The following is a 144179-nucleotide window of genomic DNA, read 5'->3' on the forward strand; positions in this document are numbered from 1 at the left end:
GGACAGATTATGCTGAGGGGACCAGATACAAAAGATAATTCCTCTTGGGGTTTTTCCTTTCCCTTTGAGTTTGCGGGACCAAAAAAAAAATTTTTTTTTAAATCACATAAGCAATCGTAATCTCAGCACATTTACTTCCCTCCTTTTCTCACGTATTATTTTCCTGAACATTATCTAGACCACGTTTCCAAAAAAAGAAATTGACCAAAGGTCTATTTAAAATGTTTTCAAGACTTAGGTGACTCCTCTCAGGCTACCATTAGGAAAGTACTCCAAACTTCGGTCACAAGCTGAAAGCTCAGTGAATTGGATCTCCAAGGTTTGCAAATACCCTCAGCTGGGCTAAAGGGCACAGAATCTCTAGCGCTCCCTACAGCTCGCATTTTGAACCTACCTACCACAGAAAACGCGAGTTACCAAGGATCGGTTCCCTGGCTCCACTTTTTTCTCTGGTTAAAAATCGGGTGAAGGTGATGGGGGCGGGGGGGGACTGAAAAGAAGAACCAAAGGATTAATCACTTCTCCCCATTACATCAGCAGCCCCCGCCCTTTCCTCCGAGAACCTCCTCTCCTAGAATCGTCGCTACGCACTAGCGCTCCCTTCGCCCACCCCCCGCTCTATTATATGCCCTGATACCTCCCCATTATCACCCGCCCCACCACACTCCCCCTCCCCTCCTTCCCCCTCCTTGGCGAGGGAGGGAGGAAACCCGAGAGAGGAAACAGGGCGTTGAAGGAAGGGTCGTCGCCATAAGAGCGGAGGCCCCATTGGCCTGAAGGTTGTATGGGAGCTCTCCATTGGCTGCTTGGCTAGAATCCCCGCCCCTCTGCTTCCCCGCCCATTCACCCCTCCCCCCGCCGCCCCGCGGCCCTCCCCCGCGCCCCTGGCCAGCCCCGCGGCGGGGAGGGACCCACTGGGCGAGTGGAGGCTCCGGCGATGTCAATGGCTCCTCCTGCCACGGAGCAGCAGCAGAAGCAGCGGCGACGGGGTTGAGGAGGAAGAGGAGGAGGAGGAAAGGTTCCTTTAAGGAGGAGGAACGACGACGCCTCTTTTTCCCTCTATCTCCTCCCTTCACACTCATTTCCCCTTCGCCTAGGAGAGAAGGGGGGGAGGAGAGCGAAGAGGCCGAAGAAAGAGAGAAAAAATTCCTCACAGAAATCTCTTTCGGGGGGTGTGGGGGTAGGAAGAGGAAAAAAAAAAAAAGAGCCCGGCGCCCCCTGCTCCCTCCCTCCCTTCTCTCCCTCTCTTCTCCTCCTTCTCCCTTCCTCGCCCGCCCGCCCACTCCCCCCGCCGCCGGAGACGCCGCTCGGGAGTCGGCGGGACCGGAGTCTGTCTCCTCACCCGCCGACGCCGCGCTTCGCCCCGGGATCCCCAGGCGGGCGGACGCCCTTTCTTTCTTTCTTTCGCTCTGCCCGTCTTTCTGTCTCCGTCCCTCGCGGCCGCCCCGCCCGGCGGCCTCGGCCTTCCCCGTGCGTCAGGCCCGCCCGCCCGGCCTCGCTCGGTCTCTGTCCGTCTCCGCGGGCCTTTCTCTTGACTCGGGGTCTCGCTCGCCCCCTCCGCCCTTCCCATCTCCCCTTCCCCTCGCCCCCTTTCCTTCCTCCCCCTCCCCACCCCCTACTCCTGCCCCGGAGCTCGCTGTGCGTGTGTGTGTGTTTGTGTGTGTGTGTGTCCCTCCGCCAACGCCGCCACCTCAGCCCGGCAAATGAACTCCGTCCGAGCCGCCAACCGGAGACCCAGGCGAGTGTCGCGGCCGCGCCCGGTGCAGCAACAGCAGCAGCAGCCCCCGCAGCAGCCGCCGCCGCAACCGCCCCAGCAGCAGCCGCAGCAGCAGCCTCCGCCGCCGCCGCAGCAGCAGCAGCCTCCGCCGCCGCCACCGCCGCCTCCGCCGCTGCCCCAGGAGCGGAACAACGCCGGCGAGCGGGGTAAGGCCGCGCTCCCTCCCCGCCGCCCGCCGGCTCGGGCGCCGGCCGGCCGGGACCCGCGGCGGGGGAGGCCGGGGCGGGCGGGGGAGGCCTGTGCGCCCCCGGGCTGGGAGACGGAGGCTGAGCGGAGGCGGGTCCGCGGCTGCCGCAGTGTCAACCCGGCCCGGACGCGGGCCGGCAGGAAAAGCCGCGGCTTCCCCACTCGCTCGGGCTCTAGCTCAGGCCGCGCTTTGTTTGGTTGCGGGGGGCTCGGCACCCTCTACCCCCATCCATCCTTTGGCTTCTCGCCTGGCTCAAGGACCCCGCAGGAGTCTGTTGGTGGCTAGGGTGGGGGGAGGCAAAGGGTGGGATTTCCCCCTTTTCTACTGCCTTCTACGTTTAGCCTCCCTCTTCCTAACAGAAGGCGGGGGGGAACAACTGGGAGTGATCGGGCGGTGGGGCTGGCTGGGGAACTTGTTTTCCCCCTTTTCTCTGTTAGCCTCCCCCTTCCTGTGGAGGAGGGGGAGGGGGAGAATCCGAGTGGTCTGTGGTGTTGGCCGGGGAACTTGTTTCCCCCACCCCCCTTCCTAGTCACGGGGTAGGGGCAGCAGCGACTACTCTCCCAACCCCACAATGTTTGCTGCGCAGTTTGGCTTTAGTTACAGAACCCCTGGGAGGGACCCGTTAAATCAAGACCTTTAAATAAATAAATATAGAATCCATCGGCCATTTCCAGCCCCCTCCCTCGCGTGCAGTGCAGTTACCCTGCCGCTCTATCGACCACCCCTCTCGCCTGTCCTCCCTTAGCGAACCCCTACGCCACCGTGCTACCCTCCGTCTCCTGGTGGGGTTTGAACGCCCCTTCCTTCGAACTGGCCCCTTGGGAGAGTGTGAGTGTGTGCTGTGTTCAAGGCCTAGTGAAATGTGTCATTTGGACCCAACTGTGCAGCTCTGTCTGGTAACCACCATTGTCTAAGGGCTGAGGCTCCCGGGGGTTGGATTCTTGGTTTAGCAAAAATGTTCAGTTCTACTTTGATGATGTGGTTATTTTGGGAGGTTTATGGGGTAGGGTGTTGCACCTTGGTCTCCAAACGTAACTATTCTCAATTAATTAGCTGCTCTCGGTGGGGGTGGAGGTCAGTACCATATTTATGTGTACGGTTGTTGTTTTAAGGAGGAGGGGAATTGTTAGGAGACATTTTGCGTGTTTTCGTTGGCGGATTAAGGTTAATTTTACATGCATTGGTTGTCACACCTCCTTTGATTCAGGGAATTGAGATTAAATGCCTTTTTAAAAATTACACATTCTTTGCTTAAAAACTGTTTCAGTGTTGTACTTGAGGAAAATACTTAAATGGAAGAGAGATGATAATCTGAGAAATAGTTCAAAGGGTTTTCACTGGTCACTGTTACAGATAGTCCTTGAGAAAGCAGTTTGTTATATGTTGCTTGAAAGAATGTGATGTTTCAAGCCAGTTAGAGGTCTTGTGTAACATTATTGGCAGATATGTTTTAATGATTCTTTGATACATTTACCGTTTTTTTGTAAATTCAAAGTATTTATAGTTTCATCATCATCTTTCACATTTGCATATCAGGGTTTTCCTGTGTTCCATTGAAATAATACTCAAGTCTCCTTCCACTATATGTTGACTCACAAAATTTTTTGAGAAAACTAGTGACACTAGATTGAAATCCTAGCATAGTAAGGATTTAATTGCTAGAAGTAAGTAAGTGTTTTCAAGATGTACTGATTTGTTCATACCATTAGGGCTGAATCAAATCTGTTTGACCAAACTTAATTTAGTCTCATTACATATTTTAAAATATTTATTCTGAATATCCTTTTCACGATGTGTGTAATTTCAAACTTAGTTGAGGTACTTTTTATCTTGGATACTTTTCTTCATTTGTGTGAATTATTAGCTGCTAAAGTCTGTTTCCTTTTGAAGTAAAGTGGCTTGATTGTTGGTATTGGCATGCCAGAGTGTCAGTTTTCTTTTCATTCATGTACGTAAGCTGACTGACAGAGATGTTCATGAAATCAGGATTTCAATATGTACCTAATGAAATAGTAAATCAGATGCACTGTAGAATTGTTGTTTTGCTGCAGCTAGTAGAAACTGTTCTGGAGATTCTCTGTTGGCACAGAGGGGACAAGAACTTGCTGATTGATTAGCCTTCAGGGAAAATGCTGTGGGTCTTTTAGAGGGCAAATAAATGGCTTTAAAATGAATAAAACATTAAGCTAGATTAAAAGACTAATAAAGTTTTTGCCAGATTTATGTGAAATATGTAATTCTTCAAAAATTGGCAGTTTATTTTTTTAAAATGTACAGTTCACATAACAATCAGAAGTTAGCCAAAGGAATACTCTTTATTTTAAAAAGTTTTATGGAGCATTTGGAGTGTCTCTATTTCTAGTTTGGATGGGAGAGGTTCTGTTGTTTAAGAATATGCTGGGTTTAATAATTTTGACAAGGTAATTAAGGAAGTATAGCTAACACGTGCGTGTGTGTTTTACTTTTTTTTTTAAACCAACCCTTAATAGATATGTAACTTTTATATTAGAGTTTGGATAGAGTTACATAATGGTGGATCAGAAAGCTTTCCTCTTTGGGAATTGAAGTCAGCACTCACTGTTTTTAAGACAAGTTAACTCAGTCTATATATTTAATGTAAAGAATAGATTTTGGCTTTTTAGTGGTAATAGAATAGTTACAAGATAGTTCTGGTTTTTTTTTTTCCCAAGCACAAATTTTGTCAGGGCTGGTTTTTAGTTGCTTATTCACTCACAAGTTAATTGGTCTAAAAACTTCCTGATAATGTCCTTACACACACACACACACACACACACTTTCTTGTATATCTAATGGCCAATGTTTGAAGTAGAAAGAAACAGTCTAATAGAGTGAATTCTTATGAGGATTTTCCAAAGCCTTCAATGGGGGAGAACTACTTATAACCCATGTTGGGAAATAATTGATCTGGGTGTTTAATGCTGTCTTCACTCACGTTATCTGAAATGGCACACTGTCTTAAGATGGAATATATTTTGGTCTTTTAGTTAAGTTCCAGAGTTTAGGATTTCACATACTACTTCGGTAAAAAATAATTTGTTTTGCACATAGGTACTCTTTTATAATACATTTCAGACTCGGTGAATCTGGAAGTAGTGTGGGGTTAGTTTTTTTTATCTTTATTTTCTTCTAAAAGTTCTAAAAGGATTTAGCTTTTGCAACTTGTTCTGATGAATTTATTTTTATTTCTCATTGGTAGTCTTTTTCTAGGAGAAGTATGAGGAAAGCTTACAAGCCTACAGAAGTGCTGTGTATTCTGAGCACTTTTAGCTCATAGTTAAAATTGATTGGTTTGAATAGGTAATAAATGCACATAATTTAAAATTGCAGAGTTTTTTGCCTACACCTGCCTCCCATACCAAATTCTCCTACCTGGAATCAATCATTGTTATTAGTTTCTCATTTGTTATGTTTTAATAAAAGATGAAATTTGACAACTGAAAATCTTGATATGGAAGTTTTTGAAAATAGGTGTAGTTTTTTTTCTGGCCGGAAAATTCATAAGATTCTTTTGAAGTTCTGAAATTTTATGTAATCATTTATAGTTAAAGAAATTTAATGAATACAATATATTAAGGGATATTGCTACTAATTTCTAGTCTGAAATAACCATAAAGAGTAAAATAGTAATCACAGCTTTTTAATTTCATATTTGTGGAATAAAAATATCACCTATGACCCTGGAATTACAGGGTTTTGTTTTAATTAAACTTTACTGAAGCAATTGAATACGTATAGTATTACATGAAATATTCCTGATGCAGCTACGTATTTATAATATGCAGCAGCGAGAATACTCCTTAGCATTCTTGCATGCTAATCATACTTTCTGTGGGCTTACTGTCTCATATTTTACCTTCAGGTTCTTCAGAATAAGGAACTTCTGTAACATTTTTGATAAAAGAGTTCTGGACAAGGGACATGATTTTTTCCTTTTTTAGGGATTAAGTACTGTGGGGCACTGCTCTCTCCCTTCTTGTGGCTAAAGCTTCAAAATATTTACATCCATGAAAGGAAGATGTCACCCAGGGTTTGGTTTTGTTTTGTTTTTTAATGTTTGGGGTGGGGTATAGGAGAGCCTTTTTTCTCAAAGCTTACAAATTATTTGACGGGTAGGAATGAGGTGGTGACAATGCCAGTGTTAAAGTTCTACTGATGAGGCCTATGGGTTGTCACTATACTGCTTTTCTCTTTCTTTACTGGAAGTTCTGGCAAACCCATGGACGGGTCAGCCAATTTGGAGACCTACCAGGTAACACAAGAACTACCAGTAGAGAATGACCTGTTAGGACCCCTGAACTTAAATTTGGCAGAATTCAAGGCTAGTGAGTATTTTCTTAGGGTCCCCCCACCTTTATCTTAATTTTGAAGCTAAACAATCTACAATAATGAATTATTTTAACTTGAGGTTTTTTATTGTTCTCCAATTTATTCCTTTTTTTTTTTAAGATTTATTTATTTATTAGAGAGAGAGCACAAGTGGGGTGGAGGGGCGTGGCAGAAGGAGAACCAGACTCCCCACTGAGCAGGGAGCCTGATGCAGGGCTTGATCCCAGGACCTCTGGGTCACAACCTGAGCCGAAAGATTCTCAACCAACTAAGCCATCCAGCTGCCCCATATTCCTAACTAACACATTACTCTTATTTTGTGTCTGTCTTGTCCCACTATTCTCTGAAAGATTATTTTAGACTACTAATTTAATCAGCCCTTTGAATTGCATTCTCCACTTCCAGAGAATTCCAGTTTATGAGAGGTTGCTCACCAGGTACCCCCAAATTGTAGTTGTTAACCTTTGAAAATAAAATGATAAAGAAGCAAAATAGAAGAGTTGAGACAGTTGGACAGTGTAATATAGTTCAGTGTTACAGCTAGCTAAATGGGGGTTCTAATCCTGGCTACACCATCAAGAGGGTGTTTGACACAGGGCAAGCAGTATAAACTCTTGGAGCCTTGCTTCATTATCTTTAAGGTAGGGATGATTATACTTGCCTTATGGAATAATTATTGCTGAGAGTTTTAAGTATCTAGCACTTGATAGATGCTCAGCTATTAAAAATATTAAAAATAATAGTAAGGAATGGAATCAGTTGTATATAAAACTAAATCCAAGTGATAAAATGTGCATGAGTCGTTAATTTCTGATATACCCCAAAATGCAATCTAGGTGACTTTGAATAACCTTAAGGAAACTGGCTTATAGTTATAAGTCATTAATTTTATACCTAATGAATTGAAATATTCTTTAAGGAAAGACTAAGGAAACAGAAGAAATGGGCGTTGAGAATAATAATAACAAACATAGGTCTCTTTTATGTAGTAGAGTCTGTCAGATACTTTCTTATACACTATATCATTTAACCCTTTTAGCAGTTCTGTAAGATAGACATGAATCAGCGCTGAATATTCATAGTAAATAGCAGAGAAAAATTTCAAAATTGAAATATATCACTGAATCTTCCCATAAAAGAGGAGATAACAATTCTGCGTTTGGCAGAATATCTTCACACTTAGGGGAGGGAATAACCTAGCCTTTGAAGTACATCTGTCCCCTATCTTATCCCCTCTATTCCTATTGAAGGCTGGTACCATAGTCTGATGTCATTGATTGTTAAATATCTGCTTTCACATTTTCTAGGTAACCTTCTAATCATAATTTTACCTCTAATGTAGATCTGTCGCCAGAAGAGATTGCCTTGATTGGCCAGCATGTTTTCCCAGCTTGTTGAGATCACTAAGCGTTCATTATACAAAAAGGGGTAGATTTCCCTTGAATAACTCATAGTTATGAATAAAAGGTGTTAAGTCATTTTAGCTCATGGTAATAGCCTAGACTATTTCAGGAAGGAACAAAATATGAGTTAAATGCTACTTCAGTGGTAATTTTGACAGGTTTTGTGGACTAAATATTCTCTTGTCACCAAAGCTTGCTGTCTTTAGATACATAGCCTGGGTGTTTTATATATGTTAGGTTAACACAAGAAATTTGTGTAAACTTAATCCTTAGAAAATAGAGAAATGAAACCAACTAACTTCTCTTAAATAATTTATTTTAGTTTAAGGAAATATCAAAAATACTTTAAAAATGAGTACATTAATTGTGTATATTTTTGTTTAAAAAAAAAACAAATAGTATAGTAAAGCAAATTTAAGTTCTGTATGTTACTTGCTTACTCTCCCCAATTTCTAAAGGTCAAGTTGTCAAATGTTTAGCCCTTTAGATGAATGGAAAATCATGTAACTATGTTCAGAAAAAAATGCTTAAATGCTGTTCTCTCAACTGGTGGCTAAACCTTTAAAAGCATTGTGTATTACTTGCACATATTTTGAGAGAAGAGATACATTCATCTTTTTTGTGAAGAGAGCCTACTTTTTTCTCAAAGCTTTGAAGTTGAGTGATAGAAATGGGTAATATCCTGTGCTTTAAAATTATTTTTCTGTTAACAGTAAAAGTCTTCACTTCACTGTTTTCTTCTAGGGTGCATCAACACTCATGTACCACATGGTAAAGTTAGGTTGTGTCAAAATCTTTTGACTTTTGAAAGTTTTTCCTCAGAGTGGAATTAACTGGTTATTGTAGGGGTTCGATCTTTGGCATTGATTTCTTTAGTACCATGTATTGATAATGGACTTAAATCAGTTTAGCCTTTGCTGGTTTGCTGGCTTGAGTTTAGATATGAGAATTCTTTTTTACACTCAAGTATTGATTTTGTATCTTATCTCTACAGTGTATAACATAGTATGTATGAGACCACATGGCTTTATGAGAATCTGACACTCAGGAGGAAGCAGGTGGGGAAGAGAAAGAACATATAACTCTTCTTTATTCACCTGTTCTATTTTGAGCTGCACAGGGTTGGTATATATATGTCATTAGTAATTGTCTCTTCCCACATAATCATACGTCCTTGGGGGGGGGGAAAGGCTTTAAGGAAAATTAGAAGTGGTGTAGAATTTAGCAAATGGAAAGTAGAAATCATTCCAGGTTTGTATCATGGTAGAGAGAAAGGATAGAGAAGAAGTGTTTGAAAGAAATGGGGGTGGGTGAGTACACTGTGTTTTCAAATTGAATGTTATTGGCAAAGTGAATGGTGAAAGAAATTGTGAAATCACTCATTTTTCTGTTAAAAGTAGCCACAGATCTAATGAACAGTTGAGTGTAAATGACTGATAACTTCATAATCCTTTGAAATGCATTTGCATTTTTAAGAAACTGATCACTTAGTCAAATTTTGGTATTTTAGACCCAGTAAAAGAGATAGTCCAAAACTGATTTGGACAAAGACCTTTTGGATAGGAGTGCTTGCTTCCTCACAGACAAAAGAAGCATGTAGGGGAGGAAGAGGATGGAAGAGTCTTGGAAGAATCACCTACCTTACACATTTGTTATTTTTCCTCATCTACTTCTGACCCTAAAATTTTCTTAAAAGTTTCACTTTGTATTTTCTCAAAAGACTTAATTTTGGGTTGGTATGGGGATGGAGATAAGAAAAAGAATTAGAGCAGGTAGGAGTGGCAGTATGTATGTGTCATTTAAATTAGCAGTTGTCATTCTATATATAATTACATATACACATATACTATATATAATTATTTAATTTAAATTGTTAAAATAATTTTTTTTTTTTTTTTTTTTTTTTTAAGATTTTATTTATTTATTTATTCACAAGTAGGCAGAGAGGCAGGCAGAGAGAGAGGAGGAAGCAGGCTCCCCGTGGAGCAGAGAGCCCGATGCGGGGCTCGATCCCAGGACCCTGAGATCATGACCCGAGCCGAAGGCAGCGGCTCAATCCACTGAGCCACCCAGGCGCCCCTGTTAAAATAATTTTATTAGATTTTTTTTAAACTAGGGTTTTAATGAAAGTATACAAGTGCTCGAATCATTGGTGTATAGCTTGCTGACTTTACACAAAGTAAACACCTCTGTGCAGCCAACAATACCTAGATCAAGAAATAAACACTACCAGAATCCAAGAAGTGGGTGGTATTCATCCCATCCCAGCATTCCCCGCCTCTGGGTCTTCCCACTCAGTATTCCCAACCCTGTCTTTCTAACTGCTTGGATTAGTTTTGTCTGTTGAATTTTATATAAATGTAATCACCCAGTATGTATTCCTGTGTGTCTGGCTTTTTCACTCAGTATTTGTTTTCATCCATGTTGTTGCTTGTATTGATAGTTTGTTCATTCTTGTTGCTGTATAATACTACATTGTATGAGTACAATACAATTTATTCAGTGTACGATTAATAGACATAAGAGTTTTCATCTTTGGCTCTCAGAAATAGTGCTGCTATGAGCATTTTGTGTATATCTTTTGATGAACACATGTACATATTCCTGGTAAGTTTTATACCTCAACATTATACCATTAGTTACCTTTTCCCAGAGGCAGAGCTTCCATTTACATGGGAGGTAAAATAGCTTTAAGACAGATATGAATATGGCATCTCATAATTAATGTTGCTGAAACAGTAGATTTTATTTCAGATATTAGTGTTTTTCTTAAGTCTTTTAGTATGTATGCTGTAAGTCCAGCATTAGGAAGTTTACTCATCAATTTAATATAATTTAATATACTATAATTAATATACTATACTAATATACTAATATAATATACTATAATAATATACCATAATTTTCCTGAAGTTGAGGAGGAAGGAAGTCTTTTTAAATATAGGAATTTTCGGGCCACCTGGGTGGCTCTGTGGGTTAAAGCCTCTGCCTTCGTCTCAGGTCATGATCCCAGGACGTGGGATCAAGCCTGCTTCCCCCTCTCTCTTTCTGCCAGCCTCTCTGCCTACTTGTGATCTCTATCTGTCAAATAAATAAATAAAATATTTAAAAAATATATATATAGGCATTTTCAAGAATACTGTGGACTTTAATTTGTGATTTACTAAGCCTTCATTCCAAACGTCATTTTTTTGCTACTGTCGTAAATACCTTTTTTCTCCATTTCAGTTCGGAATCCTCTTTCTTACTACTTTTAAGCGTATCGTATCCTTTTAACTCCAGTGAAAATATTTTGCTTTTATTTGGTTAATTGTTTCACTTTTTATTTTTTCTGCATATCTTGATTATAAACTATAAACACAAAATTATAAATATAAAATTGTAAAACATTTATAGAAATATTGGGGCATATTTTGTTTTCAAGTTGTTTTTCTAGTTCTTGGCCAGATCTATCAGTTCCTGATGTATAAGAAGTAGGTGTAAAAGGGCTCCCTCCTCAGCTGTGCGGAAGTGCTAGTTAGTGGCTCATAAGCTCATATTCCCCACCATACAAATATCCCCAGAATGACAGGCCATCAGTGACTGAGATGGGGTCTGTTTTAAGGAATCACTTGCTTGAAACTGATGGTATGGTAGCCTTAGGTACTAAAAAGAGTAAGATATTATTATTTTGTGTCTGGCAGAGTGTTAGTGCTAACAGTGTGGAGGAGACTCCTTTCTTCCTCCTTTCCTTCTTTCCTTCCCTCCCGCCCTCCCATCCCTTCTTTCCTTTTTTACATAACGTAGCGACATTGAATAAATGTTGCTGTTAAGTTTGGGGAGAAGGAGCCTGAGCTTTTTCATCCAAGCGGCTTGTTTTTAAAGAAACTCTTAACTATAGAGAACAAACTCAGGGTTGCTGGGGAATGGGATAATGGGGTGGTGGGCATTAAGGAGGGTGTTTGATGTAATGAGCACTCGGTGTTATACACGACTGATGAATCACTAAATTCTACCCTGAAATTAATAATACACTATTATGTTAACTAACTTGAATTTAATAAAACCAAAGATTTAAAAAAAAGCAAAAACAACCAAAAAAGTGGATTTTTTTTTCTAGAATGGTTTCTTAATCCCATTTCTAAAGTAGGGGATTTTGGATGAGGTGACTTCTGAGATGCTCTAAAACTTTCTGTATCATTTAAATTAACAGTATAAATCATTGAGGTCTGAATTTCTTAGGTATTATTATACAGACATGGTTCTTTTATGGAACTTATAGCTGAATTAGATACTAGATTTAAATAACATTCAAAGTCAAAATGAATTGAGAATAAACATGTTGATATCGTTTTGTCCTCCAATAAATATTTTTAAGGATGTGGGCACGTGCGCACACACGCATACTCTTTTTTTTAAGATTTTATTTATTTGTCAGAGAGAGTGAGCACAGACAGACAGTGGCAGGCAGAGGCAGAGGGAGAAGCAGGCTCCCTGCTGAGCAAGGAACCCAATGTGGGACTCGATCCTGGGACGCCGAGATCATGACCCGAGCTGGAGGCAGCTGCTCAACCAACTGAGCCACCCAGGCGTCCCTGTATACTCTTATATGTACGTACACCACCAGAGTTTTGTTTGTAACTTTGCCTGTCCACTTTTTCCAAGACCCGAGTCTGTTGGAGAGTCTTCTATGAAATGCTATTAAGATGAAGGTTTGTTATGACCCCCTGCAGTCTAACATGTGTTCTACCCTTTAATCATTTCTCGAATTACCTTTGTGCCACAATTAGAAAATTGTTGCAGGGGATGCCTGACTGGCTTAGTTGGTAGAGCATCCAACTCCTGATATCAGGGTTGTGGGTTCAAGCCCCACATTGCACATGGAGCTTACCTTAAAAAAAAAAAAAAAAGTTGCAGCCCAAAGTTTAAGCTAAGTTACAGCATGCTTATGGAAATGATTAAGAAAGAAACATGAGTCTGCTGAAGGAAGTTACCTGCAGATTTGGGGCCATTCATCTTGTTTTCATAGTGTCTTCCTTCTTCATTGCATTCATTGTTTTGCCCTTATATCCAGAAACTGAAGGCAGACAGACAGGTCTAAATTAGATTGTATGTTGCCAGAATCTAAGATCTTCAGTTGCAGAGATAAAACAACACTTTAAGTGTCTTTATATCATCTGTAGCCCCACATACAAGTTGTTGTAACTCTCAGGGTGCCTTTACAGATTTTTTTCCGATGCTGTCATAGTCTCTATTGCAGTGTCTCACAGGAAGCCTGTCTTCTATTTCTGAGTCATTTGATTTGAGAACCTCTTAGCTGAAATCTTTAAAGCTGAAAAACTAAGCTGAGAGAGTTGGGTGTAGTGAGCTTGTCTAGAGTTTGTAAAGTTAATTCTGGTTTTAGTTGGCTAGAAAAATGTTACAAACCAACCATAGACATGCATTGAGAATACATACAGTACACGCTCTGAAACTTGGAATTATGCACTTTTGATTTTTTTGAAGTGTCAGAAAATTTTTGGTAAAATGTTAGCAGTAGTGTCTTGGAGTGGTGGAGGTAAGGTGATTTTTGTTACTTTTTTTACATTTCTTTGGTTTTTATAACTTTTTTTTAATATTTTTTATTTATTTGACAGAGAGAAATCACAACTAGGCAGAGAGTCAGGCAGAGAGAGAGGAGGAAGCAGGCTTCCTGCAGAGCAGAGAGCCGGATGCGGGGCTCGATCCCAGGACACTGGGATCATGACCTGAGCCGAAGGCAGAGGCTTTAACCCACTGAGCCACCCAGGCGCCCCCATTTCTTTGGTTTTTAAATACTATATGTGGACTCTGGAAGGAAAGAGGTTTGTGTTTTTAAAAAGATTTTAATAGTTGTGATTGTGATGTGACTTTATAGTAGTTGGTCTGATGATAAAGTCCTCACAGGTCATTTTAATCTTGAATAAGAGCTTAATTCTCCATGCTTTGTGTTTTAAGTGCTTTTTAATTTTGGACATTTTTAGCTTTTATATCCACAGCAACTTTAGGATAATGTGTATTTATATCATTTATTGGAGATGAAGATAACTGATGATAAAGTCAGAATCCAGAATTAAAAACAAATTTTTTACTTGAGACTTCAAGCCAGTGCTTCTGTCTTTCTAGGATAAGTTTGTGACCGTAGGTTATGTAAATACAAATACATAGAAAAAGTATTTTAATTACTTTCGTGGCTGAATGATGGAAATTTAGTTGTGACCATAGGTTATGTAAATATAAATACATAGAAACAGTATTTTAATTACTTTCGTGGCTGAATGATGGAAATTTAGTGTGCACACAAACTGGGTATTAGAAAGAAAAGCAAAACTTAATACTGGTCATAAAAGGTGGCTATTTCTTTTGTACCCTGGTGGTATGGACTCCTGTCTGTTTGATGATTTTATGTGGAAGATAATTTCTTCTCAAAAAACTGGAGTTAGCCCTGAAAGAATTAATGACTGTCGGTTTATTAAGTTGAAACAGATTGCTAAGGGAAATTGTTTCACCATTATCAGTTAAAAAACAACAACAAACCAACCTTCCCTTTTTAAGATACTATATTCTTAGAAGTTTTGGATCGTGGGACCTGGTGTGTTTGAGAACCGGCAGTGGCTTTCAAAAAATATGGGTCTTTGCAGTCTAAAATTAGTTACTAGATTTGGAATTAACTTACCTCACATTTTACCAGTCTTCTGCTCATCTTACAGACTGCTTGTAAGCCTTTAGAGAAGACTTTTTCTTATTAGAAAATATACTAAAAACCTTCATTGAAATAGGTGAACTGTTCTGTTTTGTTTTGTTTTGTTTTTTTAAAGGGGCTGTAGAATGCCTGGGTGGCTCATTCAGTTAAGCATTCTTTGGCTCAGGTCATGGTCCCAGGGTCCTAGGGTCAAGCTGTGTCTCAGGCTCCCTGCTCATCTGGGAGTCTGCTTCTCCCCTGTCTCTCCCCCACCCCAGCTTGTGCTCTCTTGCATGCTCAGTCTCTCTCAAATACATAAATAAAATCTTAAAAAAAAAAAAAAGTAAAAGTCGGGGCCACTAGGGACACCTGGGTGGCATAGTCTCAGGTAAGTATCTGACTTTTGATTTTGGCTCAGGTCATGATCTCAGAGTCATGAAATCAAGCCTGGCATCAGGCTCCGAAGTCACACCCTGCATGCTTTCTTTCTAAAATAAACAAATCTTTTTTAAAAGGGTGGGGGGCTACAAAATACGGCTTAGGGCAAATCGGTCATTAAGTGTAGGTTCTAGATAGTAATCAACATAGTTTTATGAAGAGCTGATTACAAATGAGCTTAGAGTATTCTCCTGAAACAGTGACTTTGGTAGCTGAAGAGGGAACAAGAGCAGCATAGGTGGATTTAAATACAACTTTTATTTTATGAAATAGTCATATTGGTGTTGTGATAGTTGGGAAATTTTTAAAAGTTGTATAATATGGAAGCTATCAGTTAGAAAAATACTGCTAACCATTTTGCAGATAGGCATTTAGTAAATAGTTCTGTTTCTCTCCAGCTTCCTTTTCTGGACCAAGATTTGTTCATATAATTACTATTTTAAGTTATTAAGCATATTAAGTTCATAGATAATTTAAAAAAATGCGCTGGGGTTACGTACCTGAAAAACCAAGAATAGAAATCAAATTAGTCGGAATGGTCTAAGGAAAAAAAGTACCTTCATCTTTATAGAAACAACAAAAAAGTGAGTAGTCACTTAGAAATGTTGAACCAGAACTAAGTAAAGCAGAAAACAATATGGACTACAATTGAATGAATCATCCTAAAGTGTGTTTATGTGTGTGTAAACTCACGATACCATTTTATAATAGTAAGACTTGTAAAATGTTGAAGTGGTTGAAAAATATGTCTATTAGAAAAACTTAAGTGTTATTCTAAAGAGGGATAAGCTAAGGATGGCTAAACATTTCACATGGTTCGAAGTAATTTTTCTAAAAGATTTTATTACACACACACACACACACACACACACACACACACACACACCCACCCCCCACCAGCAAAGGGGAGCAGCAGGCAGGGGGAGAGAGTGAGGGAGAAACAGGCTCCCTACTGAGCAGGGAGCCTGATAAGGGGCTTGATCTCAGGACTCTGCGTCATAGAGTCCAGAAGGCAGAAGCTTAACCAACTGAGCCACCCAAGTGCCCTGGTTGAAGGTAATTCTAAAGGATGTTGCTCAGTTTTATTTTTCTGTATGCTCAGAAGATAGCTAAGGAAAACAAATTTAAATTATTAGATTGATGTTTTACACTGGTGTAAAGAACATTTGATAAACATCTAAAGTAGGTCACTGGGGCGCCTGGGTGGCTCAGTTTGTTAGGCCGCTGCCTTAGGCTCAGGTCGTGATCCCAAGGGTCCTGGAATGGAGGCCCACATCTGGCTCCCTGCTCTGCGGAGAGCCTGCTTCTCCTTCTCTCTCTCTGCCTGCTGTTCTGTCTACTTGAGCTATCTCTGTGTCAAATAAATAAATAAATAAATAATCTTTAAAGTAGGTCACTAAAGAAAACTATATACCTTGCTTTTTTTGGTGCCAGCTATGAGGATTAGATATTTTAATTATCTTAGAGATGTTAAATTAGAAATTATAGAATATTGGATATAGAACTGTAGTTGCAATTCTTTAGGTTTATTTACTTGTTCAGGGTGGTGGTTGAAATTAGAGCCCTGGTCTCCCGACTCCCAGTCAATGATGGTGGTATTACCTGTTGTTTCAGAATTTTACTTTCATTCTGTTCATTTTTCAGTTTAGTGGTTTGTTAAGTCTATTGAGGCTTACTAGTTTTCTGTAACTCCTTAGTTGAACTAAACAAAAATTAATTTTTTAGAATACTTGTACTCAGTAACTTAAAAAAGATATACAAGTAAATCTTAATAGCATATTACAGATTAACTTAATATTTTAAGTCTGTACTGGTAGAAAAAAGAAAAAGGTGATTATATTATTCGGTATAAGGTGAACCATATTGATGATAGAGTCATGGAAAGATTCCCAGGGCAAAGTTCTTTTCCACTGTTGAATTCTAGTGCCCATTTATGATAATGGTGTTTCAGATCAATAAAGAAATTATTTATTGATCAATAAATGATATTGAGACTATTGATTATTCATTTGGAGAAGCATTCAGTTAATTTCCTACTTTGTACAATACCAAAAATACATTTAAAATGATTAAAGAGCTTTTTTTCAATTAAAAAATTTTGTTACTATATTAAAAAACCCTCTTAACACAGTTTTAAGTGTGCAATATAATATTGTTAAGTATCGTCAAGATGTTGCTATCAGATCTGAAGAACTTACTCATCTTGCATAACTGAAACATTATACCCATTGAATACCAACTCCTTATTTTCTTTTCCTCCCTAGCCCTTAGAAACCACTATCCTGTACTCTACTTTTATGAGTTTGGTATTTTAGATATAATCTCATGTAAGTGGAATCAGACAGTATTTGTCCAACTCTAAGTGACTTATTTCACTTAGGATAATGTCCTCCAAGTAAGAGCTCAATATTTTTAGAAAATCATAGAAGAAATTAGAAGAAAGTACTTTTTCCTCAGCAGTGCCCCCAAAAATCAGTCATTAAGGAAACATCAAGAAATTGACTGCATGGGGTGCCTGGGTGACTCAGTTGGTTGAGCAACTGCCTTCAGCTCAGGTCATGATCTTGGAGTTGGAGGATCAAGTCCTGCATCCACATCGCCCTCCTGCTCATCAGGGGACTTCTCTGACCTTCCCCTCTCATGCTTGCCCTTTCATTCTCTCTCTCTCTCTCTCATATAATAAATAAATAAATAAATAAATAGGCTACATAAGTGAAAAGTTCTGTGCAGTGAAGGGTGCTAGTAAAGGTTAAGGCAAGTAATAATCGACTGGAAAAAAATTTGCACTTTTTTTTTTTTGCACTTTCTTAACCTACAAATGATTAGTATCATGAGTTTCTATGAAAAATTATACATAAAATATTGCCTATTGAGCTAAATCTTCTTTCTTAAAAAGTACGTTTCATTCCATTCCATTCTCACTTCTATCCTTTCAGAAGCAGCAACTGTCATGAATTAGATATGAATTTATTCATTCCATTTTTCTCTTTTTTAAAAAAAAATATTTTATTTGAGAGCGTGTGCATGCACAAGTTGGGGGAGGGCCAGAAGGAGAGAGAAAAGCAGACTCCCCACAGAGCAAGGAGCCTGATGCAGGGCCCCATCCCAGGACCCTGAGATCACGACCTGAGCCGAAGACAGTTGCTTAATCAACTGAGCCACCCAAGCATCCCTGTTCATTCCATTTTTAAATACTTCTACATATTTGTGTGAATCTGTAAATCTGTAAACAGTTAGTTGATTGTAAGTTATTATGGTTGTTACTGTGGAAAGTAAAAGCTTGCCTTCAGGGTGTTTCAGTGCAGTAAACAGAAACATAAAATATTCTCTCTAAATGTTTAATGTGTAAGTGCCAAGTGAATGGTATAAATCATGAGTGCCCAACACTCTAGAAATCTTTAAGTGATTGTTGAGTGAATTAATTCAATATAGAAGTATATAAAATTTAAAGGAAAAGTCTGTTCTGTTCTCTTCCCCTGACCTACCACTTTCCAGAGGTAACTCTTAACTGTGTGTGTTTACTGTTGAGTTTTTCTTAATGTATGTGTATATAAACACACATACTTTATTAGAAAGAAACCAAATACGTATTAATTTGTAAAATAAGTTTTGGGTTTTGCATAGATAATATCCTGGGCATTTTTCTGTGTCAATATAAATCTAAAATTACCTTATTTTTTATAGTTGCAGAATAGTTCATTACATGAATAGACCATGATTTATGTTAAATGTATATCTATTGATTAATATTCAGGTTCTTCATTTTTGCTACTATAGTATTGAAATAAACATCTTCGTACAGATATCTTAACATATTTATGTCACAATTTCAGTTTCACAGACATGAGTTATTGTGTTAAAGGAATAGTTGCATTTTAAAGTCTGAAAAATGTTGCCAGATTTCTTTTAAGTAATCCCACTATTAATGTATGAGGTTAAAAGTTACTTAATAAATGTATACACAAAATACTTAAGAGTGGAGGGGAAACTAGTCTGAAAGCTGAAATGGTTTGAAAAGACTTGCCAGAGAAAGTGAATGCTTAAACTAGATCTTGAAGAATGAGTATGTCACAGATAAAGAAAAGGGGAAAAAAGGATATTCTTAGTAAGAGGAAATGGGCCAGACAGAGAACATGGAAGAGATACCAGGACAGAATTTTAACTCCGTCATCGTACGCTGTTCATCTCACAGTTCCCTTTGTCTTGGTGTTTCTTTTCCAGAAAGAAGTTAAAGTTGAGTTAGGCACTCTCCTATCTTCAAGGCTTTACCACTTGTAGAATAATCTAAATTCTTTAGTCCAGATTCAAAGTCTATACTTCGCCTGTCTTTTTTTTTTTTTTGGTACGAGTCTTCTTTTGACAGACTAATCTACAAATTGTTCTTGAATGAACCATATTTTGCAGCTCTCTCTCTCTCTCTTTTTTTTTTTTTGCCCTGTTGCAAATTTAATCACCTGTTTTTGAGTTCCCATGCTTTTGTGGTAGCTACCCATAACTCAGGCTCAGGTGCTTATTGTCATTTACATTTATGTAATAAATTTACATAAGCATAAAGATCCATTTATGCTTATTATATGGAGATTATCAGTAAATATTTGATAATATCTTATGTGATCTTCTTCAATGTCCTGAATTTTTTTTTTTTTTTTTTTTTTTTTATAATACAGTTGGCAGGGGCGCCTGGGTGGCTCAGTAGGTTAAAGCCTCTGCCTTAGGCTCAGGTCATGATCTCAGGGTCCTAGGATCGAGCCCTGAATCTGGCTCTCTGCTCAGTGGGGAGCCTGCTTCCTCCTCTCTCTCTGCCTGCCTCTGCCTACTTGTGGTTTCTCTCTGTCAAATAAATAAAATATTTAAAAAAAATAAAAATAAAAAAAAAAATAAAAAGCAAGAATGATGGAATCCACTAGAAGGAAGATATAATAGTGAAATAGTAAATTTTCAGGTTTTTTTTTTTATTGTACCTATTGCATCCTTCAAAAAAGGCATAAAAGAGGATGAAAAACATACAGATAGGAAGATAAGTACAAGATGACGAGTAACGCTGTAGACCTGGGCTGTTCAATATGGTAGCCCCTTGTCACATGTGACTATATTTAAATTAATTAAAGTTCTTAGAATTTAAAATTCAGTTCCTCAGTCACATTAACCATGAAGTGGTATTATAGAGGGAATGTAGCATTTCACTGTGACTACCATATTGGGCTTCATTTCACTATGACTACCATATTGGGCTACAAAGCATAGAACATTTTCATAACTACAGAAAATTCTTAAGAGAAAAAATTCGTAGAGAAAGTCCCCCCATGTGGGACTTGATCCCAGAATCCTGGGTTCTTGACCTGAGACAAAGGCAGAGCGCTTAACCAGCTGAGCCACCCAGGCACCCGAAAAATAACCTTTTCAAAACAAATAATAGAGTAGCATTGTTTTATATTTTTGTAAATCTTATGTCTCCCCCAAAGTTTGTTGAAAGCTTATATGTTAGAATCTAATCCCCAATGTGATTGTATTTGGAGGTGGAGCCTTTGGAAAAGAATAGAGCCCTCTTGAATAGCTAGCCTTTCCCCACCATGTTAGAATACTAGAAGAGATCAGTCATTTGTAGCCTGGAAAAGGGCCTTCACCAGAACCTAACCATGCTCATGTTATGATCTCGGACTCCAGCCTACAGAACTGTGCAAAATAAATTTCTGTTGTTGATAAGTCACTCAGTTTATTTTGTTATAGCAGCCTAAACTGACTAAGGCACATGGCATCTGGCTTCCCCCAGAGCCAGTGATCTAAAAGGGACCAAACAGAAAGCCACTATGCTTTTTACAACCTCTTTGAGTGAAATTTCTAGTCATTAGAGGCAAGTCACTACTAAGTCTGGCCAGTATTTAGGGGGAAGAGAATAAGGCTTCACTCATGAAGACAGAAGTATCAAAGAATTTGTGGACTTTCTAAAACTACTACACTGGATAATGCTAAATGTTAATAGTAGTATAGAAACTGTAACCTTTCCAGAGCTCAGTGTAGTGGTGCTTAAGAATATGAACACTCCATAGCCTAGTAATTTCATTTCTAGATTTGTCTCTCAAGGTCTTTGTAAGAATTTCATAGAGGATATGTACATGGATGTTTACTGCAATATTGTTTGTAGCAGCAGAAGTTGGAGGCAGTCTGGTTGTCTCATTCTAGTCTGAGTGTAGATTGGTAAAATTTGTGAATGCACATTGTATTAATGTCCTAGAGCTGCCCTAACCAAGCATCACAAACTGGGTGGCTTAAAACAGCAGAAATTTATTCTCTCATAGTTCTGAAGGCTAGAAGTCCAAAATCAGGGTGTGAGCAGGGCCATGTTCCCTCTGAGACTCTGGGTAGAATCCTTCCTTGCCTGTTCCCAGATCATGATGGTGGCTCTTAACCCTTGGATTACCCCTGTATCAATCCAGTCTTTGCCTCAGTTGTCATATGGCATTCTCCCTATGTCTCTTCACATGGTGTTTTGCTCTTACAAGGACATCAGTTATAATGGATTAGAGCCCACCCTAATGACCTCATTTTAACCTGATTACATCTACAGACTATTTCCAAATAAGGTCACACTTATTGGGTCACCGCCTGCCAGTGGTTAGGACTTCAGCATATCCTTGAAGGATACAATTCATACACACATGGACTAATACGCAACAGTTAGAAGCAACAAATTAGATGTACACATGCACATAGTATATAGCAGGAAATGCAAGAAAGAGAATGATGTGGTAGTAACAGTAACATTTATATAAATGAAAAATCAGTGTGTTAGAGTTCTTCAGAGAAACAGACCAATAGGATGGAGATAATAAATCTATATATAAATAGGTTGAGAGAGAGATACTGAGAGATTGAGAGAGATTATGAGGAACTGGTTCACATGATTATAGAGGCTGGAAAGTCAAAATCTGCAGTGTAGGCCAGCAGAGTGGAGACCCAGATGATGGTGCAGATGAGTCCAAAGACAGTCTGCTAGAGGATTTCCTCTTGCTTGGCGAAGCTCTTTTTGTTCTAATCAAACCTTCAGCTGATTGAGGCCAACCCACATTATGGAGGGCAATCTGCTTACTCAGAGTTCACCAGTTTAGTATTAAACTTGTCCAAAGTATCCTCCAAGTTGACACATAAAATTAAACATCAAAAGCCCACCCCTTGTCAAACTGACACCCATAGACCTCTCCTTAAACCATACTTAAGAGTCCACATAGATAATAATAACAAGGCCGTACTTCTACCCAACATACAAGTATCCTGTGTACAACCCAAAACATCCCAAATCTTTCACCAGAGAGGATGCAGAGTCCTTGATGTTTAACTCTTCTCTTTGATATCCCATAACTTAAATATTGTGATGTTATTTTTGTATGTACTTTATAAATTATGATAAATATAATATAAGGTATTAGGATATGTATCATACTAAATGATAAGGAAATATAAGAGGGAAGAAAAAGATACTTTATATATACAAACGTACACAGGCACAGAAACATATAAGGGAGAAATACTTATGACAGTTACAGTCCTCATTTCTGTAACTGGTTCCACAGTTACAGCTTGCATCCATGACTACTTTTGTCCAGTACCCATTTTTTTTTTTTTTAAGATTTTATTTATTTATTTGACAGAGAGGCAGCGGGATAGAGAACACAAGTAGGAAGAGTGGGAGAGGGAGAAGCAGGCTTCCCACAGAGCAGGGAGCCTGATATGGGGCTCGATCCCAGAACCCTGGGATCATGACCTGAGCCCAAGCAGTTGCTTAACAACTGAGCCACCCAGGTGCCTCCAGTACCCATTTTTTATTACTTTTTCCTTTAGCAAGAAACTCAACTGGTCGTAGTTCTTGGTACAGTGACCCAAACCTTCATTCTTGAAAGGTCTGAGCCATTAGTAGTCTTGCCTGAACTGGGTTGTAGTTTTCCATTGATTTTAATTACAGGGCATGGAAACATGGAGAGATGCCCTTGAGGGTCTCCTATACTGCAGACATACTCTTTTTACCTTCATTGTGGAGTGGCAGTCCAGATTTCCCTTGGTCCATCCATCCAGTCATAGTACACCCCTTCTTTGACTGGTTTATTCAGGAGCATGAAGTGTCCAGAATGTCCAGGTAGCAGTTTTAACTTCCAGTTAGTTCAGTGGGATCATTGTTAGATCTTGTGGATATGGAATGGAAGCAATCCTTCATTTGGAACTAAGACCTCTAGACCACTAGTGGAGCATAAGGTCATGGAGACAGAAAGCAAACATTTTGTCGGTGGGTCACTAGGAGTCATAGTGGTGCCACTTCATTTCTACCCCTTGATTCCTGGAATGTGCATCCTGTCTATGAGACAGATGTCACTGTGTATCAAATAGTGGTATTCCTGGAGAATCTGGTCCCAGTCCTGCAAGATAATTGCCATCAGGCTGGTACTGTAACTGAGTTTTCAAAAGGCCATTTCATCATTCTATCAGGCCATTTGCTTCCGAATGCTAGGGCACATGGTGAGACCAGTGGATTCTACCAGCATGGACCCATTGCTGTACTTTGTTTGGATGGAGTTAATTCCCTTGATCAGAAGCAGTGCTATAACCATGAGCATGGATAAAGCATTCTGTAAGTCCACAGATAGCAGTTTAGGTAAAAGCTTTGCATTCAGGGAAGGCAAATCCATATCCAGAATAAGTATCTATTCCAATTAAGAACAAATGCTGTGCCTTACATGATGAAAGCAGGTCCCAATGTAATCAGCCTGCTACCAGGCTGATCACCCCAGGGAATGGTGCCATATAAGAGAATCATTGTTGGTCTCTGCTGCTGGCAGATTGGGAACGTAGCAGTGGCTGTAACCAGGCCTGCCTTGGTGGGTCGAAATCCCAAGTCCTGAGTCCATGTATAACCTCCCATCCTTACCACCCCAGCCACTTTGTTCATGAGCCCACTGGGGGCCATTGGAAAAGAGATGGCTGAGAAAAGAGACTGATTGGTATCCGCAGAACAAGTCATGTTGTCCATTTGATTATTCATCTCTTTCTGCTGAGGTTACCTTTGGTGGGCTTTGACTTGAGACACAAAGATCTTAATGTTTTCACCCATTCAGTGAGGTCTGTGCACATACCTCTTTCCCAGGCTCACTGGTCACCGGTTTTCCGATTGTGTTCCTTTCAAGTCACTGACCATCTAGCCAAACCATGGACCACTGCCCGTGAATTGGTATTTAATCACAAGTCTGGCCATTTTTCCCTTCAAGCAAAATGAACAGCCTGGTTCCCTGCGCTAAGTTCTGCCCCCAAGGAAGATTTCCCTTTACCACTGTTTTTCAGGGATACCCCAGAAAGAAGCTGTAGTGTTGCAGCTGTCTGCCTTCAGGCACCCCATATCATGCAGAACCATCTGTAAACTAAGCTTGAGTTCTTTCTCTGTCAGTTGATGGGAGGGAACTCCCCAGAAGCTCTAGGTGCAGGCTGAGAGAGAGCAGGTAGTGTGGCAGGGGTAGGAACTGTGGGCACTTGGGCTACATCTTCATGGAAATTCCTTGTGCCGTCAGGATGTGTTCAGGAACTCCATTTGATGATGGAGTGCTGCAGTGCAAGCTCAACTTGATGGCGCTGTGGGTCAGATAACACCCAGGTGGTGATAAGCAGCTCAGGTCACGTGGGAACTTGATGTGACCCATGATTAAGTGTTTTATCTCGGCTAAGGCCCAGTAGCAGGCCAAAAGCTGTTTCTTGAAAGGAGAGGAGTTATCTGCAGGGGATGGCAGGGCTTCACTCCAAATACCTGAAGTCCTGCGCTGCCATTTTCCTCCTATAGGAACTTGCAAAAGGTCCCAAGCATCATCCTTGTCTTCCATTGACACTTCCTGCACTATTACATCTCCTGGATCACGTAGTGCGAGTCAGAGCAGCTTACATGGCATTTTGGACCTATTATAGAGCCGCCTTCTGCTCTAAGCCCCACTCAAAACTAGCACCTTTTCGGGTCACTCAGTAAACAGGCCAGAGTAACACACCCAAATGAGGAAGGAATGTGTTGCCTCCAAAATCAGAAGAGGCCCACTAGGCCCCTTTGTTTGCCTTTTAATTGTAGGAGGTCAGATGCAACAGCTTATCATTCACCTTAGAAAGGATATCTCAACATGCCTCACACCACTAGACCCATAGAAATTTCATAGAAGTTAAAGGCCCCTGAACTTCTACCAGATTTATTTCCCATCTCCAGGTGTGTAAATGTCTTAGAATTAAGTCTGGTAGTTGCCACTTCTTGCTCTCTAAAGTGTGATCAATGCGGTATCAGTGTGGTATCTTGTGAAAGGGAAAGGTGATCAAGAATGCTCATCACAGAATATATACAAACAAATGCTTGTTTTGTGATAAAGATTAGTGTTAAACACTTCAGAATAGTTGTCTTTGTATAAGCAGGAGAATGAAAATGGAAAATGAAAATAAGTAAAACCCATACAAGAATTTTGAATATGCAAGTTAAGTCTCCCAGAAACTAGGATCGAAAGACTAAAAATACGGAATATGGGCAAAAAAAAAAAAAAAAAAAGAGAAATAGTAGAAGAGTAAAGTAGAATTGTTAGTCTGGGACACCCACCTCTAAAATATTAGGAAGAAAAAGAAAATTGAGAGGAAGAAATTCAAACACGTATTTCAAGAAAATTTCTCAAAAATAAAGAACTGGAATTTGCAAATTAGAAGGGTCCACCACACATTCATGAGAGTGAATGATAAAAGGCCCGCATTGTGGTATATCATGATGAAATTTCAGGACATCCAGGAATAAAAAGAAAAACTTAAAAGCTTCTGAGAGAGAGGAGTCACATACCAGTGAATATCACATAGGAGAATATCATTGGACTTCTCAAAAACAAAACTGAAAGACACTTGAGCATATGTCTTCACATTTATGAAGAAAAAAATTATTTCTGCCTTAGAATTCATTATTTAGGCACACTGTCAAAAAGTGTGAAATACAGGCGCGCCTGGGTGGCTCAGTGGGTTAAATAAAGCCTCTGCCTTCAGCTCAGGTCATGATCTCAGGGTCCTGGGATCCAGCCCTGCATCGAGCTCTCTGCTCAGCGGGGAGCCTGCTTCCCTTGTTTTCTCTGCCTACCTGTGATCTCTGTCAAATAAATAAATAAAATCTTAAAAAAAAAAAGTGTGAAATATTCTGGAATAAAATGTAACAGTTTTGACATACATGAAGAACTTATAAAGCCAAAAATACAGAAAAGTAGACAAGTCTACATAGACATAGCTCACAGACTTAGGATACAGAAAATTAAACAGAACCGACAAGCTTTATTGAATAGAGATGGAACCCTGTATACACGCAGGCTCATGCTCATGAGTAGAACATATACTTTATTTTCAGGTATATAAAATTTAAGTTACAAAAGTTCAATCTGTATTAAGTCACAGTGGAAATTTTATCAGTTTTCATAGAATCAGTGTCATTTAGAGCATGTTCTTGGACCTTATTGTAATTAAATGAGAAATCAGCAACAATGATGAGGTTAAAAATTATGTTTAAACAACTTCTGAGAACTAACTGTAGTACTTAATGAGGTAAGAGAAACTACATTAGGCATTATAGAGTACTAGAACTCTGACACAGAAACACTACATGTCAGAACTTATAGATTGTAACTAAGATGAAGAGATTTGTTGGCTTAAAAGAGTGATATTTTAAAAGATTGGATATAAAATAATTAAGTCTAATTAAGTCTTCAACCCTGGAATAGTAAAATAACAAAAGAATAAAACCAAACACAAACAATAAAAATAAATATAAAGTAGAAATTAATGAAAGACAAATAATGGGACCAGTATAAAGACCAGTAGATAATAGGGGCACCTGGGTGGCTCAGTTGGTTAAATGTCTGCTTTCACCTCAAGTGGTAATCTCAAGGTCCTAGGCTTGAGCCCTGCATTGGGCTCCGTACTCATCAGGGAGTCTGCTTTTCCCTCTCCTGCCCTTCCCCTCACCCTCCTCCTACTCTCTCAAATAAATAAAATCTTAAAAAAAAAGAACAGTAGATGATAGAAAAAGAATTTTATGAATCCTAAGGTAACTCCATGAATACTTTATCAATAAATTTGAATCTTAGATGGCATAGTTTTTTGGAAAAGTGTAATTTGCCAAAATTAACCTTAGAAGTACATAACACTAATAAGTTGATCACCAATAACAGTAGAAAACAAAGAACAAATTTACATGTACCAGCTTCCTCACCAAAAGGTAAACCAAACCTCAAAATTTTAGTTACAGAGAAGAAAAAAAAACAGTTCTCCATTTTATAAGACTAATCATTCAGCAAGTATTTGTAGAGCATTTATACTAGTATAATACAGTAGTGAAATAATACAAAAATATTTGATACCTAAAGTAGCCAATGACAGTACAAGAAAGGATATAACTTAGTAACTCAATCTTATGAATAGGGATGCAAAAACTTAAAACATTAGCAAATTAAACCCAGCTTATGTTAATGAAGGAAAACATCATAATCAAGTGGGGTTAATCCCACAAATGCAAAATTGATTTAATACTAAACCTCTTTTTTTACTTTTTAAATATTTTTTTATCTCTTTGACAGAGCACAAATAGGCAGAGCAGCAGGCAGAGGGAGAGGGAGAAGCATGCTCTGACACGGGTCTGGATTCCAGGACCCTGGGATCATGACTTGAGCTAAAGGCAGCCACTTAACCCACTGAGCCACCCAGGTACCCCTGGAAAACCTCTTAATGTATAACTTGTCACTGTCAGTAAGTTAAAGAAGGAAAAAGTAGTCATTATATTTGTTGCAGATATCAAGCATCTGCCGTATTACTGAGAACTAGGCATTAATGGCTTAGCCATGTACAAACCAGATCCTGTTTGGATGGCGTTTACAGTCTAATATAACATAAATGTAAGTAATATTAGGTGATATGATAAATGCTATGAAGACATCTGAATCAAATAAAAGGAACAGTGATAATTATTACTGATAACCTTTCACGCATTAAATATAAACCCTTTTTTTTTTCTTGAAGTGTTTTAATTTATTCATTAGAGCAAGTGAGGGCAGGAGGAGAGGAGAGGGTCTTGGGGGAGGGAGAAGCAGACTCCCCCCTGAGCAGGGAACCTAATGCAGGGCTGGATCCTAAGACCCTGGGATCATGACCTTAGGGGAAGGCAGACACTTAACTGCTTAACCAGCTGAGCCACTTAGGTGCCCCCCCACTTGATCTTCTCTTTTTTGCATCTTTGTTCTGTGTCTGTTTGCCATTTACATTTCTCTGAATGCTGTAAAATAATCAAATATTCCTTATGGAAAATAAGATGACACCTGCTAAAATTGAGTGATTGGCTAGCAAGATCTGTCTTGTGATAACTCAGTCTTTATCAGTTGAAGTTTAAAAATTTGAAATCTGTCTGTGAGTGATAACAGCAGAATATAAACATTTACAGTATATAGCATATTTCTAATCTAATACAATCAATTATATAATTTATAATAAAATATATGGAGTCAATATAAATATATGGAAGTTGTTTCTTAGTAAAAACTTGAAATTCAAAGACTGTCCATATATATAATTTTTTTCTGCATAGAACTTTTATCTCTCATAAAAGGATTAAAGGGAGAAAAGCTGTTTCCATAGGCTTATTAATTATTATAGCACAGTATCTTCAGCATAACACTAAAGTTGTAATGAGCTGGGAGTTAAGTTTAATTTGAATAGTGCTAAATGAAGCAAAAGTCATATACATCCAGATAAGCAATTTCATAAATGCTTCCCTATCAGTCATTATTAGGATGCACTGTGGAATATCTATGGCTTTACAAAAAATTTTTACTCCTAAAACAACCAAAGTTATGTCTGTTGGTGTTCCATAGTATAGTGCTGTATATATAAAGGACAGTTCAGAAAAATTTTAAACTCTTTAGTTGGATTTGGAAGATGATTTTTGGGTATAAGTCAGTTGGTTCTCTTTGTTTAACCCCTGCAAAAGAACTAAATTCTCATGCCTTGACTTCATTAAAATACTACTTTAACTAGGAGCTTCTGCTAAAAATGCTTGTAGTAATTTTTATATTTATGTATTTTTAAAAGTTCAAAAACAAAATTGTATAAGATATTTTAGGTCTCTTTTGACAGACTGTTAGTTTACTTCAAGATCTTTCCAATAAAATAAGGTCTTATTTTTTGGCTAAGATGCCCCTGAGACAACAGTCAGGAATTGGGCAGCTTCACAAAAGATGTGTGCACAAAAGGGCTTTGACTTTGCCTAGCCCAGAGGTTTCAGATTTGTAGCCAGCAAACTGATCTGACCAACTCAACTTGTTTTGCACAGTGCTCCTAAAAAATAAATTCAATTGTTATCCAGCATTTTAAATGTGAAATTTCACATAATCTTGATTCCTAGGTTTCTTTAACATTTTGTGTCATCTGATATCACTGGGTTGAATTCTAACATGGCAGCAGTTGGCCAGGGTTTAGCACTGGGTAAGGATGAACCATATGATGAACCATAAACTCAATTGTATGCATTCCCCCACCATTTCTTAATATTGAACTTCACTCATTTTCTCTACCTGTGACCTACATAACATTAAGTTTGTGATGTTTGCTAACTTACAGGACCTTTTTCTTTTCTTATAAAGATTTTATTTATTTGTCAGAGAGAGCTCAAGCAGGGAGAGTGGCAGGCCGAGGAAGAAGCAGGCTCCCTGCTGAGCCAGGAACCCTTATGTGGGACTCAATCCCAGGACCCTGGGATCATGACCTGAGCCAAAGGCAGATGCTTGACCAACTGAGCCACCCAGGTGTCTCTGTACAGAACCTTTTTAAAAGTTTTGTTGCTTCTGATTATGGATTGGGAAGCTAACACTGTTTAGGATAAATTAAATATCTTAAAAACCTCGAATTCGGGCTAGCATTGCCATCTCTCTTTCCCTGAACTGTAGTGTGTCTTTAGGAGAATATGTTTATGTGTGTATCTGTTTATATAGATACAGATATATAGACATTGTTATCAGTTCTTTATTTTATTTTTTTATTTTTTTAAGATTTTATTTATCTATTTGACAGATCACAAGCAGGCAGAGAGACAGGCAGAGAGGAGGAAGCAGGCTCCCTGCTGAGCAGAGAGCCCGATACAGGGCTTGATCCCAGGACCCTGGGATCATGACTTGAGCCAAAGGCAGAGGCTTTAACCCACTGAGCTACCCAGGTGCCCCTCAGTTCTTTATTTTAAAAAATTCTTTATTGGGGCGCCTGGGTGGCTCAGTGGGTTAAGCCTCTGCTTTCAGCTCAGGTCATGATCTCAGGGTCCTGGGATCGAGCCCCACATCGGTCTCTCTGCTCAGCAGGGAGCCTGCTTCCCCCTCTCTCTCTATTTGACTCTCTATCTACTTGTGATCTCTCTATATATATCAAATAAATAAAATCTTTAAAAAAAATTCTTTATTAAAGCACTTGCTGTGGATTCTCCTAGACTCTGGTAGTTTCTATAAGAAGAATGTTGTGACTTCAGTGAGGTTTGTTATGGTTCTGATTTTGTTTAGTGATGATAGGACTATTTGAAGTAATAATTTTTCAAATCTGTTTCACTAAAAAACATTTGTTTAACTTCTTTCTGTGTCATTAGGCTGGGCATTTGGGGTAGTTACTTATGCCGGTTACTAAATATTTTTGGCTCTCTTCCATCTGGCATTTCCTAACCTTCTGTCACTGGGCAATGTCAACAGTTCTGGCCAAAGAGTTGTGAATGGAAATGAGTGTGTCATTTCCAGGCCAATCATTTAATTGCCAGTATGATCTCTCTTTCCTTCTGCTGCTGCCACTAACAGTGTTTCAGAGAATAGCTACTCCATAGCCTGAGATCCCAAAGAGAATGATTATACAGAGCAGAGCTCTCCACTAGCCAGTGATAGACATACAGTGAGGAAGAAATAAATCTGGTTGTTTTTTGTGGGTTTTTTTTGTTTTGTTTTTTGTTTTTGTTTTTGTTTTTTGAGAGAGCTTCATGCATGTGAGCAGGCAGGCAGAGCATGGGGGAGCAGGGCAAGGTCAGAGGGAGAGAGAGAATCTAAAGCAGGTTCCATGCCTAGCAAAGAGCCTGACTCAGGGCTGTCTGATCTCACAATCCTGAGATCATGACCTGAGCAAAAATCAAGAGTTGGTCACTTAACCAGCTAAGCCACCCAGGCACCTCTAAATTTGTTCTTTTAAGTCAGAGATTTTTGGAGTTGTTCATTACTGCAGTTAGCCTTTCTGACTGATACCTGCATTATAGCAATAAAGTGAAGAAAGAATGTAATTAACTTATTAATTAAGGCAATTAAAGGTAGCTATGCTAAACAAAATCTATAACCTGCAAGCTATTAGAAAATTTTTAGTCTTTATGGTAACTCTTATTTATTTATCAGTTGTGTCATCAAAGGCCTTAAGTCTTAGAAACTGCAACTTTGAAAGTACACACTAAAGATGCCAGAGATCACAAAACATTTTGCATACTCAGCACTGTGTTGTGTACATAAAATGGTCTGAAGATGATCAAGGCCTATCATGGTTAATCCTGCTTCTTATCAAAGAGGGGTGTGTGTGTGTTTATTTTTTTCTCCAGAGTAGCATGGAGCTGAAAATTTTTAAGCAAACTTGCAGAATTAGGTTATAGATATTTGTGATATAACATAATTTTGTGATGTAATTTTAGAGCTGGAAGAACCCTTAGATATCATGTAGTACCACACCCATTGTTTATAGGGGTTATATATTATAAAAGATGACATAAAGAACATACTTGGATTATCTACTTTTACATTATTTTTAGCTCTTAAAATACCATTTGAGAAATCCCAGATAATCCCTTTCCCAGCTAATATTTTTCTTAGCACTCTGCTGACATTTGTATTCTTTTTGCTTCCTCATTTCTTTCTTCATATATTTAATCCTCACGGTAATTCTAAGAGGTAAATTTTTTTTGCCATTTTACAGTTGTGGAGACTGAGACTTAAGTGAGGTAATGTGCCCAAGATCATATGGCTAAGTAACAGAGCTGGAATTTGAATAAGTTTTGTTGACTCTAATAGTCTATGTTGTTTCCACTAATGTCTTTTTTTTTTTTTTTAAGATTTTATTTATTTCAATTTTTTTTTTTGAGAGAGAGGGCAAGAACACACGCATAGGGAGGGCAGAGGAAGAAGCAGACTCCCCACTGAGCAGGGAGCCTGATGCAGGCCTGCTTCCCAGGACCCCGAGATCGTGACCTGAGCTGAAGGCAGATACCTAACTGAGCCCTCAGGTGGCCTCTACCAATATCTTAAATGTATTTAAGATTTTTGTCAAATGTAGAGAATGTTGTACTTTGTGTGACTGTTAATTAAAATTAAATTTGTCAGAGTGACAGGAAACCCAAGGCAAAAGTTGTCTAAAAAGATAGAAGTTTATTCCTCGCTATTGTGATTAAAGTCTGGGGAATTATTAGTATGAAGGCTCCACCATGACATGATGGACCTAGGCTTCTGTTTTATTTACACCACTGTCCTTAAACACATGATGTTCGTGCTTCAGAATACCTACTTATGTTCCAACATTCTACCTAGGGGGAAACAGAAAGTGTGAAGGTCCCTCTTCCTTCTTTTTAGAACATATCTCAAGAGTTGGATAGGACACGTCTGCTCATGTCACATTGGCTAAAATAAGTCAGATGGCCAACTCTGCAGTAAGGGAGGCTGAGAAATATGGGCTGTGTTCTAGATGGTCATCTACTCCACTAAAAATGCAGGGTCCGTCATAGACAAGGTGACTAGATTTGGGGTAATTAGCAGTTTTTCTCACAATGATGTAATCAGTTTTTGTTTCAAATTGTTTATTCATAGGTATTTATTGAGTGCTTTTTATGTACCAAACACTGTGATTCATAAATATATATGATAGTAAACTGTATTAGTTCTTATATTCACTTACAGATTAGGAAAACTTTAAATAGGTTAAAATAAAGAGTACCCAAATGTTTTCTTTGTACATATATAAGAAAAAAAAAAAAAAACAAAACATCATATACCCAGCTTTAGGTTCATCTTCATGCTCCAGTAAAACATGGTATATTTCTTCAGCCAATAGCTTTGAAAATTTTGTACCACAACCCCAAAATACTAGCTAGCTCTAATGAAAACTGTGCAACTTTTGAAATAAAATTGAAACTTGGGTACTACATAAATGAGGATCTGTCATCAGGCTTCTTGCTCAACAGGGAGTCTGCTTCTCCCTCTCCCTTTGCCCCTCTGCCTGTTTTCTTTCTCAAATAAAGAGATAAAATCTTTTTTAAAAAATTGTGGAAATGAAGGTATAGTCTCATTTAATTCTGTTCTTTATTAGCCTTAAAGCAGAACACCTATAAAATCAGCTAATGATTATTCTTGACAAAAAAAATGTATAAAAAGAATTGTCATTTAATAATTAGCTCATTAGCTTTCCTGTGGTACTGACAAATCTGTAGCATTTTAAACTTAAAACAGTTTCATTTTGAGCTAGTTTGCCAAGAGTATTTGGTTTTATTTTCTATATTGAAGTAGATTTGAAGGCGGGGGGTGGGGATTGGGGGGAAACATTGTATTTGAAATTAATGTAAGTCTTTGGACTAACTGCTATAGATTTGTGTTAGTTATTAAATGGTATTGGTAGACCTAGTGCTATGATAATCACTATAGATAGGTTTGGTCTTACTGTTGCCTTTTCTTCCCAGTTCTTTTTTTTTTTTTTTTTTTTAAGATTTTATTTATTTATTTGACAGAGAGAGATCACAAGTAGGCAGAGGCAGGCAGAGAGAGAGGAGGAAGCAGGCTCCCTGCAGAGCAGAGAGCCGGATGCGGGACTCAATCCCAGGACCCTGAGATCATGACCTGAGCCCAAGGCAGTGGCTTAATCCATTGAGCAACCCAGGCGCCCCTCTTCCCAGTTCTTGACATGACTCCACTGTTTAATTCCTTTTGAATTTCTGATTGTTACTTCTATAACCCTGTGCCTTTCAGCCTTGGTCGTATATCATGAACAGTAGGGCTTTTTCAGAATTCAGAATGCTTTTGAATGTAACGTAAATCTCATTCAGACTGGGTTAAACAATGAGAAAATGTACCTCAAATAACAGGCTTTGTCTCAAGTTCTCAAGGACCTAGGATGGCTGTCTGCCATAAAAAAATGCAGCATTTAAAAAAAAATGCAGCATTTATCTATTATAAGAAAAGAGAAGGACCTCTTATCCAGAAGCCAAAAAAAGCAAGCTACTTCTTGTATCTCACTGGGCCAAATCGGCTTCGGCCTGCTCATCCTTGAGGAGTATGGAATTACCATAAAAAACCAGACTTTTGTGGTGGAAGGAATATTATGAAGTCAGCCAGTGTCCACGTCACAGTGAATGAATTGTGGATATATTTGTTTTTACAATTGCTACAGATGATTTAGTACTTAAGTAATTTTGAGCACTACTACACTTCCTAGTTCAAAAAATAATAAGGGAGGAGAAAAAAGCCTAATCATTTTTTCCATTTTCCAGTGGAACAAAGGATAGTTTGGTATAATTTATCTTGGTTTCTGTTGAAGAGTCTCAGTTTGGTTAGCCTTAGTTAGTTAGGCTCTATGGTAAAGTAATTGTTAATTGGGGATTAGGATGGAAAATGCATATTCATAATTGTCATTTAAATTTATTAACTGAAATATACAATTTTAAAAAAATTTTAATTTATCTGATAGAGAATGAGAGAGAACGAGCATGAGAGGGGAGAAGGTCAGAGGGAGAAGTAGACCCCGACTGAGCAGGGAGCGCTATGCTGAAGGCAGTCGCTCAAGCAGCTGAGCCCCCCAGGTGCCCGGAATATACAATTCTAATGTGGGTACTGTTAAAGATCCTTTGGCTGTGTTCTCTCTGACAAATGAGTTAACCACTCAGAGCACAGTGATAAAAGTTAAGTATGTTAACTTTTTGGAATAAAGCTGCCCAACAATCTCATTTATCTTAATGCTAAGAGGCAGAAGCAATAAAGACTTTGAGCAGCATTGTTCTAATACTTATGTACTTTATTCTCAGAAAAGTTTCCTTAAGGGGCGCCTGGGTGGCTCAGTAGGTTGAAGCCTCTGCCTACTAGGGTCCTGGGATCCAGCCCCACATCGGGCTCTCTGCTCAGCGGGGAGCCTGCTTCCCTTCCTCTCTCTCTGCCTGCCTCTCTGCCTGCTCATGATCTCTCTCTGTCAAATAAATAAAATCTTAAAAAAAAAAAAGAAAAGAAAAAAGTTTCCTTAAACTCCTGATCAGTGCCTGTTTACCTTTGCTGTTAAATATGTCCAGGGGCATCTGGGTGGCTAGTCATTAGGCATCTGCCTTGGGCTCAGGTCATGATCCCAGTGTCCTAGAATCGAGCCCCAAGTCAGGCTCCCTGCTCAGTGGGAAACCTGCTTCTCCCTCTCCCACTCACCCTGCTTGTGTTCCCTCCTCCACTGCCTCGCGTGCTCTCTCTGTCAAAGAAATAAATTAATAAGTATTTTTTAAAAATAAATATGTCCAGCAAGCTATTGTTTTGGTTTGACCAGAAAAAATAGAAGTCTATGGTTAGTCTCATAGCTTGGAAGAAGTGACAGAAGAGAAGACAGCAAGAAAGGGAGGGGGAAAAAAATCTATAAACTACAGGAGTAACATAAGAAACCCACCAGTTTAGGCCAGCTTATTCTAGAAAATTGCTTTGTACTTAATGGGTCCTCAGGGTCTTATCATATTATAAAACAGTAGACTTATTTAATGATCCTAATGATTATCTTATAATTATCTGTTATTTTAAGGATATTCTTTTAAAAACAAAATAAGGTGACATACTTTAGAAGTATTTTCAGTCAAAATGATTAAAATTCTGGGGATGCCTGGGCGCCTCAGTCGTTTAAGTGTCTGCTCAGGTCATGTTCCCAGGGTCCTCCAATCAAGTCCCACATGGGGCTCCTTGCTCAGCAGAGAGCCTGCTTCTCCCTCTGCCTGCTGCTCCCCCTGCTTTTTAACAAAAAAGATAAGATCTTGGGGCGCCTGGGTGGCTCAGTGGGTTAAGCCGCTGCCTTCGGCTCAGGTCATGATCTCAGGGTCCTGGGATCGAGTCCCGCTTCGGGCTCTCTGCTCAGCAGGGAGCCTGCTTCCCTCTCTCTCTCTCTCTGCCTGCCTCTCTATCTACTTGTGATCTCTCTCTGTCAAATAAATAAATAAAATCTTTAAAAAAAAAAAATAAGATCTTTAAAAAAAAAGATTTAAAAAAAATAATAAAATTCTGTTTTCGTATTTGAAAGGTTATAACCCTAAGCTATCCTGAAGAAGCTATGAAAACATTTTTTTGGAGGGCTACAGATAAAGACACAGTAAAGCTTTAGCTATTTGTATACAAAAAATTGGACCAAAATCTTTTCTTGAGGTCTCATCCATTTATGAATTTATGAAAATGTGCTGCTTTTTGTCTGTGTAAATTATCTAGAGCCTGTTACTTTTAAATCTTGCCAAGTTTCCCTTCCTGTCCCGTAGCCCCAATCAGTGCAAATTAGTTTAATCTTAACCTAACCCAGACATCATCAAAGTGCATCACTGATGTTGACAGAAGTTATTCTCCAAATCTCCAATTTATTTTTAAAAATATTTTAATATTTTGAATTCTGGATGATCTTAAGATGAGTGGATATATTGTGTTATGGTGGTATTATCCCTTACACATCTTAAAAATCAAGGGAAATACAGGGCACCTGGATGGCTCACTCGGTTAAGCGACTGCCTTCAGCTCAGGTCATGATCCTGGGATCAGGTCCCACATCGGGCTCCCCCCACTCTGTGGGGAGCCTGCTTCTCCCTCTCCTTCTGCCTGCAACTCCCCATCTTGTGCTCCCTCTCTCTGTTAAATAAATAAAAATCTTTTTTTTTTTTTTTTAAAAAAAAGGGAAATACATTTCCGTAAAGAGGAGCTTTAAATTACCCATATTACTAATCAGTTGTTAGTGCCATTGTTTATTCCATAATTCCTTTGTAAGAAGTATGGTTAAACTTTTTTTTAAAGACTATTTATTTATTTATTTGAGAGAAAGAGAAAGAGCATGAGAAGGGAGAAGGTCAGAGGGAGAAGCAGACTCCCTGCAGAGCTGGGAGCTTGATGTCAGACTCCTGGGACTCTGGGATCAACATGAGCTGAAGGCAGTCGCTCAACCAGCTGAGCCACCCAGGTGTCCTGAAGTATGGTTAAAGTTTTAGTAAAACCCAAAATACTTCCAATTCAGTTTTTCGCATTTGATGCAGTCTTCTGTTTTTCATTCAGTAGTCATGCTCTAGAACATTGTTATGAAATCAGTCCATGGGAGACTACATGAAAATCTGGATAGTTTGTAAATTTTTAAAAATATTCTTCAGTTCTAATATGAAGTTTTTTCCCTTTGGTTCTAGTTAATGGTTTATGTGACTCAAGGCAGCAGTGTAAAAAAATAATAATAATAATATTTTGGCGCCATCTGCTGTTCTTTAATATATCATCTATTTTGTAAAACTGGTAGATTTAAATATACATATTTTCTGTTTACCCATATAAAGCACAAAAATAATGGAGGTTTTTTAAAATCTGCTTGAGTTGCCTGGTGATTCCTATATTTCTGGTGCTGAGGCTGTTTCCTTGGTAATCTTGGAAATAAGCTTATTGAAAAATATTTGTCAGAGGGGGAGACAAACCATAAGAGACTCTTAATCATAGGAGACAAACTGAGGTTTGCTGGAGGGGGCAGGTGGTGAGGGAATGGGGTAAATGGGTGATGGACATTTAGGAGGTCATATGATGTAATGAGCACTGGGTTATTATATAAGACTGATGAATCACTGACCTCAATCTCTGAAACTAATAATACATGTTAGTTAACTGAATTTAAATAAAAATGAAAATTTTAAAAAATGTATGTACTCTTACCTCTGCCACTCTTCTATATTCATTCATTCAATGCCTCTGGGTTCCTGAAGACTTTTTCCTCTAGCTTCCTTTGTCTTCCTGTGAAAACGGAGTAAGACAGCCACACTGGACTTCTTACCCTTTTTTTTTTTTTAAGTGTCCTTTTCTGAAGACCCAGTTTTTCATCTTCAATATTCTGCCCGTATTTTATCCTAAAGCCCAACTTCTGTCCATTCCATGAAATCTGTCCCTGTGATTCTGAATTGCATTTACTTTTATTTTTACTGCTTGTCTATAGTTTCTTTTATATAAATAATTTGCACTACAGAAATAGCATTTTATATTCATGGTCTCTAATCATCAGACATGATCTGGTACTCTGGCACATTGAGAGGGAGAGAGGGAGTTTGTTCATTAATTGCTGTGTATGTCTTTTCTCTCCAAAGAAGTGGCATGTTCTCTGATGACTGGGGGAATTTATATACTGTTTATGTAGTCCTTAGTTAACAAATCTTTATGCAATACTGGATATGAAGACTTAGAAATCTGATGGCTTAATTTAAAAAACTGTGTGCAGAGTAAAGATAAATGAATCCTGAACAGTGAACTCTGAGTAAAGTTGATGAGTTTCTATGCATAAGTAGCATGATGTCTATTTTGGCTGATCAGATCTTTTTTTTTTTAAGATTTTATTTATTTGAGAGAGAGCAAGGGTGAGCGAGAGAGAATGCGAGCTGGGGGAGAGGCAGATGGAGAGGGAGAAGCAGACTCCCTGCTGAGCAGGAAGTCCATCTTGGAGCTCTATACCAGGACCCTGAGATTATGACCTGAGCCAAAGGCCAACGCCCAACTGACTGAGCCACCCAGGGGCTCATGCTCATGGCTGATCAAATCTTTTTCTACTATTCTCCATCAAATTTAAACATCGTTGATTTCTGCTGTGTTGGTTTACTTACAGCATTTCTGCCACCCACCTCAACCCAGGATAACTTTAAAACACATACTTAAAGCTTAATTTTACATTTCCTCAACTAAGAAGAATATTTGTAGACTCCCTCTTGTCTAAGATGAGGATGGATACTCATGGTTCTTGACTTTCACCACTAAGCTGTTCTAGCTCTGCATTGTAATTCTCAATCTCAGTCTGCATTGAGAACATATTTATCATATTGCTAGTAAGGTATTTTTCAGTGATCTGTACATAGGTTGATTCTAGATGTTGAAAAATAAGTGTTCATTTTCTTATGAATATGGAGATACTTCCTCTGTAGTGCCAAATATGTACTAGTTTCTTTTTTACCTCTGCTTAATACTATTATTCCCAGGCCTCTCAAAAGAGATCATTGTTGACTGTTCCAGTGGATTTTTTCTTATATTTCACCTGTTGCCTTTATCATGTCTTCAAGTTGTTCTAAGCTTCTTACTCTCTAACCTATTAATTTATCCTGTGAAATTAGAAAATTATATTTCCTGCAGCTTTTTGGAGTCTTACTCCAGTCTGTAGTTTCTTTGGGCCTACTTTTCACATCCTTTATCTTGGAATTTTTTCCCTTTGTTGGTTTTCTGTGATGACTTCATTAATTTATGGATCCTGTATCTTCTTTCTGTATTTTCTCCTAAGTTTTGTTGAAATATATCAAGAAACTTCCTAAGAAAGGTTATACAGGAGACCAACTTTGTAAGTCTTGGAATGTCTAGAAATTTCTTTATTCTATGCTCTTGTTTGGTGATTTGGTGAGAAGACTCCCTTTTATTGATCTATGATGAATGTCATTGCTATCAGATCCACATATCATGATTGTCCTTTACTGTACTTGGATTTTTCAGAGTTAGAGCTTCTCTGAGGTTTTGAGAGAAGTTGACAGCTTTCTGTTGTAGCCTCTAACATGCTTTTGTAGGCAATAGCTTCCTCTGCTTTGCATCTGTAGTCAGTACTTGTTTGTTTGTGTCTTCTAGAAGTCCATTGAAATCTCTTGTGTACTGAAGGCTTTATCCTGTTTCCTCTGTTATAGTGCTTTATATCTGTTTCCTTACTAATAATGTTGAGGAGTTTTAGAGATAAAATGAGTCTACCTACTCTGCCATTTCCCCCCAGTTCTTTATTTTTAAAAGTTTCAAGTTGATGGGGCATCTGGGTGGCTCAGTCAATTGAATGTCCCATTTTTGGTTTCAGTTCAGATCATGATCTCAGCACACTGAGATTGAGCCCTGTGTGGAGCTCTGAGCGCAGTCAGCTTGAGACCCTCTCCCTCTGTGCCTCCCCCTGCTCACTCTAATGCATGCGTGCACTCTCTCTCCCTCCCTGTCTCTTTCTAAAATTAATTAATTAATTAAAGCTTTTTTAAAAAGTTTGAAATTGGAGCTCCTGGGTGGCTCAGTTGCTTAAGAGCCTCTACCTTCAGCTCAGGTCATGATCTCAGGGTCCTGGGATGGAGCCTCACATCAGTCTCCCTGCTCAGCGGGGGCTTGCTTCTCCCTCTCCCTCTCCCTGCCACTCATTCTACTTGTGCACACCCATGCTCCCTCTCTTTCCCGCTCACTCTCTCTGTCAAATAAAATCTTTTTTAAGGGGCGCCTGGGTGGCTCAGTGGATTGGGCCGCTGCCTTCGGCTCAGGTCATGATCTCAGGGATCCTGGGATCGAGCCCCGCGTCGAGCTCTCTGCTCCGCGGGGAGCCTGCTTCCTCCTCTCTCTCTCTGCCTGCCTCTCTGCCTACTTGTGATCTTCTCTCTGTCACATAAATAAATAAATAAAATCTTTAAAAAAAAAAAAAAAAATCTTTTTTAAAAAAAGTTTAAAGTTGGAGTGCCTGGGTGGCTCAGTGGGTTAAAGCCTCTGCCTTCAGCTCAGGTCACAATCCCAGGGTCCTGGGATTGACCCGCATTGGGCTCTGCTCAGCAGGGAGCCTGTTTCCTCCTCTGTCTCTCTCTGCCTGCCCCTCTGCCTATTTGTGATCTCTGTCAAATAAATAAATAAAATCTTTAAAAAAAAAAAACGTTTAAAGTTGACAGATATTAAGAAAGTATTTTTAACATTAAATCCCTATTGATAATATAGTGATTTTACTGTGGCAGAAAATGATTCCTGATTTCATGTTGTGTTTCTAAATAATAGCAGTATGTATACGTACAGCTTTCCATTGGATAATGGCAAAAACTTTAGCAGAGAAGAGTAACTGAGCGGTGATTTGGGGGAGTTTTCTGTTGTTGTTTTTTCCTCTTCTTTACTACTACCACCTTAATCCAGGGCTTTTTGGTTTATTGCCATTATTGAAGGAGTCTTTTTATCCTGGTTTCTCATATGCACAATGCTGCCTAAGCCACCTCTTATCAAAAGGCTTATTAAATGTTACAACCCTTTCTGAAATTATTCCTTTTTTTTTTTTTTACCAGAATAAAGAGCATTCCCTTTACTCTTGGCTTTCGGGACTTGTCTTTGTGTGGCCCCAGTGATTCTCAGAAATGTGACTCCTGACCCAACAGTAGCAACATCCCTTGGAACTCATTGGCTGTGTAGATTTTTTTTTTTTTTTTAAGATTTGTTTATTTGACAGATAGAGATTACAAGTAGGCAGAGAGAGAGAGAGAGAGAGGAGGAAGCAGGCTCCCAGCTAAGCAGAGAGCCCGACGCCGGGCTCGATCCCAGGACCCTGGAATCATGACCTGAACTGAAGGCAGAGGCTTTAACCCGCTGAGCCACCCAGGCGCCCCGGCTGTGTAGTCTTCCACCTTCTCCCACTTCTGATTCAGAAACACTGGGAGTGGACCTCAGCTTTATTTAATCAGGTTAAATTAATTGTGCTTTAATGAGATCTCCACATGATTCTGATCTGTGCTAAAATATGAGGACTGCTGATCTAAGCCCATCCCTCTTAGTTTGCAGGCAAAGAATTTAGGTATACAGAGGTTAATTGGTTTGCCCAAAGGGTTCTGACTAGTTTTCTTTCTAATGCTCAATACTTGATTTGACTTTTTATAAGTTGCAATTAAAGCAATGTGAGATGGGAATGTTGGGAAAGGCTTTATAGATAAAAAACATGGGACTTGCCAGAACACTGAACTATAACCTAATGTAAGTAGAGAGAAAAGAGATATTGTAAGCAGGAAGACCACAATGAGTAAAGGCACATATAGATATAAATACATATATAAACAGAATAGACTAAGTTGGACCAATAGTAGGTATTCTTTATAGGAGTATAGAGAATATATGTAAAATAATGATCACACTAGCTGCCACATTGATAAAATATTACACTTTATTAGTGTTGTTGGCTGGTGGTGTTGGTTGTGTTGTTGATGTTGTTGGAGGGGCAATATAGAACAGAAGACTGGATAAATTTTTATCTTGAAACAATACACAAAAATGGCCAGGGAAAAAAAGTGGAAACTTTAATAAGAGGGAACTGGTTAAATATAACAAGGGACTAATTAAATAAATAATGGAACCTTTATGTTCATAACCATTGAAAATCATGTTTCAGGAAATTTCGTGACCTATATCATAAACATATTTCGTATTCATGATGCAGTGAAAAACAAGGTACAAAGCAGTATGTACAGTATTTCAATTAAATTTTATGATTTGTATAGAGAAAAATAACTAGAAGAATCCTAAAATATTAATGGGAATAAACTCTGAGTGATGGGATTTTCAGTAACTTTTTTTCCTTTAGTGTTTTTCTTCAGATTTTCCAAGGACATATTTTTATAATTAGAAAAAAATTAGTGTGGAGAATAACTTCAGTTGTGGCAGAATTGTAGGAATAGTTTTATAGCCTCCCAGATGACCTTAAAGGAGACACTATTCATTTTTTTCTGTAGTCAGCCCATGGCATTTGTCGATTTCACACTGTATTTTCTTTTTTTCTCTTTTTAAGATTGATTTATTTATTTTAGAGAGAGAAAGCATGCACCCATATGCATGAGCCGGGGGGGGGGGGGGCAGAGGAAGCCAGAGAATCCCAAGATGAATCTCCACTAAGGGTGGATCTTTTTTTTTTTCTTTTAAGATTTTATTTATTTATTTGACAGAGGGAGAGACACAGTGAGAAAGGGAACAGAAGAAGTGGGAGAGGGAGAAGCAGACTTCCTGCTGAGCAGTGAGCCTGATGCAGGGCTCAATCCCAGCACCCTGGGATCATGACCTGAGTGGAAGGCAGACACTTAACGACTGAGCCATCTAGGTGCCCTAAGAGTGGATCCTGATCTGGGGCTCCATCACAGGACCAACCCTGAAATCCTGACTTCAGCCGAAATCAAGAGTCAGCCACTTAACTAACTGAGCCACCCAGGCACCCTGAATTCACACTGTATTTTCTGCTATTAAAGAACTACTCTGAACACCTGTCATAGGTAGTATAGTATTTTGTACTAGTAATCATTATTTCTATGTCATAGGTTTTTTTTGAAGATCGTATAGTATAAAAAAGGCCTGAAAAAAAAAAAAAAAAAAAAAAAGGCCTGTAGCTAGAATATTTTGAGTGCGCCTTGCTAACTTTCAGCACTATCTCATTTATAATAATAACTAACATTGAATATCTCTGCAAGGTATTATATTGATGTTCACAACATTTTATAAGGTAGACACTTTTATTTCTATTTTATGGTTGCACTGAGAATCAGATTAAGGAACTCATCCCAAGATTGCACAGCTAGCTACTAAGCCAAGATTCTAACCAAGAGCCAGTTTTTTCATAACCTGTATCCCTAATCATTTGGATATGTTATATCCAAATATTACTGATACTAATATCAGTAGATCTAAGGAGATGCCCATTATGAAAATAAAGGGTCTAATGTATATGTTCTGGTGTTAAAATGTTAACTTGTTAACACTTTTAATAAAATAAGATGTGAAAATATGACTTTAAAAATTCTATAAACATTTTTAAAAGAATGTTTTATTTCATAGTGTTCTATATGCTAAATACTTCTGTGTCCAGTAGTATTTAGCAAGACTAATTTATATTTAGATAATACAGTGATTATGAGTACGGGGCTCTGGAGCTAGACTGAGTTTGAATTCTGCCTCTACTACTTAATACTATTGTGATTTTGGGCAAGATACTTAACCTCTCCTTGCCTAGTTTCCTTATTTACAAATTACGAATATGTTCCTCATAGAGTTGATACAGTGATTCAGTGACTTAATACAGGCATACCTTGTTCTATTGCCCTTTACTTTATTGTGTATCACAGATATTGCACTTTTTGCAAATTGATGGGTTTTGGCAACCGTGCACTGATCCAAGTCTGTCAAGGCTCTTTTTTTTTTCTAACAACATTTGCTCATTTCTGACTGTGTGTAATGTTTTGGTAACTCTTGATATATGTCAGACTTCATCATTATCATTTTTGTAGTAATGATCTGTGATCAGTGATTAGGATTTGCTGAAAGCTCAGATAATTGTTAGCAATTTTTAGCAATAAAAGATTTTTTAAATTAAGGTATGTATTTTTTTTTAGACATAATGCTTAATAGACTACAATATAGTATAAACATAACTTTTACATGCACTAGGAAACCAGAAATTCATTTGACTCGCTTTATTGTGATACTCACTTAATTGCAGTGGTCTGGAGCCAAACCTGTACATTTCCGAGGTGTGCCTATACATATATAAAACATTTGGAACAGTAGTGCTTGCCACATGTAAGTGTTCAGTGTTAGGTACGCTAGTAGCAGTAGTGGAATTGCTACTACTACTACCACTGTTAGTCCAGTTACCATTATTGTCATCATTTGTATTATAAACTTTTGAGACATCCATATTACATAACTAACTAACATTGTACTTGGAGTCCATTGATCTTAAACTTACTTTGCTACCACTTACTTTCTAACCTTTGGCAGTTCACTGAACTTAATGGACCTTGGGTGCTCTCTCAATAAAATGGTATCATTACATCTTTACTGTCAGGTAATCTCTTGATCTGTAAAACATTTCTAGAAATCTTGGTTCCAGTTCCAGAAATTATGGTCTAACTTTGAACCACGAAAGAAAGAGAACTGATGATGAAGGATGATGCTCAGCCTTCCTACCTCTCCATTTTCTTTCTTTCAGAAAAAGTTTCTTTTGTGAGTTAACAACACAGGTTAAACATTTAATGCTTGTTAAACTATAGTAGTCTTATTCTTATTTTTATTTTTTTTAAGAATTTATTTATTTGTTTGACAGAGAGAGACACAGCAAGAGAGGGAACACAAGCAGGAGGAGCAGCAGCAGGAGAGGGAGAAGGAGGCTTCCCATGGAGCGGGGAGCCCAACGTGGGGCTCAGTCCCAGTACCCTGGGATCATGACCCGAGCCAAAGGCAGACGCTTAATGACTGAGCCACCCAGGCACACCAGTCTTACTCTTATATTGAACTTCATACTTTACTCCCCTGGTCTTGGCTATTCTTTTTCTATAAAGCTAAATTAATAAAAGCATTTCTGAACATTTCTAAATTTAATGTGAAAATAAAAATAGGGACAAGCTAAATTGTTTTCTTTTAAGCTGTGTGCATATGGTCTTATGCATATGATCACTGTGCCCTATTTTATAGTTTTCTAAAACCTTGTGTGTTCCTTTAAATGGTGCTTATTATAGTGCTTCAGTTATTTGTATGTCTGGCTTCCTCCAGGATCAAGTTACTCTGGCAGATCTTTAGATTCATTAGAAGAAAACAGTTTTTTTTAAAATTGCTGACTTATATGAATCCTAGATTAGCCTCTAATTAATTAGGTTTGTCTTAAATGTTGATTTGAGGCATGGTCATTCTGACCTTAAATTAATGATGCACTTGATTCCCTGGTCCTATCAGCCTCTACTCTAGATGTAATGCTAGTTTTGAATAACACTGTCCAAATGAACTTCAAGCTACTTAAAATTTATGAAAGTTACTAACTTTATAAGGAATTTTTTCCTGTTCGATAAAATAGAAAAATGATCGCATTACTTTATGAATTTTTTTCAATTTAGGAAATATGGAAAGTATAAAACTGGAGGTAAAAATACAAAAATAGAAGAAAAAATGTAAATGTTTCATTTTTGGGGTGGGGCTATTCTATACTTCTCCTTTTCCCGAGAGCAGTGGGAGAAAATGTCTTAGGAAGACAGAATGTGATATGCAACAGGAAAGAATGAAAATAAAGCTAAGCTATTCTCAAAGGATGTTAAGCCTTGATTTAGTAGTTGTCAGTTGGAGGTTTTCTTTTATTTTTCATCAAGCTGGAATTGTGAATTCTTGCCAGTTCTGGGCCCACAGATATTTTTTATATATGGTGTTGATAATTTTGACATCAGTAGATAACTGTCCCTGCATTATGTAGCTTTTCCTCAAGGATTGGATAGCACATTGCCATGAAGCACCTCTATTACATCATAGTATGTTAATAATGATAGGTAATCTATACTTAGTGACTTTCCACCTCTCCTGTAGCATATTTGCAGAGTGATAAAATTCTCTGTCTTTGAATTACTCACTGGATCTTGAGTTTGTTGAGAATTTCCACTGGAGTGACCAACAGTACCTCAAAACTCAAAACCCAAACCTGAACTCATCTTTTTTCTCCTCCTCCCCATCAGTGGCTTGCCCACAGAAATCCTTCCTTGGTACATGACACCATTGGTACCTTGGTACATCCATTGGATTGCTCAAATCAGTATTATTCCTGGCTATGTCCTCACCTCACTCATACCCATTCAGTCATCAAGTTTTATGAATTTACCTTATATGTATATCTCAAATCTATTCACTTCTTCCCTTTTTATTACCATAGTTCAAGCCATGTTTATCTCTCTCAGTCGTATTACCACCATAGCCTCTTAAACTGGTCTCCCACCATCAGTGTCTTCTATTTCTAATTGTTTTTACACCGTTCAGATAATTTTTCTAAAACAAATCAGAATTTCCTCTGTTCTGCCAAAAAACATTCATTGGCTACCCTTGTCATTCAAAATAAAATCTAAATTCTTTTAGGTGTTTATTGCACCCTTCATAATCTGGCCCCTGCTGCATGATACAGCCATATGGAGTGACATGTAGTTCCTTGAGACCTGTACTGGAGGTGGGCATTTTTAGGTCTTGACAGACACTATTCTTTCTGCTTGACTAACTCCCAGTTGTTATTCATCTCAGCTTGGACTTCCTTCAAAAAGTCTTCATTAGTGGGGCGCCTGGGTGGCTCAGTGGGTTAAGCCGCTGCCTTCAGCTCAGGTCATGATCTCAGGTCCTGGGATCGAGTCCCGCATCGGGCTCTCTGCTCAGCAGGGAGCCTGCTTCCGTCTCTCTCTCTCTGCCTGCCTCTCTATCTACCTGTGATCTCTCTCTGTCAAATAAATAAATAAAGTCTTTAAAAAAAAAAAGTCTCCATTAGTACCCCAATATCACCTAATATTGGTTAGATATTCTTGCATATTTCCATAGTACTTTCTGCTTATTCCTATTACAGCATGTGACATACTGTGTCATTGCCTGTTTAGTTGTCTGTCTCCTAAATTCCTGGAGGGCAAATACAATATTCTTTTATTTATTTATTTATTTATTTATTTATTTGACAGATAGAGATCACAAGTAGGGAGAGAGGCAGGCATAGAGAGAGAGAGAGGAGGAAGCAGGATCCCTGCCAAGCAGAGAGCCCAATGCGGGGCTCGATCCCAGGACCCTAGGATCATGACCTGAGCGAAAGGCAGAGGCTTTAACCCACTGAGCCACCCAGGCGCCCCGGGCAAATACAATATTCTATTGGCTGCTTTGTTCCCCCCCCCCCCCCCCCCCCCGGCTTTTTACAGTTGTCAACAACTTTGGAGCTACTTTCTTCAGGTCCATTTCCTTCCTTCTTTTGTTCCTTCCTCTCCCCCACTTTCTCTGTCTTTCTTTTTTCTCTTTCTTTTTTTTTTTTTTTTTTTAATATTTTATTTATTTATTTATTTGAGAGAGAGCAGCAGAGCAAACACAAGCATGGAGAGCAGCAGAGGCAGAGGGAGAAGCAGACTCCCCACTGAGCAGGGAGCCCAACATGGCATTCGATCCCAGGACTCTGAGATCATGACCTGAGCCAAAGGCAGACACTTGACTGTGCCACCTAGGTGCCACCCCCATTCCTTTTTTTTTTTTTTCAATTAAAATTGTATTTATTTTTTAACTTATTTAGACGTTAAAAATGAAAAACAGTTTATCCATTTCTCCTACCACCCACCTGTGCCATGCTTTCTAGAAACTATCAGTCTGTTCTGGGTATTTATGAGTTTGGCTTTTGGAAGTTTTTTTTGTTTTTATGTTTTGGAGTTGTTTATTTTTGTTTTTGTTTTTGTTTTTTTTTTAGATTCCACATGTAAGAGAAATCATACAGTGGTGGTTCTTTCTTCATCTGACTTATTTCACTTAGCATTAATGCCTCCAAGATTTATCCATGTTGTCAAATGGCAAGACTTCATTCTTTTTTATGACTGAATAATACTCCATTGTGTGTATATACCACAATTTCTTTATCCATTCATTCTTCAGTCAGTGAACACTTAGGTTGTTTCCGTATATTGGCTATTATAAATAATGCTGCAGTGAACATTGGGTGGGGGGAGTATGTATATCTTCTTTGTTAGTGTTTTTTCTTTTCTTCAGATAATACCCAGAAGTGGAATTGTTGAATCATATAGTAGTTCTACTCTTAGTTTTTTCAGGAACCTCTATACTGTTTTCTGTAGTGGCTGTACCAGTTTGCATTACCACCAGAAGTGCACGAGGGGTCCCTTTTCACTACATCCTCACCAACACTTGTTATTTTTAGTCTTTTTTATAATAGCCATTGTAACAGGTATGAGTGATACCTCATTGTGTGTTTTTATTTTTTTAAGATTTATTTCTTTATTTTAGAGAGAGCAAGCAAGCAGGCAAGAAAGAAGAGAGGTAGAAGGAGAGAATATATTTTGTATTATTAGCCCTTTATCAGATACATGATTTGCAGATATTTTATTCCATTCAGTAGGTTGCCTTTTCATTTTGTTGATAGCTCCCTTTGCTGTGTAGAAGCTTTTTAGTTTGAGGTAGTCCCACTTGCTTATTTTTGCTTTTGGTATCAGATTCAAAAATCATTGCCAGGACCTCTGTCAAGGAGTTTACTACCTATGTTTTCTTCTAGGAGTTCCAATGGTTTCAAGTTTTTAATCCATTTGAGTTTATTTTTGTGTCCAATGTAAGATTATGCATAGTCCCATTTCATTCTTTTGCATACAACCTGTCTAGTTTTTCCAGCATCATTTATTGAAGAGCTTGTCTTTTCCCCATTTTATATTCTAAGCTCCTTTGTCATAAATTAATTGGCCTTATATGTGTGGGTTTATTTCTGGGCTCTCTGTTGATCTTTGTGTCTTTTTATTCCAATATAATACTGTTTTAATTACTTTATCTTTGTAATAAAGTTTGAAATCAGGGAGTATGATACCTTAGCTTTGTTCTCCTCTCTCAAGAATCAGGCAGTGGGACGCCTGGTGGCTCAGTGGGTTAAACCTCTGCCTTTGGCTCAGGTCATGATCTCAGGGTCCTGGATTCAGGCCCGCATCAGGTTCTCTGCTCAGCAGGGAGCCTGCCCCCCCCCCCATCTCTGCCTGCCTTTCTGCCTACTTGTGACCTCTCTCTGTCTGTAAAATAAATAAATAAAATCTTTTTTTTTTTTTTTAAATCCAGCAGGGGATTTTATGCCTCCATAAAAATTTTAGAGTTGTTTGTTCTATTTCCATGAAAAATGACATTGGGATTATGAGAGGGATTGCATTGAATCTACATATTGCTTTGGGTAGTATGGACACTTTTAACAATGTTAATTTTTCTAGTCCATGAGCACAGACTATCTTTCCATTTATTTGTGTCGTCTTCAGTTTTTGTTTTTGTTTTTTAAACTAATGTCCTACAGTTTTCAATATGCAGGTCTCTTACCTCCTTCATGAAATTTATTCCTGGGGGGGTGCCTGGGTGGCTCAGTGGGTTGAGCCTCTGCCTTCGGCTCAGGTCGTGATCCCGGGGTCCTGGGATCGAGCCTCGCATCAGGCTCTCTTCTCAGTAGGGAGCCTGCTTCCTTCTCTCTCTCTCTGCCTGCCTCTCTGCCTACTTGTGATCTCTCTCTCTGTATCAAATAACTAAATAAAATCTTTTGAAAAAAATTATTCCTGGGTATTCTTTTTGATGCTTTTGTAAATTGGACTTTTTTAAAAATTCTCTTTTTAAGATTTATTTATTTTAGAGAGAAAGCACGAGTGGGAGGGGGAGAGGAAGAGGGAGAGAGTCTGAAGCAGGCTCCACACTGAACAGAGTCTGACAGCACTTGATCCCACAACCCCAAGGTGTTTCTTCTTTTTTCTTAATTTTGTAATAGTTCATTCTTCATGTATGCAGCAGCTTTTTGTGTATTGATTTTTTATCCTGCAACTTTACTGAATTGATTCTAACAGTTTTTTTATGGCTTTAGAGTCTTCTATACATAACATAATGTCATCTGTAAATAGTGACAGCTTTATTTCTTCCTTTCCAATTTGGATGCCTTTATTTGTCCTGCCTAATGGCTAGGATTTCCAGTACTATGTTGAATAAAAGTAGAAAGACTGAGCTACTGGTCTTTTTCCTGGTTTTAGAGGAACAGCTTTTAGTTTTTCACCCTTGAGTATGTTAGCCTATGGGCTTGTCGTATATGGCCTTTACTCTGTTGAGGTATGTTTCTTCTATACCCACACTGTTGAGAGTTTTTGTCATGCATGGATGTTGAATTTTTCACATGCTCTTTCTGCATCTGTTGAGTTGATCATCTGATTTTTATCCTTTATTTTGTTAGTGTGGTATATCTCATCAACTGATGCACAGCTGTTGAGCTATCCTGCATTCCTGGAAAAATCCCACTTGATCAGAGGATGATCCTGATATTTTGTTGAGGATTTTTACATTTAAGTTCATCAGGGATATTGGCCTATAATTTTCTTTTCTTGTGGCATCCTTATCTGTTTTTGCTATCAGAGTAATGTAAAATGAGTTTGGAAGTTTTCTCCTCTTCTGTTTTTGAAAGAGCTTGAGAAAGATTCAGTTCTTCTTTGAATGTTTGGTAGAACATAACAATAAGAACCCGTCATAAAAGGAAGAAGACCTGTGAGTATGCTGCCTTGTAAGAGACTACTTTTCCAAAATAGATATGTCAGGCCACATATTTATTTATTTGACAGAGAGAGAGAGAGATCACAAGTTGGTAGAGCAGCAGGCAGAGCGCCTAGTGTGGGGCTCAATCCCAGGACCCTGAGATCATGACCTGAGCCGGAGGCAGAAGCTTAACCCACTGAGCCACCCAAGTGCCCCCACAAAACAAATCTTAATAGAGGATTGAAATCATATCAGGCATCTTTTCCAACCACAGTAGTATGAAACTAGAAAATGGTTTTTACAGAAAGACTGGAGAATTCATGAATTTGTGGATATTAAACAGTATGCTGCTGAACAACCAATGGATCAAAGTAGAAATTTTTAAAAATGCCTTGAAACAAATGAAAATGGAAATATGACAGATTGATGGGATGCAGCAAGAGCAGTTCAAAAAGGGAAGTTTGTGACAATAAATGCCTGCCTCTTTAGACAAGAGAAGTCTAAAACAACCTAATTTATACCTTAAGAAAGTGAAAAAACAACAAATGAAGTCCAAAGTTAGTTCAAGGAAGGAAATAACAAAGAGCAGAAATTAATAAAATAGAAACAAAAAAGACAACAGAAAAGATTAAGAAAACTAAGAACTGGTTCTTTGAAAAGGTAAAATTGACAGGGACGCCTGGGTGGCCCAGTCCGTTAGGTGTCTATCTTCGGCTCAGGTCATGATCCCAGAGTCCTGGGATCAAGGCTCCCCCATCAGGCTTCCTGCTCAGCAGGGAACCTGCTTCTCCCTTTGCTCATCCTCCCTGCTTGTGTTCTCTCTGTCTCTATCGAATATATAAATAAAATCTTGGGGAAAAAAAAAGTTAAAATTGACAGACCTTTAGCTAGCCTCACCAAGAAGAAGGAGTAAGGGCTCAGATAAAATCAGAAATAGGAAATGTTACAACTGATAGCACAGAAATACAAAGGATTAGAAGAGATTTGTTGTTGTTAGGATTGGAAGAGATTAGAATAGTTACTTGCCAACAAATTGGACAACCTAGAAGAAATGGATAAGTTCCTAGAAATATGCAACCTGAATCAATACTGAATCATGATGAAGTAGAAAATCTTAACAGATGGGAATTACTAGTAAGGAGGTTGAATCACTAATCAGAAAACTCCCAACGAACAAAAGTCCAGGATCAGGCTACTCCACTGATGAATTCTACTAAACATTCAAAGAATTAATGGTTGCTCTCTTTCACCAGTAACTCATATCTTGTGTTGCCCATTCATTCATTTAGTCTTCATTTATCCAGCAAATATTTGTTGAACATACTTTATATCAGGCAGTTTAATTTTTTTTTAAGATTTATTTTTTATTTGAGAGAGAGCACAATCAGGGGGAGGGGCAGGAGGAGAGAATCTCAAGCGGACTCCCCACTGAGTGCACAGAGCCTGAGTGGATTTTACCACTCTGAGATCATGACCTGAGCCGAAATCAAGAATTGGACATGAACCTACTGAGCCACACAGGCATCCCTGTCAGTCAGTTTAGAATGATTTGGTCTAAATTTCTTCTTTCGAAATGAAGTCCTGTTTGGGTTTTCATTAAGTTTTTATAATATCAAGGAAGTGACTTCTAAAGATTATTTTTCAGTGGTCAGTGTATAAATATATTTTCTTTGACCAGTCTTAGATAATCCCTGTAGTTGATATTGTAGTGGAAGTTTAGCAGAAGTGTATGTATGTGTGTAAATAATAACTGAATACATTAATGTAAGTATGTAATAGTGTTTTGAATATTTTTTAAAGTTTCTAAGTATATAATTAGAAACACCTGATTATAGCAAGTCATGCTTTTAAAAAGCAGTGTTTTATTATGACTTTATTTCTGGATTCCCTACCTTAAAATATTGAAGAAAAATTTTAAGTAAAACATTTAAGTTAAAAAACATTTAAAACGAAATTTGTCTTCATTTCCGTTTATTCAGTGGATCTTTTTTAGTAGTTGGAAAAAGCTGTGGTAGTTCCCAGCTGTGTTAGAAACAGTTGTCAAGTGTGGTTCTTTACAACGTGAGACTGGGAGCTGTTTCTAAACACACAGTTACTAGCACAGATTTGCTTAAGTTTCCAATCTCATCTGTGGCTATGGGTAAGTAATGTGGAATATGTATAATATTTGTGGAGAAAAAAACTATTATAAATTAAATTCCATAAACTCTTACTTCAGGTTACTATATAACCTAAAGGACTTTGAACCCCAGCCAAGCAGTAGTATGTGCAGTAGTACATAGTAGTAGTTTTTTGTAAGCCTTTAAGATAGTTAAGTGTATAAAAACTAAGGTGTTCTTCTAGCTGCAGAATGTATATTAAGTCTGTTATTTTGTTGAAATGAATCCTACTACAAAATTTTGGTCATATTTAGTGTCCTAGAGTTCAAAGATTATTTTTTAGTTAAAGAAGTGTGCTTATTTTCTAGACAGCTTTACTTAGACTTTAACTCCTATTAATAGTGAAGACTCTGGTGTATTTGTATAGGGTTTACAGTAAAACCTAAAAAAAATTACAAAATGAAAACGTGTGTGTGTGTATGTGTATAGCATCCCTTTAAATTGTATGGTACTATCTTTTAGAGCACTGAAAAGGGTTTTTTGTTGTTGTTGTTTCTTAAGATTTTATTTTTGAGTAACTTTACACCTATAGTGGGGCTCACACTCATAGCCCTGAGATCAAGTGTCACGTGGTCTACTGACTGAGCCAGCCATGGTGCCCTAGAGCACTGATAAGGTCTTAATAAAAGTGTATGTTTGTCCCTGATTTTTAAAAATATAGCTACTAGAATATTAAAAAAATAAATTAAAAATTACATATGTTCGGGTGCCTGGCTGACTCAGTTGGAAGAGCATGTGACTAGATAGAGAGATTTCAAAGAGCATTTTATTGTTTTGTTTTTGTTTTTTAAGATTTTATTTATTTATTTGTCAGAACAAGCAGGAGTAAGGGCAGAGGGAGAAGGAGGCCCCATGCTCAGCAAGGAGCCCGATGTGATGTCCTCATTCCAGGACCCTGAGATCATGACCTGAGCCAAAGGCAGATGCTTAACTGACTGAGCCACCCACGTGTCCCCGAGAGCCTGTGACACTTGATCCCTGGGTCATGAGTTCCAGCCCGACATTGGATATAGAGATTACTAAAAAAATAAATAACTTAAAAATTATATACATAGATCACATTCTCTTTCTACTTAGATATCGCTGGCTGAGTATTTCCTAACTGAAAATTACATTTTCTTAAGTTATAGTTGAAATTGAGCATTTTTGGTATTGAGAATTATTTTTTATTAGTCTTAGATTACAGCTTGGCATCTAAATATTGGCATTCTAATGTTAGATGTAAAAGTGAAACTAAAAGTTAAAAAAAATTAACAAAATGTTATTTTGAGGACTTACTTTTAGACTTTGTTGTTGGAACAAACCCATAACTATACTTTATGATTTCTTGATTCTTGGAGTAGAGCTAGTTTGACAGTTAACATTAACCATTCATTTTATTCATTGTCTCATTTATTTATTGAACAGTTTTCTGTTTGCTTCATATATGTGCCAAATCTGTCTTGGGGAATGCTTCTCCATAATTACAGGAGGGAACAAAAAATAATGGATGTGCATGTAAATGAGCTTATGGAGTTGGAGGTAGAACGAATGAAGCAGTTCCTGTCCAGGTTTTTGTTTTCTGTAAAGTAGTATGTAAGGTCATCATAGATTGCCGCTAGTGATGGTTCCTAGGAAAAACTCCTTGAATTGAATAAAACTAAAGTGTTCTCCTTGGATGTGAATCCACATTTATTGAGTACTTAGTGGACAACAAAGTAGACACTGCAGAAGAATATAAACAAGAGGCTTTGGCGCACCTGAGTGGCTCAGTCAGTTAAGTGTTCAGCTCTTGATTTTTGGCTCAGGTCATGATACCAGGGTCCTGGGATTGATGCCCATGTCGAGCCCTATGCCAGAACTCTGTTCAGCAGAAAGTCTGTTTGAGATTCTCTCCTTCTCCCTCTGCCCCTCCTTTGCTCTCTGTCTCTCAAATAATCTTTAAAAAATAAAAAAAGAGGCCTTGCCCTCAGGGCTTATATTTTTGTTAGGAAAATATGGCATAAACCAAAAAAGTAAGTAACAAGATAGGCAGCTATGACATACAATACTACAAATTATTATACAGTTCTATAGGAATGCAGAAAATGAAAAGAACACTAAGGACTAGATTTTTTTCCTTTGCTTCTTATTATAATAGTAGCCAAGTGATCTTTTCAGAATAACCCCCTCCTTTTTTTTTTTAAATATTTTTATTTATGTATTTGAGAGAGAGACAGAGCATGAGCAAGGTCAGAGGGAGAAGCAGACTCCCCGTGGAGCTGGGAACCTGATGTGGGACTCGATCCAGGGACTCCAGGATCATAACTTGAGCTAAAGGCAGTTGCTTAACCAACTGAGCCACCCAGGCACCCCTGAATAACCCCGTTTTTAAATACCTTCTAGCACTGTAACTTACTCTCAGAACAGTCAGTGGTAACTTATTATGAGAACTGTATAGAAATTTAGCATAGATTCTTTACGTCAGCACAAGTAAGAATTTAATACAGTTCTTCTAGAACTGAGCTTTGAATGCTTCAGTACAGGACAGTGTTTACAAATGGGAAGTTGAGGTTATGGTGGCATTACACAATTCAAGTTATGCAGTTTTGTGTATTTGTTTGGTGTGAACTTCATGTTGCCGCTGAGTTAACTAACACCTTTTCTTTCCATTAGTACCTCTTAATTCCTTCCTTTTCAGTCTTTAATATTTGTTGTGTTGATGGTGAGAAGGAAAGGATTCTGGGGTGGGTGAGTGAGGTGGGTATCTCTAATAATAAGATCTATAGATTTTAAGTAGGAATGGGAGTAGGGTGAGAGCATTGTAAAGGATGAAAAGTTTTGAGAATATACTTCTGAGTGTTACAGAAACTGCCAGCAACATTATAAACCAAGCTGATAGAGATAAATCATCCCCACATGCATACACACTACAAACATATGGAAATGTAACACAAAACAAGAGCAAAACTGTAAATACACTGGGTATTTACCCTAAAGATACAAACGTAGTGATCCAAAGGGGCATGTGCACCCGAATGTTTATAGCAGCAATGTCTACAATAGCCAAACTATGGAAAGAACCTAGATGTCCATCAACAGATGAATGGATAAAGAAGAGGTGGTATATATACACAATGGAATACTATGCAGCCATCAAAAGAAATGAAATCTTGCCATTTGTGACAATGTGGATGGAACTAGAGGGTATCATGTTTAGTGAAATAAGTCAGTCAGAGAAAGACAACTATCATATGATCTCCCTGATATGAGGACGTGGAGATGCAACATGGGGGGTTAGGGGGATAGGAGAAGAATAAATGAAACAAGATGGGATTGGGAGGGAGACAAACCATAAGTGACTCTTAATCTCACAAAACAAACAGGGTTGCTGGGGGGAATGAGGGTTGGGAGAAGGGGAGGCAGTTATGGACATTGGGGAGGGTATGTGCTATGGTGAGTGCTGTGAAGTGTGTAAACCTGGCGATTCACAGACCTGTACCCCTGGGGATAAAAATACATTATATGTTTATAAAAAGAAATAAATAAATTAAAAAAAAAAAACTGTAAATACATAGCTAAGCTCTAAAGAAGAAAAGAAGAGAAGAAAACCAGAAATGAGAGAAGTCAAGTCAAATCAGTAAGTGGGAGTTGGTGCTGCTGTATAAAATAGCACAGAGATCTTTTGGTCCTGGGATATATCTCCTAAGGGATCTAGGGCGGAGTTTTAGTGCATATACGGGGATAGGAGATATGTGGTCTTGATTCTTTTCAAAATAGAGCTAGCACTAAAACCCAGGCATACGGCCTAGAACCTGAAACAGAGTCTGTAATTGTGCAAAAATTTAAGTGACCAGTGATAATCTAAAAAAGAATATAAAGTAAGCTTCTGTAAAATTTTAAAAGAATTTTAAAAAGGGAGATGAGGCATGATGATGTAATAGGCCTATTTAAAAAAGAAACAATAAGACTTGAAAAAAGAAAAATCAACTTTCAGAAACCTGCTTCCCCCTACACCTCTGCCTGCCTCTCTGCCTACTTGTGATCTCTTTCTCTATTCTTGTGATCTGTTTCTCTTTCTCTGTTTCTCTTTTATTTTTTAAAAGATTTTATTTATTTATTTGACAGAGAGAGCACAAGAGGGGGAACAGCAGGCAGAGGGAGAAGCAGGCTCTCCCCATTGAGCAAGGAGTCCAGTGCAGGACTAGGAGTCCTGGACTGGACTAGGACCTACGACCTAGGACCCTGGGATCATGACCTGAGCCAAACGCAGATGCTTGGAGTCCCCAAGATCTTTTCTTAAAAAAGGAAAGAAAATCTAGCAACAAATGGTTAAGAACTAAATCTAAAATGTAATCTAAAAGTAGAAAGTTGAAAATACAAGATTGAAAAATACTAGGCTGACATAAAACACAACAAAAAGCTGTTAGGAAAATATTATCAGGCAAAAATAGATTTGTTTTATTTTATTTATTAGAGAGCAGGAGCAGAGGGAGATAGAGAATCTCAGGCAGGCTCCACACACAGCGTGGAGCCCAGCTTGGGGCTCAGCCTCACAACACTTATATCATGCCCTGAGCGGAAACCAAGAGTTGGACACTTAACCAACTGACTGAGCCATCCAGGCAGCCCTCAGGGAAAAATAGATTTTTAAGGCAAAGCATTATTAAGGATAAAGAGAACCATTGCATAATGATGAAATAATTCACCAGGAGGAAGTAATAAAGTGTACAAAGCAAAATTTTACATACTACAAATGAAAGACTACCTACAGATAGAGTGAGAGATTTTCACACATTTTATTCAGAAGCTAATAAATCAGATCATCACTACCACCATCCCCAACAAAAGTAAACACATAAATTTTGTGAAGAACACAGTTAACAGACTTGATCTAGATGCATTTAAACTTTAAAAAATAGAACGTAGATGTTCCATTCAAGCACACACAAAACATAGAAATTAACCACATACTAACTACAAAGGGATGACACCACAAATAGGCATATCACATTGGGTACAGTACGGTTCATAGAAAACCTACTTGGTTTTCCAAGTTTCATTTGAAAGTGGTGTTAGTAGAATAATATTTAAATGAAATAATAGCAAAAACATTTATTAAACACTCAAATGAGCCAGGCACACTGCTGAGTGTTTTGCATGTGTTATTCTATTTAAATCCCTTCAGCATGGGGCACCTGGGTGGCTCAGTGGGTTGGGCCTCTGACTTGCGCTCAGGTCATGATCTCGGGGTCCTGGGATTGAACCCCGCATTGGGCTCTCTGCTCAGTGGGAAGCCTGCTTCTCCCTCTCTCTCTGTCCACTTGAGGTTTCTCTCTTTGTCAAATAAATAAGATCTTTAAGAATAAATAAATAAATAAATAAATAAATAAATAAATCCCTTCAGCAGCCCTGTGAATTACAAGATGCTGTTTTCTTTAGTAGATGAGAGAAGTTAGGCTTAAAAATGTTAATTTGCCCAAGGTCTGCTGTTGGGAATAAACCTCTCTTTTTAAATATTACACTGCTTTAAACCCCACCTTTTAAAAAAATCTTTGTTATTTGTAAAATACAGCCAGATAGAGAAACTCCTAATAAAACAGACAAAGAAGTTATTGAATCATTATTAAGGCATTGAATTATTGCTAAAGTTGGTATTTTAATACCAACAGGTCAAGGAATAGAACTTTGCTGGCCACTGCAATACCCTTTTGAGTGCCCGTTCCAATTACAGTCCTTTTTCTTTCCCACACAAAAAAGCAGTTTGTGATTTTTTTGGCTTTTTCTTTATAATTGTAATACCAGAGTGTACGTTCTTAAGTAGTATGCTTTAGATTTGCTTATTTCTTTCCCACTGTTTTTCCCATGCAGTTTATTTGTTGAAACTGTTAACAGTTTGACCATTTAGAGTTTCTTACAGGTTTGATCATTTTCAGATTAGCTATTTTGGCAAAACTTGGTGAGTGCCTGTTGTGTTCTTTCATCAGGAGATCACTTATGTCTGGTTGTTTTTCTTTTTGTGATATTAGGAGCTATTGATTTTCAGTGGTTAAACCATTAACTTTAAAGATTGCAGATTTTTATTATTCATGTATTAGTGAAATGTTTCTCTAGAGAAACTTCGTTTCAGCTAATACTTGATTACCTCTTGGTTCAATTTACATAAGAGAGGAAGAATAAATGTTTACTTCCTGTTTTTTTAAATTTCTTTTAAAGTGTCATTACTCATGGATTTAAATGCATTTTTTTCAGTTCATTTATTCTCATGGATGCTCAGATTATCCCATCTTTGGCCAGTAGGAGCCTCTTCAAGTTAGCTTCCTGCCATCATGGAGTTTACATATTTTAGTAAATACATGTATTTATAAGCATATTTATGTAGCTTCAAAACACACACACTAAACACATTGTATATGTGTTTATTTGGGGTTTTAATACTTATTATATATTAGCAGCAGTTCCTTATCAGTCTGTATAGAACTGCTTTATATTTTATCTATTTGTCTAGACCACATAATAGTCTATTGAGTTTATTTAATAGTTACTAATGAACATTTTGATTGTTACCCTGCAATATTATAAACAGTACTATAGTAAATATCCTGGTATGTAGTACTTTGCCCACATGCGTGAATATAGTTACAGAATCAATTCCCAGAAATGGAAATGCTAAGTAATAATGGCTCTTCCAAATTGCTGTCCTTAAAGCAATAAGAAACTTTTTTCCCCTCATATTATCCTTTGATGATACTAGAATGTGATCATACTTTTTGATCTTTGATAGCCTGCTACATGAAAAATCTCATTGTAGTTTTTTTTTTTTTTTAAGATTTATTTATTTGACAGAGATTACAAGTAGGCCGAGAGGCAGGCAGAGAGAGAGAGAGAGAAGGAAGCAGGCTCCCAGCTAAGCAGAGAGCCCGATGTGGGGCTCGATCCCAGGACCCTGGGATCATGACCTGAGCTGAAGGCAGAGGCTTTAACCCGCTGAGCCATCCAGGCGCCCCCTCATTGTAGTTTTTATTAGCATTTAAACTTGATTCTGAGTTGTCTTTTCTTATCCTTGGCCTAATTCTCTATTGAATTATTCATCTTTTCCATACCAATTTATAGGCATGCAGATATAATAAGGAAATTAGTCTTCTATGACATGTATTGCAAATATTTTTTCCTTATTATGTTGCTCCTTTAATTATGTTTACAGTGTTCATTTTCTAAGCAGAATTTTAAAACTTTTTTTTATATTACTCAAATCTATTAGCTTTTTTTTTTTTTTTTTTTTTTTTTTTTTTTTTTTTACTATTTATACTGAGAAGAGTAAAAACACAGTACAAGGAAGGTTTTTTTTCCCTTAGATTGCCTTTCAGAATTGGCCAGTTTCTTGTCCCAGCCTACCTTCTAATACTTTAGTGTGTATTTCCTACCAAAAAAAAAAAAAAAAGATACTCCCCTAAATCACTGTACTACAGCTATTATAATCAGAAAATCAACACTGACACATTACTGCCTTCTAATCCTTTGACCCCCCATTCAAGTTTCACTGATTGTCCTCAGAGCAACCTTTTAGCAAAAGGATCCAGTTCAGAGCCATATGTTGCATTTAGTTGCTTTACCTTTTCCATATTCTTCGTCCTAGAACAGGTCCTTGGACTTTGCTTGACTTTGAAGACTTTGACAGTTTTGAAGGTTATTAAAACAAATTAGGATAAATTTAAGTTTGTCTGATGTTTCTTCAAATTAGATTTAGATTATATATCTTCTCACATTTAGGTTATATGAGCCAGAAGTGATGCGGTCTTCCATTACGCTGTTTAATTATTTGACGAATCCCTCTGCTGTATGCAACCAGTCTTCTGGGTTCCACCATCCCTTCTTTGTGTCCTTCTCTCCCTACTCTTGCTCTGACTCTCCATTTTAGGCCGCTCTCCCACCTACCCACACCCCACAAACTTCTGTCTTATTCTTCTTGAGCTCCAGCACTTTTTGCCACAGTTTGAGTCTATGCACTGTCTGCATAGATACCCTTTTCGTCCTACTTAATGTCTGATACCCTGCACTGAGCTGTCCCTCTCCATGGACACTCTGCTCACCCTGCTTTGATTCTGAAACCTTGCAAGACTATTGTTTCCACCCCACTTGGACTGTAACCATTGTGGTAGGAAGTCTTCCATTCCCGTCATCAAGTGAACATGCTCTTCACCTTTTTTTAAATGCCTTCCAAAATTTGTGTTATATGTCTTCTCCACTTTAACACTATAAAAAATAATTTTCATTTTCTTTTATTGATTTGACCTTTTTGTATTTAAATATATGTCTGGGGCACCTGGGTGGCTCAGTCATTTGGACGGCTTTTGATTTCAGCAGCTGACTTTTGGTTTCAGCAGCTGGCTTTTGATTTCAGTTCAGGTCGTAATCTTGGGGTCCTAGGATCCATCCCTGTCTTGGGCTCTGTACTCAGAATCTGCTTCAGGATTCTCTCTCCCTCTGCCCCGCCCCATGCTCACTCACTGACTCTCAAACTAATTAATTAATTAATTTAAATATATGTAAGAAATGAAGTCTGGCATTTCTTTGAGATGTTTATCCAGTTGGCTGGAATTTTATTTATTTGACAGAGAGAGTACAAGCAGGGGAAGAAGTAAAGGGAGAGGCTCACCACTGAGTAGGGAGCTGAATAGAAAGCCGCAGGGCTTGATCCCAGGACCCTGGGATCATGACCTGAGCGGAAGGCAGCTGCTTACCGACTGAACCATGGGTGCACCCCAGTTGACAGAGATTATATATAAACGCTGTATCTAAGGGCACCTTGGTGATTCAGTTGGTTAAGCATCTACCTTCAGCTCAGGTCATGATCCCAGAGTCCTGGGATCAAGCCCCACATTGGGCTCCCTGCTGAGTAGGGAGCCAGCTTCTCCCTCTGCCTGCCGCCCCCCCCCCCCATCATTATCTCTTGTTATCTCTCCCCCTCTCTCAGGTTAAAAAAAAAGTTGTATCTACCTCCTCTCCCCCTAAAACATTTATGAAGTTTCTTAAAAGCATATTGCATCTAAGAGTTTTTTGTGTTTTTTTTTTTTTTTAAATGGGTGTCATTTTTCGTGTTGCTTTTGTTTATAACAGATGATGATGTACCTGCAGATATGGTTGCTGAAGAATCAGGTCCTGGTGCACAAAATAGTCCATACCAACTTCGTAGAAAAACTCTTTTGCCAAAAAGAACAGCGTGTCCTACAAAGAGCAGTATGGAGGTAAATTAAAAGTAACTGCTTTTCTTTTAGTAATGAGAGAATTGTTAGAAAGGGAAATGTCACCATTTTTTTAAAAATAATGCTTATGTATGGTAAAAATATTTGCTTAATTAGTTTTCATTTTGTTTTTGAAGGGTGCCTCAACTTCAGCTACAGAAAACTTTGGTCATCGTGCAAAACGTGCAAGAGTATCTGGAAAATCACAAGATCTATCAGGTATTTCCTTTGAGAACACTAAGGGATAGGGTTAAATCTTTTTAATATTGTTGGATACCAAAAAATTAAATATATTTTAACGGTGCGTTTGGAATTGAGAAGATGATATTATAGAATAAGCATGAGAACCCTGACCTCTCACTCTTTTGACTTTATTGCTTAAAAGTACGTTTTATTTAATTAACCAGTTTCTGAAATGGTACATAACAGCTAAAAGAAAGAATACTTGAGTTAGGACAGAAGGAGGTTAATGTGTGTGTTATTTATCAAAGCAAAATGTTTATAAAATGATTGTCATCAAAAAATCTATTCATTAGATAAAATGAAAATTATGTTCTTTAAATAGTGAGAAACTTGTTGCTGGCACAACAAATAGATTGTTATATTCTGTTTGCTAATCTCTTTATAGCAGCACCTGCTGAACAGTATCTTCAGGAGAAGCTACCAGATGAAGTGGTTCTAAAAATCTTCTCTTACTTGCTGGAACAAGATCTTTGTAGAGCAGCTTGTGTGTGTAAACGCTTCAGTGAGCTTGCTAATGATCCAATTTTGTGGTAAGTGAAATTTTATTTCTTATTATCTTGAGATATATTATTTGCCAACCCAAATGCTAAAAGATAGTAGGGAAGTTGAAATGCGAGTTGGTAGTTATAGTTGGAATAAAATTAGAATGCTTATAAATTCCAAATTACCTATTTATCACAATGTAGGTGGTTGGTCAAAGCAGCATTTATAAAATAATAAATGAAGTACTTTCTGTGCTACTTATCAGTTGACTAGCAACTGAGTGGTTGTGGGAAATGTTTTTCATTTAAATTTAAGCTTTTTAGAAACAGAATTATGTCTAATTTAAAACAGGTAATTAATTCAATCTGATAGTTTACTGTGAAAGTAGATTTTTTTTTAATATTTTATTTATTTATTTGACAGACAGAGATCACAGGTAGGCAGAGAGGCAGGCAGAGAGAGTTGGAGAAGCAGACTCCCTGCTGAGCAGAGAGCCCGATGCGGGGCTCAATCTCAGGACCCTGGGATCATGACCCGAGCCGAAGGCAGAGGCTTTAACCCACTGAGCCACCCAGGCGCCCCGTGAAAGTAGATTTTTGACACATCACTTTTGGAAAATAGTTTCCATTTGGAAAATAGTATTCATGAACCTTAAAATATACATGCCCTTTGACCCACATTACTCCACTTCTGGAAATTTTTTTGCCTTACGTATAAATTTTTTATAATAGCATGGTTATTAGTGGGGGGAAATTAGAAATAATCTAAATGTCCAGCAGTAAGGGAATGTACTAACAATGTAATTTCTACTTGAAGGATGGTAATAAAGGCATTTAACAGTGATTTTTACAGAGTTGTTAGTAACATGGGAAAATGTTATGTTCTAAAGTTTTTGAAAAGAGCAGAATACAACATTTTAGACGTTATATAATCGCAACTCTAATAAATAAAACTATCTATAGATAACAAGACTGGAAGGAAGCCCTGTTTTGTACAGGAAGTGATAATAGTTCCTATGACTACATTTCTGAGATTTAATGGTTTTTGAAGATTTTTTCATTTATTTTATTTATTTGACAGATCACAAGTAGGCAGAGAGGCAGGCAGAGAGAGTGGGGGAAGCAGGCTCCCTGCTGAGCAGAGAACTCGATGCGGGACTCGATCCCAGGACCTTGGGATCATGACCTGAGCCGAAGGCAGAGGCTTTAACCCACTGAGCCACCCAAGCTCCCCGATTTACTGGTTTTTAATAATAGGATGTAAATGAACTGAAGATAAATGAAGAGTTGGGTGCCTGGGTGGCTCAGTTGGTTAAAGCAGCTGCCTTCAGCTCAGGTCATGATCCCGGAGTCCCAGGATCAAGTTCTGCATTGGGCTCCCAGCTCCACGGAGAGTCTGCTTCTCCCTCTGACCTTTTCCCCTCTCATGCTCTCTCTCACTGTCTCTCTCAAATAAATAAAATCTTTAAAAATATATATATATATGAAGGGTTCAAAGTATTTATTGAAAGCCATCCTTTTAATAATAACTGTATGAGCCTTTTACAGTATGGGTGGCCTTTTTCTCCCCATAAATAAATTTTGAAGAATTGACACTTTATTTTGGGAAGTGGATTATTTTTTATTATATGTAGTTACATTGTTTTTAGCAAAAAACTATTTTACAGTTAAAATTTTGGCTTTTTAGATTCTTACATGTTTTTGAAGCATCAGATAATTTTTTTAGTTGTTTAAAGTACTTTTTTTTTAATTAATTTATTTATTTGACAGAGATCACAAGAAGGCAGAGAGGCAGGCAGAGAGAGAGAGAGAGAGGAGGAAGCAGGCTCCCTGCTGAGCAGAGAGCCTGATGCAAGGCTCGATCCCAGGACCCTGGGATCATGACCTGAGTCAAAGGCAGAGGCTTTAACTCACTGAGCCACCCAGGCGCCCTAAAGTACTTTTCATGAAGAAATCTTTCATTCCTTTCCTCCTACAGGAAACGATTATACATGGAAGTTTTTGAATATACTCGCCCTATGATGCATCCTGAACCTGGCAAATTCTACCAGATTAATCCAGAAGAATATGAACACCCAAATCCCTGGAAAGAGAGTTTCCAGCAGTTGGTATGAAGTATAAATAGAAAATACTGATTTATATTCATAAATAAAAGTTTCTTTAAAAAAAAATTTAAACTCAAGAATAGGTTTCAAGCCAGTGAAAAATACTTACCAGTCAACAAAATGTTCAACAGTTCTTTCACTACTAATGTATTTATCAATAATTTAAGCAGAGGCAGTAAGCATTAGTAGCCTGAGAGCAGTTACACTTTTTATGGGTCTGTTTGAACCTTTTCTTAAATTATTAGTGTTCAGTAGTTGTTTTAATTTTTATGTGGTCCTTTATGAGTAGTTCTCAACTGGGGGTGATTTTGCTCCACAGGGGACATTTGGCAATGTCTGGAGACATTTTTGGTTGTCACAACTGGAGAAGAGGATTCTACTGGTATCTAGTGGGTAGAGGCCAGGGATGCTGCTAAACATCTTACAGTGATGCACAGAACAGCCCCCACAACAAAGAATTACTGTCCCAAAATATCAGTAGTGCTGAGATTAACAAATTTTGTCCTTTCTTACTGGATATTAAGTCATAAGCTGTTTCAGATTTTAAATTGCACTGTGCAACAGAAAATTAGAATAATTGATAATTGTTTTCAATATTTAATAAAAATATACAGTATTAATTTAGAATATGTTTACATTCATAGTCAATGTTTGTTTCTGTTTTTTTTGTTTTGTTTTTTGTTGTTTTGGTTTTTTTTTGACATTTTAGTATAAAGGTGCACATGTAAAGCCAGGATTTGCTGAACATTTCTACAGTAATCCTGCAAGATATAAAGGAAGAGAAAATATGTTGGTATGTTTGATTTGTATTTTTATAAGACTTAAAATGGTAATCTTTCAGTTCTGTACTGACACTTTTATTTTTTTCTAGTATTATGATACAATTGAAGATGCTCTTGGTGGGGTACAAGAAGCTCACTTTGATGGACTTATCTTTGTTCATTCTGGAATATACACTGATGAATGGATATATATTGAATCTCCAATCACCATGATTGGTGCAGGTATACTGAAATGCATTGTCATTAAAATTTTAATGTATTTTTTACACGAGGGGTTTTTTAAATGGACTTAAAATCCAGGTGAACATTGATAATAGCTTTATGGTTAAGAAAGAATAGGAATATTACCTCTTGCAATGAAAACATGAGGGGTCAAAAAAAGGTGAGGGTTCAGAAATTACAGATGTATCTTTTTTTTTTTTCTTTTTGTTTTGAGAGAGAGGTAGAGAGATGGTTGGGGGGGTAGAGGGAGAGAGAGAATCTGAAGTAGGGGCTCGATCTCACAACCCCTAAGATCATGACCTGAGCCAAAATCAAGAGTTGGACGCCTGACTGAAGCACCCAGACGCCTCAATGTCTTTTTCTTTTTCTTTTTTTTAAGATGTGTATCTTGATGTCTGTAGTTTGTCCAATGCCTTAGTTATTCAGTAAGGAAAGAAAGTTACTCGTTTTATCTTTGATTTGAAAATAAATATGGTTACTGTTTCTATTGCCGTTTTTAATGAAACATGTCCTTGGTAAATTTTTTCATAGTGGCTCAAAGCTATTTTTATAGTCAAGTTTCCAAGACTAAATGTAATGAAATAGTTGTTGAGCACTGATCAGTCATTTCAAGATTTGTATTGATTTTTTTAAGGACACAGTACGTGGACCATTTTAAGATAGCTAATAATTATTACTTGCTATTAAAATTTGCATTTACTGCCCCTTCTGCTTCCCTCCCCCATTTCCACCACAGAGAAAAGCGAGAGAGGGTATAGAAAATCTTGCTTAATGATTTGTATATCAAATTTCCAAATCACGTATCAGATTTCCAAATCAAGGCCAGTATTGAAAATAAGTTTAAATTAGGACAGTTCTCTCTTTCCCTACCCACTCATTATCCCCTTCTCCTTTCCTCTCCCTGAGCTCTTTTTCTGGTGCTGCTGGAAGTGATTTTGTTTCCATAAGAAACCATTTTTTAGTATGTCATTGTATTTGATAAAAAATGCTATCAGAAGTTTAAACATTATTAGAAGTATTGTTGGGGCGCCTGGGTGGCTCAGTGAGTTAAGCCTCTGCCTTTGGCTCAGGTCATGATCCCAGATCGAGCCCCACATCGGACTCTCTGCTCAGCGGGGAGCCTGCTTCCCCCTCTCTCTCTGCCTGCTGCTCTGCCTACTTGTGCTCTGTCTCTCTGTCAAATAAATAAATAAAATCTTAAAAAATATATATTGTTGGGGCACCTGGGTGGCTCAGTGGGTTGAGCCTCTGCCTTCGGCTCAGGTCATGATCTCAGGGTCCTGGGATCGAGTCCCGTATCCTGCTCTCTGCTTGGCAGGGAGCCTGCTTCCCCCTCTCTCTGCCTGCTTCTCTGCCTACTTGTGATCTCTTTCTCTCTGTCAAACAAATAAATAAAATCTTAAAAAATATATATGTATATGTATATATATTGTTATACATGAATTTGAGTATAATGGTACTCAAAGAATACCCACATTAAATATGACTGCCTGTAGTGAAGCCAATGAAACATAGTTACCTCATAAAATGATCATTATTCTTACCTACTCAGTACTAATATTTTTTAAAAGCTCCCTCTCCATATCATGCTAAATAAAACAAGGCAGAGAAAGAAATAGCAAGTGATTTCACTTATATGTTGAATCTAAAAATCAAACAACGATGAAAAAGAAACAGACTCATAAATACACAGAACATATAGGCGGTTTGCAGGAGGGAGATGGGTAGGCAGATAGGCGAAAAAGGTGAAGGGGATTAAGAAGTGCAAACTTGCAGTTATAAATGTCACAGGATGAAAAGTATAGCATGGGGAATATAATCAGTAATATTATAATAACAGGGTGCCCGGGTGTTTCACTTGGTTGGGTGTCTGACTCTTGATTTTGGCTCAGGTCATGATCCTCGGGAACCTTGGGGCTCTGAGCCCAGCGGGGAGTCTGCTTGAGGATTCTCTCTTCTTCTCTCTGCCCCTTCCCCACTTGCACATGCTCTCTTTCTTTCTCTCTTAAGTAAATAAATCTTTAAAAAATAATAATAAAGTAAATTTGAATGGTGACAAAGACTTAAACCATAGTGAGCATTTTGTAATGTATACAGTTGTCAAGTTGCTATGTTCTACACCTAAAGCTAATATGTCAATTATACTTCAGTTGAAATTTTTCTTAAAAAATGAAAATAATCCCCCCTCAAAAAAGTACCCAGCCTTAAAAACAATAAAGAAGTTTCTGTATTATTAGGGTTTTTTTTTTTTTAAGATTTTATTTATTTGACAGAGATCACAAGTGGGCAGAGAAGCAGAGAGAGAGAGAGGAGGAAGCAGGCTCCCTGCTGAGCAGAGCACGTGATGCGGGGCTCGATCCCATACCCTGGGATCATGACCTGAGTGGAGGGCAGAGGCTTTAAACCCACTGAGCCATCCAGGCACCCCATATATTATTAGTTTTATGATAGAGTATTTTTACTGATTAAAAAATTGAATTTTAGGGGTGCTTGGGTGGCTCAGTCATTAAGCAGCTCCCTTCAGCTCAGGTCATGATCCCAGGGTTCTGGGATCAAACCCTGCATCCAGCTCCCTGCTCAGCCGGGAGTCTGCTTCTCCCTACCCCACTCCTGTTCATGTTCCCTCTCTCGCGCACTCACTCACTCTCTCAAATAAATAAAATCTTCCCCCCAAAATTGAATTTTATTTGAATTTCATCTGATAAATAATGTGATTTAAAAAAAATAAAGATAATATGTTTTAAAATATCTTCCCCACAGCACCTGGAAAAGTAGCAGATAAAGTTATAATTGAAAACACTAGAGATTCAACCTTCGTCTTTATGGAAGGTTCTGAGGATGCTTATGTTGGATATATGACAATAAGGGTAAGGAATTTTAAGAGTTAGAATATATATGTTCAGATCATTTAAGGCAGTGATTCATACAGAATTTCAAACAAAATTTCTACTTTTCAGTTTAATCCTGACGACAAATCTGCTCAACACCATAATGCACACCACTGCTTAGAGATTACGGTAAACTGTAGCCCTATTATTGATCACTGTATTATCCGAAGTACATGTACAGGTTAGTGTGTTTCCCTTATGTTTTATTATAAAATGAGTCATTGTGTTGTTGCCCAGTAGGTTTTTAAATAAATAATTTTTCTTACAGTTGGCTCTGCAGTATGTGTTAGTGGTCAAGGAGCATGTCCTACTATCAAACACTGTAACATCAGCGACTGTGAAAATGTTGGACTTTATATAACAGATCATGCACAGGTATTTTTAACTTTTGTGGGTTCTTTCTTTCTAAAAGTTTTTTTTTAAGTTCTGCTAATACCTATTTCTGATTAATTGTTGTAGGGAATATATGAGGATAATGAAATTTCCAATAATGCTTTAGCTGGGATTTGGGTTAAAAATCATGGAAACCCAATTATTAGACGGAATCATATCCATCATGGACGTGATGTTGGTGTGTTCACATTTGATCATGGCATGGTAAGAACATTTATTCTTAATAGAAAAACTGACTTAATATCAGTTTAATTTCTTTTTTCTTTCTTCCTTTTTTATTAAAAGATAACTATTTTTAGGTAATCTCTGAATACCTGTTGGGGGGCTCCAACTCAAAATCCAGAGATCAAGAGTCACGTGTTCCACCACCTAAGCCAGCCAAGTGTTCCTTATCAGTTAAATTTCAAATAAGTTGCTGGATTTTCTCATCACCAAACTAGGTGAATTGAAGAATATAGGTTTAAAAGAAATTTCAGCACATTTTAAAATCAATATGCAATATTCTGTAAATTCATGCATCTAATATTATGTGCATGTAGAGAAGATAGAGTCCTTAGGGAATTGGTGTAATCTTTGACAGCAGTAAGATCTAATCCAGTAGTTCTCAAATGTCATTGTGCATAGAAGTCACCCAGATAGGGATACCTGAGTGGCTCAGTCAGTTAAGTATCTGCCTTCATCTTGGGTCGTGATCCCAGGATCCTGGGATGGAGCCCCATGTCAGGCTCTCCTCAGCAGGGAGCCTACTTCTCCCTCTCCCTGTGCCTGCTGCTCCCCCTACTTGTGCTTCTCCCTTTCTCTTCTTTCTCTGTCAAATAAACGAATGAAATCTTTAGGGATAAAAAAGTCACCCAGATTGAGTAAATATAATGTAATATAATACAATGGGTACCAGGGTATGCATCTTTATTAAGCACCATAAGTGAGTTGAATGCAGGTTGTTTTGTAGGCTACAGTTTGAGAATTAATGATTTCATTATAAGTTTGACTTCCATCTTATTCTTCTTAACTTTTTTTGGCAGAATTTTAATAAGAGATATAATGGTAATATCAATTCTAAAACTCTTAATGTGGTGATTAATTAGGCATGTTTATGGCTGATACTATATTTTAAGTACTGTTGTGTCATTTTACACAAGTTTCAAGAGATGCAACTTTTTTAGCTCTTTTAGGCCACTATTTCAAAATAGTGCTCTTTGGTGTCTATTCAGGTATTCTTTTCATTTAATGGCTAATTTTCACTGAGGCAATTTTCAAGTCCTATTACAACTTCGGCAACATTTTTTGTTAAGGAGTTAGAGATGGGTGAGGAGGTGTTGGTATGGTGGCCAAACAGGATTGTGCTGAAGCTTTGGGTTTTCTTGGGTTTTTGTTTTGTTTTGTTTTTGTTTTTTAATTTTTTTTTTTTTAACTTTTCTGAAACCTCCTTGTGAAGTTTTATTGCTGTTGTATGAATCAGGCAACAGGGGATTGTCGGATTCACATATACAGATTGTCAGTTAATGAAGGAAACTTTAATTTTTGTTGTTTGTGCCTAAAACCTTAATGTAGAATCCTTTTTAAAAACTAAACTAGACCAGGAGGGAGTACTCCTCTATGAGGTTCTTATTAGACCTAAATAGTTTCAGGCCATCTAGTGCCATCATATTCCTGGGGTAATTGCAATCTGAGAACAGTTCACTTAAAATGTAGGCTTGGGGTATGCGTACATTTTATTTGGTTAACTGTCCAACTCCTGGTTTCTGCTCAGGTCATGATCTCAGGGTCATGAAATGCCTACACCAGGCTCTGCACTTAGCAAAGAGTCTGCTTAAGATTGTCTCTCTTGGGTGCCTGGTGGCTCAGTTGTCAGGTTGTGATCTAGGGATCCTTGGATCAAGTTCCACATCGGGCTCCCTGCTGCACAGTAACTCTGCGTCTCCCTTTTCCTCTGCTTCTCTCCCTCTCTCTCTCTCTGTCTCTCATGAATAAATATCCTAAAAAAAAGATTCTCTCTCTCCCTCTCCTTCTGCCACTCCCCACCCCCTACCCACACTCGTGTGGTCTCTTACTCTTAAAAAAATTTAAAAAGTAGGGGTGCCTGGATGGCTCAGTGGGTTAAAGCCTCTGCCTTCGACTCAGGTCATGATCCCAGGGTCCTGGCATCGAGCCCCACATCGGGCTCTCTGCTCAGCGGGGAGCCTGCTTGCTCCTCTCTCTCTGCCTGCCTCTCCACCTACTTGTGAGCTCTGTCAAATAAATAAAATCTTAAAAAAATAAAAATCAAAAAAGTAGGCTGTAGCTTGGACCTATCAATAAGAAAGCAGAGTTGGGGAAAAATAAATAAATACAATAAAAAGAAAGCAGAGTGGAGATGACCACGTGCCCACCTCCAGCTGAAATAAAGAAATTGACATTTCATGGCACATTGTACTTTTTTTTCCCAAGAAGTAGGGAGCCATGGGTATTATAGTCTAGAGGGCAGAGGTATGGAGGATGTCAAAACATAAGAATCTTGAAAATCTCCCCTCCCTTAGAGGCCTGTTTTAGCTATAGTTCCTAACTGGCTCTCTTATTTTGTCATGGCACTATACTATGCTAGTATTTCTTTGCCTGTGTTGCCTTTAGACTTTGCCCCAGAGTATCATATTTTTTAAAGATTTTATTTACTTATTTGACAGAGAGATCACAAGTAGGCAGAGAGGCAAGCAGTGGTGGGGGAAGAAACAGGCTTCCCAGTGAGCAGAGAGCCCAACGTGGGGCTCAATCCCAGGACCCTGAGATCATGACCTGAGCCAAAGGCCGAGACTTAACCTACTGAGCCACCCAGGCGCCCCCAGAGTTTCATATTTTTGCATGCCTCTGGTCTCATTGACACAAGAGATTTGAGGTACCAAGATAATTTTAACCTGAATAAGCGTCCTCGTTTTTAAAAGACCTGTGGTGATGGTCACTTACAAATTCACCATGATAATTTACTCCTCATCATACACTCCTGATACAGGTTATATATAAATATATTTTTGGGTTTACACATCTTTTAAGTTGTTTTTAAACAACTCTAGGCAATGCTATACATATATACCCCCTTTAAGGATTAATAGAGATTTAAAAGCCATTACAGATTTGTAAGGGAAGGATGAAAATTCAAATCTAATGTCTTGGGCCTATCATCTATTTTAGTATTGTGACACAACCCTTTAAAATCCTTTGGTAGAATGTTCTTCCCATTTTAGGTATTCTTTTGGCTTGTCTTCTTTGTGTTGACAGCCCATGATTGGTAGTATAACATCACTGAAGATAATCTTTTTAAAATTCTGCTTTGTTTTCTGTAGAACTTCAAAGAATATCAGAATAAACATTTAAAACTCGTTTCTGTACTGTCCATGTTCTTTAAATACACATATTTATTCTCTGAATTTTTGTTCCTTTTTCTCTCCTGTTGACATACTTAAAATTTACATTTCTAAATTCATAAGAATGAATCATAAAAGATTTTGTACTCTTTTATTTTAAAGAATTGTGTATGTAAAAATACTCCATACACAAGTATAAAGGATACCTCTAGGACATCACTAGGGCATGACTAGCATTTGTCATTGTTAGCTTCGTGTTTAACTTTGAAGTATGAACTTACCCTGTGAAAACTGAGAAATTAAGGACTTTATATTTCAGCCTGTCTCCATCCCATCATTTATATTCTTAACTTTTTTTTTTTTTTGAGATTTTATTTATTTATTTGACAGAGACACACAGCAGGAGATGGAACACATGCGGTGGGAGTGGGAGAGGGAGAAGCAGGCTTCCTGCTGCGCAGGGATCCTGATTCGGGGCTCGGTCCCAGGACCGTGGGATCATGACCTAAGCCGAAGGCAGACTCTTAACAACTGGACCACCTAGGCACCCCTATATTCTTAATTTTTCTTATGTAAAGGTTTATAACTTTTATATTCCTATGTTATTGGTCTATTTATTCTGTATTTGTTTACCTCTAGTCCTTTTATAATAATTCCTTCATTGCTAATTTTTTAATTTTGATTCATTTTTTGTATGGCTGAATTTTCTCATCTAGCCATTCATTATTTGCTTCCTTTTTTTTTTTTTTTTTTTTTTTTTTTTAGAGATTTTATTTGACAGAGAGAGAGATCACAAGCAAGCAGAGAGGCAGGGGGAAGCAGGCTCCCCACTGAGCGGAGAGCCTGATGTGGGGCTCGATCCCAAGACCCTGAGGTCATGACCCAAGCCAAAGGCGGTGGCGTAACCCACTGAGCCACCCAGGTGCCCCCATTATTTGCTTATTTTTAAAAGAATGGTTTATAGGTATTGTAGCTTGAATTCTTGCCACTTGAGAATGGCTGTCCATTACTTTTTAACTTGGCTCAATATACATAATTTTTTTTTAAGATTTTATTTATTTATTTGGGAGAGAAAGAATGAGAGAGAGAGCATGAGTGGAGAAAGGTCAGCAGGAGAAGCAAACTCCCTGCCGAGCAGGGATCCCGATGTGGGACTCGATCCCGGGACTCCAGGATCGTGACCTGAGCTGAAGGCAGTCGCTTTGACAAGCTAAGCCACCCAGGAGCCCCAATATACATAATTTTGATTATACTTTTTTCTCCTCTACATTTTGTAGTCATGTTTATATTTCTAGCATTAAATGTGGCTGACAAGGAAGTCATTTTGGTTTTTGTCTGAGATTATTTTGGGTTTTTTTTTTTCTTTCTGGTGATGATGTGCTTTTCTACTTCAGTATCCATAATGTAGGTTTTTGTTATTGTTGACCTTGTGTTGTTTTGCTGGTTTTCTCATCCATATGTTCTTTAGAAACTTGGCTGTGTATTGCTTTGTTCTTTATGTTTTATGTGATTTCTTCAAATCTCTGCCCCTTACTGTGTCTCCATAGTTTTGTCTTGTTTTTTTCCCCCACAGTGTGGTTTTTAATCCCTAATTTTTAATGTATTTTGTTTTACAGAATTTTTCTAACATACATAAAAAAGAGAATAGTATAATGACTGAATCCCCATGTACCTAGTCTCCATCTTCAACAGCTATCAATTCATGGCCAGTTTTATTTCATCTATACTTAATCACTCTTTACTGTCTTCTCTACTCTCTAGATTATTTTGAAGCAAATCCTGGACATCATCATCTCATCTGTAAATATTTTAGCATGCATCTTTAAAAGATGGGGATTCTTTCTTTCACATAATGACAATGCCAGTTTCATTCCTAAAAACAATTTTCTATCAGTGTTCACAAGTTCCCAGATATCTTTGTTTAATATTGAATCTATTGCAGAATGTTATTTTTGTAAAATATAATTAGAATGCCATAGCAGTGCCAAATTGCTATAAAATTTTGGAGACATTCTAAATTTATGAATTTAACACATGACAGATTGACAGATGACAGATTATCTATATTGAAATCTCACTGCTTCTCTCTCCTTTCATTTTCCTTTGCTTTGGATAGTCTCACTTAAAGAGGAAGCATAAGTTTTAGAAGATAAAAATTGCACATTAGTGTACATTTTTGCTCACATTTACTTCTTGTGCCTGTGTTATTTCTCTGGAAAAAATACTGTGGGAATGTTTCTTTTCCATGTTCTGTTCATGCCACTAGATCTGATCACCTTAGAGAAGATCATTAGCTGGGCTTATGAGAACCTTCAGTTACTTGGGGAAAACATTTTATTGGATGACCCCAGAAAAATCATGTCTCTGTCAAAAGATACCAAATTGCTAAGAGGTTCTTATATATTTAAAATAAGGGCGTGGGATGCCTAGGTGGCTCCTGGGTGGCTCAGTCTAAGTGTCTTCCTTCGGCCCAGGTCATAATCTTAGGGTCCCGGGATTGAGCCCAGCATTGGGCTCCTTGCTCAGTAGGGAGCCCCTCTCCCTTTTCCTCTGTCCCTTCCCCCGTACTGTCTCTCAAATAAATAAAATCTTTAAAAAATCCCTGCTTTTGGAGTTTTGTTAATATAAGTTGGAATTTTCATGGTTTGCATCTTACAAGACAAAGTAGAATTCTGCCTATATCCTGCTTACATTTTTTAATTACTATGACATTTTACCCTAAAAGCATCTCTTAAAATGAATACATTCTATTAAAACTTACCTTGGGGCGCCTGGGTGGCTCAGTCGTTAGGCATCTGCGTTCGGCTCACGTCATGATCCCAGGTTCAAGCCCCACACTGGGCTTCCTACTCCTCAGGAAGCCTGCTTTTCCTTCTCCCACTCCCCCTGCTTTTGTTCCCTCTTTCACGCTCTCGCTCGCTCTCTCTCTCAAATAAGTAATTTTTTTAAAAAAAATCTTAAGGGCGCCTGGGTGGCTCAGTGGTTTAAGCCGCTGCCTTCGGCTCAGGTCATGATCTCAGGGTCTTGGGATCGAGTCCCGCATCGGGCTCTCTGCTCGGCGGGGAGCCTGCTTCCCTCTCACTCTCTCTGCCTGCCTCTCTGCCTACTTGTATCTCTCTCTGTCAAATAAATAAATAAAATCTTAAAAAAAAAAAAAAAAAAAATCTTAAAGTAAAATTGCATTAACTGAACTCTTTAAACCCATAACAAGAGATCAGTTTCCTTGTAAAATTATAACACTGTTCTATCTGAATGTGGTAAAATGACAGTTTAGCAATGTAGGGGCTTCTGGTTTTAAAAGCATGAAGAGTGGGACCCTGGCTGGCTCAGTTGGTGGAGCGTGTGACTCTTGATCTCAGGGTCATGAGTTTGAGCCCCATGTTGGGAGTAGAGTTTACTTTTTTAAAGAAAGAGCATGAAGAAAAATAATGGTTTTTACTGCTTTCTTTTCTTGAATGTTATCTTAAAAGATACAGGTTCCAAACTTTGATGGAATTAAGGCACATTTTTAACCTTTAAATTACAGCATGGTAAATGGCTAGTTGCCTATTACCAAGCCAGCCATTACAGATTAGAGCAAATTATAAAACCTTGTATTCATGGGGCACCTGGGTGGCTCAGTCAGTTAAGCATCTGCCTTAAGCTCAGGTCATGATTTCAGAGTCCTGGGATTGAGCCCCACATCAGGCTCCATGTTCAGTGGGAAGCCCGCTTCTCCCTCTCCTTCCCACTCATGCTCTCTCTCACATTCGCTCTCTTTATCTCTCTCTCTCTCTCTCTCAAGTAAATAGTAAAATCTTAAAAAACAAAACAAAACAAAAAAAAAACCTTTATGTTCAGGAAGATAAATTGGTAAACCTGATGTGAACATAAATATGTTGAGTTGTTTAAACAACTGGTAGCGAGGAGTTTAGGATAGAATTATCAGTAGAGGCCTAAGCAAAGGAGAATAACATAATTACCAACTTTAATAAAAAGTTGTACAGCAAAGAATATATACTTATACTTTATGACTCAGCTATGAATAGCACACTAATATAACCAAAATTGTGCTATCACTACATTGGAAGGATACAGTGTGTATGCGTGTGATAGGAGATAGAAAGAGAGAGCTAAATTCTTACCTTCTGTAATAGAAAATGAATAGACATCACCTAAAACTGCAAACTCAAGATATAGCAATACAAATCTTTACTTAAAAATATAGAGGTAGATAAAAAGAATCAGCCAGAAGAATTGAAAGTGGGGGACTTTGGATAAGGGAAAATGAGAGGAGGCTGATGTTCACCTTAGTAAATTTGTGGATCTAGTTGACTCTCTTAACTATACAAAATCAAAACCTAGAGAAAATACAGCATCCCTGCATTTAAATCATTTTTAGTCAATACATAGCAAAGTATACTTGCAGTACTGTATACTTGCAAAGTATAGTTGCAGTATATTCAAGACATGACAGTGCCTGTTACTGAAATCATTTTGGAAACCCAATAAGCAGCATACCTTTCCTTGCCACATTCTGAACAGATTATGAAATGAAGCCATTAAGTATTGTGAGAAGGCTGAAATAACTTTATTACCCTTAAAAGATTAAGTTGGAGATTATAGCCTTGAACAAGAACCAAATGGGTCTGATTCACTGCACCCCAAAATTAAACTTACTCACTACTCCACAAACAAATATTGTGATGGAACCCCACATTAGGCTCCCTGCTCGCCAGGAAGCCTACTTCTTCCTCTCCCACTCCCCCACTTGTTCCCTCTCTGCTCTCTTTCTGTCTAATAAATAAATACAATTTTTTAAAACAAACAGATTTGATAGAGCACAAGGAGGGGGAGCAACAGGCAGAGGGGCAGGGAGAAGCAGGCTCCCCACAGAACAGGGAGCCCTGTGGAGCTAGCTCCCAGTACCCTGAGATCATGACCCAAGCCGAAACCACCTGGGTGACTGAGCCACCCAGGCACCCCAGAGTAGCTATTTTTAATGTAATCCATATATGAAGAAGTTACAGATAATTTGTTCTTTGTGGAAAACAAAACCTGAAACTACTTTTGAATATTACTCAGAGGTCTGTTTTCTTAAAGAGTTAAATAATGTAGTAAACTAGAGTATCACAATTATATCCTGTTTTTAACCTTCACTAGATTTTGCAGAAAGTAATGAATTCCTGCTTTTGCTATATGTGAAGTCTTGTATAGATATAACAGAACCTAATATAATCCTTTCTATACAGAAGCTTATGATCAGGGAGGAATGGACATGACAAACAAGAACAGTACAAAGCATAACATAGAGGTACTGTAAGAAAATACTTAGTACTTAAAGGGAATTTAAAGAAAGGAGAGCATATTCAGTTTTTGAAGGCAAGTAGACCAGGAGTTGAAGTGGCTTTTACAAGTGCCATTTTGGGAATATCTTATTTTTTTTCCTTAATATTTAGTCTTGATTGGAGGTGCCTGTGTGGCTCAGTCAGCTGAGTGTGTCTTCTGCCTTTGGCTCTGGTCATGATCCCAGAGGCCTGGGATTGAACCCTGGTTGTGCCCCCTCTTGCTCACTCTTTCGCTCTCTTTGTCAAATAAATAAACCTTTAAAAAAAAAAATTTAGTCTTGATTGAATCTGAGAATTTAAGATATCAGTATTACAGTAACTTATTATCATTACAAAGTAAGTCTGTCCGTTACAGAAAATTTAAGAAATTCATAGAAGTATAAAAGATACAAAAGCCATCTATCATATTTCTCGAATAATCACACCTTCGTATTTTTGTTTTATTGTTCAAGTTGTATTTTCTTGAAATAAAATTGAGACCATACTTAATATATACTGTCTTTAAATAGACACTGTTCCGGGGCACCTGGGTGGCTCAGTGGGTTAAAGCCTCTGCCTTTCGCTCAGGTCATGATCCCAGGGTCCTGGGATCGAGCCCCGCATCGGGCTCTCTGCTTGGCAGGAGCCTGCTTCCTCCTCTCTCTCTCTCTCTCTGCCTGCCTCTCTCCCTACTTGTGATCTCTATCTGTCAAATAAATAAATAAAATCTTAAAAAAAAAAAAGTAGATACTGTTCCTTTTATTTAACACGGTGGCATGTAGAGCATGAATACAAGTTAGTCCATTCCCTGTTATCGGGCTAAGGTGAATATTATTTTCTATGTCTTTTTCTGTAGTCTCTGATTATGTCCTTAGGTTACCTTTTTAGAATTTGTTTTCTTGAGACATTTTAAATCTCTAAGAGTTTTTTTTTTTAATACTCAATAAATCTTTGTTAAAGGATGTGTATATTTATTGGGTAATAGTATTTATTTGCATTTATTAATAAATCTTCCCCTCATTTTCTTTCCTGGCTTTGCGTATACTCAGATTAAGAAGAATTGTGGTCCTCTGTTTTACCAAAACGTTTTAAATCTCTTTTGTTCTTGTTTATCATTTGAAATTTAGTGTGTATCTGTGTTTTATTTTTAACCTTGAACATTTCTGATACTTAATTTTGAGGCATACAGTAAAAAGGTCATTTTTTTTTTAATGTCATTTCTTTTTGGAAAGTAGCCTTACCTTCAGTTTGATTTCTGTATTTTTCAGGGTTACTTTGAAAGTTGCAACATACACAGAAACAGAATAGCAGGCTTTGAAGTAAAAGCCTATGCTAACCCCACTGTGGTTCGATGTGAAATTCATCATGGGCAGACTGGAGGAATATATGTGCATGAAAAAGGAAGAGGACAATTCATAGAGAATAAAATCTATGCAAACAACTTTGCAGGTGTATGGATTACCTCAAATAGTGACCCAACAATAAGGTAATTATATATAATATGGATGGAAATTACTTTTTTACTTTTTATGTTATATGAAAAGTCAAGCTTTAACTCGTACTGTTTTTCCTAGACACCTGACCACTGCAAAATAGATTTTCCTAGTAAATGTCTGTGCATCTGAATGAGCAAAGCTGTTGCATTTATTTTTGGGTGTTCTGTTTGTTTTTTAGTGATCTAAGTCATGCATAATATTCTTTTATGAACAGTTGCAAATGTTATTATGATTTTAAGTTTATCAAACTGCATTATAAATGAGTGTATAGAGCCATGTTCTTTTCTTGGAACCTGAATGACGCTGTCTTCTCTTTTTTGTCTGAGAGTCTGCAGATAGCATAACTCAGGAAAGTAACTAACTCAAAGATTCTTGGACAGAGAGATCAAAAATAACAAAAAGTCAGAACTTCAGGCCATCACTTTTCTTTAATAGTTCCTACCATTCCCTCTGGCTGCAGTAAGGAAACAAACAGATCCAGTCTGAAAGGTGTTGGCTAAGACTATAGAACCAGAACTATTATAATTTAATCAAAAACAATGAATTATTTTTAATTGCCAAGTTTTATTTTCCACTGGCTTTATGAAAGCAGATTATGAGATTTCCATCTTGTTAATATTCAGCATATGTGTCTAGATCAGCTAAAAAAAACTCTAAATGTATCAGCTATTTTGAGGGGAATTTTTAAGAATGTTACTTTGTCTCAAATACTAGATGGCTCTTTTAAGCCTTAGGTCTTAGAAAGAAAACAAAGGAATTTAGAAATCATCTAGCCTGAGTCCCTTGTTTTATAGATTAGAAAGCTGTGACCCCTAGAAGGTAAATAATTTTTTAAGGTACCGTGAGTATGAGTGGCCCTGTAGTTGATTGTGTTAAACAAATAAGCTTTCACTGAATAGAGGTTTATTTTTTATTATTTATCATAATTATAGGGGGAATTCTATATTTAATGGAAATCAAGGGGGAGTTTACATCTTTGGTGATGGACGAGGCCTTATTGAAGGAAATGACATTTATGGTAAGAATGTTTTGTTCTATAAAATTATGGAGCTTGGCCTGGCTTCCTGACATTAGCAAAGTGGACCACTTTGAAACCCTCCAAGAAGAAGTGATCCAATTTCTTTAAATTCTCAGTAAAGCTTACTTGTGATATTTATTTACTTATTAGTCATTATTCACTTAACATTTACTGGGTACCCAGTGTGTACCAGGAACTATACTAGATACCAGTGATGAAAATACAAATAAGACCTTAGTCTGCGAGAGTATGCAGTTTCCTTAGATTCACTCTTTTTTCACTTTGGTACTAATTGTAAATGTGGGGGTGGGGGTGCCTGGATCGCTCAGTTGATTAAATGTCTACCTTTGGCTCAGGTCATGATCCTTGAGTCCCGGGATCAAGCCCCACAGTGAGCTCCGTGCTCAGTGAGGAGTCTGCTTCTCACTCACTCTCTCGCTCTCAAATAAATAAGTAAAATCTTAAAAAAAAACAAAAAACAAAAAACTTTATATATAAAGAGAAAATACTTACTCCTCATTGAAACTTTTTGAGATACAAATTCAGTAGACCATTAGATGTGTGTGTGCTAGACATGGATATGTTCCTGGGCTTTCTCTTTTGCTGCTACTTACCTGGATAATATTTACATAAACCTTATGAAGTAGAAACTGTTAAATATCCCCACTTATTGATCAGGAAACAAAAATACAATGAGGTTAGATAACTTAAAGTCACGCAGGAAGGTAGAATTCCTGGGATTCCTTACTTTGCAGCCTGGCTTCAGAGTCTCTACTCCAAACTATTATGCCTATACTGCCTACAGTTTTTCTTTTTATACTCCTAGTTCCCTTAGTTTTGTTTTTTAATGCTCTCAAACCATAAATATCTTTCTGAATATGACATATTTCACAAAATCGTGCTTTTCCTAAAATTCTAAAAATTTTGACTACCATGTAATGATGTAAAACTCTTACTGTGTTCCATGAGGCTCCATATGTTGACATTGTAACTTTTATTTTTAAATAGGCAATGCATTAGCAGGAATTCAGATTAGGACAAATAGTTGTCCAATTGTTCGACATAACAAAATTCATGATGGCCAACATGGTGGGATTTATGTGGTAAGTCAATGAATATAGTTCTAGAATGTCATGCCTCAAAACCAGGGAGAGAGGATGGAAGAGGACAGAATTATATCTAGCCTTGAGTAGGCCATATTTAGCTTACAGAGTATGAGTTTATGACTGTCTTTAATATTTATACAATAAATAACACTCTTGTTCTCCCTGCCCGTATATGAATGACTTACATAGTATGTGTAGTGTTCTGTAAAATTCAATCAACTGACTGAGTTTAGGCATAGAGAATATACCTTTTTTTATTAAAGTCTTTAATTATAATTGGTATTATGGGCTGACCTCTCAAAACCATCGGTTGGCTGAGTTCTATTTTTACCCTGGAGTTTTGTTGGTGTGACTATGCTGGGAGTCTGAAATTTTCCAAAAGTAGTAAGTAAATCCATAATATCACTGAAAGTACTAATAATACTAGACTTGAATATATTTGAAAAGTCAGTTTTTCATTTGAATTTATACTAAAACATAATTGAACATCTTACAAAATTTTCAAACCATGTATTGGTCCTATACCTTCTTTTACCATGGTGTATATATATGGAACTGTTATAACAGATTCAAGTGAGAAAATGTAGGAAATTTCAGCAAGGCCCTTGTGTAATGCCAGGTATGACTCTAATTTTTATTTTCAGTTCTAAATCTCAGTCTTAAGTCTTCTGCTCAAAATAAAAATAAGTATTTTAGTAACCTGAGACCTTATTTTGAATTTCACCGGTAATTTGAAATAGCTATTAGCTTACTAAATGAGAGACCTTCAGTTTGTTATATATCTTAGAATGAAATAAGAAGCTTAAAAGTACAAAATCACATAAAGAACAGTATAAAAACTTACGGAGTTTAAACTCAGGTAGAGGTTACACAAAAGCAATGTTACTATCTTATCCAGGTGAAAAAATAAAAATTGAAAGTTTTTTATCATAACTGTCTTAAAAGGGGGGAACATACTATAAACTACTTGTTTCTAAAAGATATATATTATATCAATGTAATTTTTATTTAGCATGAGAAAGGACAAGGCGTAATAGAAGAGAATGAAGTTTATAGTAATACTCTGGCTGGGGTCTGGGTGACAACCGGCAGCACTCCAGTACTGAGAAGAAACAGGATACATAGTGGAAAGCAGGTAAAATTATTTTGGATTCTTACATGGGAAATAGATTGTTTTATAAACTTTTTTTGTCATTTGAAAACAATTTTTTTTCAATTTTAGGTTGGTGTTTATTTTTATGACAATGGACATGGAGTGCTAGAGGACAATGATATCTATAATCATATGTATTCAGGGGTTCAGATAAGGTAAACATTTTTCACATTTGGCTTTCTTTTGGGAGGGAATTGGGTGGGAGTATGTGGAGTATGTAAAAGAACTTCCCTTGTTTATTTAATGCTCAATTTTTATTCCTCCTTTTGTATATATATTCATGCTCTTATCACATGCTTGGCTTAAACTGTCAGAATATAGCTTTTCTTGAACCAGCTGATGGCAGCCAGTGGCACATATGCCTGCCATAGGAGCACGTTTCCACTATTCTGTCATTCACTGTAACAGTCGTAGTTGCCAGTGTACTCCATCATACTTGGAAAGTAGGGAGCTGTATAAAAATACTCGTGAGCTATACCTGGCATGTTGTAGGCACTCAGTAAATGCGAGCTTCTCTGTTTACACTATTTCTGTAAGAGTATTGGTTTTTTACACCCCCTTCCCTGTATTTTAAGTTTCAGAAACTGTAGTAGTACTTATAATTCAACCTTTCATTTTATATATGAGGTGAGTATACAATAATAGTAGTCACTTAAACTAACCTCCTCAGTTTAGTTTATGTATTAGGAGACTCTGTATTAATAATATAATCTATAGCTAAGTGTATTCTGTTGGAAATAGAATTAAGCAAAATTACACCAGTGTCTTTACCAACAAATTTCTCAGAGCATCTGGAAAGACACTCCATTGTATACTTATTCTTACTGTGATTAATATAAATTTTTTCACTGTTACCTAACATAATATGGGATATGGGAGTAGAAGCAGTTAAGATGGCATTATTTTCTATTGTATCCATAGGACTGGAAGCAACCCCAAAATTAGACGCAACAAAATCTGGGGAGGACAAAATGGTGGAATTCTTGTTTATAATTCTGGTATGTTTAATCTTTCATCTTTTCCTTATTGCTAATTGCCTTTAGAACTATACTTTCCAAATAACATAACCTAAAATTCTGTACTTGTAGGTCTAGGCTGTATAGAAGACAATGAAATATTTGACAACGCAATGGCTGGAGTCTGGATTAAGACAGATAGTAATCCTACACTAAGAAGAAATAAAATCCATGATGGAAGAGATGGTGGCATCTGTATATTTAATGGGGGTCGAGGTATTGTTGTTAATTTTGCATTAGTAAAAAAACCAATTTTTCATTATTCTTCCTTCTTATCTTTAATGATCAGGGACATTGCCAATTAATATAAGCTTTAAATGAGTGAATCTCAGTCTTTTTCCTTATCAGGTCTTGAGATAGATTAGATTAGTGCCTGGAGGTAAAGAAGATAGGTGTTTATACAACTTTTTTTTTGTAGCCATTTTGAGTGTGCTAGTTGTTAGGCATTTTTAAGGTGGAATTTGTTTACATTTTCTCTCTGGACTTTTTTTTATTTAGAATAGTGCTATGATTAATAAACATCAAGGTCCAGTTACAGAACTAGGTTAGAAATTAATTGGCCTGTAACTATATGAAAATGTCTTTAGTAAATAAGTATTGCTTTGTACCTGTATGCAACTGTTTGTTGGAGAGTGGAATTAATGAAGCCAAGGTGTGTCTGGTTTTGTATACATGAAGGTCAACTCATTTTACATTGAGGCAAAAGTTCCACATCTGCAAATGCATGTTGTTCAAAGAGAGACTAGGGGAGAATGTCAAATGCAAATTTATCACCGTTCCTGAAATGTCAGTAACCCAGCACTGTACATCTTATATGGAAGGAATAGCCAGTTACTATTACATCATAATCAATGAAATTTACTACTACAGCCAAGCAGGGATGATTCTATTAATGACAGACTCTGAAAGAGCTCATAATTAATAATTCAGTAAGATGACGTATCTGATAGTCTTTACAAGATATGAGGAAACACAATACAGTGGATGGTTTTATTTGTAAGGTGTTGAAAAAAGGTTCATGGACTAAAATAACTCTTAAGCTGTCTTGAAAAACAAGCATTCACTGGTAAATGCGGGGTGGGGAGGCCATTCCCAGTGTAGAAAGCACAATTCACACCTCCCATTTGTTTTGTATTTATTTATTAATTGAATACCTCTGTACCAACAACTGATACAGATCCTAAAGATACAATGGTGAGTAAAACAGTACTACATCCCAGAAAGTTTAGTCTAATGGCACATTGTAACCAAAAATCTAAAGGAAACCACGTGGTTCTGATTAGTAAGGCGCAAAGAGGTACTGAAAGTTGAGGCTAGAGAAGGGGCAGTGCCCAGATTCTAACTTTGTATACAGAATTCAGACTGGATCTTAGCAAAAGTAAAGATTAGAGGTAGGAAGTTGGAGTAGTCTTTTCCAGGGGAATAGCAGTTTAGAGGTCAAAACTGATCACAGGTGGGTTGAATGTCTACAGAAATAAAAGTTTCATGTTTTCAGAGCAGAGAGATGCTCATATACAACTAATAATTCACTATACATAAGTAGGGTTTATAGGAGTAATATTAGCTAATTCTTTAATGCAGTGTATGTTTACATGTATTAATTCATTTAATCCTCCTTAAAACTGGCCATTATGGCCAGTTTAGAAACTGAGACAGGGAGGTGGTGGAATCTGTATTTGAAGACCTGAAGTCGGATTCCTCAGCTCATTTTTAAATCATGTTATACTCTCAGAAGAGAGAATAATAAATTTGATGGAGGGAAACTGAAATCTTCCAGAGGAAGTGACATTAGGAAGAAAGAAGGCAGGACATTAGAGGATGATGAAATAATACAAACCAAAGGCATTAGAGATAAAAATGTGTATCATATTCAGAGCATAGGTAATGTAGTAAGACAACGGAATAGGTTGGGTGAATATCTTGAAAGGTTTTAAATGGCAACTTAATTTTAAACTTTACTCTGAAAATTGGTTGTTTTTGTTTTGTTTTTTTAAAGATTTTATTTATTTATTTGACAGAGATCACAAGTATGCAGAGAGGCAGGCAGAGAGAGAGGGGGAAGCAGGCTCCCCGACTAAGCACGGAACCTGATGCGGGGCTCGATCCCATGACCCTGGGATCATGGCCTGAGCCGAAGGCAGAGGCTTAACCCACTGAGCCACTCAGGTGCCTCCTGAAAATAGTTTTTAAGCAGAGAAGGAACATGACAGTTGTAGGAAACTGGGAAAAACAGCAGAAGAGAGACTATAGGAAATTATCGAGAATAATGACCAGAAATAATCAGGGTTTGCATAAAAGCACTGAGGCTGTAATGATTCTAAAAATACTTCAGAGGACCTAATTTTAATTGTTTGTGAGAAATAGGTGCCAGCCAGCCACCAGGAATTTGTGAGTGAACTAGACGTGGTTCCTGATACCTTGGAATTTCCATTTATCTGTTAGAATGGTTACCTGCCATTTTAAGCAGTTCTTGGTTAAATCCTACCTTAAACCCCTCTGAATTACTAATAAACTTTTCAGCTAAAAAATTAGTCTTTTGAGTTTTATATAACACAGTCAATAAGAAACTAAAAGAAAACCTCAGTACCACCAAAACTATTAAAATTTGTTATGTGCATTAAGCCTTAATCTGAGGAAATATTTTATTATAGGTCTCCTTGAAGAAAATGATATTTTCAGGAATGCTCAAGCAGGTGTTCTCATCAGCACTAATAGTCATCCAGTCTTAAGGAAAAACAGAATATTTGATGGCTTTGCTGCAGGTTTGTATTTTCTTTTGTTACCTGTAGCTTGTTCTCTATACATTAAAATGTTTGATCTTTAGTATATTAATTCTCTTTTGCTTGATAACTGAAGGTGTGTGCTAAGTGTGTTGCAAAAGTGGCTGAATGCCTTGCAGTTAACAATGGTTTATAAGAGCATATAATCCAAGTTCTGGATTCTAATGTTCTAAGCCAGACTTAAGAACTCTCACTCTTCAGTAGTAACTATGAAACCTTAATTAGGATAGAATGCAGGCTTGTACTACCATTTGGAGTACAAATAAATTGAATTTCAAGCCCTCTGGCCTCTCAAACTTTCCAAGTATTGTGCATGTATTTCAACTTTTTGCCAGGGGAGATGACACTTTTTTTTTCCTTCATATGTACAACTAGTGGCTACCTTAAACATTTTTCTGGACAGGCAGTATCATCATCTGCTTGCCATGAAAATAAGTAGTAAGTTATGAACCATCTGTAGTAAGTAGTATTCCTTCCTTTAGCAAGGATAGTGGACTGTTAAACAGTGGAAAATAAATGTTATTCTCAGTGACTCAAACATTTGCATCTTATTTAGATGTTAAGAAACTATAATGTGATGATGCATCTGCTGTTTGTAAATTTTACTTCAGGTATTGAAATTACAAATCATGCAACTGCAACACTAGAAGGCAATCAGATTTTTAACAACCGGTTTGGAGGCTTATTTTTAGCATCTGGTGTTAATGTGACAATGAAAGGTATGTTGGAGTCTGCTCTGCCTATAAATACACAAAATATGCCATTAAAAGATAATGGTATCAGAAGCCATTGCTGTCCCTCTGCCAAGTTAAGTACAACTCAGAACTATTTTGAAAGCTTTGACTTTATTCTAAACAGTTGGGAGTATCTTACACCAGGAAAATCCATTTTAAGCTGTTTTTTTTTTTACTTAATTGGTTAGCCTTCTCTGAAGGTCTCTAAAAAGTGACTATTGGAATAATCCTGTTATCTGTATTTTTATCTTAAGTTTCTGTCCTCTAGAATTTTACTTATTTTTTTTTTATTACAGATAACAAAATAATGAACAATCAAGACGCCATAGAAAAGGCTGTTAGTAGAGGCCAATGTTTATATAAAATATCAAGTTATACCAGCTATCCCATGCATGATTTCTACAGGTATATTTCTAAATTACTTGTGAGTCTTGAAAAAGGGGAGATAGTGATTTTCTAAACTGGCAAAACATAATGCTAAAGGTAGAGAAAATTGGGTATTTGGAAAATTACTAAGGAAAGAGAATATAATTGAGAATTCTCTATTTGTCCATAGTAAGTTCTCTGTGATCAGTCTGCTTGAGACCACAAATACAGAAGAGCAACAGCAACTGTTGCTATCACTGGAAAGGTGGAACACAATGCTTTTGCTTAGGAGTTTCAAAGTAAAGCTGTAATTAAGTGTCCCATGTACCCCAGTCACTGAGTGGTTCTTGATGCCCTGCCCTCAGATTAAGTGTTTTTTAAATGAAAGTTTTATCTGCCTTTCTACATTTGCAAATCAGTTGTTTTTCTCAGAAGACACTAAAGTCCTTTTGCAGAAATTAACCTGGCCTAGAGCTACAAAAATTTTGGTTTTGGTCCTCTTTTCTTGTAAGCCATAGGTTGTAGGGTAAAACGCATATTTTGAGGAAGTAACATTTTAAGAAAAATAACATAAGCTTTTGCTTTTTAGATGTCACACTTGTAACACCACAGATCGAAATGCCATATGTGTGAACTGCATTAAGAAGTGCCATCAGGGACATGATGTAGAATTTATTAGACATGATAGGTATGTAGCACACTTAATTGCTCTGTTACCCACTTATTCCCCCCCCCCACTTTCCTAATTTTTGGGTTTTCATTTTGCTTTAGGTTTTTCTGTGACTGTGGTGCTGGAACACTGTCTAATCCTTGTACATTAGCTGGTGAGCCTACACATGATACAGATACACTATATGACTCTGCTCCACCTATAGAATCTAATACATTGCAGCACAACTGAATTCCTTCCCTAAAGAAAAAGTCCTGCCATTCTAACATCATAACTTAATTTTTTTCGGAAGAAGATTTAAAATATTTGCCCATGCTACAGGAAGAGACTGTATTAAAAATGGATACACGAGGTCAGTTGACACTATGAAGCTCAAGCTACCAAAAAGAAAGTGGCAATATATTGACTCAGGATCTCAAAGCTGGGTGTTTTAGCATTACTGTGTAAAGACTTTTGAAGGGACAGAAGTGAAGAAATAAGCTGCAATTTTGTACAGATACCAACTTCTGAAAAAAAGCTGGTGTTTTTACAACTAGCATTGAATGCAGTCCAATTTGCAGTAGTACTCTTCAATAGACAAGCAGCTTTGTTGCTGCCTTTATGGACATGGGTACCAATTGCTTTTGTAATATGGTAAAAATGTGAGCTAGCACTTCTGCGTTTCTTTTGATTTTTTTAACATGTATTCAGATTGAGAAATATGATTTTAATGCTTTAATCTCATGTAGTTTGTTTTTAATTTCAAGCAAATCTTCTTGTACTTGAATGTGCCCTGTTTTGTTAGCACACCTAGACTTGCTGTAACTGTACTCATGTCCCAGTATGTACGTTCTTTCTATGAAAGAGAAAACACTAATCTTAAATTATATCCAGCAATGTTTCTGGTATCCTTTAAGAAAAGTTAAGACTATTATTTCCTTCCCTTCCCTGTGCAGCATTCAAAATCACCCCTAGAAAAAGTGAGTGTTTTAATGAGACTTCCTAGGAAGGGATGCACTGTAAAACAAAAAGTATTCTTGTAACTCAGTTTTGTGAAAGGTAAAAACTACTATGTTTTAAAGTACACTTTAGAAAGTCTCTTCAAAACAGTCCTGTATTTGAACTCTGTTCATAGTTTTTTTTTGAACAGTTTAGACAAACCGCTGGAAATTAAAAACAATTTCCTGCATTAAGCTGAGACAAGTATATATACAGCCCTATACAGTTTCATAGCCCCCCCCCATTTATGTGTATTGGTGACAGTGGGTATAAACAGCCTGAAAGTGTATGCATGTACCATAACATCTAGACTTAATATATTGTGGAGTATTCAATAACCATTATGTAGAAGGTAGATAAGAATTAAAAGGGTTTAATTTCCTAGAAAGAAAATGGAAAAATGGTCATTTTTAAAAAATAAAGTTTATTAGATCATAATGTTGTCTGAATTTACCACCTTTGTCAAAAGCCAACTCAGAGCTTCCAATGTAGTCTATAATTCCTTAATCAAAGTCAGCAATTTAGGGACAGCTTCAGCATCTAGAGTCGACCTTTCACTAGCCAGGCAAACTTCCCTTAAAATTTAAAAAAAAAAAAAAAAGGTATCAGTTCACATTTTCCATAGTGCATGAATAAACCATAAAGGGGGATGGTGAAGGTCAGCTCCATAGCAAAATTATATGCAAGTATAATTACCGAAATAATCGCAATGATTGAGTCATCTTCTCAAATTCTCTTGCTTTTCTATGTCCCTTTTGAATAACCTCCTCTGGAAGATTAGCAAGCCTTGCTGCATTAAAGCCGTAGCTTTTAGGACAAGCTCCCTTAATGAATTTATAGAGGAAGGTAATAGTCTCCTGGCTGGGATCCTCACATTCATTTTCTACCATGCATGCCTAAAAAGGAAAATATTTTATTATACTGTGTTCATGTGCTAGCAGTGGACATACCTGCCTTGATTCCTTCAAAAATCTAAACTTCTGAAAGCAGTTTATACATACCATGTGCCCCAGGCGCACTGCAACATTTTGAGAATAATCTTCTACCAATGAATGGTAGTGGGTAGAAAACAATGTACGACACTTTATGTTCTCAGCAAGTTCTTTAACAACTGCATTTGCTATTGCTGTTCCATCAAATGTTGCGGTACCTCTCCCTATGAAGGTAAAATATGCATAAATTATATCTCTGCCTTATACCACAAAGGAATGAAAAGGGGTGGGGGGAGAGGATAAAATAGTTAACATCAATTAGTGCATCCAACTAATAGGCCCTGTTTAGCTAAACATCCACTTACCAGCCCTGGGAGTAGGGTACATTCTATTTTTAAAGATTTCATTTTTAATTAATCTCTACAACCCAACATGGAACCCTGAGGGGAAGAGTCACACATTCTACCGACTGAGCCAGCCAGACACCCTTGCATTTCTTTTTTTAAAGAGTACTCTTCAGGTACCACTGATCTTCAGAGATGTCCTATTAGTTTCTCATTTAAATGTCAACCATTTTTAATAGGACAAAATTTAGAGCCTTGTAATCAAAGAATTAACATTATCTGTTATCTTCCAGTATGGGTCTGAATGGCACTAGAGGTGAATGCTTTCAGACTTTTTAAAAAGGGCCGATCATCAAGAAAAATTAGAGTTTAAAAAAATTTTAATTTTAAAAATAGCCTTCAAATGGAAATTGGAATGTCTTACCCAATTCATCCACAAGGACCAGAGAATGTGCTGTTGCATGTGTAAGTATGCTGGCAGTTTCACTCAATTCAACAAAAAATGTACTTTCACCTAAAAAACACACACAACATACTACTAAATAGAACTAGAATACTGAATTAGTGTGTTCATCTTTTTGGCTCATATCATGAGCTACCCAGTACTAAAGGTTACATGTCATTAAGAGATTATCCAATTCTTGCTTGAAGAAAGAATATTTTCAAATGCCTGAAAGTACTCCACTTTGCATAACAAGAAAAATCAAACATCAAATTTAATGGCTGGTACACATTTCAAGGCAGACGTGTTTATCGTACAAAATGTAGAAATGAACAGGCCAATAATAAAGCCTTAGGTGAAAAAAGAAAACTCACCTGACATTATTCTGTCGGAGGCACCAAGTCTAGTAAATACTCTATCAATTGGTGTGAGCCTACATACTTCAGCAGGTACGTAACAACCTGTCTGGGCCATTACAGCTAATAGGCCAGCCTGTGAACAGGAAGGAGGAAAAGGTCTTTACTAATTGGTATTAAAGAAAAACATAGATACAGATCATTTATGTAGGAGTCAGGCACTCTTATACTGCCTCTTGCTAGTTAGCAAATTTGGCAAACCTAAGTATAGATACAGGAGAGCAGGGGGGTTGGCAAATATTTTTAGTCAAGGGCCGTCTGTCACATTTTTTTCCTTTCTAACCCTTCAAAAAATGTAAATCATTTTTAGCTTAGTGGCTGGCCAACCCCTGGTATAAAAAGAAAGATACATTTATTGTCTTTCCTGAAAGCAGTTTCCAAAGGTTATTAGAGGTCATGAATTCTATTTGCTCTCCTACTTGAACAAGTCTGTCATGGTTCCTTTTTAAGGATTCCCACTAATGAGTCTGAGTAACACACCTCCAACATTTTCATTCATTATGAATACATCTACCTTCAGAGGAAATGAATCCAATCAAGTCAGAGTTTGTAAAGAAGTCATAAGCTGAAATCTCTCAGATTTTTATTGTGCTCCCCATTAACATGTGCAGATACTTGATAAAGGTAAATACAATTCTCAATTTTACACTACAAAGCATTTTTTCCTTTGCTTCCTAGTATGCTGGTGACTGAATTCTATATAATTTGTGTGCTATTTGGAAAACAGTGGCCTAAATATGTAATATATTCCCAAAGTACACAAATGGCTTTGTGTAACAAGACCTTAAAGTTCAGTTTACCTGTCTCATGAGCGTAGACTTGCCCCCCATGTTAGGTCCAGTAACAAGTACACAATAAGCTTTGCCATTTTCTTCCTCTTCCTCACAGCCTATTAGAATGTCATTAGGTATAAAGTCATCTCCAAAAAAAGTCTTCGTGATGCAGGGATGACGTGATCCTCTAAGGTCTAAGAAGGGAGGAGTGCCTTCTTCTGGCAACAGAATTACTGGACGGCACATAGGGCCATCACCCCCTCGACTGTAGTTAGCCAGGCACAGTAAGACATCTGTTAAAGAGAGGGTAAAAGTGAGGCTTCATCACTTTTGAAGCTGCTTAAGAAGCACAAAGATCCAACTAATTAATATAAAAAGTCCTTCAAAAACACTTGTCCAGCGGAGGATGGTATGTTCTAGTTGCTTTTTATATATTTTTTTTCTAACAGGCACTCTAGAACACATAAAATGTTAATTAACAGAAAATGAGCAACCAGTCTAAATGTTTGTGTGTCTTCATGGGAGCACTTGTAGTGAAATGAGAACTCATTTTCATCCCAAAATCTCTCCCCTCAAAACAAGACCCCCTAACATCTGGACCAGAATGCCAAGGGTAAGCTAAGAGATACTGGGGAAATGCTAGATTAGCAGTCACTTGACCTAATCCTGGAGCTAACACTTCTTAGAAGTGGAATATTAACACAACAGGCACACTGATACAAAAGCATCTTTAGAGGAAAATAAATTCACCAATTTTGAACACCTGTCCTGAGGGACACTTTAAATCACCCACCAAACTGCTCAAAGTTGTACTGGTTTAAGGAATCAATGTACAAACCAAAGGGTACTATTCAATTCTGGACAGTTGTATTCAGATCAAAACAGTTCTTTTACAAATTTGGGTAGTTACTGTATTTTTAAAACACAGGGAAAAAAAAACAAACTGTGAAACACCAAAGGCTCCAAGTATGTTGGAAATTTAAGGAAAAAAAGTATTTATGAAACTGAAAAGGTTGCCAAATTATAAATAAATCAGGGCTCTTAGAAATCACACAAAGAAAGTGTGATGATCTGGGCTAGGAGAAAAAAAGATTAAAATCTTGAAATATATGCATGTAAAGAGATCAACTGAAAATACAGTAAGTGGTGATAGGCCAAGATACAGTTTTAACTTACTCTAACAAAAATGAGAAGCTTAAAAAAATTGTTTTAAAAAAACCAGGGGCACCTGGGTGGCTCAGTTGTTAAAGCTTCCGCCTTTGGCTCAGGTCATGATCCCGAGCCCCACATCCGGTTCCCCGCTTGGCAGAGAGCCTGCTTCTCCCTCTCCCTGTGCTGTCAAATAAGTAAAATCTTTTAAAGAAAAAAAAATCAGGATCATGATACTAAGGGTACTAAAATCTGGGGTGCCAGGGTGGCTCAGTCAGTGGAGCATCCAGAACATAGGACTCTCACTTCCGCTTAGGTCCTAATCTCAGGGTCCTGAGTTCAAGCCCTGAATTCAAAACAAAACAAAATCCCCTGCTTTAAAAAAAAAACAAAAAAACAAAAAAACAAAAAAAAAAACTAAAAACCTATCAATCTTTCAATTATTCAAGACTAAACAAGACCAAAAAGTGAACTTGAATTGCTACAGGCAAACTAAGCCATTTTGTCTAGTGAGGGCACAAGTATATACACATCAAAATACGTACCTTGTTACCTGTATTTAGAAATACACCTCAATGGCAAATGTCCAATGGATTTAAATCTTAATGCATAACTGGGACAGAAGATATGACTAACCAAACCTTTAGTTATTTGAATAAGCTTGTTCAAAGTCTTACCCAATACTGCGATGCACTCAACAGCAGACTGCCAGTCCTTATAATTTTTATCAAAGTTATAGAACAGTCGCCGCATGCAATCCTTCAATGATATGTCTCTCCGTTCTTCAGCATTTATCAGATTAGCCAACTTCTTCTCAATAGTTTTGGTCCAGTATCGCTTACAGCCCTTCTTGGTAGATTTCAATTCATACTCTTCTGGCAAATTACGAGTGATGAAATTCTCTGGAATTTCCAACTGGTAACGGTTCCTACCAATCCCCCAGTAGACAATGGTCCTACAGCCAATTCGACTGCGCTGTTTCTCCAAGTATTCCAGGAGGCTCTGTTCATTTTCTCTTATGTCAGCAAGAGCTTGGTCATAATCAGAGTCAAATCCTGCTTTGGGAGTAATTAGTCCAGTCTTTCTAGCCTTCTCATGGTCAAAGGCTGTATCCCATCGATTCAGTTCTATAGTCAAATCTGGGAAACGGCCCTGAGGAGTTTTTGTCTGTAGAGTAATGACCTGCTTAAGGATTTTAGACTTAAAGTTGTCAACAACTTCTTCCATAATCTCTATAATTTTACATATTACTTTGAATCCTTCTAGAGCAGAAAGAAAATCAATAATCTTTTTTTTGCTGTATGTAGTTTCTTCATACATGATAGCCCTGCTATCTGGGTGGTTCTGGCTCTTCAGGGGAGACCCAACATTATGAATTTTACTCAGCAGCCTTTCAAGGTCTGGAAGCTTCTTCAGAAGGTCTACCACATCAGAGATTTTGTCAGGCACAGCCATGAGGTCTTCTATAGCATCTAGACGATCGCTGATAGCATAAGGGCTACAGAGTGGGGCACAAAGCCACTGCTTTAGAAGCCGCTTACCAAAGGGAGTATGGCAACTATCAATCTTTTCTAGTAGGGTCCCTTCAGTAGAACCATTTGTTCCATTCATGAAAATCTCCAAGTTGTTTAATGTCACAGCATCTAGCACCATTCGCTGATTGCCTTTAGCAAAAACAGCACCAGGTCTTGTAGCACTGACCATGTCAGAATCCAAGGGAATGTATTCTTCAAAATTTGCCATTGATAAAAGCTCTTGATCAATAAGGCATTTTTTGAGGTAGAAGACACAACCACCTAGAGCAGAAAGGGCCAATTCACACTTCTCTCCTGGTGTCAACCCAAGAGAATCAGACTCTGAGGTCATACCTTTAAGCACCTGGGGTAACATTACCCCACTGTCCTGATTTAACTTTTCCTTAAAATATCCTTCTTCAAGGAGCGTTCTCAATGTTTTGGCTGCATCCCAAAATTGGGAGCCTGGTATCAGACCTTCCTGAAGTGAGGAGGATAATGAACCCTTTAGAATCATCTTAGTTTCTGTTGAGAGATTTCCCTTCTCAAACAAGACTTGGACTGGAGGATAGTGTGCCACTAGAGTTCTAAATCTGGAACAATGGCGATCATCTGAAAACTGACCTATGAAAAACTTTCCCAGTGAGGTGTCAACAAAGCATACTCCATACACCCGAGTGTGGCCAGAAGAATCCTCCTCTTTTTCTTTGAGGCTAAGAAGATACTTACTGTAGTTCTCAGAGGGATCACCTTCCAATACACTGTAGGTCTGTGTACCCTTAGTAATGACTCTACAGATCTCCCTCCTCACCACTCTGTCATACTTAGATATATGTGCCATCTTCCGGCATCGTGCCTCCATCATCTCTGGCGTCTCTGTCTGTTCCACCCGTGCTACTTTATAGCCCTTTTGAACCAGAGAATCAGAATATCGGCCAAAGGCAATTTCAGGGAAACCAGAATGAGCCCAGTTGCCTTTCATGAATACCAGACCTAGTTCGCTGACTCCAATAAGAGCATCCATGTGGTATAGTTCATAAAACTTGCCCACCTTATAAAATATAACAAGATCAAAGTTCTGCGACTTAATCTGCCACCACTTCCTCATCCCAGGAGTACAGGAATTAAGGAAATCCTCAGGAACATAGAGTGTGGATGCATCAAAATCAGGGTGATCAGGTCGCCTCCTCTGTAGATCTCTTCTCTTGTCTTCCTTAAGCCACTCTAAGGTTTCATGATACCAGATAGTGGGGCGACTATTATCATCACATCCTCCACTGACGTGAGCTTGAGATTCAGAATTTTGAGGGGCAGAGAAAGCATTCAAAGCACTCTTGGTTTCTGTTGAAATGCCAGTTGATCGTTTGGTGGCCAAGGGCATTTCCTTCCTTGAACTTTTCCTTTTGAGAGAGCCATTTCCAGTCACCATTTTCTTCCGCTTTGAAGCAACTTTGACAGGACTGTCCAGGCCTTCGCTGTCACTGTCCCCTGCTCCACTGCTTATTTCATCACTACTTCCTTCCTCCTTCGCATCTGGCTTGAATTCCACGTCAGAACCACCAATGTCACTCTCAGAGTCTGATATGACCCTTCTTTTCTTTATTTGGCGGCTGCTTCGCCTAGATCCTTGGACCTTGGGCCGTACTTCCTCTTCACTTTCAATTTCATGATCATCATCTTCACTCTTATCTGATGAGTAAGTTGCACCAACCTGACAGGCAAAGAAAGAGTTATTTAAATAAAAAACCAATCTGGAAAATTAACAGTACTGCTGTGGAGTATCTCTCAGTATGCTGCAGTATCCTGATCAAGAGAAGAACCCAGCTCCAGAAATGAGAAACTACTTTCTTTCTCCAAGAATTAAACACACACACACAAACAAAAAACTATCAATTTCAGTAACATCATACTATAGGATTAAGTGATTCTCTCCTGAGTTTTATCCTGTACAGTAGTGATGAAGCCATCAGCATGACCATACACCTCAAATACCTACAGGTGATACCCTCATTAACAATCAGCTGTGGAAGTAACTTTAAATCCCCATTACCTTTCTTCCAGGGTCATTTCTCCTCTTCCAGAGGAACGTATTATGAACTTTGCCATTTTATAAATTCTTTAGTTTAAGAAAGCAGTGCAATCTGTATGGGTTTCTAGTCCTTGCTCTTCCACAAACCAGCTGTAGCTTTTTAGGCAAGGCATAATTCAGTTATCATGGATCTCCCACACATGTGAAGTTCTATGAGGTTCAGTGATCTCTGTATTACCATCCAGTTCTAATCCTTTCATTAATGTTAAGACCCCTGGCCTCGAAAATAAGATTAAAAACACTTTCTTTTACTTCTCTTAAAATACTCATTAGATTAGTTTGCTTATTCCCTATCTATAACAATATAAAATCAGGCTCAGTCATAAATCAATCTCTTAAGCACACAGTTCATTAATTTGCTAAATTAGAGAAGAATGATCTAATTCACTGAAATAGTGACTATTAACGTTTGAAACCCAGGTTGTATTTCAAGGATATTTAACCTCTCTTACCTATCCAAAATACAATTAGGGAATCCATTTCCAGGGTTTGACCACACCGTCATATAGAGGCTTACTGCCAGACATCATAACCAGTTTTAACACCATGTTCTTACTGTCTTGTTAACTTGTTACCAAAATGGTACTAACTCTTATCTTCCACCAGTCTTGAAGCTTGAGAACTCAAGCAAAATGGCTGCTGAGATTCTAAAGTAACCTACAGTCCTACAGAAGTACAGAATTATGGGTACGAGTATTTGGGGTACATGGGTGCACAGTCGGTTAAGCATCCAGACTCCTGATTTTGGCTCAGGTGATGATCTCGCTTGTGAAATCAAACCCCTCATCGGGCTCCCCGCTGTGCATGGAGCCTACTTAAGATTCTCTCCCCCACTCCCCATGCCCCTCCTCATGCTCACACTCTCTCACAAAAAAAGACAAAAGAAGATATGTTTGAGTATTAAAGAGTGTGTGTGTATATATGCAAATCACATAAATAAAACGAGAATATCACTTTAATACCCCCCCCTTTTCCATCACTTTCCCAAAAGAATTAGCAACTGACTTGTTTAACAGTAGCCCACCTCCATCTCTTCTTCTTCCTCTGGTTCTGAGGGTTCATCACACACTGCTAATTCAAGCCTCTCTATTTTGTCTTTATTCAAGGCTTCATCTGCACGTTGCATTGCTCTGAGTATTTCAGGCTTTGAACTGTAAAAATGACCTCCTTTTTGCACTTCCTTCGATTTTGAACCTAAAAAATTTAGATTTGTATTTCTTATTAAGCAAATTATAAGAACCATTAGCTAGGGAATAGGCTCAATGTACAACACCTGTTGTAATGGACAAGAATCAAGAATAGTTTTTAATGTCCCGTTACTTTTGATTGATAATAGGTCAATAAAGCCTACAAAGAAGAAATTACCAGGGGAAAACTACTAGTGAAACTTAAATTACCTATTTGACCTCCTTGAAGTTGCCTTAACTGTTGGGTCACCCAGGGCTACTTCATCTCTCCTGACTGTGGCCCTAAATATAAAGCACACCTCTTCAGATGAAGCATGAGATATTCAAGGGGTTTGAGACCCTTTGTACAAAAGAATTACTTTGAAGGCAAAAACTACACTGTCAGTTAAATGAAGCTATGATACTAAGTTTATCCCCAAGGTAATTAAATAGGGTATATTAAAAACAAAACCTTACTGGTAAGGATACTAACATTCTGGAAAGGTAACCTAGTTCAAACTGAATTTTTGTTTGTTTAGGTTGAATCAAACTGTTTTGTTTTCAGGTAAAACTCTTCCTTTATTCCTTTATTTTTTTTCCCCCAAGACACTATTTATTTGACAGAGAGAGAGAGACAGGGAGAGAGCGAACACAAGCAGGGGGAGTGAGAGGGAGAAGGAGGCTCCCTGCTGAGCAGAGAGCCCAGTGTGGGGCTCCATCCCAGGACCCCAGCCAAAGGCAGATGCCTAATGACTGAGCCACCCAGGCACCCTTTAAATTTTTTTAAGATTTTATTTGAGGAGCACCTAGGTGGCTTAGTGGGTTAAGCCTCTGCCTTCGGCTCAGGTCATGATCCCGGGGTCCTGGGATGGAGCCCCAGATCAGGCTCCCTGCTCAGCGGGGAGCCTGCTTCCCCCTCTCTCCCTCTGCCTACTTTTGATATCTCTGTCAAATGAATAAAATCTTAAAAAAAAAAAAAAAGAATTGGAACCTGAGTGAAGGTCCAATTTACTATAAAAAAGATTTTATGTATTTGAGAGAGAACACGCTTACGTGTCAGGGGAGAGGCAGAGGGTGAGGAGAGAGAGAATCTCAAACAGACTCCCCACTGAGTGGGATGTGGGGCTCCATCTCAGGACCCCAAGATCATGACCTGAGCCAAAACCAAGAGTCACTCAACCGACTGAGCCATCCAGGTGTTCCAAGAGCTATAATTTTAAATGACACTCCTGTCCTCTGACTGTAAGATTAGATGCAAATAATCACAAGTCTAATGGCACAAAATTGTTTAGTTTTTTCCTAAGAGGCCTAACTAGCAAGGTCTTTGTTTTCTTCTGACCAAATCAGAAAACCTGAACTTGTCTAAATTTAACAGATCCAAACATTACATTATCTCCTTTTTTCTACTGTAAGCTAAAACTAACAGGACCTTATCCTAAAGTGCCATTACATTAGCAACTTAATGGACTGGCTAAAATAAAGGTGCAATTTCCCATTTTTCTAAAGAACTGCACCAATACTACAAACTCTAACAATCAAAATCCACTGGAGGGTGGCCTCCTAACTTCCTCAAGTACCTGTTTGCAGCTGCACTCACTCCACCTATCTAATGACCTCGTGGTTCCCCCAAAAAACCCGATGCAAACTGCCTTTGCAATTTTAAGACTCCCCCCCCACCAAAAAAAAAGAATTAAAAACCTACTTTTTCCTCATCCATGCTGTTGCAACAATTTGGAAATTTAAATGGCAAAGGCAATATACAACAGGGTTGCATTTACAAAATAATGACAATATAAATGTAAAATTTGGGGGGTATTTTTAAATTAAAGTCATGTTGCCAAAGCTTTGTTTAGAATCTCGAAATTAGGGGTGCCTGGGTGGCTCAATCAGTTAAGCATCTAACTCTTGATTTCAGCTAAGGTTAAGATCTCAGAGGGGAGATGGAGCCCTGCGCTTGAGATTCTCCCCCCCCACACACACACTCACTGCATGCTCTCATTTAAAAAAAAAAAAAAAAAAAACTCAAAATTAGTCCTAGAAAAAGACCCTGTTACCTGGTTCAGCTCTCTCACTTTATAAGTAAACAGTATCTGAGTTACTTAGTTGGTCAAGATTATACAGCAAATTAGTGTTGAAGACAGAACCAAATGTCCAGATGCTCTTTCCATCCTGCAGGTCAGATTTCCATGCAGACTTAACTTTCTTCAGTGTGCCCTCCTGGCCCCGCAGGATGAACGCTATGACCAGAGATTCCTAGGAAACTGACCCATATTGTGATTCCTAAACACTGAGTCCAGCAGCACCCTAGCCTGAAGAACCTGAGGATAATGAGTAAGGACTCATTCATGCTCAAGTGTAAACAAGCACTGAACCCTGCGAACACAATGTGCGCACACGGTGTAACTCAACCAACCAACAGGGAGCACCTGCCCCAAGTGACACTACACAGGCGCTACTGCTGCAGTCTCGGACTTTAGAAAGGTGGGCCTGGACAAAGAACGTTATGGGTCCAGAAATACGATGTGAAACTCAACGTAGATATGCTCCTAAGTGAGGGTTTCAAAGGCCAGGTAAATATGCGTTTCCATCTGCCCTAGACAATGTCACTAATCTATTTGCTATATATCCTGACTGCATGCCTTTCTCTTAGATCTCTGAAGATGGGGCACTGTTAACTTACCCTTTTCATGCCTGAATTTGGTAGTACGGTCCACATGAGATCTAATCATGAAAACATTTTCCCCTTAAGGGCATGATACTGCCATAAGTCAACTGAAAATAAAGAAATAAAAATTCCACTCCACAACCACTAGCTGAAGACCAGTTTTATCTTTTTCCCATGATGGGAGCAGTCAGCCTACCACTCCTGAAATGTATTGGCATAAAATACACTTAATTTCACTGTATGGCAGTCGCAGACACGTGCTCATGTGCGGTGTGCTTGCTCTCTTACACACTCTCACACACACTCTGAGGAGTAGACTCTCTTACCTGTATATGGCTTTAATAGCCTTCTGCTAACCCAGCCCCTTGTTGGGCTGTCATCAAAAAACTGTACATGAACTCGGACAGACTTTCCTTTCTCACGGATGAATGTTCCATCAAAAGGGTGGTTGTATACCAGGCAAGGCCACCAGGGGTAACCCTCCATCTTGGCCCAAACCAAATCACCTGGTGAGAAGTCACAAGAACTGTTGCCAAAGGAAATACATAACTTGGTTAATATTTGGTTAAGTTGCATTACAGGCAATTACCTACAAATAAGCAATTCCAAGGAAGGCATCGTTAACACTCCTTTGAAGTCTTCTGGCATTAATATTAAAGCACCCAAATCCTAGAATTAGTTTTTTTAAATTGGATGTTCAAGTCATTTTTAAAAACATAAGCAAATATCACAATGCTTATTTAGAATATTAAGACAAATACAAATATAATGAATTCTGGTATTAAGATGAGAAACTACTTCTCAGAATAATCAAAGTTTATAAACAATGGCCAAATTATGACAGAATACTGATGCAAAGAAAAAGGCACAGACTCATTGTACATGCTCTCCAAATTATAATGTATCACACCTGTATACCACATTATGGTACATATCAGGAACAGGACCTGACCCAGGACATTAATAAAGTATGAAACATTGATATGTGATTTGATAATGACAATAAATATTACCTCATTTGACTCTATTTGAAATCTGTTCCCAGTTAACACTCCACAAGCTACCTAGCACACTACCAACCCCGAGCCCTAAAAATCTTATAATGTATCGGAAGTGCCTCACTTGCCAAAAAATAATGAGTATATATGCCTGCAGAATCAAAAACAAAGATTCAATCTTCATGAAAATTAATTTGGTCCTGAAGGTTTCTTGAGAAAGGGAAAGGAGAGGGTAGAGGAAGAGGAAGAAGAATCTAGCTGAAAAACTACAGCAGATGTACGCCTGAAGCTAATGAAACACTGCACGTTAGCTAACCAGAATTAAAACTAAAACTTGATGGGGCACCTTGGTGGCTCAGTCAATTGAGCCCCTCACTGGAGGCTGCACTGGGGATGGAGCCTGCTTGAGATTCTCTCTCCCTCTCCCTCAGCGCCTCCCTACTCATGTACACATGCGCTCTTAAATAAATAAAACTTAACAAAAAAGTAAAAATTAAACTACGGCAGAGTCCCTCAGTGATGGAGATTCCACAACAGCTAATAAATTCTGCTCAAATACTATATACCAAGATTTTCTGAACTTACTTAAAGGTTTTCACTGAATAACTGGAGAAGTAAAATAAACAGACTACAAACAAGAACATTTTAGAATAGCTTGCATTAGTACACTGGGGTGACCTTATTCAGACCTAAGCATAAAGTTAAAGTATTCCTTTCTTCAAAAATGTGAATATGGAAGCCCCCTAGGCTAGACAATTAGAAAAGAGACAAACACAACAGCATGGCTAGCTGGGGCTTTTCTCAAGGGCCTTTGAGGCATGTGCACTCTTAGAGAAATCTGCAGCGACTAGCGCAAGCACAAATCCATAAATACTGCCCTCAAGCTCACCATGTAGTTCATCTTCGCATAGGAAGCTCTTGTCCAATTCCAGTTTCTACCATGAGCCCACGAACAGGAGACAAAGACCCTCAGAGCTGTGCAGAATGGTCTACAAGCCTCCCTACTGTCAAGAAGTCTTTCTCTTAACTTCGGCCAGGTAGCCACTTAACCACAAAAAGCCTATCCCGAGTTATCAGAAAACTGTAAGCATTTTTTGTCCGGAAGCACCTGAAACTACCCTAAAACTGTACTCTTTCTGCTGCTAAAGGAGGGAAATAACTTGTCTCCCTTAAGACACTTGATCGGTTCTGAGTCCAAATCCTGAGCGTCATTTTTAGAAGACTGGTCAGAGTAAGTACGTGTTATTTCAGTAAACATGTTCCCCTCAGGAAGCATATTTCTGGCTGTATAGTTTTGAGACATTAGGCCTCAAAATGCATTATCGAAGCAAATTTTTCTAAAGGGGATCAGCAGGGATACCTGTCAAGCCAAGCTGCCCTTTATTTTTTTATTAAATATTTTATTTATGAGAAAGAGAATGCGCACTGAGCAGGGCAGAGGGACACTGCCATCTGAGCAGGGAGCCCAACGCGGGGCTTGATCCCTGGGGATCATGACCTGAGCCCATGGCAGGTGCTTAACTGACTGAGCCTCCCAAGTGTCCCCTGGCTGCCCTTCTTAAAGGCAACTAAATCCCTTAAAAGGCTGAAATTCAGGTAACATTTTGGGGTGTACATAGCTAAGCCCAAGCCCCGTGTGGCTAGTCTGAGGCAGTCTCTTCCCTATGTACTGAATTTAGTAAGTACAGGTGGTTAAGTGCTGAGCCCAACCAATATAGGTGAGGTTTACAACGAGCTCTTGGTGTGTAAAACTCAAGGGGACGGTTTTTCTTGCCTTTGTGAACGGAGTCATGGAGGGTAAGGACTAACTGCTGAACTGGGCACCAGCGATTTTATTACATACGTGTCTTAAAGAGTTACAGCTTCTCCAGACTGGAGTTACTGCATACCACACTGACAAGCATGGACATCTTAGTGGTACATTTGAAGTTCAAGAAACAGGATGCCTCAAATCTGATGGAATTCTATTTTGCCTGGTATGAGGCAACAGAGCACTTGCAGGAATCTCAGCTGTCTTGGGGGCTCCCACAGAAACTACATGACTAGATCAAAAAAATTTTTAAAGATTTTATTTATTTGCGAGAGAGAAAGCGAAAACATGAACGGCAAGGGGCAGGGGTGAAGCAGACTCCCCACTGAGCAAGGAGCCAGCTGCAGGGCTTGATCCCAGGACCCTGGGATCACAACCTGAGCTGAATAAGGCAGATGCTGAAGGCAGACATTTAACCAAATGAGCCACCCAAACGCCTACCTAGATTAAAATTCTTGAGCAAAAATGAGATGGCCAAGCCTGACTCCTGATAGTCCCCTTCTATCCTTAGCTAAAAGTAACTCAAGTTTCTGACTGAGACCTAGAAGACATGGGGATAATTTTTTTTAGCTTTACACCTTAACCTATTTTATGATAAAATATTACTGTTTTAACATGAGTAAGTTCATTCTAGTTTTATTCCCAAAGGAAATAACTTGAGCTGAGACTATGGTTACCTTAAAACTCCCACTTGTACAAATGTAGTACAAATTGTAAAACACACTACACAGTGGTGTTCAAAGGTCTCATAAATGATTAGAAGATTCTTTTCCAAGGAACCAAAGATATTAAAAATTCAGTATCTTTAAATTTATTTTGCAGGGCAAATGTACATATCCATTAGAGAAAAGATGTGTAAAAGCTAATTACAATCATTATCAGTTTTGAAGTAAGTTCCTTATCTGTAAATTTTATTCAAATTGTTTTTCAACATCACTTTACCCTAAACGTAATCATATACTTAGAAAATCTTACATATAACCTAACTTTTCCGAGCCTTCGGCTCAGGTCATGATCCCCCGGTCCTGGGATTGAGCCCCGCATCGGGTTCTCTGCTTGGCGGGGAGCCTGCTTCCTCCTCTCTCTCTGCCTGCCTCTCTGCCTACTTGTGATCTCTCTCTGTCAAATAAATAAATAAAATCTTAAAAAAAAAAAGCAGGTAATAAAATACACCGTGTAAGTACCCCTGGGTGACGCTGTCTGACTTCAGTTCAGGTCATGATGTCAGGGTCCTAGGATCGAGTCCCACATTGGGCTCCTTGCTCAGTAGGGAGCCTGCTTCTCCCTCTCCCTCTGCTCCTACTCTCTCTCAAATAAATAAAATCTTTAAAAGTAAAATAAAATTTCTCTTCAGTTAATGCTAAAAAAGTTTTTAATTTTGTGGGAAGACTTCAACTCTCTATAGGTAATTTTAAAATTTTGATTTCTAGTAGTTATATAGTTTCCAAAGAATGCCAACATAAAAGGAAATATAATCCATGCAAATACTCCAAGTTTTCCTACCAACACTAAATACTGTATTTTAAAATACACAGGGCATACCTAGGTAGTACAGTCAGTCAAACATCCCTCGATTTTGGCTCAGGTCATGAGATTGAGGCCAGAGTTGGGCTCTGCATTTAGCACAGAATCTGCTTGAGATTCTCTTCCTGCTCATGCTCACTTTCTCACTTTCTCTCTCTCAAAAAAAAAAAAAACAAAAAAAAAAAACAAAAAAAAAAACCACCTTTTTTTTTTTTTTTTAAATAAAGCATGGAAATACAATGCAAGCCTAAGGTTCACAGCTGGAATGTGCTATAATCTGTCATACACTGGTCCTTATAAGAGCCTAATAATCCTATAAAATTACATCCAGCTATTCCACTGGCTCTACTTTAAGGCCTTACCCAATATATTAACTTTCCTGTATTTTAATATTTGGCTATATTTTCCGACAATCTTAACATCTTTCTCTTTTCATGTAACTGTATTAACAAGGATCATTAGCCCTATGCAAATCCAATTTGAAAATATGTAGGCCAAAAAAAAAATCACCTCACATCTAAAGATTTTATTACAATGTAAAATACACTGCTTCCTAAAGCCCAAGCTAAAATGCCAAAATACTGGAATTATCTTACAATGTACTTATAAAGAAGATCCAATTACGACTTTATGTGTTTTTAAAATGTTAATATATCTTATAATTCTTAAGTTTATTTAGGTAATCTCTACAGCCAACAGAGAGCTCAAACTCACAACCCTGAGATCAGTAGCACCCACTCTTCTGACTGAGCCCCCCAGAACTCCCAAAAATGTTAATATATCTTAAATTCTTGATATTCTTGGGATTCCAAAGGCAGCTTTAAAAGGGGGGCGCAGTGCTGTGAAGTGTGTAAACCTGGCGATTCAAAGACCTGTACCCCTGGGGCTAATACATTATATGTTAATTTAAAAAATAATAAATGAAAAAAAGGCGGGGAGATGACAGCTCAGAAAAACAAATGTAAAAGCTATCATACAGGGTGATGGACATTGGGGAGGGTATGTGCTATAGTGACTGCTGTGAATTGTGTAAGACTGATGAACTGCAGACCTGTACCCCTGAAACAAAGAATACTTATTTAAAAAATAAATAAATAAATAAATAAAAAAGCTGTCGTACAACTAGGGCACCAGGCTGGCTCAGTGTGTACAGCATATGACTCTTGATCTCAGAGTCACAAGTTCAAGCCCCACGTAGGCCGTAGACCTTACTTTAAAAATAGTAACAATAATAAAGCCTTCATACAACTGAAAATAAGAAATGACTCGGTAAAGCCAAACATACACTGAACAGATTTTTTTTTAATTTTGCTTTAAAGTCACATTATTTTGCTTTCACTTTAGTCCATAATCTTGGTGTCAATTACTGGTTGTACCCCCAAATTCATATCAACTTTTTAGGCTATGTACTTAAAAAATCAGTAGATACAAAAGCACTACTAGAATTTGCTTCTGTAAGCAATAAAAAATAAACTGGGCTTGTCTAACAAAAACCTGTGCATATAAACATTGAGTCATAACATGAAAACACTCAAACCAACTTTAGAAATCAGTTTGCACCTAACTCTCAAGGTGGACCATTAGTAGAGACTTCCCCTACCCTCAAACAACTAAATGCAGTACTGAGAAAAAAGAGGTAATCAGAACAATTAATTCCAAGGCCCCACAATACCTACCCACCTACCAATACACTTCTGCCCATACACCTTTTCCTTCTCCTTCAGCTTGGATTAACTATGGCTCATCATTTATGCACTAGGGTCTAGGGTGACCCTAATGAAACTACCGTCCAAACTGGCATCTAATACTATTTTCTAAATAGCATTGGAAAAGAAACCTCAAAGAAGTTACAAGAAAACAGGTTCTTTAGATCTTTTTTTTTTCAAGATTTTATTTATTTGAGAGAGCAAGTGAGAGCACAAGCGGGGTGAGGGGCAGAGGGAGAAGCAGACTCCTTGTTGACCAGGGAGCCCAGTGCGGGACTCAATCCCAGGACCCCGAGATGATGACCTGGACCAAATGTAGACGCTTAACCTACTGAGCCACTCAGGCACCCAGAAACCGGGTTCTTTGTGGAGCTGCTTAATTTCATGTCCTAGAGCATGTAAAAATCAGAATGAAGGTTTTCAAAAGCCCTGAGGCAATGTTAAGCCGTAAAAGCAGCTCGAAAGGGGTGCCTGGGTATTGCTCAGTCGTTAAGCATCTGCCTTCGGTTCACATCATAATCCCAGCATCCTGGCATGGAGCCCCACATGGGGCTCCCTGCTCAGGTGGGAGCCTTTTTCTCCCTCTTCCACTCCCCTGCTTGTGTTCCCTCTCTTGATCTCTCTCTCTGCCAAATAAATAAATAAATAAAAATCTTTTTAAAAAATAATTTTTAAGGGCACCGGCGTTGGCTCAGTTGTTAAGCGTCTGCCTTCAGCTCAGGTCTTGATCCCAGGGTCCTGGGATCTGTTCCCGCATGGGCTCCCTGCTCAGCTGGGGAGTTTGCTTCTCCCTCTCCCACTCCCCTTGTGTTCCCTCTCTCACTGTCTTTCTGTCAAATAAATAAAATCTTAAAAATAATAGTAATAATTTTTTTAAAAAGCAGCTGAAAAGGGGCGCCTGGGTGGTTCAGTGGGTTAAAGCCTCTGCCTTCACCTCAGGTCATGATCTCAGGGTCCTGAGATAGGAGATACTAAGGAAAACTGATAGAACTCGCAGAGAGAGCCCAAGTCACCATCTTAAATACCATCTGCAGCTGAAGACAAAAGAAAAATGCAGGGGAAGGGGGAGGGGGAGTGGACAGGTATGGGAGCTACCAAGGAAAGAACAGCAAACAAGAATTATGGCTGTTAGGTAGATTTAAGTCAGAGCCCTCTCCGTTAGTTTCTGATTTAGTCCTCCTTCTTTTCCTGGATCAGAACAAGAGACATCCTTACAAATGGAGGTTTCCTTTATAACCTAAAATCTCCCTTACAGAGAGTAACATTCGGTTACTTCTCCTGTCTACAGTTTCTCAAAAAGAATGAGCTCAGGAATGCCTGGATGGCTCAGTCGGTTACTCGGTTGCCTTTCGCTGGGTTCATGATCCCAGGATCTGGAGCCCCATGTCGGGCTCCCTGCTCAGCAAGGAGCCCGCTTCTCCCTCTCCCTCCCGATTCCCCTGCTTGTGCTCCGTCAAATAAAATCTCAAAAAAAAAAAAAAAAAAATCTCAAAATAATCTGTAAGCCAGAGGCATATCCTACTACTCTTCACACAATTATATAGTTAAACTCACTGCCTGAAAGGGTCACTTAAAGGAAAGTAGTACTGTAATAACACTTAGGACTTTGGAAAATCTGTAAGACACATAACACATTCGAAAGAGCCTACCCAGAACCACTAACCAACTCTCTGATCTTTAAGGGAGTTCACTTTTTCTAAACCTGTTTCTTCATCCTTTCAAAGGGCTACCATTATCCTTTGTGCCTAATACAAAACCTGGGATACAGAAAACGCGAGCTTTTCAAAATGTCGCCCGCTGCTCCGACAAAAGGCCGGCCAAGCCGTGGAACAGCACCGAAGGGCTCCGAGAGAGAGGACACCTCCCGGCAGGCTTCCCCACAATCGCGTCCGTCCATCCCTGCCCAGGGCCAGATCACAGGCTTTAGTCTCACTCTCGACTCGGAAAAGATTGCGGGGCCCCATCCTCCCATACAATTGTCAACAAAAGAGACACTATATCATAAAACAGCATCTTTTTCAACTACGCACAATACTTCCACGTGTATCAAAATTAATACAGCCTCTAAATTCTTCATTTCTTTTGGCACGCTCGGCCTATCTATGGAATGACCCGGCGGACCCCAGCACTTTCTGCTCCCCCCACCTGCCCCGCCCCTGCAACCCTCACTCGGACCAATCAGACTCCTCGGTCCGCGGCGTGACACACCCCCGGTGCACCCAGCTTGCGGCCCACCCCCAACTCCCATCTCCTGCACTACCCACACAGGCTGGCCTAGGGCCCACCGCTCCCAGGGTCGAGGCGCCCGAGGCTCCCAGCCAAACATTCAAGTGTTTCCCGAACCTCTGCTGACCCTCAATTCCCTATCCCAGCTCTAAACAAGGAACCTCCTCCTCGAACCCCTCTCACTGCACGCCGCGCCCCCCCCCCCAGCCTCTGGGGTACAAGTGTTCATCCTCCCCGAAGTCATTCCTCTTTCCCGCCACCCCTCCCCCGCTGCAGACAGGCACCACCCCTCCCCCCCCCCCCGCCCTGGATGCGCACCCCGCACGGAGCGTGCAAAGCTCTTTTCTCTTCCTGCCCCACCCCCAATGCTCCCACCTCCCCTTTCTCCTCGCTACCCCGAGCAGTTTGCACTCCCCCTCTAATCCGGCCTCCCACCTGGTGGTACCCTCCTCTTCCTCCGAAGTCTGCGCGTCTCTTCCCCCGCTTTCTTCCCTTAGCCCATTTCCTCCTACCCTGTTTACAATCTGCGCCCCCTAACGCCAAGGCTACAAACTCGGGCCCTGCACCCTTTTAAAACCAAGTATGCAGCCCCACGTCCTCCGAGCTTAAGGCCTGGCTGCGAACCCCCACAAGCCCTCCAAAGCGAGCCTCCCTTCCCCAGGCTCCCTTGGCCCAGCCGCTGTGCCCCCCACCCCCGACTCCCCCCCCGCCCCCCGCTACCTGGCGGGGACCGCAGGGGCGGCAGGTCTTCGCAGCCCTCCATTGACGTTCCTCGCCTCCGGCGTCGCGGAGCCTGCCAAGGGCCCAGGCCCGGCCTCGCTCCAGGCCGCATCCCCGCCAGGAGAACGGGAGGCCCCGGTAGCAGCGGCGGCACCGCCGCCTTCACCTGAAGCCTTGACCGAGGACTTATTAGCATTATTCAGAGCTGGCGACTTGGGGAAGAAGCTGTACAGCGTACTCTGTCGCGACATAGCGACGGCCGGCGAGGACCAACCGCTCTGTCGGACCGAGCGGCGAGACGCACAGAATAAAACGCGCGGCGACTGCTGGCGGGAAATCTGGGGGGAGGCGCGCTGCGCTGGAGGAACACTGGCCCCGGCGGCCAATCGGCAGGCGCCCGGGCGTGCGCGGACGGCGTCGCGGGCGGTGCGCGCCCGGCCCCGCCCCCTTTCGGGCCTCCGGGCGACGTAGGGAGGGGACGGAGCGCCCGGCTGCGCCGGGATTTGGCTGCAGGCGGCGGTGGGGTCCTGGCGCGCGCGCTCCGTGGGGCTCACCCGGGCCGGAAGCCGGCCGCGGAGCCTCGCCCTCGGGACACTGGCTTTCTCTGGAAAGGAAGGGAGCAGGGACTGCGAGCAGGGGCCGCGCGGTACGGAGATAACGCGCCGCGTGCTGGAGTGGCCCGGCTGCAGGGGTTGGAAAGAAGCTCCTGCAGAGAAACACTTTCCCGCGCCCGCATGAAAAATCCTGTGGTTTAGAGCACTTCCGGGGGGAGGGGTGTGGAGGGGGAGATTCAGGCTTATTCAGCAGTGGATCAAGTCCCCTGTCCATCTTGTATTCTCGGAGCGTTGCCCTTAGCAGGCACTTGACACACTTGCTAAACGGATGCTAAGTGGCAAGCACTTTACCTGTTTATAATAAAACCTGCCAGCTACACAGAGCTTTCCAATTATTTTACACAGATTAATTAAATCTGCTCACAGAGCTTTCCATTTATTTTACAGATTAATTAAAACTGCTCAAGAACTGTGAGGCAAGTACTTAAGGTTCACAGTTCCTTATCTGAACCTTGCGGACCAGGTGTGTCTCAGGATGCAGGGTTTTCAGATTTAGGAGAACAGGGTGTGACTAAAGTCCCTATTCTCCATATTCAAAAAAGAAATAGACTGGCAGTTCTTTGGCCTTGATCCCAAACTGTGAATAGGCAACTGGAATCTAGAATCCTGGAAACCAGACCCAATCACCAACAGCTGTGCTTTGGTAAAAACCTATTAAGATCAGCTCTTTGCTTTGTTCAGGGAGGCAGTGTTCTGCCACAAGTTCTCCTCTGCTAGGCAGAAAAAAAAAAAAAAAAGCATTGTTTGAAATATATTTTGAGAGGTGCTCAAATGCAATATGCGACACCCCCAGAGATTCTGGGGCAACACCCTGCAATCAATATTTCTGTACCAAAACCTGTTTATTCGCAGTAAGTGGGATAAATATGGACTATCAATAGCCTCATGTAAACTCAGGTCAAAATTTGCTACCAAATGAGTTTGTCACAAAACTTTTGGTTTTCAGGGATTTTTGCATTTCAGAGTTGCAGGTAAGGAACTGTTGACCTGTATTCTATCTCTATGGCTGTAAAAACTAAGGTACAAGTGGGTCAAGTAATGTGCCCAAATCAAACAGCTAGAAAGTGACGGAGTAGGGATTTTAATCCTGGGAAGCTGCTTCTGCAGTCTTGTGTTATTAACAGGAACGCTACACTGCCTTCAGCTTAACAGCATGTTATTTCACTTCATCCTCACAACCTTAGATTAGGTTGAACTGTATGAAATTGCCAATATTGAACCCTTTAATGATTTTATTTATTTATTTGACAGAGAAATCACAAGTAGGCAGAGAGGGGGGAAAAGCAGGTTCCCTGCTGAGCAGAGAGCCCGATGCGGGGCTCGATCCCAGGACTCTGAGATCATGACCTGAGCCGAAGGCAGAGGCTTAACCCACTAAGCCACCCAGGCGCCCTAATACTGAACCCTTTTGAAGTTTGAAAATCTTATTTCATTTGGTTCAATTTATCATTATTATTGCTTTACCAAAAGGAAAAAGAGGCTCAGAGCGAATGAGCCAATTGTGAGACAGAAGTTAAGTGCCAGTGATCTTAGATCAAGAGCTGGGCTCCATCCCAACCTACCAGTCAGGTAACTGAGCAATTTTACTTCTCTGAACTTGTTTCTTCACTTTTATTGAGCACGATACTAACTGCGGGCTGAATTCTGGAGGCTACAGTTAGAGGTCTCCCGCCAACTAAATTATTAAGAGTTTAAAAAGTAAGAAGTCACACATCTTAGAATCATCAAACACAATTTTTTGGTAGGTGAGATCACCCAGCCATCTCCAGAAGGCACATACTGTTTCTAAATATAAATGAAGAACACCCAAATAAGAACAGACAGAAATGAGCTACTTACCCAGAGCTTGCTACAGCAAGGGAGTCAGCTACCATCATTGGGCAACAATTCTAGGACGGGCTAATGAGTAAGAAAGCTTCATAGTGAACAAAGGGGAAGGCTTCGGTGTGCAGATTGGAAGTAGCTGGCATGCGGAAGCTAGAGTTGGGCTAACTAGAAGTAGAGAATCCTTCCTGATTGATTTGGGAAGCATATTTAGTTTGCTCTGATTGGTCCTGAGTTGGAAGAGGTGACCAAAACAATAAAGAAGCTGACTGGTCATTCACCAAGTCCTGACAGTTGAGCCAATTGCCGCAGAGGTCATGGGTTCCTGCAGAGGTTGTGGTTTGGTTTTTCAGTCTGCAGCACCCAGCTCAGGAAGTCAACCATATCTGCAGCAACCAGTCCCGGGAGCCAAACAACATCCCCTACAGCCTTTGAATCTCTGCCAAATGTAAATGGTGGTGATCGACTCCTTTGCTAGAGCAAACTGAATAGATAGTGTTTGCTTGTTCTCATTTGGGTGGTCCTAACTATTTCCACCCGCCTGACAGAAGAACCTCCCAGGCCACGGGAACAGCTCCTAAGTGAAGAGAAAACACCCTGAGTTTGCGGCTGGATTGGCTAGAGTTTATGCTGGGAGGAGCAGCTGCCCTATGAAGTCAGGGCAGAAAGGCAAGTCTGGAACTTTTAGCTTTGACTCTGAACTGGGGAGCCACTGCAGATTTGAGCAGACCAGGGTCCTGATGGGATGCAGACTGCTGTGTTGATAATACAGCGCAGTCTAACGAACAGTAACCTAATTCAACTCTATTGTTCTCAATAGAGTGTGGAAATTCAACTCTATTGTTGAATATTGTTGAATTGTAACCTAATTCAACTCTATTGTTCTCAACAGAAGAAAGTGTGGAAATAGGGAGGGCGTGGCCTGCATAAAGTCTAAGAGAAAAAGAGCCAGAAGAGCATTAGTTTCTCAATTTCTCAAAAGAGAAATTAGTGGTATTTATATCCAAAGTTATGGATGTATTTACTGTGGGATAACTCAGGAGGGGGGCAGGGTGAGATGTCCCTCAAGAGTTACTCATGTGTGCTGTGCACCTGCGCGCACCTCGCACCTGCTCCAGCCAGGTCCTTACTGTGTGCTCTGCTCCTGGTGTTGGCATGAGGGATGTGAATGGGACGGGCACGTCCAGAGGAGGTGGAGACTGGCAGAGGCTTAACCCACTGAGCCACCGAGGCGCCCCAACAAGAGCAAATTCACAGGGGCAAAGGGGGTATTTTAAGTTTTCAAGGGAAACTCAGCAACATCTGTCGGACACCATGCAGAACTACTAACTTCAGGTAGTTCAGTTTGAGCCTTCAATTATGTTAGATTGCGTGTGGCAATATTACTGAGGAGGAAAAACAACATTTTCTCTACCCTCTCAGGTTCACTACTTGGGAATCTGTGAATTTAACTGACAAAAGGCAGATGAGCAAGAGAAAAGAAACCAAACGTTTATATTTTGCTAGTAGTCTGAATACACGGGGGAGTGCTCAGTGATAAGTAACAGAGAAGCGGTTAGCGTTTTGGGTTTCTATGTCTAACTTAGGAGGAAAAGAGAGGAAGAAGAACAAATGGTTTCTTTAGGAAAGACAAATGGGGAAGGGGCGGTACCCCGCTGGCTCATGTCATGGTTGTAAATTCAAGCCCCATGTTGGTGTAGACTCCTTAAAAAAAATTAAACTTCAAGGCCGCCTGAGTGTCTCAGTTGCTTAAGTGACTGCCTTCAACTCAGGTCATGGAATCGAGTCCCGCATTGGGGAGCCTGCTTCTCCCTCTCTCTCTGCACCTTCTCCCCCTGCTTGTACTCTCCCTCTCACTCTCTGTCAAATAAATAAAATCTTAAAAAAATTAAAAAAAAAAAGGAAAGACAAATGGGTTTTTACAAAAATAGGATACAAAAAAGTTTGTGGTAATTGTTTATGCAGGTACAAGTGTTCTTTTTCATGGTCTTGAAACTCCCCGGGAGTACGAATTTATGACAGCTTCATTTCTCAGAAGTTGCTGCCTTTTTCTTTTTTTTTTAGATTTTATTTATTTATTTGAGAGAGCAAGCCAGTGTTCTCTTAATCACAAGGTGGAGGAGAGGCAAAGGGAGACGCAGACTCCCCACTGAGCAGGGGGCTCCACGGGGACCTCCACAGGGGGCTCCCTCCCAGGACCCCAATGCCATGACCTAAGCCGAAGTCAGATGCTTAACCAGCTGAGCCACACAAGCACCCCAGAAGTTGGTGCTTTTAGTCAGATACAGGAAATTCCAAGAAGGCTTCTTTCTCATCTATTGAATCTCACACGCCTTCAGCTTAAAATATTTATACAAATTCTGGGGTTTTGAGTGGATCCCCACACATCCTATCTTTGTGAAATTGAGTTTTTGGTGTTTTCTGTGATAAAAAAGCAAGTACCATGTGTTATAAAAAGAAACAAGAGGCCCAAAATGCAGTTTCTTGGGCCAGGCAAAGTCACCAAACCAGGGCTTGATACTTAACCTAACTGCAGTTTCAAACTTCTCCAGAAATTAAGTTTCAACCTATCAATCAGGAGTTTTCTTTCTTTCTTCTTTTTTTAAGTTTTATTTTTATTTAAGTAAAGTCAACACCCAACTTAGGGCTCAAACTCACAGCCCCGAGACCAAGAGTCACACATTCCTCCAAAAGAGCCAGTCAGGCCCACAGGAGTCTTCTACTAAGCACCAATGAGGTAATTTGCCTCATGGCAAATGGGCCCTCTCCATCCCCACCCACCCAAAGGAAGAAGTAATCTGCACCTTTAGGCCCACTGCCCTTCCCCCTAAGGCAAGCTGGTCTTGCCTGAAGCAATCCTTCCTTTTGCTGCTAACTTACTTGCTCCAACCCCTTCCTAGGAAACCCTTCCATTTTGTCCACCTCCTGGGAGCACCCTTCTACTTGCTAGATAGGGTGCTGCCCATTTCATGAATCATTTAATAAAGACAATTAGATCTTCAAATTTACTTGCTTGAATTAAAATATAAAAATTTAATTTCACTTTTAAGTAAACTCTATGCCCAACGTGGGGCTTGAACACAACCCCGAGATCAAGAGTCATACGTCCTGCAGACTGAGCCACCCAGGTGCCCCGGATTTTTGTTTTTTTAGCATGTGAGAAAAATGAATGTGGAATGAGGGTGGGTGATGGTGTCCAAATCTGATCCCAGAGTTTGAGAAGTTGTAGTGCCCAAGCGGTACACATCCTATTACTAGGTATAGGTTATTTAAGAATGAAGTACAAGTGACACCTGGGTGGCTCAGTGGTTAAAGCCTCTGCCTTCGGCTCAGGTCATGATCCCAGGGTCCTGGGATCGAGCCTGCATCTGCCTCCCTACTCCGCGGGAAGCCTGCTTCTCCCTCCGCCACTCCCCCTGCTTGTGTTTCTTCTCTTGCCCTATGTCTCTGTTAAATAAATAAATAAAATCTTAAAAAAAAAAAAAAAGAATCTGCCTTCAGCTCAGGTCATGGTCCCATAGTTCTGGGATTGAGTCCCCCATCGCATCCCTTGCTCAGTGGGGATCCCATTTCTCCTTCTGCCTGCCACTCCCCCTGCTTGTGCTCTCTCTCTCTCTTTCTGACAAATAAATAAAACTTTTTTTTAAAGAATGAAATATGATTTTTTAAATTTATGGGGTTTTATTATTTATATATTATTTATTTTTCAAACATCTATGAAACTGTTAGGACATGAATCCTTATGGTGTATGGACATAAAACTTAATAAATGGAACTGCTAGGTATTTCTTTTGAACAGGGCATGGTGGGGGGGCAGGGGGCGGTGGCATTGAAGACAGTCCTGAGATATAAACAGCACCAGAGGTTTAGGACCTAGTGGTGAAGGGCTCTGCCCTTGAGCTCTGTGCTTGGACTTAATGCTTCCGATTCTCCTTACTAACTGCAGGCATTTGCTGAGCCTGTTTCCTCACCTATTAAATGGCAATGATGATAAGAGGATGCCCTTTATAGGGTGTGATGAGGATTGAGTGATATGACACAGCGAAGCCTTCAGCCACAGCAGGAACCCCCGATAAATGAGCCCCTTATATAGAGAAAGCTCTGAGGATTTTCCAGAAGAATGCAATGCTCTGTGCTCCCTCTCTGCCCATCCCAGGAAAAGACTGACTCAACAGCCCTGCCTCTGTCTTGGGCTTTGGGAGGTAAAGTCAGGTCCTAGCCCAGTGACTCTGTGATCACCAGAGACTTGCCTGTAGTCTGGCAAAGAGGTTTCTTTAGCCAGTGGCAAGAAAGGAGAATCCAGAGCACAACAGGAACTGTGGGGCAGCTCGTCCAACAAAGGAGAACCTACAGTTGTTATGGTGGGGTGGGGCAGGGCAAGGGGGAGCGGGTTAGTTGACATTTACCTGAAGCTGTCTTTGGATGGGCTCAAAAACAAGTCAAAGGCTAGACTGCAAAATGGACCCAAGGCCGCGTTTCCTGGGAAACCACTAAGTTAAGAGAGATGTAGAATGGTGTGTCCAAAAAGCCCTTCTCTAATGCTGCCCACCTGGGCTGTAAGGTAAGTTGCTTCTCTGGTCAGAGTGAATTAGACATTCCAGTCAAGAGTGGGATGTCTTGTGTTTGCTGATACAATGTCAAAGAGCCAAGTTTCTGCTGGCCTATGAATTCAGAGAACAAGATCTCTCCATGCCAAAGTGTTTGCTAGGCGCCTTCCCCTGTGTAGCTGAGGCTTGGCTTTTGGAGAAACGGTGTTTCCTCTCCAACTCTGTAGCTGGCTTCGTTTCTGTCACTCCTGCCCCATGAATGGCAGGGCACATTTTTCACATCTCATTCCTTGCTTATTTTTACTTTCTCAATCCCCAGAAATAAGGAGGTGAGGAACTCTGTGGCAGCCCCATGGGAGACAGAAGCTCCCGTCTGCCTTTCAGGCAGCAAGGGAATTGACATCAAAGGCACCTGCGCACTCCTCCAAGTGCCCCAGGTGTGGGATAGGTGCGGACTGACTCAACTTGCAAGGCAGGACAGGGCCTAGACTCCTCTGGGGAGAGAGAGCAGGCAGCTCCTTGTTCCTCCCACCTGGAACAGCAGTGCAGGGAGGTGCAGCCCAGGTCCTCCCCTGGCCCGCACAGCCATCTGGCTGGATGGCTTTTCCAATAACTAGAGAGGTCCTAGTATGTGTCAGAGGTCCTCGGTCTCTATCTCCAGAGTCTGGCCCCAGCCTCCCTCTCCAGCAGACTGCAATCCTGTCCTCTGCCTTCACTGTGCACTGATCCACCTTGGGGACCCCACACAGAAGCCATGGCTGCCTGAGCAGATGCCTTACCCTTGAGCCTCAGTCTCCTGATCTGATCAGTGGGGATCGGCTCATTCCTACCTCCTAGAATTATTGGGAAGATGCAATGAGATAAAGTCAACAGACTCCTGAGCACATAAATACCAGTCCCTTCCTCCCACAACCTTCTTAGCCCCTGCCCACATCTCTTCACCAATCCCAATCCCCAAAGCTTTTGTCAGCTCACCTGAAGTCCTCACCCACCTCTGAACACTGTCTCCCCAACAGGAGAGCTGCAGTTTCAAATAACAGCTTCTTTGGGTCGCAGCCCCCAAGCAGCGGTTTGTGAGCTGTGGGGCAGACAGCTGTGGCCTGCGTCTGAGCCTTGTACTATGTGCCCCGGCTTGTCTCTTGCCGTTTCATGGGGGAGCTGCAGAGTGGTGGAACAGGATGAGCCCTGTGGGGACCCGCTTGGGACCCCAGAGTTGGCATAAAGATTATTTTAAGCTGAAGACATTTGAGATTCAGCAGACACAGAAAAAAAAAAAAAAAAACTGCCTTCTAGAACCTCTTACCTGAATAAAAGCAGAAACTCCTGAGAATTAAGGATGGCCATAAATTACCTCTTTGGTGTGGGTCTGCTCCTAGGAGACAGAGCAGAGCAAACCTGCCCTCAGTCCCCTCCCTACGGAAGTTTTATGGTTCTGAAGACACAAAGACCACAGGCACCAGCTTAAACAAACATCATGGCAGACTTTATCTCATCTGTTCTCCTAAAAACCCATTTGTCTTTCCTAAAGAGATTTGTTTGCTCTTCCTTAGGAGCCTTTTCTCCTCCTCCCTTTTTCCTACTAAATTAGATATGAAAGCCCCAAATTCTAACCACCCCTTTGAGTTACTCACTGAGCACTCCCACGTGTGTGCGTGTGTGCGTGACGCGTGCAGAAACCAGCTCTGTCTGTTCTCTTGCTAACCTGTCTTTTGTCAGTTTAATTGCAGGTTCCATTCACTTAACAGACATAGAAGAAAAGTTTCCCCCTCCTAACACAGATTCTCTCCTTCACCAAATTTAGACAGGCTCCTCTGCACTCCCTCCTCAACTAGGCCCTGACTTTTTGACTTCCTGTTCATCTCTGCACTATCCAGTTTTAGCAAGAATCTTCCAAATAGGTTTAGAGAAAATCCCCCACTGTTGGTCTGACCACCGTTAATATCTTTTCACTCTGGCCTGCTTTCAGCAAAAATCCTGCCAGGTCAGTTTAGCAAAGAATTATCCTATCTCTTAGTAATTTTCTATCCACTGACCACCCCCTACTCCTTGGCAAGAAATCCCTCCTTTTCCTTATTGCATTTAAAACTGAGCATGATCTCTCTTTCCTACTACAAACCCCCACTGTAATAGCCCCTCTTGAATACAGTCTGCCTTACCATCTTCAATAAGTGTCGTACATGATTCTTTCTTTAACACACCCTCCCCCCACCCAAAGCCCTTATCATCTGGGCCAACCCCTCACTGTATGTAAGGAGAAACTGAGAAGCTGGGAAATTAAACAAGAGAGGGAACAGGAGGGGCGCCTGGGTGGTTCAGTTGGTTAAGCGTCTGCCTTCCGCTCAGGTCATGATCTCAGGGTCCTGGGATCGAGCCCTGCATTGAGCCTCCCATTGAGCAGACTTACCACTAACCAGCCCTGTGACCTCAGACAGGTGACTTGTCTGTGTTGGAAACAAGAGGCATATCGATAACATGGGCAAATAACAATACCCATCTCACGAGACCCATCTCTCATGTTGTGAGAATCAAATGAGTTACAACTGTCCAACAGAATAAGCACTATATAGTAATTTTTTTTTTTGAGGTGCTTGCTTGAGGACACCCAATTAGTAAATGAGAACGGAAATGAACACACTTTCCTGTCCCCGTGTTAAGCAACACCAGGACCAAGCAAAAATAATTCAGCTGTTTGCTCCAGGAAATCCCTGCTACTAAAAGATAAGACTGTAAACTAAGTGGTTGACTGATCAAGACTACTGACGCAGGCAGGCCGGGTCTGAGAGGGGGTCTGGGGGTCCTAGCCAAGAGGACTCCTAGCTTCTTGAAAGAGGGAAAGAGGGAAATCAGGTATGAGCCAGCAGAATCAATCGATCTACCTGTCTATCTATAGAGAGAGATGGAAATGGATAGAGCATCCAGGAGCCTTGTCTTTGCTTAGGGTGTGGGGTTTTATTGGTTATTGTGATCTAGTGCATATGTCCTGGTAGGCATTCAGCAACTGGTCAGAACAAGAACATGGTCCAGGTGTCCTTTGTAAATCATTCATTCCTGAAGCCAGACGTTTTGGCATCAAGGTGTTTGGAGTCAGAGGTCTTAGAGAACATTTATGACCCTTCTGCACCTTCACCCTTTAGATTTATCCATCATGCTGGAAGCCTGCAAAGATAGCATTATCTCTTGGTCCCTTACAAGGAGGACATAGGCTGTTCACATTACAAGGCATGTGTACAGTGGGGTGGGGGGCCGGCCCCAGCAAGATTAGAAGCTGGAATGAAGGGAGGAAAAAAAACGGCTTTTTAAAATGGGGTCCAGGGGCGCCTGGGTGGCTCAGTGGGTTAAAGCCTCTGCCTTCGGCTCAGGTCGTGATCCCAGGGTTCTGGGATCGAGCCCCACATCGGGCTCTCTGCTCTGCGGAGAGCCTGCTTCCTCCTCTCTGCCTGCCTCCCTGCCTACTTGTGATCTCTCTCTCTGTCAAATAAATAAACAAAATCTTTTAAAAAATAAATAAATAAAAATAAAATAAGATGGGGTCCATACAAGTTTCCCTGCCGCACTACAGCTTGTTCATGAAGACTCTTTCAAGACCCTTCTTTCAGCACCCACCAATCCTTTAAGTCATAAATTCTGCCTCATCCAACCACTTTCCTCCCTTGCAAGACCCAACCTCACAAGACTTCTTTCTGGAGTTCTAAAGCCATATATCCCACTGCCTGGCTATCTCAGGGGCATCTCACTACTCAACATAGTCAAAGTTGAGCTCTTGAACCCTCCTCCCAGCCTGTCCCCTGCCTCTTCTCCATCTCAGTGAGCGGCACTTCCGTGCACATCCCGTTGCTCAAGCCAGAAACCTGGATTCCTCCCCTCCCTCATTCTCCACATGCCTCAGCAACTTCCAGCTCTGCCTCCAAACACAGCGCAAAGCTGTCCCCTCCCTTCTCTCCACTACTGGTGCTGTCCTCCTAACTGGTCTTCCCGACATTTACCCATCCCCCAACTCTGGCAATAGCCAGAGTCACCTTTTATTTATTTATTTTTTCTTTTAAAGATTTATTTATTTATTTATTTGACAGACAGAGATTACAAGTAGGCAGAGAGACAGGCAGAGAGAGAGGAAGGGAAGCAGGTTCTCTGCCGAGCAGAAAGCCTGATGCAGGGCTCGATCCCAGGACCCTGGGATCATGACCTGAGCCGAAGACAGAGGCTTTAACCCACTGAGCCACCCAGGTGCCCCCAGAGTCACCTTTTAAAGGCACAAATCATGTCTGGCTGCAACCCCCCCCCCCCACCACACACATGTGTGTGCACACGAGCGCACACACACACAGACAGCTGGAACATCCTCAGCACTTACTGCTTGGCCCTCCTCTGGTCCTTTCAAGATGGACGCCCTCTGGGTCATAGATGCCAAGTTCCGCAATCAGATTGGAGATGCCTGAGAACTAGAGCCCAGCACTAGAAGGGGCTCACAGTCTGCTGAGGTCATGCTGAATGACCAATCTTCTTCCAGGCCGTCCTTCCTGTGGCCATTTTGGTTCCTGATACATGACGACCTCTGCCTTCAGCCTGTGTGCACACTGCTGCTTCTCCCTGTCGGCTTTCCTCCACTTGGCTCTTCCTTCCTTACTTTTCAGGAAGCTGCCCTGCCCCTCCAGGCAGAGCTGGGTGGCTTTCTGAGCTCCCACCATAGCCTCCTGACCTGTTACAGTCTCTTCCTCCCTCTAGGCTGCAAGGGCCTGGAGGGTCTGGGTGTCCAACCGTGCGTGTCCTGGTCACTGCTCATACGTGTTTGATGCTGCAGATGAGAGGCTGGCTTTGGCATGCTGCTACCCCAGCAAGACACACAACCTCATAACATAACTGTCCGCAATGGTATGGTTTGGGTAAAGCGCAATAGGTGTCAGACGGTAATGAAGCAGGCCAGAGTAAGCGTCGTAAGTGAAGGGACCAGGAGATGGCCCTCAAAATGTGTCACTTTGCCATAAGGATTCTTCTGAGCTGAAGACAGCTGAGAATCAACAGATACAGGAAGCGTTCTCTGTCCTCACCTTAATTCACCTAGAAGTAGGGCGTCCGTTTTCCTAGAGAAGGTGTGCCCTTCTGCTGGCCCAAGAGTTAACTCTTACCATCAGAGACAGAATTAGCACGAAGATGAATCTGCGTACACAAAACTTACTGAAATAACTGGTATCTTCCCCCATGTATTTCCACATCACTACCCTACAATGAGTCATCCCTTCAGGCCCAAACCCTCTTTCCTTTGTTAAAATGGTATTGAAGCCTGGGACTCAAACACTTTTCTGAATTTTAGTTCTTTTCTGGGAACGCCCATGCATGCAAATATTAATACAAACAGTGTGCCTTTTCTCCTGTTAATCTGTCTTTTGTTAGTTTAATTTGCAGGCCCCCAGGGTCTTAACCTAAGAAAGGTTTTCCCTCAAGCCACTACCCCTAGGCCTAAAAGGGCAAGGAAAAGAGCCGTTCCCAGAACTGAAACTGCCGCTGTAGGAAAGAGCTTCCACAGCTGTGGCCTCAGGTAGAGAAATACAGCCACAGTTGACCCTCCAGCGGTGGGGAGGGTGGGAGGCAACTCCCTCCCCCCATCTCTGCTAGTGACGGTCTCCTCCTGACTGACAAGAATCTGAAGTCTGAGGGCAAGGGAGCCCTGGAGAAGCAGTCAGCCTCCAAGTAGGCTCCAAGTAGCCTCCAAGTAGCCTCCAAGTAGGGAGGAGGCAGGTGGAGAATACAAATGGAAGGAGAATGAGCCTAACAGGCACCGGAGCAGGGCCTCTCTGAAGTTCTCCAGGGCCCTGGGCAGCACGCAGAGATCCAAATGAGTCCTGCCTGTGACACCTCTAGGGCCAAAAACACACCAAAAAGAGTAGGACAAGTCGGCTGGGGGCCCCTGGGAAGACGTCCTCACCACCACCTCAAGATTTTCTGGCCTCTGCAGTCCTCAGAGGAAAGGATCAGCAAGTGGGCTTCCTTGGGGCCAGGGTGGAAGCCACTCTGGGTGCTGAGGGGCTGTTTTTGTCCAGGCCTGCCTCCTCAGCAGCCCTGAGAAAGGGGGGCCCCACCGGGACCGTGTTTGTGACCTTCAGAACATGAAACATCCTGCCACCGAGCAGGACACAGTGAAAATTTGGGGGAGAAATGCGTCTCCAGGGGAGGACATAAGGACCCTCTGAACACCAAGCACGTGTACTAAAAAAGGTAACTCCGGAGCTTCGCCCTGGACATGGGCTCCCCGAAACTGGTTTTCATCCTGAGCTCCGCTCGGGGGCTGCCCTCGGTTAGGATTCGACTCCCTCATGTTGGAGTGGGCAGAGGCGTCAGGGGACCCGGTGGGCAGCAGGGAAAAGGGGCAAGAATTTCAGCAGTTCTTCCTTTGGGCCCTGGAAGATTTAGCAGCTTGAGGATCGGCTCTCAGGCCAGCCGCCTGGGGGCGATAGAGCGGCCGACCCAGAGCGGGGAGCGGACATGCAGTCCAGCCGAATGGATTCAAACAGCTCGCCGGTGCTCTGAGGCTGGCCCACCACGCTTGCCCACTGTCGCCGGGTGCGTTCGGCTCTCGGTAGAGGTCAGAACCCAGAACAGATGTCCGCCGCTAAAGGCCCGGGCCCCACCGCCGCGGCCGGGCTGCTGGGGCTGCAGGGCGGAGCGGCCACCAGGGGTCACTCTTCGCCAGTCGCTCAAACCAGGGATCCTGCGCGGGCTTTACCCAGACCACCTCCGCAGCCGCCGCTCCCTGCGCCCCCAGGCCGGGCCCCCATCCATCGATTCAGTGCCAGCACCCCAGACCCCTTGCCTTGCGCCCCTGGGGCCAGAGAAGGGGTGCTCAATGAAGTAGGGTCACCAGGTGAAATACAGAACGCCTAATTAAATTTGAATTTCAAATAGACAATACTTTTTGAGTTAAGTTATGTCCCACACAATTTAGCTGAATCTGGCTACCTGGTTTGGAGTCAGACACTTGCATTCAGATTCCAGCTTCACTATTCACCGAGTGACAGGAGCAACGCTCTGCACTTCTCTGAGCCTCAGTTTCCTTGTGTATAAAATGGGCAATGATACTCATGAAGTAATGTGAAATCTGTTGTTTCAGCTAAGGGTTCAAAACACATATTCTCATTTCTCAGAAGCTATTGATTCTTGGGACGCCTGGGGGGCTCATGGGTGAAGCCTCTGCCTTCGGCTCAGGTCATGATCCCAGGGTCCTGGGATGGAGCCCCACATCGGGCTCTCTGCTCGTCAAGGAGCCTGTTTCCTCCTCTCTCTCTGCCTGCCCCTCTGCCTACTTATGATCTCTATCTGTCAAATAAATAAATAAAAATCTTAAAAAAAAAAAAAAAGCTATTGGTTCTTGACTGTAGAAATGTAGTATCTTTTAGCTAAAAGCTGACCAGAAGGGGAGACTTGCAAGAGACCAAAGACAGCCGGAGGGAGAGGCAGGAGCAGGAGTCTGAACTGGAACCCCAGGGGGAGAACTGAGACCATCCACACCCACCAGGCTTACAAGCCACGTGAACATGACTTTACTCATCCACTGTCTTTATTAACTGACTTTACTATTATAGGAAACTCTTGCCAAAGACAGTAAAAGTTGCAAATAATTTTATTGCTCATTCCAGGAACTTCCTGGAAAACTCATTTAAATTTAAGTCCCTCTCTCCCTGCCCGCAACCCTGGAAACATTTTTGGTTTTCCCTGCTGCAGAGGGAGGGGCTCCTGGCATCTACTGGGTACTGGCCAGGGATTCTGTTAATATCCTACGATGCACAGGACAACCACAGGGAATTATTTAGCCCAAAACGTCAAAAGTGCCAAGGTTAAGAAACTTCTGATTTAAATGAACATCAAACTGTACGATTCTTCAACAGTGAACATCAAGAGACTGTTTATTTCCCAAGACGCTTCAAAATCTTTGCCTCCAAACCCTTGCCTTGATGTGTGCATCCATCCTAAATCCTGTAACGTGACTCTCTTACCCAGTTCTAATAAGTTGCTGCACTGAAATAGTCACTTTAAACCAGCCTTGGCCCTTCTTCCTCCAAGATGCTCCTAAGACCCGTCTTAGGAAACTACTGATTGGCTATAGCTTAAAGCCTAGTTGGCTATTTGTGATTGGTAATGTTCTGCCTTGTCATGTTGAGAACAAACTTAACTTTGACCATTTTGATGGTCATTTCAAGGAGCAGGTGTCCCACAGGCTCCTCCCCTGCATCACCATGTTGTAAGCCGAGTGGCTCAGGGGTCTCCATTCCTGTGTGGGAGGGGAGGAGGGTAGGGATCCAGCCCTGGGTCTCTGGGGACAGGCCCAAGACCCCCCACCCCTGAATGGGCACACCCATCATTGCAGCCTCCCATCTACCCTTGGGCCTTCCCCCATATTCAGACTGTGCAGACCCACCCAGATTCAGATTGATATACAGGAGACCTGGGTTCTCTCTCTCTGACCCTCCAGTTAACTCTGGGGGATAGCTCTGGAGGTCTTTCGTTATCTGATGAGACATAAAGTGCAAGGCACTCTGAAGATAACAGAAGCAAGGAATGGCCCTCATCCTTCATCAAGTGAGTTCCAACTCCCTGGCCTGTCAAGTTTAAAAATGACTGAAAGAGAAAAAGAAAGAAGAAGTAAAAAAGAGGAGCAGCCATTCCCAACAACGGAGGTACCCAGTTCCCAACACCTGTTAACATTGGGCGTGTTTCCTTGTAGCCTCTTACTTATGCATGTAACCTATGATCATAGCCCCCTGGACAATGTCACCCTCTTTTGCTCACAAAGGGCCTATTTAAGAAAACCCAAATCAAAGTCTGCAAAGGCCTCAAGGTTACAAAGTTGTAACCTAAGGACAATCACAAAGGGCCAGCCCACTAGGCTTTAAGCTACAGCCAATCAATAGTCTCCTTACTTTCCTTCTGCCTTTTCTCCATAAGGTCTCTCCCTGAGTTCTCATCCATGGGGTCTCCAAACCACTTCCAGTTTGGCGCTTCCAAATTCCGAACAATTTTTGCTCAAATAAACTCTCAAAAATTTTAAATATGCCTCAGTTTATCTTTTTTTTTTTTTTAAAGATTTTTTAATTACTTGAGAGAGAGTGAGGGAGAACATGAGTGGGGAGAGGGAAGCAGAGGGAGAGGGAGAAGCAGGATCCCCACTGAGCAAGGAGACCGATGCAGGGCTCAATCCCAGGACCCTGGGATTATGACCTGAGCTGAAGGCAGATACTTAACTCACAGAGCCACCCAGGCATCCCTCAATTTACCTTTTAACAAGGTCAATGGCTTCAAAATATTGCATCAGGTAGATACAACCTAGCATTTACTTAATTAAGAATTCTCCTATGACTGGATACTGCTATTTTTTACTATTATAAATAATACTGCAATGAACATCTTTGAGCAGAAGGCCCACTTTCCTCTTCCTTCAGTTATTGGTGTGGGATCAAGCCCACTAGCAAATAGTTTGCTTCTTGAGTGCAGTGAGAACCTCACTTATGTGTGCTTTTTATCCCAGTCCTTACTTGAGAGCTTAGCACACAACACATAGTCAAAACTTGTTGGTCAGTTGGGTGATGGTGATGATGCTGTCCTACAGCTCTCCACCCTCCCAGTCCTTGTGTGATTTTTGCCTTCCTTTGGCTGCTACCAGTCATATGATCCCCTTCTCACAAGACTTTGGTTTGACTCACATTACCTCTCCAGGTTGTCTTATCCTTTATCCACATAATTGATGCTTGAGTCTGGCTGGACACTGAAGTCATCTGGGGAAGTTTAAGGCAAGCAGCCTCCGGATTTGTCTCCAGAGAGACAAATCTGGGGATGGGTTCAGGTAGAGTACTTTTTTAAAAACTCAGTAAATGACTGTTAAGAGCAACCACAGGAGAACTTTTGAGTTGAATAGTCCTCGAGGTCCCTTCCAGCTTTCATGACCTGTGAGCTTTGACTGGGTTACATCAATGAAGCAGAAACTGTATCAGATTGCTCTGGGGAAACAGACTATACCGATCATTATTTCTAGGAGTATACAGTTAAACTCTGGGAATCTCTAGGGCAAAAATTCATAATTCTTCTGCATCTTCTGGAAATATCCTGGCTCTCCATCACCCTCTCCAATCAATGGCCCTTCAAAGACTGCAAGCCAATCTAGCCTCTGATTACTTAATTTCACAGATGCAGACGGTCCTGAAGACAATCAGGGTCCTGCTGCTAGTGGAATTCCTGTGTTTTTAACAATTCTGCTTATGGTACCTTGGCCTACTGAATATTTTAAACTGAGGGAATTTGAGAAAGCACCATCACAAGAGGGAGGGACTGCCTGATCTTCCCCTTACAGAAAACCTTCCTGTGAGAGGTGTCCTCCCTCTACCAGGAGGCAAGGAACATTCCTGTCGCCAAAGATGGAGGGACAGCCAGGAGGAATCTAAACAAACAGGCATTGCTAGCTCTTGCCCAGCTGACTACCCACTGCCACGACTTTCCACTCTTGTCAAAACTGGCACAAAGTCGCTCTGGTTTGAGAGCTTCTTCAGGCCTTCATTTCCTTCTGAGGGCCCTTCTGTCATGTAAAGTTTACAACGAATTAATTTGTAGGCTTTTTCTCTTGTTAATCTGCCTTGGGTTACAGAGCCCCAGCAGAGAACCTAGAGGAAGCGAAGTCTCTCCTTCCCTATGATCCCACCGCCATGACTTGGATTCTTCTTTTTTTTTTTTTTTTAATTTTTTTTTATTTATTTGACAGAAAGCGAGAGAGTACAAGCAGGCAGAGCAACAGAGGGAGAGGGAGAAGCAGGCCCCCCACTGAGTAGGGAGCCAGATGCTGGGCTCAATCCCAGGACCCTCTGGTCATGACCGGAGTAGAAGACAGCCACTCAACCAACTGAGCCACCCAGGCACCCGCCATGACTTTGATTCTTGAAGGTTTCCTTGTGTCATTAATGGCAGAAATGCCAGAAATGAGTTCTCATGCTCCCACTGTGGTCTTCTGGAGACTTAGGCAGTAAACTGAGAAGATAAAATGGTGGCAGGGATTAGGAGCGAGTTACTGGAAGGCAGAAGCGGGGGATGTGGCTGCTGAGGAAGCAGCAGGAGGGGAAGAGGCTGTGCCTGTCAGCTGAGAGCCAGGGCCGTTCAAGTCAGACAGTAGATGAGTTTTTCTAACAGCTCATTCCAGGATTCAGTAGTGAAATATTGCCTGGATGTACTCGAATCACCTTTAGGGGATGGTGAGACACCCCCAAAGAAATTCAAGTGACTTCCCTAGAGAATCCCAGGACTTAATGATAGCTCAAGAAGGAATGAAACAAACAAACAAACAAACAAAAAACCACCCACTGCCGGTCAGGAGAAAATAATGATTTCCTCCTCCTTGTCAGTAGATGCGGGGCAACGTAGAGTAGGGCAGCTAGGAATACAGCCTGCAGGACGATGGAAAATTACTATGGGCTTCCAGACTGGGGCTTCTTCTTGAGCCACCGAATTTCCGAGAACGTGAGAGACGCAGGGTGGGGAGCAGTACCCCCGAGGCTGGGATCCAGACTGCTCTCTCCCTGGGATGAAATGCAAACATCCTATCTGCATAAAGGTTCCTGAAGTCTTTCTGAAATGACCCGGGGCACAGAAGACTGAACTGAAGCATGTCTTCTGCACTATCAGTTCTCTTTTCTTACATTTAGAACACTCACCAAGGGACGCCTGGCTGGCTCAGTCAGTTAAGCGGTGAAGCGTCTGACTGGCTCAGGGCCTGATCTCAGGGTCCTGGGACCAAGCTCTGCGCTCAGCAGGGAGTCTGCTTGTCCCTCTGCGCCTCCTCCCAGTCATGCTCTCTCCCTCTCAAATAAATAAATAAAACCTTTAAGAGAAAAAAAATGGCCAAAATTTCAAACTTTTAACTATAACAGACTGAATAGCCTCACATTGACACTCAGATCCGATTTTATATATCTTTACCTTCCAAACAGTGAGATGTGTGCTTCCTGTTTCATAAAGGAAATGAAATGAATTAAATGAGAAATACTTCCCCAATGGAAATAAAACACTATTTGCTCATTGCAAAGATCATTTTTATGTCTTCTACATGGTGGGGAACACTTGCTGAAACTAAACCCATAGACGTCTCAACAGCTTTATCTGCTCCCTCTATTTTGGGCTCCATTATGGAAGCAATCTCTATTGGCAGACATTGTTCTACCAATAATTTTTTGAGCAGTTAAATTTTTTTCTTCTCCTTAATGCAAAAAACGGACTGCATCCTCTCTCTCCGGACAGGTAATCTGGAGCCAGGGCAGGGGTGGGTGGGTAAGAGGGAGATAGCATGTTCTCAAATGGATTTTGTGTTGATTCAAAATATATAAAAGAGGGGTGCCTGAGTGGCTTAGTTGGTTAAGCAGCTCAGGTCATGATCCCAGGATGCTGGGATCAGCCCCGCGATGGGCTTCCTGGTCAGTGAGAAGTCTGCTTCTCCTTCTCTCTCTCTCCCTCTGCCCCTCCCTACAGCTTGTTCTCTTTCTCTCTCACTCAAACAAATAAATAAAAATTTAAACATTACATATATTTAAAGATTCACAGATTACTCCTCACCCATAGGTTTCTAGAAATGTTTGAGACTTGAGGACACAGAAAGGTTCCAAATGGCCCTGCTGATATTCCGGTAATCCCACTGGTATCCTCTTTGAACTAAGGCACTGTATCTCTCAATATTCAGAACTGTATCCTGAGGACTTATTAAGGACTTAAGGACTGGGGCTCATGTGGGTGATTGTAAGGAGTATTCGAAGAAATGGGGCTTTGCTCTGAATGAGACAGTATCAGTAAGTGGAGGTAACTTTTATCTGGGAATCTTCATGTCTCTGATCTAGAAGACAGGAGGAAAGGAATGGAGACAAAAGCTCTCACTGGTCAAACAGCAGCAACCACTTATATTAAACAAATCAGATGTTTGGTCATTTTTGTGGTTTGGCCAATGCTGTTTGGTCTGTGTTCTGACGTGACAAATGGATGAACGGTCTTGTTTGTGGTCGTGCTCTGACTCAGCTTACAAAGCAGGTCTTATGTGATATTGATGTTCTGTGAGAGCATTTGTGCTCAACAACAGAACACCGCAGCCTAGCTCTGGGGGCCAGGCCACCTCCCGGCTCTCAGGGGCTGCTTTTCTCTCTCTCATTATTGCCTTTAATAATGGGATATTGATAGTGTTCAAGATGATTTCTCAGTTTAGAAAGCCAAAGCGACAGGTCCTAAAATAGGTAAGCACTGGCAGAGGGGGAATCCCATGCACTTGCTCTGTAGGAAGCTACATGAGACATCTGGCCAGGGTGTGAACAGCCCATGTGCCTTAAATGGCCCCAGTCATGATGTCACTGTATAGCCACTGGTGCACATGATTGTGGCTTTGGATTATCAAGGGAAGGTTGAGTTCTTCTCTTTCTTCTTTTTTATTTAAGTAATCTGTATACTCAATGTGGGGTTCAAACTCACAACCCCAAGATCAAGAGCTTCATGCTCTTCTGACTGAGCCAGCCATGTGCCTCACGGTTGAGTTCTTTGAAAGGACGTAGTTAAAAAGCAGTCCATTTTAGAACTATGATTGTAAAAATTATTAAAATATTTGGGGGAAAAGTGTTTAGCCTTGGAGTAGATGTAGCCCCCTAGATTTTAGTTTTCCCATTCCAGCGGGAAAGGCCTGAATAACCCCCCTGGGGGATCCCTGGGCTTTCTTTGCACACAACTCCTGGTCCAATGAGGGAAGCATGTCCCACTGTTGAGGAGCCCCTGTTGGATCCAGACAGACATGCCAGGCTGATGGAGAAAGGATGGACGCAGTCCGACAGGAGAGGCATGGACCTTGCTTGCTTGTTTAGGGGTCTGTGACTGTGGCTCAGCCTTCAGCCTCGGTGGTGTGGGACACAGTAGGCAGAGCTCAGCTTAGTCTTCTACTAGCAGCCAAGTCACATGGCTCTCAAAGCTTCTCTTCTACAAAATGTCGTAAGAGGGAGCTCGTCTCGGGTGAAATAGCAAAGAGGAGCTACACACTGAACTTCCAGGAGGGCCACAGCCATGAGATAAGCTGGCCATTAAATAGCTTAAAAATCAGAGCAGCTGGGTGGTTCAGCCTTTAAGGGTCTGCGTTCGGCTCAGGTCATGATCCCAGGGGTCCTGGGATGGAGCCCCGCATCAGGCTCCCTGCTCAGCAGGATGCCTGCTTCTCCCTCTCCCACTTCCTCTCCTTGTATTCTCTCTCTCTGTCAAATAAATACAGTCTTTAATAAATAAATAAATAGCTTCAAAACCTGCCCTGGGGAAAAAAATCCACAGCTCAGTGGTTGTGGAATGTTAGCGTGAACGTAGAAAGAAGGGGGAAGATTGAGGTATGTGAAGCTAATACAATTAATAGTGAACATTTATCAAGGGCTTCCCATGTACCAGGTACTGTTCTGTTTCCACATGCTATTGCTGTCCCCACAACCATGAAATAGATATTACTATTTCATTCACCTTACAGAACAGGAAACTGATGGGTGCCTGGGTGGCTCAGTGGGTTAAAGCCTCTGCCTTCAGCTCGGGTCATGATCTCAGGGTCCTGGGATCGAGGCCCGCATCGGGCTCTCTGCTCAGCGGGAAGCCTGCTTCTCTCTCTCTCTCTGCCTGCCTGTGTACCTGTGATCTCTGTCTGTCAAATAAATAAATAAAATCTTAAAAAAAAAAAAGAACAGGAAACTGAGGCACACGGAAGTCAGGTAACTTTCCCAAGTTCTAGTGAGACTGGGAGCTAGGATTTGAGTCTGAGCCATCAGGTGCCAGAGTCTTGTTCTAGCAGTCTCCCTTACATGAGACCTACCACTTGATAAACCATGAATAGTGGTGTGGCTTCTGATCAGGCAGCACCTGTAAGCCATGGGTTCTGCAGACAAAGGTGAAATCTGCAGGTGGATTCTAAGATTTATGGGAAAAAGCAAGAGAACCAGAATAGATAAAACAATTTTGAACAAGAACAATGTTGGAGAGTCCATGGCACCCAATTTCCAATTTTTATCATAAGCTATAGGAGTTAAGACAGTGTGGTATCAGAAGAAGGAGACCCAAAAACAAAAAAACAAAAAACAAAAAAGAAGAAGAAGAAGAAGAAGAAGAAGAAGAAGAAGAAGAAGAAGAAGAAGAAGGAGACCCATTTAGAGTGGTAGAATAGAGGAGAATCTAGGAGGGGATCCACATTCATATGGTCAATTGATTTTTGACAAAGATGCAAAGATAATTCAATGGAAAAAGTGTAGGCTTCGCACGAAATAGCACTGGAACAATTAGATATCCATATGCAAAAAAATGAACCTTGATCCACACTTGGTACACTATAAAAAATGGGCTCGAAAAGATCATAGACATAGACATAAATATAAAACTTCTAGGAGGAAATATTGCAGCTTTGGGTTACTCTGAGATTTCGGAGATACGATGTGAAAAGTGCACCCTTAAAAGAAAAAAGTTAAAAACCTGGGTTTCATCAAAATTAAGCATTTCTTTTGCTCTAAAGATACTGTTAAAAGAATGAGGGGCGCATGGGTGGCTCAGTGGGTTAAAGCCTCTGCCTTCGGCTCAGGTCATGATCCCAGGATCCTGGGATCGAGCCCCGCATCGGGCTCTCTGCTCCGCAGGGAGACTGCTTCCCTTCCTTTCTCTCTGCCTGCTTCTCTGCCTACTTGTGATCTCTGTCTGTCAAATAAATAAATAAAATCTTAAAAAAAAATGAATGAAAAGATAAGCCACAAATTCGGAGAGACTGTTTGCAAAATGTATATCGGATCAAGGAATCCAGAATATACAGAGAACTCACAAAACTCACTAATAAAAAACCCATGTAACTTTTAAAAATGGGTATATAAGTATTTGAACAGACACATCCCCAAAGCCAGTATATGGATGGCAAAAAAAGTCATCAGGGACATGCAAATTTAAACCACAGTGAGATCCACTACACCTCAATTAGAATGGTGAAAACTAAAAACCCAGACTCCAACGAGAATGCAAAGCAACAGAATGCTTGTACATTGCTGGTAGGAATGCAAAATGACACAGCCTTTTCAGAAAAGCAGTTTGGCAGTTTTGTATGAAGTTAAACATTTACCATACAACCCAGAAAACACACACCTAGCTTTTTACCCAAGAGAAATGAGAATCTGCTTATAGCTGTTTTGTTCACAATTGCCAAAAACTAGAAATCCAGATACCCCTCTAATAAAGCATAAATGAAAAAGAGGGGATGCATCCATACAACAAAAATGTTATTCAGCAATAAAAAGGAATGAACTCTTGATGTTTGGAAAAGCATGGATGAATCTTAATTGCCTTATGCTAAGTGAAAGAAGCCAGACTCATGGCGACACACTGGATGTTTCCATTTATATGACATTTGGGAAAACGCAAAACTATAGGGACGGAAAACAGATCAACAGTTGCCAGAGGCTGGGTTGGGGGAAAGGTCGACAACAAAGGGACATGGAATTTTTTTGTGGCTGAAGGAACTGTTCTAGATTTTGATTGTGATGAATGACCAAAGTCAAAGCTCACAAGACTAACCCAAAAATGGTGAATTTTACTATATGTAAATTATACCTTAATTTTTTAAAAGGAAGGAGGAAAGGAGGTTGCAACAGCTTGTGGGTATAGGGGAGCAAAATTTGCAACTCCAAAATGTGTCTTTTTGGCATGTAAATGATTTTCGGCTGATTATTTTTAAAAAACAGAAGACTTAAGAAGTTTTTCTTTTTGCCTGCCCCTCAACTGCCTAAGATTTAGATGGAGGATGTGTTCCAGGAAGGGAGCTATCACATAGATGACTACAGTATATGAACTGGGGTGGCAGACAGGGAGGAACCTAGCAAAGTCTGTTACGGTTCCTTTTTGTGGCCCGTTGTTTCTGGATGGCACAGCAAACATTTGTTTACCAGACATTTATTCTTTTCGTCTTCTGTGAATTGTCTTCTTTCCCTTTCAAGTCCCAGAACCCCACCCCCTCCTCCTTAGTTCTGGATGGTAGATGAGTCTCAATCGCCTGACTGCCTGTAGGCCTCATATCCTTAGGGAGCCCTCTTTTGTACTATATGTAATTAAATTTTATTTTCTCCTGTTGACTTGTCTCATGTCAGTTTAATTCTTAGATCAGCCAAAAGAATCTTGAAGGGTAGAGGAAAATTTTCTTCCCTATTATGGAGCACTGAGCAGGGTTGGCAAATTCTCTGAGGGATCTTCAAGAATATGGCTAGCGTTCTTACAAGCTCCATCAAGTATATATTTCCAGGCCAGAGAAACCTTCCAAATTCCAGACCCTTTGCAGCTTGCTAATTGGTGACGTAGAACTTGAGGGTGACTGGACTCCCCTGAGGCTCTGGTCCACATGGAGAAAATGGTAAGTGCATAAGAGTATAAGCCAGAGTTCATCTCACATGGCAAGCAGCCAGGCCGGCTGACACCTACCACCCCCCCCCCCCCCACCCAGGTCTCTCAGCATTTCCCAAACCCATTCTGGTTTCTTTGGGTGATACCTTCCTTTTCCAAGTGACTTGGGGAGCTGTCAATCACGACGACATTTACTGATCCCACCCCCACCCCAGGAACAGACACATGAGCCAGGGTGAAACAGCAAACTTCTCCTTTCTGCAAGGCTACCATCATTCATTCAGGGAGGGCACATGACCCAGGCAAGGCCAAACAACATCTTCCTGGAGACTGCTAGATAGATGTTGGGAGAGAGAATTTCTCTCTTCACGGAGGTTACAAAATTGGGGATATTTATTTGGGGCCCCTAGATGGCTCAGTCGTTGGGCATCTGCCTTCGGCTCAGGTCATGATCCCAGGGTCCTGGGACTGAGCCCCGAGTCAGGCTATCTGCTCGGTGGGAAGCCTGCTTCCGTTCCCCCTGCTTGTGTTCCCTCTCTCGGTGTCTCTCTCTGTCAAATAAATAAAATCTTTTTTTTTTTTTTTTAAGATTTTATTCATTTACTTGACGGAGAGACACACAGCAAGAGAGGGAACACAAGCAGGGGGCTGGGAGAGGGAGAAGCAGGCTTCCCGCCCAGCAGAGAGCCTGATGTGGGGCTGCATCCCCGGACTCTGGGATCATAACCTGAGCTGAAGGCAGACGTTTAACGACTGTGCCACCCAGAGGCCCCAAATAAATAAAATCTTTAAAAAAAAATTGGGGATATTTAGAACCAAGACTACTGGTGCTCATCTTGCCTGGAGAAGGGAATCAGCAGAGCAGAGAGATGAGGCCAGGGCCCTACTAACGTGCTCTGAGCCCCTGGATCCAGTCATGCAGGAAGCAAGAACCACCCCTGAGCTTCCCAATTACCGAACCATTAAATCCTCTTTCCTCTTGACTACTTTCTCTCTACCTCAGAGTCTTCACTGACAAACAGGTAAATATTGCCCTGTAGTCATGCGCTTCTGAGAATTCCATTCACATGAGTTCAGCCAACGGTAACCAACACCTGCTTTGTGCCAGACACTGGGGACAAAGGGGTCTAGGAGGACATAGTTCTTGCCCTGGAGGAACTCATAATTTCATGGAGGAGACAGACAGCTCAGCATATGGTAAGCGTCAGATAGAGGTTAGCTAATGTGAGAGGCTAATAGAACCCAAAAGCCTAGCACTCACCCCAGCCTGAGAATTCAAACAGCACATCTTGGAGATGCCTGCCAAGTTGAGTGTTTAAGCATCACCAAGTGGAAAGGGCAGAGGAAGGGTCTTTTGAGCAGAGGCATTAGCAGAGCCCTGGCAGGGTAGAACAGCATGATGCATGCGGAGAAACACAAACCTTTGGGTGTTCCTAGAGGAATGTCCAGCAAACTCGCTGTGTGGATGGAAATGTTCTATCTCTATGTTGTCCATTATGTAAGCTCCGGCGATTAAGCACACGAAATGTGGATAGTGCAACTGGAGAGCTAAATTTTTCGTTTTATTTCATTTTAATTAAAATTTAAAGAGCTGCATGCGGCTGGTGGCTTCCATCCCAGACAGCACAGTAGCTCTAGGCAGCACAGTCAGGCAGGAGAGGTAAGAGACGAAGCTGGCCACAAGAGCTCAGTGAAGGGCCGTGGAGGCCACATGAAGGGTTGTGGACTTTAACCTGTAGGCAATAGGAAGTCTTTGGAGAGTTGCAAACTGAAAAGCAACTTGGGCCATGGCACTGGCCTTGGGGACTGGGGTGGAGCCGAGGAAGACTGGGGTTAGATGCTGTAGCTTGAGGGAGAAGTTATGAGAATTTGAAATATGGCAATGCAAAAGTCTATTGAGAAGGCCACTGATTCCAGAGGCTTTTAGAAGACAGGATCAGCATAACCAGTGGTCTCTTGGCATCTCCTTCTTGGGAAGGTTTACAAGAAAGATGGATTCTTGGGTGGTGGCCTGTGACAGGGAGCTGGGACAGGGCCTGGGATAGGAAGCTGTGGCAGCTGCCAGATTCCCAGCTTCCTCTTCCCTATAAATCAGGCTCTGTAAAGGTCAAAAACGCAGGCTGAAGAGACATCATGCCCTGCTGTTGGTTTTCTTTAACTTGAAGGATCATGGCAGCTTTGAAAACTACGGACTCAGATTGTAAATATTGACACCAATTTCCACATTACCAATTGCAGGAGTGGGAAGGCTCCCAAAGATAGAGAGGCAGTTAAAGCCTTTGGTAATTAAAATAACACCTGAATAATGCAGTAAAGTCAAAGTATCATTGAGAATCAGAGACTGCCCACTCATGGGATTACCTCAGATAGAGGGGGTGGGGAGAAGGCTTCCTTTAACTTTAAGGCAGGGCTGTGCCCCGGATTTCAGGGTGGGAAGGGGAGACTTGAGCCAAAGTTTTTTTGTTGTTGTTGTTGTTGTTTTGTAATCAAAGAGATTATCCTTTCTCTGAGATGTGTTGTTAATATTCCATCCAACCCTGGTTTTCTATGATTCATTCATTCACTCATCAAATATCTATTGAGCACCTGCTATGTGCCAAACCCTCTTCAGGAAGCTGGGACCGTTGGGACCAAAACCATGGACCTTGCCTTGAAGGAGCTCTGAGTCACGGGACAATTATAATTGTCATTGGACAATTATAATACAGTGAATAACATTCCCTGAGACCCATTACGTCTCAGGCACTCTGCTGGATGCATTTTATATGAACTTAATCTTTCTAAAACCCTATGAGATAGGAACTATCATGATCCCAATGTACAGAGGAGGAACTAAAACATGGAGTCCTTTTTTTTTTTTTTTAAGATTTTATTTATTTACTCATTAGAGTGAGGGAGAGAGAGAGAACACAGCAGAGGGATCAGCAAGCAGAGGGAGAAGCAGGCTCCCCACTCAGCAAGGAGCCTGATGTGGGATGTGATCCCAGGACCCTGTGACCATGACTGAGCTGAAGCCAGGCACCTAATCAACTGAGCCACCCAGGAGTCCCTAAAACATGGAGGCGTTAAGTAACTTACCCAAGAATCTAGAACGCACTCAGTTAAATACTTAGACTTAAGTCCCAGCATAGTAAACTTCCTCTGTTGAGACTGAATATACAAATGGACAATGGCCAGATCACATAGAAATACAGGATTCTGACCCACTATCCATAGCATCCAGCCCAGGAAGCCAGCTTGCTCTCTATCAGTCAGACTTGAAAGAAGTCAACCCCCCACCTGAGCAATCAGCAAAGGAAGCCAACCAAGAACCCCGGTGACCACTGCCCCAGAAGAGCCAGGATGTGATTAATAACTAACAGTTTCCTGGATTCCAACTTCGGACCCACCAGGGGAAGTAAAATATGAGCCCCTAACTAACCTCAAAGCTTGCCCTGCAACTAGGAGCTCATCTTGAGCCTCCCGTGCCAACAGCCTCCAACCTGAGCCTGTCTGCAGCCTTCCCTCTTCTACCATGACCCTTCCCCACTCCTCAGCCTGCCTCCGTGCTGCCTACCACAGGTGATGGCGGCTGGCTCTCTTGTTTATTTCTGCACTGTAAAGGCCCAGATAGAGAGTATTTTCAGCTTTCTGGGCCATTCCGTCTCTGCACCAACTACTCAGTTCTGCTGTTAGTGTGTGAAAGCAGCCACAGATGATATCAATGTGCGTGGCTGTGTTCCACGAAAACTTTATTTAGAAGAACAGCTCGTGAGCAGGATTTGGTCCATAGGCCTTAGTTTGCTGAACCTGGTATTAAGATACGCTGCTCCTTTGACAGAATGTCACTACCAACTCTAAGCTTCCAGAAAAAAATATTGACACCTTTCTTTTACAGAGTGGGCTTTCCTTTCTAAGGCACTTTTTTTTAAAGAGATTTTATTTATTTGAGAGAGAAAGAGAAAGCACAAGCAGGGGGAGGGGCAGAGGGAGAAGCAGACTCCCCATTGATCAGGGAACCTGATGTGGGACTTGATCCCAGGACCCTGGGATCATGATCTGAGCCACAAGCAGATGCTTAACCGACTGAGCCACCCAGGCACCCCTCTAGAGCACTTTCACATCTAAAATATATCCTGGGACCCACAGCAACAAGCCATTCTCAGGAGGCCAGCGGGATGTCCTACAATTCACCTCAGTTCTGACACGGTCTACCGGAGACAGCATCAGCTGCCACAGGCTGAGGGCTCCATCCCACAAGACCGCCCCCCACACTTCAGGCTGCTGCCTGTGCTTCTGGCTGACTGGCGATAGATGGGAGATTCCAACAAGCCGTCCTTGGACTGAGACACCAGTCACAAGTTACCTGCACTTCTGATGGGTTACATATCTGAGGTTCTCAAAACTCCCTGCTCTAGTTTGATGAATTTGCTAGAGAGGCTCACAGAACTTAGAGAAACACTTTACTTACTAGGTTACCAGTTTTTGATGACAGAACTCAGGAAGAGCCAGACAGGAGAGACGGAAAGGGCATGGAACTTCCTGGCTACCTCGAGGGCCACTCTCCCCAGTTCCCCACATGTTCGCCAACCCAGAAGCTCTCTGAACCCCGAGCTCTGGGATTTTGATGGAAGCTTTGTTACACAAGCATGATCAATCCTCAACTCCACTTTCAGTCCCTCTCCCTTCTCAAGGGTGAAGGTGAGGCTGAGAGTTCCAAGCTTCTAATCATGGCTTGGTCTTTCCATCCAGGAGCCCACCCGGAGTGACTTCGTTATAACAAAATTCACTCCTGTAACCCAGGAAATGATTGGGGATTCAGGAGCTCTGTGCCAGGCACCAGGGCAGAGGGCAATATGTATTTTCTACTATTTCACACAGTCTATGAATTTGGTCCTGCCAGATGATGAGTTCTTTGAGGTTAAAGACTGTGTTTTAGGGGCGCCTGGGTGACTCCCTGAGTTAAGTGGCTGCTTTCGCCTCTGGTCAGGATCCCAAGGTCATGGGATAGAGCCCTGCCTCAGGGCTCTAATCTCTGCTCAGTAGGGAGCCTGCTTCTCCCTCTGTCTTCTTGTGTTCTCTTGCTCTCTCTGTCAAATAAATAAATAAATAAAATCTTAAAAAAAAAAAAAAGACTGTGTTTTTTTCATTTTTTTGTTCTCTGCAGGGCCTACCTTGTACCATGCAGGGCATATAGATGAACAGCCGATGTTTGTTAAAATGAGTTGAGTTGATTTAAACCATCACTGTGATTCGGTAACACAAAAGTTGTTATTCCCATGGTACAGAAGGTAAAACAGAGGCACAGAGAGTTAGGTGGCTGTGTGTATCTAGAGGTTTTTGCAGAGCAAGAGTTTGGACCCTGTCTTTGAGTCCTTCTGCCACTGGGGCAGGACAGACAACACCCCCGAGGGGCTCATTCAAGCGCCTCACAGGGGCAAGCTGCTGCCGATCTTCCTTTATCTACTTGGTTGACTTCTGTGATTTTTTAAAAATATTTTATTTATTCATTTGACAGAGAAAGACCACAAGTAGGCAGAGCAACAGACAGAGAGAGGGGGGGAAGCAGGCTCCCCGCTGAGCAGAGAGCCCGACACAGGGCTCGACCCCAGGACCCTGAGATCATGACCTGAAACGAAGGCAGAGGCTTAACCCACTGAGCCATCCAGGCGCCCCGAATTCTGTGATCTTATAATTGTACAAACATTCCTCCCTTCACCTTATCCCCTGCTTTTCTCTGAAGTGAAACTTGGGGGCAAGGAGTCATTCTGTAGAAGCCAAGATTTCGAGGCAATGGAGCTTACCCCTTCCTTTTTTTTTTTTTTAAGATTTTATTTATTTAGACAGATCACAAGTAGGCAGAGAGGCAGGGGGTGGCGATGGGGGGAAGCAGTCTCCCCACTGAGCAGAGAGCCCGATGTGGGTCTTGATCCGAGGACCTTGGGATCATGATCTGAGCAGAAGGCAGAGACTTTAACCCACTGAGCCACCCAGGCACCCCTACCCCTTGCCTTTTAAGATTTCATTTATTTATTTATTTGACAGAGAGTGAGAGAGGGGGGTGCAGAATTAGGGGAAGCAGCAGGCAGAGGGAGAGTGAGGAGCAAGCTCTCTGCTGAGCAGGGAGCCCGATGTGGGGCTCAATCCCAGGACCCCGAGATCATGTCCTGAGTTGAAGGCAGAGGCTTAACGACTGAGCCACCCAGGCACCCCGGAGCTTACCCCTTGAAGCCTCAGACAGTTTACAGGGTCTATATCTTCCTGAAGTGCAGTGTCTGGTGTCCGTCTTCTCCATCAAAGAGCCCCTGAGCCTGAGGAGAAGGTAGCCCTTTGTTCTAAAACATGGGCCTTGGTTATAGAGGCCAGCGGCTGGGCTTTGTGAAGATTTCCGATGCCTTCGTGACACCTGAGCCCGTGCGGCCGGTGGTGAACGACCTGGACTTGCGTGAGGTGGTTATATTATTCTCTGTTTTTTCTAGAATAGATGTTTCTGTCCCTCCTCAGTGGTTAGGCTGTCATCTGTCACTCTGGAGGCTGAAGGAAGGCTATTGCCTGACATAACAATCCTGTCCCTTCATCATTTGCTACCTCTTTTCTCCTATGGGCTTGGAAACCTGTTAGCCAAGCGTGGCTGAAACCTGGCAAGGGAGAAAAAACATTTCCTGTGCCAACTTAGGTCCAGGAGTCAGGGGCCTGCCAATTCACGGACAGTAGACAGATTAACAGGAGGAAAGAAAACAAGTTTTATTCACATGTGGGATCATTCAGGTGAACAGGCTCATGGAAAAGCTAGAAATTGGGGTTTATATAATAACTTAACAAGGGGAAGGAGTTCTATGGGAAGAATAAATGGGCCTTTTATAGGGAAGACAAATGGACTTTGAGGGAAACACATGGAAGGTAGGATGACTGCAACAGTGTTTGTGCAATTTCTCTTCTGGTCCAAGGGACTGGTCTGCTTCCTGGGGAAGGGGGTTTATGACAACTTCACTCTCCAAATGGTTCTATCTTTACGTCAGATAAGAGGAGCCCCCGAAAGGCTTCTTTTGGCATCTGCTGCATCTCAAATGTCTTCAGTTTAAAATAAATCTCCACCCCAACTCTGCAGGGTGAAGTGAGTCCCCACAAAGGGAAAATGGGCTCCAAGTGAGGATGGAAGAAACTCACGAGCTCCTGTGGCATCTGTGATAACACTGCAGAGACAATGAAAACATTCTGATCCTTAGCTGTGTCCCGGTGTTAGGTAGCTGGTTGATGGCGAGGGGACGTGTCCGTACAGAGAGAAGCAGTGGGTCCCATTTCCAGAGGCCGATCATCTGAAGTGCAGTTGTTTCGAGCTGGGACATGTCTTCCATTAGCTCCGGGAGGTGCTTGAAAGATTGGCAGTGCGGTGACCGCAGAGGGATCCTGGAAGGCTCAGGTCCTAATATTCCAACAGTCGGGCTTTGTTCCTTAGATTGAAGTCTCTCCCTGTCCTACAGACGGTTAACAGGTGAACATTTTCGCAAAATTTGAAGGGTAAAATAACACAAAATCATAAAGATAAAAAGGGCATACAAGGGTCTCTGGGGAAAAATAAGTCTTCCTCCCATCACTAACCTGCGCACCTGTCCCACGAGTAAAGAGTTTCTAGTTTTTAAGTGTGTGTTTTTATTTTTACATAGGTGATTAAAGGCCATACACATTGTTTGGCCCCCTATTTCCATTTTCACACTAAACAATACACATTTGAGACAATTCATATCAGTACTTAAAACATTCTCCTGTTCTTCTCATGGATACAATGGTATTTCATCGCATGGAAGAGCCCTTATTTATTCAACCAGCCTCCTGGTGAAGTTATTTCTCTTACTGCTGCAAATGGCCTGAAAGGGAGCAGTGTTGAACAGAAGTTGTTGCACGTATGGATAAAACGCTCCAGTAAGAGTAGATTCATAGAAGTGAAATTGCTGGCTAAAGGGTACGAGAACTTTTGCCATCCAAAACTGGAGTGTCAGGGGCACCTGGGTGGCTCGGTTGCTTAAGCATCTGACTCTTAATTTTGGCTCAGGTCATGATCTCAGGGTCCTGAGATTGAGCCTCACATCCAACTCTGCCCTGAGCATGGAGCCTGCTTGAGATTCTCTCTCTCCCTCTCCCTCTGTCCCTTCACCCCCTCACAAGCATGCGCCACACCCCTAAAGAGAAAAAAAAAGGAAGTGTCAAGTGCGCTGCTGAGGTGGGCAGATAACAACGCTGCCTGAACAGTCTCATGAGAATTCACCTGCTACTAGGTGGAGACAACCTACACAGGCTTCCTTTTACAAGACAGCTTGGGTTACTACACAATAGGCTTTCAAAGACCTTTGGCAATCATCGAAACGAAGAACCGAAGAACCGTGCAGAAGAACGCTTAAATGCTTTGTAAGGGAAAGGGGCCCATCTGCCACCTGCAGCTCCCTGTCTGGCCTGACCACAGGCTCCTCGCCCCTCAAGGCCTCCCTTGTTCCCCCTGCACCTCCCCCCTCTACTTCCGTTTCCTCTATCTTCTCCCCTCCTGGTTTCACTTCGTTCAGATGTATCATTTCAACTACTTGTCAATGCCTTCAACTCTAACCACTTTTTCCTTCCATGCTACCTCTCCTTGTCACTTCATCCAGGTTGTAGAACTATGCTGGAAAAATCTCAGACTTAGGGAGCTCACAGATCTGAGGTCGTCAGGCTCAGCGGGGTCCAAGGCATGGCCTGACAATCATTCCAGCTCTCTCTTCCTCGTCCTCCCTCTCCTGTCTCTGTGCCTTCTGGGCTGACCATGCATAACTCCTCCATCTGGGCTCTGGGTCTTCTTCCTTCTCATTTCCCCAGGGTTCGTTTCCTTGTATATTTGCAACTATTTCCTCTTTGTTTATTCTTTCTTCACAGTTTACAAACCTGGCATCTAGTAGAGGCTTGATAGGCCTTCTTCTAAAATCAGGTTTATTCAAGTATAATTTATGAACAACAGGCACATTTGATAGTTTCATACAATATGCCCTGTTGTCTCTAGCTTCTTTCACTCACCATACTGGTTCTGAGATGTATCCATATTGTTTTAGGTATTAACATTTTGTTCCCTAAAAAAATGTTTTCTTATTCAAGTGTAGTTGATATACAATGTTATATTAGTTTCAGGTTTATTCCTTTTTAATGTTGAGTACCATTCCATCCTATGGATACACCATAATCTGTTTGTCCATTGATCTGTTGAAGGACAGATCAATGTCCTTCATTGTTTAAATGAAGCTGGGTTGTTCCCAGGTTTTGGCTAGTAGCAGTATGGTAGCTGTGAACATCTGGCCACAGGTAATTTCATTTATCTTGGGTAAACGCCTAGGAGTGGCATTGCTGGGTCATAGAGCAGGTATACGTTTAACTTTATAAGAAATTGCCAAACCATTTCCATGGTGGTTGTATCATTTTAGGTTCCCGTGAGCAGTTATGAAATTTCCAGCTGCTCTACATCTCTGCTAACACTTCTTATTGTCAGTCTTTTACGTTTTAGTCATTCTAGTGGCTGAGAATGATATATGTTACTGTGGTTTTGTCCTTCTCTGATGATCTTTTCATGTGCTTATTGGCCATCTGAATATCTTCCATTGTGAAGTGTCTGTTCAAGTCTTTTCATTATTTCTTGTGTTTCTTTAAAATGAATGCCTGAATTCTTTACAGAATCTGGACGCATCTTTCCTCAGAATATGAGTTACAAATATACAGTAGGATACAGACATAACCTAGCCCATGACTTCCTTTTTCATGTTCTTAATGATATCTTTTGATGAACAGAGGGTTTTAATTGTGGTGAAGTCCAATTTATCAATCTTTATAGTTACTGCTGAGTCCTACCTAAGAAATTTTTGGGTAGCCCCAGAGCATTTTCTTCTATGCTTTCTTCTAGACACTTTACACTTTAAGCTTTTCCCTGTAGGTCCATAAACCAACTCAAATTAATTTTTTAAGTCCAATGGTAAGTTAATTTCCCCCCATATGTTTATCCAGTTGTTATAGTGCATTTTGTTGAAAACATTTCTTTTCCT

General features: G+C 40.3%; 2 protein-coding genes across 4 annotated transcripts; one reads left to right on the forward strand and one right to left on the reverse strand.

Moving 5' to 3' along the window:
- Positions 1–1687: 1687 nt before the first annotated feature.
- FBXO11 (F-box protein 11) lies at positions 1688–89742 on the forward strand. Of its 3 annotated transcripts, none has more exons than XM_045978931.1 (23): positions 1688–1923; positions 62107–62234; positions 62369–62450; positions 62860–63004; positions 64935–65064; positions 65771–65854; positions 65933–66065; positions 68826–68932; positions 69023–69134; positions 69222–69328; positions 69413–69550; positions 79256–79473; positions 80416–80501; positions 81510–81604; positions 82620–82742; positions 82830–82915; positions 83682–83758; positions 83849–83992; positions 86428–86538; positions 87168–87275; positions 87587–87695; positions 88246–88344; positions 88428–89742. In XM_045978931.1, the coding sequence occupies exons 1-23, from the start codon at positions 1704–1706 to the stop codon at positions 88555–88557; spliced, it is 2772 nt and encodes a 923-aa protein (XP_045834887.1). In that variant the 5' UTR covers positions 1688–1703; the 3' UTR covers positions 88558–89742. The 3 variants fall into 3 exon arrangements, with proteins under 3 accessions (XP_045834887.1, XP_045834888.1, XP_045834889.1); XM_045978932.1 differs by having other exon boundaries at positions 62863–63004; XM_045978933.1 differs by having other exon boundaries at positions 62125–62234.
- A 5-nt stretch (positions 89743–89747) lies between these two features.
- On the reverse strand, positions 89748–110333 carry MSH6 (mutS homolog 6). Its single transcript, XM_045978930.1, has 10 exons — positions 109779–110333; positions 101121–101320; positions 97988–98157; positions 94038–96585; positions 92239–92504; positions 91397–91514; positions 91005–91094; positions 90306–90460; positions 90001–90200; positions 89748–89879 (listed from the first exon to the last, which is right to left on the reverse strand). The coding sequence occupies exons 1-10, from the start codon at positions 110027–110029 to the stop codon at positions 89798–89800; spliced, it is 4080 nt and encodes a 1359-aa protein (XP_045834886.1). The 5' UTR covers positions 110030–110333; the 3' UTR covers positions 89748–89797.
- Positions 110334–144179: the final 33846 nt, after the last annotated feature.

The sequence above is a fragment of the Meles meles genome, chromosome 15 (assembly GCF_922984935.1).
Source record: "Meles meles chromosome 15, mMelMel3.1 paternal haplotype, whole genome shotgun sequence".
Classification (NCBI taxonomy): domain Eukaryota; kingdom Metazoa; phylum Chordata; class Mammalia; order Carnivora; family Mustelidae; genus Meles; species Meles meles.

Coding starts and splice junctions, on each gene's coding strand:
- MSH6 (XM_045978930.1), bottom strand. CDS start 110,029: ATGTCGCGACAGAGTACGCTGTACAGCTTCTTCCCCAAGTCGCCAGCT. Junction 98,158..101,120: donor GCTATTAAAGCCATATACAG/GTAAGAGAGTCT, acceptor TAAATTTTTTAG/GTTCAAAATCGAAGGAAGTG. Junction 90,461..91,004: donor GGTCCTTGTGGATGAATTGG/GTAAGACATTCC, acceptor TTACCTTCATAG/GGAGAGGTACCGCAACATTT.
- FBXO11 (XM_045978931.1), top strand. CDS start 1,704: ATGAACTCCGTCCGAGCCGCCAACCGGAGACCCAGGCGAGTGTCGCGG. Junction 68,933..69,022: donor TTGGATATATGACAATAAGG/GTAAGGAATTTT, acceptor TCTACTTTTCAG/TTTAATCCTGACGACAAATC. Junction 69,551..79,255: donor TCACATTTGATCATGGCATG/GTAAGAACATTT, acceptor TGTATTTTTCAG/GGTTACTTTGAAAGTTGCAA.